The sequence below is a fragment of the Crocodylus siamensis genome, chromosome 4, assembly GCF_052110815.1.
Source record: "Crocodylus siamensis isolate JL-2025a chromosome 4, ASM5211081v1, whole genome shotgun sequence".
NCBI classification, from domain to species: domain Eukaryota; kingdom Metazoa; phylum Chordata; order Crocodylia; family Crocodylidae; genus Crocodylus; species Crocodylus siamensis.
In genome coordinates this window covers 157,078,169-157,221,196 of record NC_143398.1, presented here as the reverse complement: position 1 = coordinate 157,221,196, position 143,028 = coordinate 157,078,169, and the positions used below count along the sequence as shown (strand labels likewise).

The 143,028-nt window shown below is 43.9% G+C and overlaps 6 protein-coding genes and 1 non-coding gene across 7 annotated transcripts; all 7 read right to left on the bottom strand.

Annotated features, from left to right (window-relative positions):
* Positions 1-2,648: 2,648 nt before the first annotated feature.
* Positions 2,649-10,907, bottom strand: LOC149866913 (keratin, type I cytoskeletal 19-like). The gene is made up of 8 exons (XM_090044439.1): positions 10,281-10,907; positions 9,148-9,230; positions 6,863-7,019; positions 6,031-6,192; positions 5,437-5,562; positions 5,118-5,338; positions 3,617-3,648; positions 2,649-3,094 (listed from the first exon to the last, which is right to left on the bottom strand). Exons 1-8 carry the CDS (start codon positions 10,863-10,865, stop codon positions 3,006-3,008), a joined length of 1,455 nt encoding a protein of 484 aa, XP_089900565.1. The 5' UTR covers positions 10,866-10,907; the 3' UTR covers positions 2,649-3,005.
* Positions 10,908-17,693: 6,786 nt separating this feature from the next.
* On the bottom strand, positions 17,694-24,451 carry LOC149866912 (keratin, type I cytoskeletal 19-like). The gene is made up of 8 exons (XM_090044441.1): positions 23,863-24,451; positions 21,176-21,258; positions 20,265-20,421; positions 19,832-19,993; positions 19,602-19,727; positions 19,235-19,455; positions 18,531-18,559; positions 17,694-17,989 (listed from the first exon to the last, which is right to left on the bottom strand). The coding sequence occupies exons 1-8, from the start codon at positions 24,322-24,324 to the stop codon at positions 17,958-17,960; spliced, it is 1,272 nt and encodes a 423-aa protein (XP_089900567.1). The 5' UTR covers positions 24,325-24,451; the 3' UTR covers positions 17,694-17,957.
* Positions 24,452-51,915: 27,464 nt separating this feature from the next.
* LOC149866911 (keratin, type I cytoskeletal 19-like) lies at positions 51,916-57,447 on the bottom strand. Its single transcript, XM_090041193.1, has 8 exons — positions 56,950-57,447; positions 55,451-55,533; positions 54,753-54,909; positions 54,119-54,280; positions 53,540-53,665; positions 53,214-53,440; positions 52,605-52,726; positions 51,916-51,935 (listed from the first exon to the last, which is right to left on the bottom strand). The coding sequence occupies exons 1-8, from the start codon at positions 57,445-57,447 to the stop codon at positions 51,916-51,918; spliced, it is 1,395 nt and encodes a 464-aa protein (XP_089897319.1).
* Positions 57,448-77,144: 19,697 nt separating this feature from the next.
* Positions 77,145-83,271, bottom strand: LOC149866910 (keratin, type I cytoskeletal 19-like). The gene is made up of 8 exons (XM_090041191.1): positions 82,726-83,271; positions 81,279-81,361; positions 80,275-80,431; positions 79,357-79,518; positions 78,753-78,878; positions 78,294-78,520; positions 77,661-77,767; positions 77,145-77,243 (listed from the first exon to the last, which is right to left on the bottom strand). Exons 1-8 carry the CDS (start codon positions 83,269-83,271, stop codon positions 77,224-77,226), a joined length of 1,428 nt encoding a protein of 475 aa, XP_089897317.1. The 3' UTR covers positions 77,145-77,223.
* A 27,012-nt stretch (positions 83,272-110,283) lies between these two features.
* LOC149866909 (keratin, type I cytoskeletal 19-like) lies at positions 110,284-116,678 on the bottom strand. Its single transcript, XM_090041667.1, has 8 exons — positions 115,974-116,678; positions 115,327-115,409; positions 114,353-114,509; positions 113,533-113,694; positions 112,996-113,121; positions 112,559-112,785; positions 111,342-111,688; positions 110,284-110,294 (listed from the first exon to the last, which is right to left on the bottom strand). Exons 1-8 carry the CDS (start codon positions 116,676-116,678, stop codon positions 110,284-110,286), a joined length of 1,818 nt encoding a protein of 605 aa, XP_089897793.1.
* Positions 116,679-119,684: 3,006 nt separating this feature from the next.
* Positions 119,685-119,757, bottom strand: TRNAC-GCA (transfer RNA cysteine (anticodon GCA)). The gene has a single exon. It is a non-coding gene; the product is annotated as a tRNA-Cys (tRNA).
* Positions 119,758-136,754: 16,997 nt separating this feature from the next.
* On the bottom strand, positions 136,755-142,141 carry LOC149866907 (keratin, type I cytoskeletal 19-like). Its single transcript, XM_090041666.1, has 7 exons — positions 141,437-142,141; positions 140,790-140,872; positions 139,816-139,972; positions 138,996-139,157; positions 138,459-138,584; positions 138,022-138,248; positions 136,755-137,151 (listed from the first exon to the last, which is right to left on the bottom strand). Exons 1-7 carry the CDS (start codon positions 142,139-142,141, stop codon positions 136,755-136,757), a joined length of 1,857 nt encoding a protein of 618 aa, XP_089897792.1.
* Positions 142,142-143,028: the final 887 nt, after the last annotated feature.

The window sequence follows — 143,028 nt, the reverse complement described above, 5'->3', positions numbered from 1 at the left end:
ACTAGAGCTCATTCAACAAGCTTTAGTTAAAGCACCCCCGCCACCATTTTTCAGAGTGGGGACACTGATACACATGATGCTGGGGTCTGCTAAAGCATGGTAATTACCACACTCCAGCAGACTTTAGTAATTGAGTCCACTCGGACATGCTGGAATTCCAGCACATCAGAGCAGCCTCAATGCATGTGTATAGGTGCCCTATATCACTGCTATTTGAATTGCAAAATGGCAGCATATTTACTTGCAATACTTATACATTTTCCTGCTTAGTTTAAAAGATTTTTTCTTTTAATGTCTTCCATTTTTATTCAATTCATTATTGTTTATGTTCTTGTTAAAAAACCTGCTTGAAAAGACTGCTTTTATTATTCTTACTTTGGCTGTAAACATGAACAACTCATGCCTCTGGAGGCTGCAGGGGGGCAGCAACTGCCCACAGGGGGCAGTTGCATGGTGGCAGCAAGTGGGGACCACTGCAATTCAAACAGGGGAGGATAGGCAGGCAGCCGTGGTGACGTCAGAGGTGAGGGCAAGCCAAGCAGGGATCACCTGCAGGTGGCTGCAGCAGTATTGGTGGTAGGGAGGTGGTGGTAAGTGGCAACTGCCCACAAATGCTGGCAGTGGCCAATCCCAGGGGGCAGGAGGGATGTGCCCCGCCCCCAATCACTTATGGCTGTAAACATGAATTCACCAATAAAACTGGTATTTGGAATTAAAAGAGGCTGCTCTTAATTTTTGTACCCTTCACATCTCTTCATATCAGCTAAACCTTATTTTCACTGTTTCCCTTGAATTAAAATTTGCTTTGAGCCAGCAAACATTGTCTATTATAATCCAGCATAGCATACATACCTATTCTTATGACTGGGTTTTTTTGTACCTAGCAGAGAAAACTGCACTGCCTGAACAAACAGAAGATGAGAAAAAATAAGTTTGTATTGGCTATACTGACTTCAGAATATTGTGCTTACTAACCTTGCTTTAAAAAAACAGAGTGTATAAAGCCTCCCTACATTCCTTCCCTAAAGGGCTTGTCCTGTATATGCTCTGGCAGAAATACTAAGGTAAGTGTCCCTTTGTTCTTTTACAGGGAGTAAAAAGATTGTTCAGTAGATAGAGCAGATTTATACTGCCAATACCCCCTTATTCAGGCTCCATAGCATAATATGTAAGGGCTCAGTCAAGGGAATCAGTTAGCCCAGTCTACCCTCTGGGAAATCAAATTTTATTTCCCACTAATTTCAGCTAATTTCCAACTAATTAAGCTATTTTTAACTCCAGAAAGAATGTAATAAATGAGGAAGAGAGGACAGAAAGTGTGAATACTCCTGAACCTCAGCATCAAGGAAAGAACACCCTTCTCTCCATCTCATCAACTTTAACTGGTAAAGTACAACTTCAGTGACAAAAGTTCTGCAGACAATGGTCTGTTACCAAATTCTTTTATCTTTCAAAACCATATAGTAAACCGTATATGTTTGATTTTCTTCCAGTTGTATATTCTTCAACTGGCCATGGTGTGCCAAGCAAAATGGCCTCACGTGCCGTGGTTGGCACACTTGCCAGGGGTTGCCGACCCCTGGCATAGATGTTTGCCTCATTTCTCATAATTTTTTGTGCCCAGTCCCTAAATCACTTATGTTATTCCTCTCTGGATCCCTTCACATAGTGAGTATCTCTCTTTCACTAAACTGTCCCCAGGTGCATTTACACACGTGCTTTATTGAGGAGTTGACTAATTTACCTCCACAGTAAAGTGTCACTGGTCTACACATGCACTGTTATTAGGGCATAGTAAATTAACTGACTCCACCATAAAACAGTACTGTCAGGGACAGAACTATCTTACGGCAGATTAATTAAGTGCAACAAAAAGCTTGTGTAGATGGTGACAGAAGCTGGCTAGGGCTGGCTAGCTCCATACTTTAGCACCCTAGTGCCCCAGCCAGCCCCTCTGCTGCCTAATGCTGCCAACCAGGGCATGGGGCTGACTCTCTGAGCCTGCTGCTAGCCCAGGGCTGCTCTGCACCTGCTCAAACTGCTGCCGTCTTGGGCACACATACAGACAGTGTGCCCAGGAGCAGCTGACTCCAGAGCAAACTGCACCAGAGTTTATTATATCACCTTAATAGTCCATGTAGATGCACTCCCCCTACAAGTAAAGCCCAGACACAGTCTTAATTTTATAGGTGTAAGTACTGTGCTTCAAGAGATCACTCTCACTCCAGGGTTTGGAGCCTCATTGAAACATTGCTTCCAAATCGTATTTCCGCTTACATCTACTTTGCCATTCTCTCTTGTTACCGTCTTCTAGCTTCCCTGCTCTCCAGGTTTCACATTCCTGGTCAATACTTCTATTTTCAGATGGCTTTCTCCATGTGTATAAACTGTATAATTCCAAGTAGGATCAAGCTGGGTTTTACTTCTGCCCATTTACTTATTATTAGTGGCGATGCTGCTTATGTTGATCATTTTATAGTGCATGTAATTACTTATCTCAACAATTCCTGTCTTGATTTACAGGTTTAATTGCAGCCAGCTGTATAACAAAGGAAGGTTAGATATTCATTCAGTTTGGATTGAGCTGAACACATGAGAGGAAAGGCACACCTAACTCACAAAACCAAGCTGCTGATAATGAAAAAGTCTAAACAAAAACTCAATTTTTGCATAAGACAGGAAAGAAACTTTATTAGTTTCATTGATATGGTACAATAAAGCTGCTGTAGTAAAATAAGCCCTTTATCCCTGGGCTGTAAGCACAGATAATAATGGTAGAAAAAGAAAATAAATGCTAAGGAAAGACATCAAGCTGTTGCATGTTTTTCAGTTTGACTGTTGTGACTGCTAGAAACAGGAATTAACATTTCTTTTTAGTGTTTTCTAATGTGCATGCCGAACAGGTTCCTTTTGATTGTATCAGGAAGTATTTCCTGCAGCCCTCTCAGATGACTGCTGTGTTTTAAACTGGTGCTGGACAGGTGGTCATTTGTGGGTGAATGGATTCAGTATTTCCTGTCATGGGAAACTACTTTTCCATCTACTGAATCTTCTACGCTGATGCGAACTTTGCTGCTGCTGCTGCTAAATGCTGCTGTGATAAAGAGGAAAGAAAAGAACAATTACAACATTGAAGAATCCCCTCTTTGGAAGTGTTTCCCACTTGTCCACACAGCTGCCTCTACATCTTTTCTTTTCTCATCCTACTTCTCCCCTTCATGGTAAATCCTCCTAAAATAGCATGGCCACAGAGTTGACACAAAGGATGTATAATTTCCTTATGAAAACTGGCTATGCTGGTCAGTTCTCATAAGGAAATTCAAGGGCCCCTTAATGTTGCATAAATCTTCAGATAAAGCTCTGTTGCACATGTGATCAGGTGCTTACCAACTTCCCAGAGCACACTTAAGGGAAAATAAACTATACATATGCTGGACCTAAGACTGAAGGTTTATGGGGAAAGTATGACTCATGTCCAGAAAGATGAGTGATTAACAACAATCCCACTAGTCTATAAAGGGTGAAATGGCTTGATTCTATTATGCCAATTCCATTCAGACTACTACTCAATCCATTTTATTCCTCTCCCTCCCCACTATTTCAGAATCTTCCTTACCATCCTTAGGAGTCCATCCTGATCCTGATAGCCTGCCGAAGAGAAGAGATAATCAATTAATGGGTTGCAATGTAACTGAGCAGTGAATCACTGATCTGGTCTAAAGGCTGAATAGCCTTTGATTTGAAACATGCACATTTTGCATAAAAAGTTGAAATGTGATTATCCTTGCATTTGCAAACTGGAGGGCCTTTAAAATACGTACCTTTTAGTTGACCTTTTGGCAGTTATAATGTCTTGGGGCATGTTCATTAAGGCACCATAATTACAGTGCATTAAGTTTAGTACCTGTAATTACAGGTGCAGGTACAGGTTCTAAACTTAATGCACTGTAATTGGATCTACTGCCCATTAGTGCTGGCGCACACTTTTTAAGTGCCACTAATGGGCAGTAGACTAATTCTACTGTGCATTAGGACTTTAGCAGTTTTTTCTTGCCACAGTGCCACTAGTATCTTGTGTAGACACACCCTCTTGTTACAGATCTTATTCCCTATCCTCTCTCATATGTTCCAAAGGCTCAGTCCAGTCATGATAAGGAATGAAAGCAGCAGTCAGTCTAGTCAATTCCTGTCCCATTCTTGAGAGAGGTGTATATATATATATTTTTTTCTATATATTACTTTTACTTCTCCTAATTTTCATTATTGCAAAAATAAAAACAAAGGAGCTTAGTTTCTTCTCAAAGTGGTGTTTCAGTGTAAGCAAAAACTCTGAATAGCATTAAAGATAATGATGTTGATGGATTAGAGATGGAAGGAGTCTGTAGCAGGTGAAATAAGCTTGTTTTAAACCGTAATATGGGTACATACATGCATACTTACAACTCTGTGTGCAAAAGAAGGAGAGTTTTAAATAAGTAGTAAGAAGAGACTTCTACAGATCGTTTTAGGCAGAAAGCCTGACAAGAGGTATTATATTACCTTGTTACAATATCCTAGTCAATATGAGGGCATTGCCATTTTCATTAGAAATGGTGTAATTATCAGCTCGTTCAATTTGGAAGATTGCCTTGGGCATCAGAAGCTCCTGGGGTTTTCCTGGGCATCTACTGGCAGTTTACCAAAGGCCAGGTACCCAATCAATATAATAATAATCTGTGGTAGTCTTGGCTCAACTTCACCTCATTAGTTTGAAAGTACCATCAGACATTCAGAAAAGTCTGTCTGAGCCTAGGTGTCCCATTGGGCTATTGTGGTTAAAACACACCAGTTTCTGCAGCCAACAGCACATAGGAGAGGATTGTGGCTTAAATCACATCCAGCTACTTTTAACTCCCCAGCCCAGATGACTGCCCATTTATAGCATGGTCAACTAAGTAAAGCCTTAAGCTGGGTGAGTCCGGGCTGAAGGTCAAACTCATGCCTCTGGATCTATAATGAAACACCTTAATTTCTCTCCCACTGTGTCCCTGTATTACTGTTACAAAATATGCCATTAAAATTATGTGAATGCCATTGGAGGGAGGAGGAGGGGGTGAGGGTTGAACATAGTTACGTACTGGGAGTCCTGTCCATCCAACAGCCGACGATATGTGGCAATCTCCTGCTCCAGACGGGTCTTGATGTCCAGAAGCATCTTATATTCTTGATTCTGCCGTTCCATGTCACATCGGAGTTCAGCCAGCTGCTCCTCCACACTGGTGATTATGGCTTGGATCTGTGCCAGCTGGGCACAGTATCGGGCTTCTGTATCTGCCAAGCTGGCTTCCAACCCAGCTTTCTAAAATAAAACACAAATCAAAATGGGCTGCCTTCCACAGAGGGACAGGAAAGAGGCAGAAAGAGGAGTGATTTATGCGCCCAGGCACAGTCCCTTACCATGCTGAGCTGGGACTGGAGCTCGATCTCCAGGCCCTGGAGTGTGCGTCTCAGTTCCGTCATCTCACTCTTGCTGGTCTGAATCTGTTCGGTGCTGGTGGCTACTTCACGGTTCAGCTCCTCAGTCTGTAGGAAAAACAAACCCAATGGATAAACAAAGGTGAAATGAATTAACAATTTTTGGGTTTCCAAAAAGGAGGGGAGAATGTCCTGACAGCTGAGTTTAAGGATGAGGTATCTGTACAAGTATTGTACCAAATATCTTGTTGCTCATCCTCATTTTAATAGATAAGCTTTTCAAATGGTTGTTTTGTTGGCCTGCTCCTGAAATGCAACGACAGTACCTATGAAAGAAGCAGTACCTTCACTGAACACTTCAGAGTTGCTGCTTGCTTTGAGGCTGATACTAAGCAGTGATTTAGTGGTGGTTAACAATGAAGAGAGGATGGATGCGTAAAAACTTGGGAAGTGTCAAGATACGTAGTTTCTCAGAGATTGTAGAAATTCTCTTGGACAAAAAAGATGATTGATCTGCAAAAATTGGGGTAGTAAGGATGTGGTAGGTCAAGTACTTGTTTGTTAAGATAGCTATACCTTAGTAAAGAACCAGGCTTCAGCCTCTCTACGATTCTTGTCAGCCAGTGCTTCGTATTGCTCTCTCATCTCAGCCAAAACCTTGGTGAGGTCAACACCAGGAGCAGCATCCATCTCTACGCTGACCTTTCCAGTCATCTGGTTGCTATATTCTCTCATTTCCTGCAGACATGGAAGACAGGAGAACAAGGAAAAAATGTGTGGGTTATACTCTCCCATTGGCAATCCTCAGATGTGATATGTACAACACAGCTGGAAACATTAGACATTTTTATTTTTATCATAGAATAATAACATAGTATATGTTTGTTTCATATTAGTATAACCTCAGCATTTTAACTGTTGAGTTCTTTATCAGTTCCTTTTCATGTAGAAAGTTTAGTGAGATGACAAACCTATGGTCATACATCCTGTGAACAAACATTGCTATTTCTAAACGCAGTGCCATGATTGATATAGGCTTACCATGACTGCTATAAGCTGATGCTACTCTGTGCACTTAATGTTTTTATTTTAATAAAAGATTGTGTGGGGAAAGCTTGGAAATAATTTTCTTGTTTCTGAATCTTGGAATCGTAGAAAATAAGAACTGGAAGAGACTTCTGGGGGCCTTTTAGTCTATGCCTTGCTCAAGGACAGAGATGGTTGTCTCACCTGCACTTAAAAACTTCTCAAAACAGAGATTCCATAGAATTTAGGTAGTCTGTCCCATTCCTTTGAAGATTCTTTTAAACAATTCACTTGTGAAATAATAGCTCTTTTTATACCCCTTTATCCCAAAGTGAATTCTAAAGATGGATGGTTTCCCACAGCTGCTGTTTAGAATACTTACCTCCTCATGGTTCTTCTTGAGATAAGCCAATTCTTCCTTCAGGTTCTCAATCTGCATCTCCAGATCAGCTCTGGCCAGGGTCAGCTCATCCAGGACCCTACGCAGGCCATTGATGTCAGCCTCAACACTCTGGCGAAGGTACAGTTCATTCTCATATCTGCAGTTTAAAGAAAAAAAAATAGATATTAGAAAGCACATGCTATGTAAATGCATAGTTTTATAAAACGAGGAAATGTGGGTGGGGGTAGGGAGCAAGGAACAGGAATACACAATACAAATTGTCTATTTGGAAGATGAAAGAGGCTAGATCTAAAAAAAAGTACATGAGAAATGTTTTGCGCCAATTCTAAAATATGATTGTACTGTATAAAGGCAGAAAACAGGTAGCAACCAGGTGCCTGATGAGGGCAGCCATTTTAGCCCAGTGATATAAGCTGGGCTACAGTTTGCTGCTGGAAGGAAGGAGGTAACATCAGGCTGAGAGGCTGCTCCAGCCATAGTCAGGAGGTAAGGGCAGGGGCTATGCGGGGGAGGTGACCCTTTGTCCTGGGTAAAACGTAAAACTGCACCCTGCCAGGGAAGGGTGGTCTGGTAGGGCTCCTAGTGGTATGGGAGCCCCCAGGAAATGCAAGGTCAGTTACTGCCTCAGTGAAAAGTGGGTTGGGGTGCCTTATAACCCCAGCGCCACATCCCTGGTGGTGTTCTAATGAGCAGGGGGAGCCCAGGCTTGTTAAGGAGCCCTGAGGCAGAGCTCAGGCTGGGCAGCAGGGAAAAGCCTGGGGGTGCAAGAAAGACCTTGAGTGAGAGGGACAATGAGCAGAGCAGTCTCATGAGTGTGGGCAAGTGAGGAGGCCCAGTGGAGGCATAGTGACCTGGTGAGGCCAGGAGCGAAGTAGGCCTATAGTTGTAGAATCACTCAGTCAACACTCAGGTGAGGGTAGCGGGGGACACCCAACAGACTGTGCCAGGGCTGACTGAGGTAAGGAAAGCTAAGCCCAAAGCCGGGTGAGGCCATGCGGGATGAGTGTGGCCCTGAGAAAAGGCAGTATGAAAGAGGCTGGGTGAGAGCCAGTGGAGTAAATGGGACCCCAGTGAGAGAGGGGTGGCATGTAAGTGGCCCTCCAGGGCTGTAGACAAGAGCTACAACTGTGTGCCCAGTTTGCCCAAGCCATAAGCCAGAGAAATAACACCAGAGTAACATCTGCGAGGCATGGGACCTGTGGAGGGGAGGTCAGATCAGGTATTAGGCACTTGTCAGCAGTGCAAGTAATGGTTAGCCTCCCGCCTTAGTAACAACTCTCATATTTTTCCATCAAGGCATGGCAGGAGAGTGAAGTAGGTGGTTACCCCAGGAGCAGGGTGGTAGGCGGAGACCTGACAAGGAAGCCACCCTGTTACAATGATATATGAAAGTATGAAAGCCAATATATAAAAGTATGACTGCCATTTTTCTGTGTGACACCACGAAGTCACTTGATGTTTTGGCAATCTTATCAGTCCTCAGATGCAAGACAGATGCACAGTCACAATGCATCAAGAGAGTGGTACATTGGAAATTACTCCATTTTGGAGATACTGATAGATCTGAACTTTATGGGTTTGCAGTATCTAAGAAGGGTTACCAGTAGATGCCAGCTTACAGTATTTATAAAAGAGAGTAACGAAGAGTTCAGTTCATTTGCAGTTCTCTCATTTAGGAAGAAAAGCGCCTATTAGGCAGTTTACCCAGTGCACTAAAAGAAAAAGGCTAAGCCTAGAGCTTACTTCAGTGCATGAGAAAGTAGTTGTGTGAGTGCCTTGGCATCTTGACAACAGTTACTTTTATTTGCAGTTATCAATAGTGTCTTAGAACTTCAGAAGCATGCAGTAAGCCATTGACTTTCCTTTCTGTCTTTTCTCTCAATTTCTATTCCCAAGGAGAAAGAAGTGGTATAAGAAAGAGATTTATCCCTCTATATTGAAAGCAAAGCTCAGACTTGTTTGCTGTTAAATCTAGATGCTCATTTTTTTAGAGAAAGACCAGTACAGGAAAACTATGACAGAAAGTTAAGATCTTTGCTGTAAATAAAGAGGACAACATATTGAAAAGCTTGATACAATTTTTAATAACATCTTATCTCCTTTTTTTACTATAGCATATCAGTATTTTTTCCAGATTTTTTTCTCGTAATTGTAAGGGGGGGAAATACCACCCCTAAACTCTCAATTCTACTACTAAATAAGAATATATATTCAATTTCAGAAAAAAAAATACTGGAGAATAAAAGTGCATAAGATTTACTTACTTCAGTCTGAAGTCATCTGCAGCCAGCCGAGCGTTGTCAATCTCCAAAATTATTCTGGAATTGTCAATGGTAGCTGCAAGGATCTGCAATTGGGAGGCAGGGGATGGGGGTGGAAATGATAGTGAAATATCAGTGTCAGTTGTAGATAGTAGATGGCTACTGAGACATGCAAATCAATAAAGACAGGAGAAAGACTGGATCTAGGTTGGCAAAGCATACATTATGGATTACAACACCTCATTTTATCATATTGCCACTATTTCTCATCATTTCTGTGCATTTCCAGGATTTCTATGACAGCAACAAAAGAAGATACACATTATTCATATTCTGAATGTAAACCAGGGAACTGAGTGCAGAATAGACTCCCAATTTAACCCATAGCAAGGGTGGGTGTGTCTGAATGGAACTAGCCTAATTTTCCTCCTCTACCTTGTCCATGCATTGTTTCACTTCATGTGCATCTTATGGCAACAATGTTTGACCCTTGTATTTGCTGTCATATTTGTGCTAATATCTTTAAGGATAAAAAAAAAATATGTGACTAAGAATTGATATTGAAAGTGCATTGTTACACTGCATAGTTCTGATGGTAAAAATGCATATAAACACAAAATAAACATGACATTTATAAGTATGAGTTTTCTTTTGTTGTTCGTTCCTACTATAGTACTCTTGTACCAACTTTATATTCCTCATAAGTTAAATAGTGTGTACTTTTACATCTGGCATAACTGGCAAATACATTTATGCAGAACATGATCTTGCCTTATCTCTACCTTGGAGGTTTCCTTACTTAGGGCTACAAGCTGTTTCTGATCATATTTACATTCTTTGACTTCTCAACAATATACTGATACTTTTTAATGAATTCTGTCATGCTTTATTACCTGTTAGAGCTGCCAAATCACTGTAAATAACTCTTCTATTTTCAGTCTAAGATTTTCACTCACAAAAATTAAGAAAAGCAGTTCCTATCTTTTCTGTCCCAGTGTGCCTATCCACAACACACAACTCTTGGCAAAAAATATTGCTTTTTAATGATTTTTAATTGAGTTGCACAACTTGGAATCCACAATTCAGCAATTATAGCAAACTATTATCAAAATGCCTTCTAAATATGAACATCATACCTTGTCTCGGAGGTCCTCAATTGTCTTGTAATAAGGACTATAGTCCTGGGCTGGGCTAGTGGGACCTTGCTTCTGATACCAGTCTCGGATTTTAACCTCCAGGTCAGCATTGGCCTCTTCCAGAGCTCGTACTTTGTCCAAGTATGAGGCCAGACGATCATTCAGATTTTGCATCGTTATCTTTTCATTTCCAGAGAGAACGCCTCCATCACCACCACCCAAGCCACCACCAAAGCCACCACCAAAGTCAAAGCCACCAAGACCCCCTCCATAGCCACCCCCAGCACCTCCTCCAATGCCACCATAAAAGGCACTTCCTACATAGTCCCCACCAAAACCAGAACTATATCCACTACCAAGGCCGCCACCCAAGCCCCCACCATATCCACCTGCTATGGAGGAGGCATACCTAGCAGAAGACACAGCAATGTTCCTGCCACCAGATCCCCCATGAATAGTCGGAGCTCTGTAAGATCCTCCCATTCGAACAGAGGAAACACGAGAGGAGCCGCCACCACCAACCCCACACCCCAGACCACCACCACCATAGCTAGAAGAGGAGCTCCGCATAAAGGTAGTAGCCATTGTAACAGCAGTCAAGGATCTGGTGACAGTTACTTATGCAGATGCAGAATCAGAGAGTAGGTCTGTTCACTGTAGTGGTGCTGCATTTATACTTCTTGCAGTGGGTGTGACGCACTAACCTCCTCACAAAAAATATTCTCCTCCCTTAGGCCCTTCAGGGTGAGGCCAGATGTAATATTACTTGTGACCACAGCTGGCTGCACATCTCAAGGGTTTGGGCTTTGTATTCAATTAAACAAAAGCTACGATTCAGGGTGAATGTTTTTACTTGAGGCTACAGTTCTGACGCTTGGATTATGTTTGACTTCTTTTACACTCAGAAGTAGAATAAACAGGCAAGTTCCATCACACCCCACTTCAGGCATTAACAGAAAACTATTACAATCATATGAAAAAAAATCTGCCAAAATGAAGTTTGTTACATTGAAACTACCATTTCTCTAAAATGTACCTATAGCCATCCATTACTTATCTTATGATTTATTACAATCAAGAATCTGGAATCCAGTCAGATGTCTTTTCAGTTCTGATCACAGAATCATTTCAAAGTTTGGAACCTCAGTGTTTAAGACATAAAACACACTGTCCTGGAGTGTGAGAGTTTCAGCATACAGAGATCAATGTTAAGAAAAGAGTGTGAATAGCTAAAACAACTGAATGTGTATTTGAATGTTATGGTCAAGTAAACAGAAACAGAGGCATAGTAAAAGATTAGTGCGCTTAAGAGGCTGTTATGAAGAAGATGGGGGAAAAATTGCTCCCACCATTGAGAAAAGTCAAAATAATGGATTTAAAATAAAACAAGATATTTCAGTTCATGTAGCAATTAACATTTTTAATAGTAATATCAAGTAGGATATGAAACCCACTTCTGAAAAGGAAGGTGGAATTAATGGCACTTGAGATTTTCAAATCACAGTTTAAGAGCATACATGGAAATTTGTTTAATGATTTTAGTCCCATACTAAAAGGAGGGAAATAAATGGCATAATTCTTTCCATCTTAGAAATTCTCTGTTGAGATTCACTAGCCTCAGATTTATTCTCCAGTTGTGGAATTGTGCAATGTTCTGGACTAAATCCTACTGATTAAAAACATGCAGCTGCATGCTGCACAGACATTATGAACCCAGATTTGTGAACTTTCTAACACAAGTGGGTAGGCATGTGCATGTGTGCACACGTGTGTGTGGCTCTGTGTGTGAGCGTGCATGTAAGGGGAAAGAGAGAGAAGGGTTGGGGACAAGAAACTGTAACACTTTTCTCTGAATACCTGTTCCCTCGGCCTGGGAAGCTTGTTTGACAGTTTCCATGATATGTCTGACAATTTCCATTCTTCAGATAAAAGCAGTCATTTTTTAGTGGCGAGTGGGCACAAGAAGTAGCAAATAATGGTACAACTTCCAGATGCAGTATTAGAGAGCCTGGAATTGTGTAGAGCTGGAGTGAGTGGCATTGGCTGTGATTTGCAGGGAATCAAGAATAGAAAGAGGAAGCCTAAGGGGTACTGAGAAAGTGAGGAGATTTAGGGGAAGCTTTTCCTATTCTTTACTTCAGAAGCACCAAACTTTTCTTGAAAGAAAACTATTAATAGTAGAAATAACAAACATTGTATATATTGACCCCAGCTGACTTCCTGCCCTTTGGGCAGGGGGTTGGACTTGATGATCTTCTGAGGTCCCTTCCAGCCCTAATGCCTATGAAATCTATGAAATCTATTGTTTAACAACATAGAAACTGTACTTTATTTTAAAAAACCCCAAAAAACAGCCTACTCTTGTGGTTGAAATTAGACACGGTTACATAAAGAAATTGGAGTAAAAGAAACAGGAGTTATCAGATTAGTTTATGATCATATCAACTGTTGCAACAAATTAGTTTCACAGAGGGTTTTTCCAAGGCTGTGCAGGTGACTTGTTAATACAGCACTGAAGAAACACCCAACCTTGTACCATGAAGAAACAGGACTGTGTGCATGGGGAGCAAAGACCACCATCTATCTGATCCACCCCTTAACAGTCTGGCCCTGAGAATGCACACTCACAAGAACATTTATTCATCTCTCCCAGTCATCGGAAAAGGCAAGATGTTTCCAAGTTTTGAAAGCATGTTTCAAACTGAGCCTGGATCTCAGCCATGAAGGCTCACTCTTGCCACAGGGCTGATTAATAGTTCCTTCTAACTTGCCAAATCTATATAACAGCAAGACTTCAGTATCTTAAGAAACAAGTTTGGACGAACTCTTCTGACAATGAAGAATGTTCTGTAACCCCTTTGAAACAATAACACGCTGAAATTGACATGCTATTTGGCTCAATTTAACCCCAAATGGCTCTGCGATCATATTCCCTTTAACTAAAAACCTGGGGTTCAGCAGGCACCCTTGTGGAAAATGCCACAGACTTTCTAAAGGATTTTTCAGTCTGTTTTCACTTATTGTCTTAATCATTCCTTTGCAAGCTTAAAGGGTGAGAGAAGTTTGTTGTTTTTTTCATTATCTTTTTTCTTTATTTTACTCCATACACATACTGGACCCTGATCAGATGCATATTCATTGAATGCTGAGTGGAGATAGTGTGTGTTCAAATAAAGTATAACTATAACATAACTTGGTCAAGCTTATTGGCAGAGTACATTGTTTTCTTCTTGCTGCCTTGAACATCAAACTTGGACTCACAAGGCATGCAGTATCTTGCAGTTGCAGAATATACTTTTAAAAAAGGGTGGACCTGGAAAAAAGGTGCCGCACCCCAATCTTTGAGAACGTTGGAGAAATTCAGGTGCAGATCACATGTTTGCAGCTCAAGTCGATTGATATGTCTTTTCTGGGAATTCTGACATGGATATTGCCGCTTCCTGGGAAAGAAAAATGACGAACTTTAATGCAGACTGCTAGTCAACAGTTTCTGCATGTTTATTATTCTCGAATTATACTATTCAAATTGTTCCAATCTCATAGTTTTTGTGTGGCTCCTGATTATACTGCTTCTGTAACTGAGAAATACATAATGAATTGTATTTTATTTATAATGGAACTTGAGTGAATCTAACTTAACCTTTTTACATTGAAAATCTGTTTTTTCATTAGCTCACCCATAGGTGTGATTATTGATATGAATAAATTAATCCTTTTTGTGTTCTACTTTCCGGTCCTGAATTTTGGGCTTATTCTATACACCATTTTAAAAATAATTCACATTCTCAAAATCTAAGGGATTTAGAATTCTCAGAAATTCAGGACCCTCCAGTGTTTGAATGACCATTCCTAGGTTTCTTCTCCAGTCAGGTAAGGACTTCTTAGGGTGATTTCTTTTACTGGACTAACTGCATAGTTGGGACAGAGTTAGACAAGCTTTCAAATGCAAGACATTCTTCATCAGTACTGTCATCATATTCATCAGAGGATATTACTTTTTACACCTACTGAGATCAGCATGTTGTTTTGTACCTCTGCTACTTTTCTGAAGGTGGGTTATGGACCAGAACGGGGTGGGCAATTATTGCGGCTGGCAGGCCACTTAATGAATGCTGGTGACCTGTCAATGGCCACACCTCTCTCCTGGCAGCTGCTGGCCGTGTCCACAGCTGCCCAAATGAAGCCAGCAGCTTCTGGGATGGGGCTCCCAACATGGGGGGACCAGACTGGGGTGTACTACAATTGCAGGCTGCAACCAGGACAAAAGTCTGAACTCGCCTGCAGCAGTAGCATTTCCTGCCCACCTATCTCTGTGCCCGTAGACCTACCTGGAAGCTGTTGCCTGCATTTTGGGAGCTGCGGATGCAGTTGGCAGCTGCCAGAACCCAACTCAGAGAGTGGGGCGTACCACAGTTGCAGGCAGGGTAATGTTTACCCTTCTGCATTGGTGGCAGCTCCAGCCCAGACAGAGAAAGAGAGTGCCTGGCACACCGGAAGCATCCCCAGCCACCTGGCACCATAAAGCTGCTAGAGCCAGAGCCACTGCCTGCCGGTGGGCTAGATCCATTCACTTGACAGGTTCCCACCCACAGACCAGATCCAACAGTTAGTGGGCCAGGTCTGGCTCGCAGGCCATATTTTGCCCACCCCTGAACTATAATCTATATGATCCATAGGAAAAGCTCTAAAGCAGCGGTTCTGAACTCGGGATATATGTACCCCCGGGGGGTACGTGAAGCCTCATCAGGGGTACGTGTCATATATTTCACACATTGTCTAACACAGGTTGGAGGGCCTAAAAAAATTATTTCCCATTGAAAGGGGGTATGTGAAGTCTCACTCTGAAACCAAGGGGTACGTCTACTGAAAAAGGTTCAGAACTGCTGCATGATGGAACCTCTGGTTGCTGACATGGTAGATGCTATCTTGAATTTGCCCCTTCATGGTCTTTGCACATTTCTCACTGTCCCTCTGGTAAGATCTCTGACCAGCTAGCTTGCAACTTACACTCAGTTTAGTCCTTTGCTCAGTTGCTCATTGCAGTGTTTGTGCTATGCACCTTTGTAAACGAGGAATTTCAGACCAAGAAGGTATGTATAAACGCCTCACTTCGTAATGCTACAGCAGAACTTTGTTGGCAGACATGGTCTGCAAACCCTGTTACTCTCATAACTTTCTTACAAGGTTTCTAAAAAATAACTCACAATGGCCCCTCCTTTCATTCACACAAAGACTCCATTCAGAAAGCAGCTTGTTTGTCACCATGACCTACCCAGCTTTTGGGTGGTCAAGCTGTAACCAAGCCATTGCATTCTTTGAGAGGAGGGGAGGAGCTTTGTTTCTGAACACACTGAGAGACCCAGACTTCAGATTTAAAATAGCCCAGAGTCTAAGGGTGGATCTTTCCCCTTGAAACCCTAAATATGAAGCAACGAATTTACTGTAAGCTAATTATTGTGAGCTTCTTTCTGTTTAGACATTTGTAATGGAAAGATCTGTGACAAGACTTCACCGGGAACATGAGATGCTCACCCACAGAGAAGTCAAGAAAATCGGAATAGAGTCTTTTGCTGAGTTCAGAATACAGGTCTGACCACCAGGTTTAGGAGAGAAAGGATTTGCAATCTGATATCAAGCATTTGGGAGAAAGTGAGCCAGCCACTTCGAATAAATGATACAGAAGTCCCTTTGTGTTTAATGCCTTACAGATTTCTTTGCTCTCCACTCCCACAGCCAGACATAAAAAAAATTAAAGCGTGCTCTCTAAGCACAACCTTCAGCTCCAACTCTGTTAGTGATTTTCAGTCCTGACCTACTACATTTTCTTCTGCCTGGGCTCACCCATGCCCCTCCCAAGGTGCCACAGTCTAATGCAGTGGTTCTCAATCTTTTTAAACTCACAGCACCCCTTGTTAAGCTAAAGACATGCCTCTGTAACTTTTGTGAATTGAGCTGCACCCTATGTCAAAAACGAATTAATTCATTACAGTGCTTATCTTTTTGCAGAGGGGCCAGGCAGCAGGGACAGGGGGAGCAGCCAAGTAGGGAGAGCGTCGGTCTGCCCTTATCTGCTTATCTTCTCACACCTGGAGCCTGAGCCTGCCCTTCTGTGTTTATCTGCTCCCACTTCCTGTGGCACCCCTCAAAGGATCTTGTGGCATCCCAGGGTGCTAGGGCATCTTGGCTGAAAATCACTGGTTTAATGGGTGTTCCTGTCTTAAGGCTCCCCTCTATATCTTTCCTTTTGTCAATTAATTGTTTTCATTGCTACCTCCCCCCTTTTTGTGTGATTAGAAAGTGGTAGAACTGGGTCAGCACTGGAAAGGAGATTCCCAAGGAAAACTCCAGGTTCTATAGCAAATGGTGTCAGCAATTCACTTGAGTCATTACAACATCAGCACACAAATACTGCATCTGCCACTAAGACAGAAAGATTTTGCCCATTGTGGGTAAGGTGCATATTCTTAGCATACTTCTGAATACCCAGAAGTGGTAATATAAGATCATCTTAGGTGGTCATATGAAGCAAACATGACTCTTCTTGTATGTGTGGCACAGAGGCTGCACCTTTGAAGACCACTTTGAAGCCATAGGGAGCCCAAAATGCATGGCAACATTTACTTATCAGAGTTGGTCACAGGGAAGATGTTACATCAGTGCAGCAGAGATTAAAATTTGTTGCTAATCTGTTTCCAGATGTAATCCAAAATGCTAATAATTGCCTTGAATCCATAGTTTGGTGCCTGAGATGGCCTCTTCTTTCCTAAACTATGGCCACAGAGGTTGAGCTCTTTCTCTGTGGGTTTTTACAGAGTCCTTTCTGCGTAGTAAGGCTGGAGCATGTCTAGTGGAGAGGTCTCGGTTCATTTCCCACCATGTTCTGACAAATCCCATTTTGATCCACTTTCAGGGCAAATGCAAAGCCATCTGTTCGCTCAGGCTTTGACTGCAGGGATTAAGGTAGGAGGTGTTTTTGTTTAGTGTTTGTGATGTTGAATTGTTAGGTTTTAAACTGAGAACTTGCTTTGCCACTTAACAGGTTGTCCTCAAGTCTCCTATGTAGTCCTGTGGGAATGTATTTGTAGCATTCTGACACATTCTATCTTCCACCTATGGTAGAGTGTTTTCCAGTTGCCACATTTCTTATCTCAAATACTTTGCAGCTCACTAATGTTACTTTCCAGTTTCCTATAGCCAGCCCCTCCCAGTTCCCCCCAAACTAAGGAACTGAGCACAGTGCTTCCATAATACTCACAGCTCCTGTGAGCTCACAGATAAAGAGTTCAAGTTTCTCACGTGGCACTGTGAGCCTTTATCATTAAACTGCAAGGCTGATCAATAGTTCAAACTCTGAATAATATACATGAGAGGGAAGCAAGATTTATTCAGTATATCACAATACGCAGGCAGAAGTGAAGTTTGCAGGAACCAGATGATTTTTATTAAACAGTAGGAACAGAACAATTGGTACATGAAAGAACTAAAAATGCACACACAGCCAATTCATAAACACGTTGTCAATAAATGACCCTATTCTACAGTGAACTTTGCATAGTTAATAATTTCTTATGCTTTGAGATATCTCTTTCCATCCAATTGTGATGGCACCATTCTGTGTTGATTCCTCTTTGTCTAGTCTGTTCATGTATAGAGAGCAGGACCTTTGGAGGCTCTTCCTTACTTGTCTCCTTTGCCATCTCTTTTAGAGTCTGCATTAAATAAGGAGATAACCATTATTATTTAAGCACAACACATATATAAAAACACCCTTTTACATTAGAAAGATAAATTTAGTTTCCACCTCACTTCTCAGTCTTCTCTCCCAAATCATTTCTTTCTGACACCACTGAATCGGAAGCAAGTGCCACTTTAAAGTATTTTGTAAGATATTGCTAGCCTAAAAATTCTCCTTAGACATGAGCCCAATAGCCCTGAGCTGGTCATTTCTGAATTTCTTCATAGTTCTCACACCTATAGGAATGAGTATGTATTTGGCTATTTAGCTATTTATGGCAACATAATCTTAGATACTTTTCTGAATTCTAACGTCAGTTTTGTGCCAAGAAAACCTTAGCAAAGAGCTATGCTCTCCCATTTTCTAATCTAACTGAATATCTTTCATTGTCTGAATTCTAAGTGACAGGGAACTGTGCAATAGCTTGTAAGATGGATATAACTAATTAGTAGGTTTTTCTTTGCAGAAAATACACTATTTTGACTTTTAAAGGTTCCCCTGAGAAGGATCCTTACCAGCAGTTCCAGAAAAGGAGCCAAGCAGCCTGTAGAACAAGAAGAAAATAGTTAGAGCAAAGAAAGATCATAATTTTCAAGCACTAGAACAGAGGATGATACAAGAAAGCAAAGTGTCAATAGGCACAGTTTTAAGAGTCATACATGCTATGCTGCTAATTACAGCTATTTTTGTTCCCCTCCATAAATGCAGCACCTAGGGCAGCTGCCCCTTCACCCCGCTCAGTAATACTACTGTCTACATATGGTGCAAAACAATCCTAACAATATTGGGTTACGTAAACACTGTATAGCTAATGATGAATTACCACCTTAACCACTTTACATATGTTTTACTTGTTATCTCTACCCGTTGTCTATTTGTCTTTTAAATTTGAAACTGTTTGGGAGTAGAAACTGTGTTCTATTAGTTTTGGAAAACACCTAATATATTATAAGCATTAGTGGAAAGAGTAAAAATAACAATAGCTGCAAATGCTTAACATAGGCAGTGTGAAATGGCAATTCCTATCTGAAAAGAATGTACAAATATTTGCAGATCTGTAATGCATCCTGCATCACTAACTCACCAGACATTTTAGAGTCTCTAAGCATACTTTATTTTTAATGTGCTGACATGAAAATCACGATAGAAGCATTCTGAAAACAGTGCGGCCCTGTCATCTCAAGCTCAAAAGTCTTTTGCGCTGGATATGGTTACGTACTGAGAGTCTTGGCCTTCCAGCAGCTGGTGGTATGTGGCAATCTCTTGCTCCAGCCGGGACTTGATGTCCATGAGCATCTTGTAGTCACTGTTCTGCCTCTCCATTTCAGCACGGAGATCACCCAGCTGTGCCTCAATGTTGCTAATCAGGCACTGGATCTGTGATAGCTGAGCACCGTAGCGATTCTCAGTGTCTGCCAAGGTGCCTTCCAAAGCAGCTTTCTAAGAATATAAAAATTGGAAGAAAAAAGATTTCAAAGTCTGTTACAAAATGCAGGAAGCCCCAAGGTTGAAGTTTAATTACATCTATACCCAGTTTCCTAGCATCTATTTATATAGTGCAAATCTTGGTCGAAATTGCCACATACCATGCTAAGCTGAGACTGAAGCTCTATCTCTAGCCCTTGGAGGGTACGTCTCAGATCAGTGATTTCAGTCCTGCTGGTCTGCAGTTGTTCAGTATTGACAGCTACTTCTTGGTTCAGCTCTTCAGTCTAAAATGGAAAACATTTGAAAAATGAAGTGTAGTTCTCTTGGAGCCCTTTTCTACAAACATGATGAAATTTGTTTTCTTTCTTGCATGTTTTTTTTTTTTTACCTTGCTATTGAACCAAGCCTCAGCATCCTTCCTGTTCTTCTCAGCCATGAATTCGTACTGGTCTCTCATCTCAGCCAGGATTTTGGTCAGATCGATGCCTGGAGCAGAGTCAACCTCAACGTTGACCTGGCCACCTAGTTGCCCTGTGTGGGCATTCATTTCCTATAGTTGACATTGCAGAGAAAGACAGAAGAGGGCACAGAAGTTGTTAAACACTTTTGAACTCACAGTGCCTTGGATTCACCCACTTTCCTCAAGGACTATTTCCCAATTGACCATTCTCAAATTATTTGCAGGTGGCAGTTTTTAGTTACTCATTCTGTACTAGAGATCTTTATAGTCTGTTAGGGAAGTCAGAGATAATGCTGAGAAATCCCAGGTTCCCTCATGCCATTTGGTAGTCCTTTTTATGCCTATTTTCAATGTATTTTACCTCCTCATGGTTCTTCTTGAGGTAAGCCAGCTCCTCCTTCAGATTCTCAATCTGCATCTCCAGGTCAGTTCTGGCCAGGGTCAACTCATCCAGGACCCTACGCAGGCCATTGATGTCAGCCTCAACACTCAGACGCAGGGCCTGCTCGGTCTCAAACCTTCCAAAAAAGAAAACCCACAAAACAGAACAAAACCAAGAATTGTTAAAGTATATCTGTATTTCATTTTGCATTTGATTTTGTTTTTTTCATCAAATGGAAAGATTATGACATTCAGAATCCAAAATATTTTGCACATGGGTGATACAAACAGTTAAGTTATGTGACATATACTGTACCAGGCTATTTTTATGTATGGACATTAATGAGATACCTTCAATAGCAGCATAGTTTTGTTCAGACTGGTACTGAGAAGGTTCTGCTTACTCAAATAGGCAAATGCACCTTTTAGCAGACAAAAGGTGTGTAAGGTGTTGGAACAACTAAAGTTGTTCCAACACCTTACACAACTCCGCAAAAATGCACAATATCCAATGACTTCATTACTGAAGTCACTTGCTGAATAGTATGGGGATTTTCTTAGATTGCTATCTATTAGCCTATAGGACAAAGTGCTCGCTGCTCAATAAGGTTAATTGAGTCAGCTGCAGAGCCCATTTTATATTTTAAATATATGCAATTTTGCTTTTTAATCAGAAATTATTCTATTTTAAATATATCAAGTACGAGTGCCATTGCTATATACAATGCTTTCAGCAAAAGCATAGAAGTATGAATTGGCAGTAGCAGGATTGAATTTGAGGGGTTTATTTATATTCATTTTGGCTAGTGATATGCATCCAGGGCACTGTGGATGCTATATGGACATCTGCCTGTTTTTCAGCATCCCATAGCCTTAGAGGAACTTACTCACTTGGTTTTGAAGTCATCAGCGGCCAGCCTGGCATTATCAATTTGCAGAACAATCTTAGAGTTGTCAATGGTGGCAGCAAGGATCTGCACAAGGGAGGCAGCACAGAGAGTGAGACATTGGTTAGAGTGAAATAACAATCTATTTCCCTTCACTTACAAGCAGGGATAAATGACTGAACCTATAGATGTGTCCTGGTAAAATGAATTGTTTTTGGTGAGAATAGTGGGTTACAATAAACGTATATCTTTTAAATACTTTCAGACTGATTCTCATTTACACTAAGATCCCTGTGCACTACTCTAGGGTCTTCATTTTTATTCCTAAAGAAAGTTATTTTCTCTTTGATCCAGGGCAACACAGTCTCCAGTTAATATATTTTATACTAGGGCTGTCCAACTTCTAAGCAGCCAGCGGCTACCTGCTCCACGGGCTATACCAGCATGGGCCGCATCAGTGCAAGCTCTAGGTTGTTTGGATGCCCCCATGCTGCACTACATGCCCAGGTGCCCCAGCCTCACCCTTAGCTCCCACAGATTAGCTTTGTGGAACGTGCCACACTGTGTGGCCTTGCCCCTGGGGCAGGGGCAGGAAGTGGAAGCTGAGCAGGGAGGGGAAGCCGCAGATCCCAGCTGATGCTGCAACCAGAACAATGGAGGGGGCCATGCCTGGGTGGGAGCCTGAGGGCCACAAATGAATCCCACAAGGACTGCATGCAGCCTGCAGGCTACCAGGTAGACAGTCTTGTATTAGCCCAAGGGAATCTAAGTTATAACTTTATTGAAACTTCTGAATCTAAGCTGGGAGTGGGTTTTTCCCTTTCTAGTGGCCATCTGCCTTTAGGAATCTGATCAACATCTGGCTCAGTGCCCTTCAGTTCCTGAGATGTAGTATGTCGACCAAGAAATGACTCCTCCACTGGGCAAGTTCACTGAATTCCACTGATGTCAGCAGGGCCTGCCCTGCCACAACATTATGGGACAATAAGGAGTTGAACCTATGTTTTGTGTAAAGGAAGGTAACTTTGCTAAAGCAGTAGGTCAGAGATGACAGTGGAGGACTAGGGAAACACTGGGCAAAGGAAATCTACAGAGCATTCCCAACCTGAGCTTGTGCCAAGCAGGTTGTTTGGTTTTTTTACCTGCATTATTCCCCCAACCAGAGATTTCAGGGCCTATCTTAGAAATCAAAACAAAGTGAATTTTGTGTATGGGATACAGTACATAATGCTAGTTAACATTTGGACAGATTGTGAATGTATTTTATCCCCTGTTCTAATCAAGCGGGCAGGTTGCTGTGCTCACCAAGAGCTTCCTCCAACGCAGCAGAAGTCACACAAAACGTTTTGTTTACTTAAAGAAAACTTTGCTGTTTACTTATACTTGGCAAATTTGCTATTGTGAGACACCTTTGGAAATCAAGAGGTGACCTAGAAAACCAGGTGGGGCTGCTTACTCCCTACAGCTGGGAACCAAGAGCACAGGATCAATAAAAGCCAAAAGAGGGAATCAGCTTTGCTCACTTGACCTTGGAGTTCTGAAATGGGGACAGTATGTGCGAGAGTTAGGCCAAGGGAAAGGGTGGGGGGTGGTGTTGTGTACTCAAAGCTAAAATGTGAAAAGTAAACTTCAGATTCATTCAAGAGTCACTGTTTGCTTAGCACAGTCAGTTACTGTGTGTGCTCTGCAGGGCGTGTGCTTTCAGAAACAATGCAATAATGAGGCAAAATATATCCTCCATTTATATATGAGATTAGTTAATGCCATTCCTTAAGTATTTAAACACCGTCTTCTTTGAAATCCAGGGTCCATGGATAAAAGGCAAGCAGCATGAACTGAGCCACTTTTGGGGAGGGCAGCTCGCAAATCTAATAAACAATAGAAAACCGTAATTCTCAGTGCTAAACTTCTGAAATGCTGCCGTTCACAGTTGCACAGTCTTCTCTTTGTTCAGTTCTTATTTTAACTGTAAATATGAACTAGGAAATTAGCAACTAACTGATCTGTTACAACACCTCACACTGGCTGTCCAGAGACTTGTAGTGGCTTGTAATAGGCAGAGAGCTGCAGAGGTAGACAGGTGCCTCCAGTAGTTTGACATCATTTAAAAGGTTGCTTCCTTTTTCTTTTCTTTTCTTTTTTTTTGGTTTGCCAAATTTATTCATTTAAAAAAAATGGGTACTATGCTGACTGACTTCAGTAAGACTTTATCCACGTACACTAAGGATAACTCACTGCAGTGCAATAAGCAGATTTATTTCTGGATTGATGAGGGCCATTGTGGCCCTCAGAGCCATTTGCCACTGACTTTTCAAGGTGAACATTATACCACATATAAGCAGCTAAAAAAGCTCTGGCTGACACTTGCTCAGATTTTCTTAGCTAACATTTTTAAGTCTACCCTTTCTGATTCACGATATACTCACACCACTCTCCTGTTTCCCCCTTCCACTTCCCCCCCGCCCAAATCCAAGATCCCTTCTGACTGATTTTCTACTAAGGCTTTATTGTTTCTTATAAACTTTCAAACTTGCTATTCAGGCTGAATAAATTTTTCACTGTTGCCAGAAGTTATTCACTAAACAGATGTCATCATTTATGGATAATAATGATGGATTTTAATACTAGGAGCCACATCAATATAGAGTGCTTTTATCATTTTCTGCTTTTTAACAAGCTTTTAACACCTACCTTATCTCGAAGATCTTCAATTGTCTTGTAATAAGGGCTATAATCACGAGATGGCCCAGGTCCTTGTTTCTGGTACCAGTCTCGGATTTTAATTTCCAGATCAGAATTTGCCTCTTCCAGAGCACGCACTTTGTCCAGGTAGGAAGCCAGGCGGTCATTCAGGTTCTGCATAGTTATCTTTTCATTGCCAGAAAGGAGACCATCGCCACCACCAAGGCTACTACCGAATCCACCACCAAAACCAGCACCAGAGTTGCTGCCAAAGCTACTACCATAGCCACCTCCCAACCCACCACCTGCACCAGAAGAGACAAACCTAGCAGAAGAGACAGAGACACGCTGACCACCAGATCCTCCATGGATACTTGGAGACCTATAGGTACCTCCACCAAAACGGGTGGAGGAACTGCCAAGCCCCCCTCCCACGGATGAGGTGGTCGGCCTGAAGCTGAAGGTAGCCATGATGAGAAGATATCAAGGGTTCAGCCCCAAGCAGTATTTGCGCTGTTTGTGACCTGGAAGAAGGAATGTAAGATCCTTTCCTTCACCTGCCTTCTTTTATGCCTGCAACAATGGGAGTTGTCCGGAGAACATGATATGCGAGCCCTGTGGAATTTACCAGCCTTAAGCCTTTTGCCAACACAGAAATTATTCTCATTGGTCAGTCAGCATGAAGTGGGCTGTTTCTTTTACAAATACTTTCAACCATTCCAGAGTCCTTTATTTTCTTCTTCCCCCACCCTTCTTTTTCCTCTTCAAACAGAAGGTGGGTTTCACAGTAGGTGGCCCTCTGCACTGAAGGATATTTGTTGATTTTGAATTGAGAATGAAAGTTACTTAATTTGAAACAAAAGGCCTTTAAGCCCACACCCCTGCTTCACCGTACACAGTGCCTCCATTATGAAGTCACCTAAATATTTTTCAGGTAAATCTCAAAGGAATTTTTTGATTGCAGATAGTTGCTGGTAGGATACTAATGGAGTTTTGTCTGAGAGGAGCTGAAATGGCCAGCACAGCAGCATGGTGTTAAGAGAGGCTTGGATAAACAGATTCCCATTGCTTACCCATTTTTTCCATTAATTCTCTTTATGAAAACTCCTCTCTTCAGGGGAAAACTCTTTCAAAGACTATTTGCCTCTTTGCTCTTATTTCCTTTTAGGATTACAAGGGGATCCCTGTCAAGGGGATTGATGGTGGAAATGGAAAAGTCTGTTTCTGTTCAGAAATGAGATTCCTTTTTAGGGCAGTATGGCTGAAAGGGCCCTAAATCAGATATTCCTTTAAAATGTCTTTCTGGTGTAAACAGCACAGTGACACCTGTGTATATAAATTTCATCCTTTCACTAACAAAGCACATGAGTGCCAGTGAAACCAGGGAAACAGGAGCGGATGGAGCATAATTCCTTACTTTTCTAGCTCCTGACAAGAAAGAAAATGTTATTTCTAGATAAGGTAAAATGCTTTATTATCTAAAATGAATTGGTCACAAAAACTTTGCTGTTGGTTCCATTGACTTCTCTGTGAACATCTTTAAGTGAAGCTCCCTTCCATCTTTTTGGTGCTTTGCTCTTTCTTCTGCTCTCTTCCCCCAGTCTCCCTCCCCAAAGCTGTCCAGAAAGACAGTACTTTACTGAATAGAAGGAGTGCAAGCAAGGCCACCATTCCCAGGAAACTATCCCTTAATACCACTTTGAATGGGAACAGCCATTCCGGGTCTGGGTAGATTCTGCCATTTGGAAATGCCTCCAATAAAGGGAGCATGTTAAGAGACAGATGACAGGTCATGACACTTCTAGGGGTCAGGGTGGAAAATCTAAATAATAAAAACATAAGAATGTTAGTGATGAGCCAAATAAAATACCTAATCTGTGTCAGTGCTTGTGGATAATCCTCACAAGTATGTTGAAATGCAGCAGGTGATTAGAAGGACACAGCAATGTTACACACAGATTCTACAAAGGGAAATGTTGAACACCCAGGGCAAGTTTAGGTAAAGAAAGAGAATAAATACCCAAGCTACTAATTGGGTATTGGCCAGGATGTCTGGTCAACAGCTTTATTTATTCTTCAAAAAATTTCTGTGAACAGGCACTGCAGGTTTTCCCTGCTAATCCTGACAGGTAGTTTCATAGTTGGTAGAGTCGGAAGGGACCTGAGCAGATCATCATGTCCAACCCCCTGCCATGGCAGGAAAAAGTACTGGGGTCAAACAACCCCAGCAAGGTTTTCATCCAGCCTCCTCTTAAAGACCCCCAGGTAACACAGCCAGGGACAAGAATTTCCACACTTCACACTCAGTCAATCATTTTGACTCTCTTTTGGGACACGAAGCAGCACTATACAAAGTGAAATTATAATCCAATTTACATAGTATATGTAATGATGGTGCCATGTATCAACTAGGAACTGTATCAAGACTATCAGTTCGCTAATGGTCAAACATCAGACAAAAATGATTTTTAGTAGAGGTACACCGATATATCAGTCCCATCTTGGATAGGCACCAATATAAGGAAAATTTACTGTATCAGTGTGGCAAGACACTGGTTGTGCCTGCCACTTTAAGGGCCTGGAGCTGGCAGCTGCCAAGTGCCTGATTAGGGCAGCTGTTTTGGAACTGGGGCTGCCCGTTAAACACAGCAGTTCTGCTGCTGGAGGGCTCCTGATATCATCTGGAGGTAAGGGGGTGGATGGGAGGCTCCTGGTCCTGGGCATGACCTAAAACTGCACCCTGCTGGGAGTGAATGGCCTGGTAGGGCTCTCAGTGGTGCGGGAGCCACCAGGAAATATCAGGCAGTTATTACCCCGATGAAAGGTGAGTTGGGGTGCCTTAACCCCTAGCCCCCACGACCAGGTGGGTTATCCCTTTGTTTGGAGGGCCCAGAGGGTGGACCCTCTGAGAGAGAAAAGGGCCATAGACTCAGGCCTGTCTGAGTTTCCCCTGACTGGCCCATGCTGGGGCCAGGACTGGTATGACAGCGGAAGAGGCCGCCTGAGGAAGAGGAATCCAGGTGGGGTTCAATAGGAGGATGCTGGGGCCCACTGCGGAGGCCAGTGATTAAAGGAACATCGAGATGCCATCCGTGAGGTTTGGGCTGCGGTGTAAGGGAAGAAAGGAACCGCAGATAGCACCCCCTGGCATCAGAGCAGAAAATGGGCAGCCTCCCGCTTGATTAACATCTATTAAATAATTAACATCAAGGCATGGTGAGCGAGAATGTGGGTGGTTAGCCCAGGAACCAGTGGGTGGGCCACACGGAGACCGGCCCCAAGCAGGCCCCCCTGTTACAATCAGCAATTGACTTTTTTTGACTGATGTGGCTAATAATACGATCGATAAATGCCACTCAGCCACAACGCAGCATACAGGTGGCCAAGAGCACAGCCTGGCAGCATGGAGAGAAGCCAAGTCCAGCTGGTAAGTCTGTTGTGAGGGAAGGGGCGGAGGGGCAGATTGAGGCCCCCACGGTGAGGGAGGGAGTGGGGCTAGGGCTTGGGCAGGGGCAAAGGCAGGTGCTGCACAGCCAGGAAGAGCATGGGATGGAGCCATGAGTGGCAATAATTCTCTATTGGTACACCCCTAATTTTAAGTCATTGATTAATGGTGGACCAGAATCTACAATCTCTATATTCTATTATTGCCCCATAAGACATTGTTTTTTTCCAAAAATAATTTGCTCATCAGAAACTGGGGGTTTTAAGCATTAGGTAGATTGAGTCATAGTTTAGACATTAACTTTAGTGATGCCTGCAGATCTGAGTACTCTTTGCTGGAACTCAAGTCACAGAGGAGAATAACTTGGATTAACACAAACTGTGAGTTATAATTCAATTTCATAAATCTCATTTAATTGCTATCTGGGTTAGTTTGGGATTTTTTCCTGGCACAAGTTTTGCTTGTTCACAGCTTGAGGTGCAGTTCCCCCCAAACCCCTGCACCTATCACCTTGAAACTTGACAGGCTTTGTGGCCTCACCAGAGGCCACCATCCCTGCTGTTTTCATCCCCCTGTGGTGTAACACACAGCCATGACAAGAGTTTGGCTTTCAAGAATTTGGGTACAGTTGCCCCCAATCCCCTGAACCAATCTTCTTGAATCTTGGCAAATTTCATTCTCTCACCAAAGGCTACCATCCCTGCAAGTTTCATCCAAATAAGACCAAAAAACAACAAAGTTATAGGTATTTCATTGATTCCCCATTATACCCTATGGCCGGATCTCCAAGGCGGCTATGAAGCTTCAGAGCCACTTCGGCTGGATCAAGGCAGAAACCCGGTCCGGAGTTCCAGATTGGATCGCGGCCATCCAAAGTGTCCGTATCCAAAGCCTGATCAGATCGCTGCCAACTCACACAGGCCTACTGGATAGGACTCACTCTATCCTGGGTAGAACTGAGTTTTGTGGCCTAAACAGTTGAGAGGCTTCTAATTTTCACTGCTGGTGTTTTTTGCAAAGTGTCCCATTCCATATTTGATGCAGATACTTTTTCCAACACAAGACCCTCTGGCTCTGCCTGTGGTCACTCACTCTCCCTCTACATTCTTTGTTTACAAAGGCAAACGCCAGAACATGAAGGAGACAATGAAACATTTATTATTTTTCAAAATATGTGTTTGTTCCAACTTTCCAGGAAGTAGAGTATTTTGGTGAGAAACACAGGGTGTGGACACATACATTTGAAGCCCTTTTAGAAGGGCAGCTACTGCTATGTTGTAATTATTATGTAGAAGGCAGGGTAGGGTGACACCTTGAAGACTAACTTGTTCAGAAAAGCATAAGTGTTTTCATATGATACAGCTTACTAATATGGCCTTTATTATCCCACTATCTGAACATTTCCCTTTCTTTTTCAATGTTTTATACTAGTGTTGCTTATGTAATACCCTACTATACTGTCCTTCATCACTTTGTCCTCTGACAGTTTGTTATAGGTGCTTGGTTATACTGCTTGTCTTGATTCTTGGAGCAGAAGCAAGGAGTGACAAAAAAAGAAGCCAACTCTTGGAGTGAACTTGGTATAGGGAAAGAATATTCTCATTCCCTGTCCTCTACTTGGGATTGTTTTGAGAATTATTTAGATCTTAAGAAGTGGAAAAGAGATAATACCGATCCATGAATGTATTACTAGCTATGGTATAATTATTATGGGAGGAACCATATATTCCAGCGATTCTCTACCTTTTTAGACTCAAGGCATCCCTCAGAAAATGCCAGCTCTTAGCTTTCACTGGTTTTTGACTGTAGAAAAATAATAGAGAAATCCCCCTTGTGTAAAGAACTCAGAAACACTACAGTGGGTCAGAATGTTTTTAAAACTATGGATTGGTTCTTATTCTACCTTTTACTGTTTATTTTTTAGTGTTTTCTGCCCACAGTGTGCTCTGATCATGTTCTCTTGCTGCTTCCTTTTTTGCATGCTAAATAGATTAAGCCCTTTAAATTTCTCACTCTAAAGCATGTTCTCCAGACCTCAAATAATTTTTGTGGCTCTGTTCTGCACCCTGCCCAGTTTTTCAACATTCCTTGTACAATGTGGACACCAGAATAGCATGCATTACTGATGCTGTATACAGAGGTAAAATCATCTCCCTGCTCCTATTCGCTACTTCTCTGCATATACACCCAAAGCTTCCATTAGATCAGTTTGTTTCATCTGGCCTGCTGGTAGTCTGGTGGATTGCCAGAAATTGGAGGTGTTGCCTGCTGCAGAATTTGGGGTCCTTGGACATAGCTGTCATCAGGAGTCCCCAGATGCATGCTACTGCTTGAATATGGCTTCACACTGTTGCCCAGCCCCACCACAGTTACTGCTGGCCCTGTAGAGCTGGGCCAGGAGGAGGGCCTGCAGTCCAGATCTGGCCTGGGGCCCTGGGATGAGTATAACACAGCTGATACATTGCCACACTGAGATTTTGCATAGAATTGCTTTTCTTCCTTGAGACCTAAATCCAGTTTTAGAATCATGGCTTTCCAAGAGTTAGTCCCCCATCTGGTAGGCATGACCTGCATTCTTTGTTCTTAGGTGTATAACTTTGTATCTCGCTGTATTAAAATGTTTTTTGTTTGACAGGCTGTAACACGGGGACTTCTTGGGGCTAATTTAACAGTGGCTCGCCCACCTGTTTCTGGGCTAACTACCCGCGTTCTCTCCTGCCATGCCTTGTTGTTTATTAGTTAAATGATGCAATTAAGCAGGAGGCTGCCCATTTCCTGCCCCGATGCCAGGGGACACTATCTGCAGCTCCATTCCTCCCCTACACCTCAGCCCAAGCCTCGCTGATGGCATCTTGATTGTTGTTATAATCACTGGACCCCTCACTGTGCCCCCGAATCCTAATTGAACCCCACCTGGATTCCTTTCTTCAGGTAGTCTCATCTGCCTTCATACTAGACAGCATAGCTCCCTGAACCACCTCCCCTTTGGGTGTGGTTCCCCACCCCTCCAGGACCTTCAGCTCACTAGCCCTGGCCCACCCCCAGGCCAGTCAGGACCCCAGGCCCTCAGCTCTTGGGCATCCCTTGCAATGGGGCCCTGGCCCTTCGACCCTTCCAGTCCTGGGCCCAGCATGGACCAGTCAGGGGATGTTCAGACCGGTGCAAGTCTGTGGCTTTTTCCTCTCTCTCCGAGGGTCCACACTCTAGGCCCTCCAAACAAAGAGGTAACCCACCCAGTCATGGGGGCTAAGGGTTAAGGCGCCCTGACCCGCCTTTCACCAGTGTGGTAACTGGCCTGGCATTTCCTGGGGGCTCCTGTGACACTGGGAACCCCACCAGGCCACCCACTCCCGGCAGGGTGCAGTTTTAGGTCATGCCCAGGACCAAGAGCCCCTTACCATCCCCTACAGCTCTTCCCTTACCTCCAGATGATACCAGAAGCCTTCCAGCCAGGCAATGTTGTTGCCTGGCCTCCAGCAGCAGAACTACCCTGCTTATATGGGCAGCCCCTGATTCAAAATGGCTGCCCTCATCAGGCGCCTGCTGGTTGCCAGCTCCAGGCCCTTAAAGTGGCAGGCACAGACAGTGCCCTGCCACACAGGCCCAACTTACCAAATGATCCAGATTATTCTGTATAACTACTTTTTCCTCATTAGTATTTAATGTTTTTATCTCATTCACAAATTTTACCATCAATAATTTTATATTTACTTCTAGATCACAGATAAAAATGTTGACTAGTATACTCACCTAGTACTGAACCCTGCACAGGCCAAAAATATGCATCTTCCTTTGATGGTTCTTCATTGGCAACTATATTTTGATATTTGTTTGTTAGACAGTTCGTGATCTGTTTAATGTCTGGTTTAATAATATCATACAGAGCTAATTTTTACTCAGAAAATCATGCTGTATTCAGTCAGAAACAACTGCATAACATAATAAAGACTTTTGGAAGGTTTTTATCAACCAGATTTACAATGTCATTAAAGCACAAATCAGGTTTGAGAAGACCTATTGTCCATAAACGTTGACTGGCATTAATTATATCTATATCCTTTATGCAATGTTGCCATTTTGCTCATAATTGATGTCAAGCTAACTGGACATCCCACTTGTTCATTAGCATGTTATAAAACCTTAGCCCTCTTTTAGTCTTCTGGAATTTCCTTGGTATCCCAAGATTTAATAAAAATTAGCATCTGTTGGACCAGAAAGCTACTTTTCCAACTCTTTTAGGACTCTTGGGTGCAAGTTATTAATCCCTATATACTCTTAGAACTCCTCCTTATTGCCCTTATCCCTGATGGCCATAGGGATGTCCTCCCCTGATGTCTTTAGGTTACCTTATCAATTTTATTAATATCTTCACTTCTGATTTATATTTATGGCTATTTTTCCTTTTTCCATTTATTATATGTTACTTTTTCCATTTCTAATAGCTGCCCACAGTTGCCACTAAACCAAAATGTGCTTTAGCCAAAGCTGTTCTCATTCTTGAGTGAGGTGTTTTAGCCATCTAATAGCTTCTTCTTAAAGAACTCTCTATCATACTTCCATACTTAAATTCTATGAAATCTACATCCCAAGAACTGAAAGGATACAGCACTAAACCACTGCACCTACCTCCTCACTTAAAATCTTTTCATACCTGCTAGTTAGGCTACCTAAACCAAAAGAACCTTAATTATGGCTTCTCAGAAGCTTTCAAACTGCTAAGAGATACTGCATAAAATGAAAATATCTTTACATTAGGGATGTGCAAAACAGGCCCTATTTCATTCAGATTTGGCCCAAATCAGGGATAGTGATTACATCTGTTGATTTGGATCACTGTCCCCCGATTCGATTTGGCCAAATCCAAATCTGACAATTCAACACCGATTTGGCGAATCAGTGATTCAGACACAGGCACAGCTTTAAAAGTTTTTTCTACATACCTTGAGGTAGCAGTGCAGCTTGTGATCACTGGAGCACATGGAGCATCCCACAGAAGCACGGGGGGCTCTCCAGCATGCTTGGCAGCAAACCTGGAAGTGGACCAGAAGTACTTCCAGTCCACTGCTAAGGATGCAGTCACTTTACATGGATTCACTTAAGTTCCCTTTGTTCAGTATGAACTGCTGTGCTCACACAACTGTTTCAGATTAGCAGGAAAGATACATAACTTTTTGGAAAAAGAAAACCCCCAATGGACAGTTTTGTTTGACAGAAGTACACAGTTCCTTCCCTTTGATCTGAATGTCCTGTTCAGCCCAGGGCAGGAAAAAGCTGCACAACAGATAACTGATCCAACTTTCCTCAAGAGATCAAGTATTTACCTCAGCATATTAGAGTGTCTGCATGGGCAAAGAAAGCAAGCCAAAGGTGGCAACAGTATATTCATTCTATTGTAGAATCATTATGAATACGCAGGTTGTGGTTAGATGATGAAGTGACGTCAAAGAAATGTTGAGTCTGCTGCCATTCAGTGATAATAGTGCCTTAAGTTTGTTACACAGTGATAAGGCTTGACCAGCCTAGACTACAACTTTTTAATTGTATTGCGTCCTCTGAAGGAGATGAGGAAGTATTTGAAATACTTGAGGCTGTTAGTGTTATGTTCATCTGGGAAAGGGGCCTGGTAAACCAAGAAAGTAGAATTAAATACCCTAAACAATTCAGTTCATGACCTTTGCTTCAGTTTAGTGTATTATTAACAAAAGATGAAAAGCTTTTGAAACAATTAATTTGGTTTAGGAAAAAAAAAAAGGCAAAAGTTGCCCCCTCAGTTCTCCTTCCTAGCTGTCTCGTAGGCTTTTTGTCATATCCTCAGTGCCTTGCATGACCCCCCATCTTCCATATTTATATCATGTCCTGTCGGCATGTTTAGAGAGATGAACCTTCCCTGTTGCATACCCTGCTTGAAGCCTACAAACTTTCAGCTTCTCCCATTTTCAAAAACCCATGACTTAGAACAGAACATTGCAATCTGGGTATGTACAGAAGGCCCACCAACCTAGTGTAGGCCCCAACACACAAGTAAGGGCAGGCTTAAATGAACAGTGTTCAGCCCCCAAAACTACAAGGTTTCTGACCTTTAGATCATGCCAGCCCCCATTTCTGTCTTATCCAGAGGTGATTTTGTAGAAGTTTCTGCTCTTTACAGGCCACAATACAACCCTGGTCATACATGAAGAGGAGAGAAGGTCTGCAGAGTTAGATATGTGACTTAGGAGAGGTGGGAGGATAGGGGGAGTTTTGTTTTCATAAATCTCTATGCCCTCCTCCCAGATCCTAAATACCAAAAATGGAGTTGCTAGCCAACCACTTGGCATCCCTGACAGTGCCACACTCCTCTTCTTTAGAAGCATCCAGGCCTGTGAGGAATAAGGACTTTCCAAGTCTCAGAACCAAAGAAAAGTGATATATCAAAGTGATAAGAAGCATACAAAACCCATACTGTCTGCTTCACTAACCAAGGCAATTGTTAGGGCCAAAAAAAGACCTTATTGTTGTAACCCCCATCTATCCCTTGTCAGGTAGGGCAAGGTAGCACCGTAGGTTCAAGATTCATGGAAGTTTAGGGCTGGAAGGTACCTTGTGAGATCATCAGGGCCAGCTCCCCTGCTTTGGGCAGGAAAGACTGCTGGGGTCAAATAACCCCAGCAAGGTGTGCATCCAGTCTCCTTTTGAAGATCTCCAAAGTAGGTGCCTGCACCACCCCCACTGGGAGTCTATTCCAGAGTCTGGTCACATGAACCATGACCTGTTAGAGACTAACAGGTCCACAGAGGCATGTGTTTTCATAAGCAACAGCCTTTTTGTCACATGGTAGAAATGAAGTGGCAGAAAGAAAAGATTTTATATAGAAGGAAAAGGGACAGCGGAGAAGACGCTGCTAAGATTAGATTGTTTAGAACAGGGGTTTTCAACCAGAGGTCCATGTACCTGTAGGGGTACTTGGGATGGTCTCAGGGGGTATTCAGCAGCACACTGGCGCTTCTGCCGCCACGCCGCTGGCACAGTTGCTGATTGGCTGCGGGCCCCCCCCATCGATTGGCTGTTGGGGGACCCCTCCTGCTCGTTGACTAGCTGCTGGCCCCCCCAACCCGCTCATCTGGCCACTGGGGGACTCCTGCCTTCTTGACCAGCCGCCAGGGGTACTCTGACCCAAAAAGGTTGAAAACCCCTGGTTTACATTCATTAACATGAACATGACAGTTAACATCTTGAGGGACTCTGGAGTTAAATGCTAGTCTAGATAATGAGATAAGAATCCATAGTCCCTGTTGAGACCATCGTTAGTGCACTCCAGGCTGTGGATGATTTCTTGTTCTCCAGTTCCATGTTCAAATTGGTTTCTAAAGGCTCATTTAAGGACAGCTACTCTGAGGTCAGAGATGTAATGCCCAGGGAAGTTAAAGTGCACCACCACAGGTTTTCGTGCATTTCCAGAACTGATGTCCAATTGGTGTCTATTCATTCTTTCATATGGCCAATGTAGGCAGCCAAGGGGCACTGTAAACAAATGATGACTCTAGCAGGCCCAGGGGTGTCCTTGGGTGGCCTGCCACCCCCTGATGGCTAAACCTTGCTTGCTTGTCCTGATGACTTTCCAATTACCTCATGTTTCCACCTGATGTGTCTTGATATTAGTAACTGAAACAGCACTTCCCATAGCTACAGTCCATTTCTTCAGTCCTCACCAATTGCAGGCTCCTGCCAGGAGCGAGAGACTCAGCACCAGTAATTGTGAGCAAAATAGTGGAGGCAACATTATTCAGCAATTGTGGAGGCCGCTGTAGAGTTGGTCACAAACTTTGTAACAGCTGAAAATGAAGGCCAGAAAGAGTAGAAGGCTGGGAACAGGTCAAATAGAGAAGGTCCCAGGGTTCAAAGACAGACAGTTGCAAAGATAGAAGATGTTGTGTGTCAGAAATCATGCAGCTCTCCCCATGGAGAATTTAGGGGAAAATGTTTCCACTGCAGAGGCCCAGGCCACAGAGGAAGTCTCCAAATTTGAAACAGTTGTACATGAGGACAAAGCAGGAGAGTTTGATGGAAACAAAAGTACTGCCATTATCAGGAATAATGTTCCTTATGGCTCGTAGTTTGACCTTTTGAGGGATGTGACATCCATGGTAGCTGATATGATGTCATACTGGCTACAGGTTAGGTTGTCTAAACAGTTAAGTCCACTTTTAATTAATTACACCTTTGTAGTGCAAAACAAACTTAAAAGAGCTGGAAGTGCTTAGTGGAGAATTCCTCGTGGCTAGAAAATTCTCCATTAGTGGAAAGGAACCTTGGGCCAAGTTGCAAAAGGTTACAAACACAACCTCTTGTATAGTCAAAAATCTGTCCCTCAGCATCTGTAACAATCTCTCCCTAACTTGTGTCTGACATGGTGAGTTCTTTGGAACAGACTTTGCTTTTAATTTGTCTGTAAAGCTAATTATTCATAGATTCATAGATGCTAGGGTCTGAAGGGACCTCAACATATCATCAAGTCCGACCCCCCTGCCTGGGCAGGAAAGAGTACTGGGGTCAAATGACCCCAGCCAGATACCTATCCAGCCTTCTCTGAAAGACCCCAAGGTAGGGGAGAGCACCACCTCCCTTGGAGGCCTATTCCAAATTTTGGCCACCCTGATATCTAGCCTAAATCTGCTCTCTGTCAGTTTGTGACAACTGTTCCTTGTTACCCCAAGAGGCACCCTGGTGAACAGAGCATGTCCGTTCCCTTTCTGTGTCCCCCTAATGAATTTGTAGGTAGCCACAAGATCTATTTGTCATGCATCTGCTGAAGAGTACAGGTCCAAGAACCAAACTGTGTGGGACCCCACTACCCACATCCTTCCAGATTGATACCGACCCATCTACTACCACTCTCTAGGTGCAACCACTAAGTCTATTTGCCACCCACCAGACTGTGCAAACATCTGTGTCACAGCCTCTTAATTTATTTGTGAGAATGGGATGAGATAACTTATCCAAGTCCTTGCTAAAATCCAAGAAAATGACATTCACCTCTACTCCTGTGTCTAAGCGTTTTGTGACCCTGTCATAAAATGAAACCAGATTGGTCAGGCATGATCTGTCTGCTATGAATCCATGCTGGTTTCCCTGACGCATTATTTTTTCCACTGGACTCCCACAGATTTGATCCTTCATAATCTTTTCAAAGATCTTTCCAAGGATGGAGGTGAGACTGACCGACCTATAATTACTTGGATCCTCCTTCCTCCCCTTCTTGAAAATAGGGACCACAGTGGCCCTTTTCAAGTCCTCCAGGACCTGAACCAAGCGCCATGAGCACTCAGACAGCCGTGCCAGTGGTTCTGCTATGGCACTGGCCAATTCCTTCAGTACTCTCGGATGAAGCTCTTCTGGACCTCCTGACTTGAACACATCCAGTCCACCCAAGTGACTCTGCACCAAGTCAGCATCGACAGTCTGTGGGCTAGTGTCCCTCTGATGCCCATCCAAGAACCCATTAGGAGACATATCTTGTAGGCCTGTGAGAAGCAGCTAGTATTCACTTCAGATTCGAATTTGGCCGATTTGGGAGACAGTGATTTGATCTGGTGATTCAAATCACTGTCTTGATTTGATTTGATTTGGCCAAATCTGATTTGGAGATTCAGCTGCTGCCAAATCTCCGAATCAGGCCCGCTCTCCCATCCCGGCAATGGCTGCCCCGCCTACCCCAGCTCCCAGCTCTTTGGGAATAAAAAAGCCCTGACTTACCAGGTACTGCCAGGCAGGGTGATGGTCCCTGCTGCACCACATTGCCCCACACTGCATGGGGGGCTTTGCAGTAGCCCCCCTCACTCCCCCAACTCCCCCCCCCCCCCACAGGTGTCCTGCCCAGGCCAGCTCTGGCCCTTTAAGAAAAAAGAAAAGAAAAAACCACACACACACTGCTCCTGCCGGCGGGGGTGGGGGGTGGGGATCCCCCATTGTCCCACACTATGTGGGGAGGCTCTGCATGAGCCCCCAAAGCCCCAAGGCCACTGCAGGAGCAGTGAGTCCTGGGGCTTTTCTCTGTTTTTTTTTTTTTTCTTAAAGGGCCAGAGCTGCCTCAGGGCGCAGCACCCATGGGGGGCCTGGGGGAGTGAGGGTGGGCTTGGTGGGCTCATGCAGAGACACCCATGCAGTGTGGGGCAGTGGGGGGGCAGCAGGGATTGCCCTCCCACCCAGCAGCACCCAGTGAGCACTGAGGCTTTTTTTTAAAGTACCAAGCTGGAGCAGGCGTGGGCAGCCATGGGGGGGACTGGGGGAGCAGGGGGTCAGAGGGGCTGGCAGGGATCCCCCCATGGTCCCCTCCCCCCTTCCCCAACCCCTCCCCCCAACTCTTGTACTTACCAGCCCAGAGTCTGGCTGCTGCTCCCTGCTGGGACTGTTCAAATCATCAAAGTTGAATCAATTTAGACCTTTAAATTGGTCCCCTGATTCAATTCAGATTCAGAGATTTGGCCACTGAATCAAGCCAAATCTCCTCCGAATCGAATCATCACCTAAAGCTTCACACAGCCCTATTATATCTTGACCCCTGTTCAGGAACACCTGGGCAAAAAACTCATTGAATAGCTCAGCCTTGCCCCTCTGTCTGTCACTAATTGTTCCTTCTTGTTCAGTAGGGGTCCTATGCTGCACTGCGCCTTCCTCTTACTCCCTACATACCTAAAAAAATACTTTTTGTTGTCTTTAATTTGTGTTGTCAGCCTCAGCTCTGTAGCTGCTTTGGCCTTGCTAACTGCCTCCCTACAAGTGTGGGCCAAATAGGTATACTCCTCTGTGGTAGCTTCTCCCTGCTTCCACCTCCTATATAACTTCTTTTTTGCTACTAGGCTCCCCTGGATTTCCCTGTTTAGCCAAGGAATTTTTGGTTCCTTTCCCCCTTTTTTCCTCATATTGGGGTAGCCTCCCTCTGTGCCAGATGGTTGGGGGACCAGGAAGGGCTTGCTGCAGCCCTCTTTCAAGTCCTCCCATCTCTTAAAAAAACTGGCTGGTTTTTTTTAAACCACCCTCCCCCACCATAAAGCTCCTGCTCTAGGCAAGGATCAAACTCACAACCTTGTCATGGCTCACCCAAGTACTGCTATATAAGTACCATGCACTAACCAATTGCACCACTAGATCAACCTTGTATTAATTTACATTATATTGGTTAAGCTTATAATGGCAATATAAGCTTAACATTGTATTGATGTTTTATAATATTTATCATCATCATCATCATCAAGGTCATGCTCTGGCAGGCCTCCTGGAACTGGGATTCACTGGGCTTGTCTATATGTGGCCCTTTTAAATGGGGTTAGCCTAAAATCACCATTTTTAAGGTGTATTAAGGGCACATATCCACACACATGTGCCCTTAATGTGCCTTAAAAGTGGCTATTTCAGGATAATCCCACTTAAATTTGATACCTGCTTAAAGCAAGTACCAAATTTTTAGCTGGCATAGCTGGGTCACATTAGCCCACGTGTAGATGCTTAATGCACATTGATGTGGCTACATGTGCACTAATGTGACTTAGCTATGCCAGCATAAATGTAATGTGCCTTAATGAACATTAGCGTGTCTATGCGTAAACACGCACCTAAATCGCCTTAATATGCCTTAAACAAAGGTGCATTAAGTTTAGGCACATGCAACTACACGTGTAGACATGCCCACTGTGATCTGCAATTCACAAATATTAATTTCCCAGATAAAGCAACAGAAATGTATTAATAATGTGCTGCTGGCAGGATCGACTGGGCTCAGTTCACATAGGATCACTATTCTATTTTGTCTACACTACATGTTACAGGCTTACACGGCTGCAGCAAAATGCTTCCAGAATTTCCTTAAATCTTCTGGTTGTCCCAAGGAGATAACCAGATTCTAAAGGGGCGGGGGGGTTGTGTGTGGGGGGGTAAGTTCAGATTTGTTATGTATAAGTACCTCTTTTGTTTCAATGGCCACATGTCTCAGCTTTTGTTGGTACTCCCTGGTATGGCTTTGTTCACAAGCAATAAATGCATTAATATAGTTGTTCTACTGTAACTAAATACATGGAAAAATCCTGTTCTGTTTTTCCGATCACCGACATAAAACAATTTAAGAACCAAAAAAGGAGATCTGTGAAAGAGAGTCTGTACCACAAGTAACAAGCTGCCCAGAATTCTCTCCTGCTACAGGAGTGAATTGAATTAATCTGATATCTGTCTACTGACTGTTGGGAACCTCAGTAAATCTCTATCCTATAGTGAGTGACACAGGCTCCCTGATATCGATTGCTGCTGCTCTTTCTCTTATGTATAATTCTCCAGGGTATTTTTATGATTACCTTAAGCAAAGATTTTTTTTTAACCTGAGTTGCAGTAGCATGTATTTCAGTCTCCTGCATCTCTGCCAAGTTTGCTTCCAGGTAGTTTCTCACATCACTATCACAATTGTAGCTAAGTGAACTGTGTGAACATTTTAACCTATGCTCAGCATTGCCTTCAGTTTCATAGCTAGTTCCATATCAAGGATCAAACAATTCTTATTTAATGCCTCAACTTCATATTTGAGATCTCTCAACATTTGTTATTTGGTGAAAATGTGTTTCTTGAACCATCCCTTAGCACCTCTTTTGTCTGCAGCTTTCTTGCCGCATTAAATCCATGCCCTACCCTGTTAGTGGTGAAGGTTTGTTTCCATCCAGAGAAGTTGCAAGCAAAAGTCACTGTTTTATTTTTACCTTTTTGATGTGGGCTTTTTATCGCTGTGATTTTAAACAAAGCAGTGCTCTCTCTACTCTTGTGGCGCACTGATTGATAGAGAATACCATGTCATCTCTTCTGCAAATGCATCTTACTACAAGCCCCTTGATTGCAATACAGAAGAACAGAGCGAAAGCAGTGGCAGTAGTAGGCACACATGGGGTTCCTGAGCCAGGCTACCACCGGGTGGAAGTGGGAGGAGATGTGTGCCAATAGAAGTAGAACTTTCTTTCCTCCAAAAAGGAACAGTTCCCTACTCCATTATGTGTTGCCAGCTTCTGTCGACACATTAGGGGTCAGAGGTATGGCATTTCAGTTCTCTCATGTTTAACCTCAAATTCTACTTCCATTTGTTTATTTTCCATTTCTTTTTTTAAAAGAATCCACCATACAAGGACTGAGTGTTTATCAAATGTCTGTATACAATGCCAGCCTTAGAGTTTCTTGCTTGCACATCTTGGCATATCCTGTTATTAATCATTCACCTGCAAATCTCCTCAGGGTTTACCTTTCTCACTGAAGATGCCAACAAATGAAAAATCACAAATGCATTTGTCTCTCAAAAGGCAAGTTTGAACACATTTAAAAACAACCGTTAACACCCCAGGATAAAACATTATACAGTATCACAATGTCTCAGGTGAGACCTAACCAAACTGTATTGTCTGTTTATCCAGAAGGTGTTTCCTCTCTTATTTGTAGAGGATGATGCATATAAATGGTATCCCCATAGGGGCTAGAACAACCTCTGGGACTTATGCCTAACCTTAGAAAATCTCTCAAGTCACTTTTCTGCTTCTTTAGCAGTAGAGTCAGATTTTAGTAAACTCCCCAAATAATGGAAAATAAAATAGATTTCCTTTCAGCCCAACTAAAAACTGTGTGGAGAGAAAGGATCGGAGGTAGAATTTGGTGCACCGATGACTGAAAAATGATCCCATGGATTTTCTTTATGCAAATCCTGTAATCTGTTGTCTACTGTGCAAATCCCAGAGGGGATATAATAAAAGTAGAGGCTGTTACTAAGAGCCAGACTTCTAACAAACATTCATTTGTCCTAAACACAGGTTTCAACAAGCATGAAAAAGCAAACCCTATTTGGATGGGGCTTCCAGAGCCAAATGAATTAAACCTGTCTCAAGCTGAAGGAAATATTTGTTTCACAGCAAAGTAATGATTCATTTCAGAAGAGCCTTGGAGCTTTTCAAAGAGTACTAGGATTTTTTAACATGAGACAATTTATTTTAAGGGATCCCTAAATCAGAAAAGTGAGCATTAAGGATGTGACCTTCAAGGACAATCCTCCCTGCTGGTTCCCAGTGCAATTAGCTGCATGTTGATGCATTTCACAGTTTGCTTTAATTGCATCCTATGCACTGCTATGGACACAGACTACAACTTCACTAAGGGGATCTGAGTGAGCATTGGACTCAGGACAGGAATACAAATTGGAGACAGGAACACAAATCATATAATATCAGAGACAGCTGGAAATATTTTATGTCCATAATTGTTTAAGGATATCCCCTCTCCCACCTCTAAGTTATTTCAGGTGGGGCTGCTCACTGCCTATAATTAAGCTTGCCTGATGCTTCTGAGTGTAAGACCTTTCTTTTTTTTTTTTTTTTTAGCTAAAACACTGCTATAATTAACTATTTAGAATGACATTTTTACATATCAGGCCTCTATCAGGCTGAATTTTTGGGAGGGAAATTCAAGACAAATGGTTCCTTTAGTTTTGAGAATGAGGTGAAGAGAAAATACTTCTTGGGGGGTTGTCTAAAAAGTTTGCACTCTTCCTTTTGCATAGTCTGAGCAGCAAAAGCAAAAGGATTTAGTACTTGGAAGCCTTTGGGTTTGGGATTTTTTATTTTTTTTTTCTGCCCTTGTAAAAATCCACTCACATTTGGCCACGTGATAAAGCTCTGAAAAACTGTAGTTTACACATGTTCTCTAGAAACTGTGACTTGAACAGCTATGATTTCTGAGGATCCCATCCCCACTGAGTGTACCTGAGCCTCCCATGTGCACCATTTCCCAATAACAGCTGAGAGCGCTGCCCTTAGAAGCAAAAACTGTCATGGCCTTTGGAACCTGGATCAGGGAGCCTATATTTTCAATTACACTCTAACCGGCATCAAGGGAACAGGGAGGAGGAAGGCAGCTGATGTTAATGCAGAGGGAATAGATACCAAATGACAGGGAGGGAAAAGAGTAGACTGGCTCAAGGGGATAAGTAAGCCTGGGAGTTTAGCTTGTGGGAGAAAGTGCTTGCAACTAGCTAGGCAGGAAGAGTGGGGTAGAGGAAGAGATTTTTAATAATGGATTAGCCAAATGTCTATTAGAGAGAGCTTAGCTACACTTGATCTTACAGTGGGGTGGAAAAATGAGCTAGAAAATCTCTGAAGGTCTTTTCCAGTTCTGTTTTTGATTATTTCTGTGATCTGCTTCTGTTTAGTAGATCATTTCATTTGTTCTACATACTTCTGCCTATCCTAGTCTGGCTTGCTGAAAACTCTAATATGCAGTATGGCTCCATACCTGTTTTAAAAGTACAAAGCCTCACACCACTATGGAATCCAGTTCTAAAAAAAAAAAAACAAAAAAACTGAATGTAGGTTAGAGCTCAAATTTCTTCCTGAAACCAGTTTTGCAGTAGGTATTTGAATTCCTTTTGCATTTGAAATCCTTGTGGACTTTCTAAAATTCTCCCACAATAGAAATGCTGACTCTATGTCTAGCACAGAGAAAGGCAACAGATGGCAACTTATGTGGTAGGCTGTTTGACACTGACTGGTGGGACATATTTGGCCTGAGATTGTAAATGGTGTAAGAACAAATAAATTAAAACCACTTGAAATGCCTCTGGTCCATCACAGTATAAAAAGTGAAGCCAGAGCAATTCACTCCTCCCAAGACTGCGTTCCCTGCAACCAGCTCTTCTACTATAGCTCCCAGCAAAGATTCCCAAATAATGGGCTTTTAGAAACAATTGCACAATGCATTCACTATGAAACTATGAAACTAGCTTTAAGAAGTTTGCTTATGTGGCCCTGAAATTACCTATTCAATGCTCCTGCTGTGATGGCTTTGCTGTGGCAGTGGGCAAATCTCAGCAGTTTAAGTGTTTATTTGGATTGCATTCAAAACTGCACTTATCTCAACGTGTAATGAAGGCAAGGCTGGGCTGGACACAGGAAGTGATTTGGTTTTCATGCGTGAATACCAGTATTTGCAACATTTTCTTTCTTTTCTTTATTCTTTGGAATAGTATAATATGTTTTGGAAGTACCTTAAAAGCTGCTTTCTGTGTGGTATATTGTGCTCTGTGTTTCCTGTCAGAAGCATAGAGTCACAGAGGCTTTTTTAATATCTGGGCCAATGGAGAAAAGAGAGTGCTTGTTATAAAATTTACCTGAAATTCTGTGGAAAGGCTTTACCACGTTCTGATTTTTCCAGACCAGCTCATAAGTCTCTAGCTCTGTGTCTGGGAATGCTTTACTCACTATAATCAATACATGCACTGAGAAAACTCTGATAAAAATTCCCTATGCTGATATACAACAAAGCAGCCAGCAGAGCTATCCCTTTCCAGGGTGGGGGTTGCAAAATGGGGTGACTGCCCTGGGCCTCAGGCTTTGAAAATTACTGATTTAACACTTTGTAGAGGATGTGGTGAGCCAGGTGGTTACTAGAACATGCACCAATAGTACACTCTTCTGCCTGGGGCTGTGCTGGTTGAAAGGCACAAATACCTTTCTCTTTACTAATCCTGACACCGTGATTCTCTCTTTCCTTCTTAACTGGAACTGAACCAAACTTTTTTGTGTAAGATTTTCATATCCATAGCCAGAGCCCAAAGATTCAGGAAAATTTCAAAGAGCCATTCTTCTGCCAAAAAAAGGTTGAGGCTAATGGTGTGCTGTGCTGGACCAACTGGTAAGGCTATCCAAGTCACAGAGGAAAAGGAAGGAATTTGGGTGGCTGCACAAGAGAAGATGGCAGCAAAATCTGTGCAAACTCTTGAGAAAGTAACTTAGAAAAAGTCTGTTTGGGACCTCATTACACTCCTCTGTAAATCTGGACCCTCATGCACTTAGGGCGGGGAACTAATTTATTTTCTGTTATTTTGGTGGCTTCATTTCTAGTTGGCACATTCTGCACAGGATTCATAGATTGTAATGGACCAGGAGTTCTTATGTTCCACAAGCCTGGCCTGTCACCTGCTTTACTTCACCTTTCTGTTATACAGGTGGCAATGCTTAGTTCTCAGAACTTAAGAAAGTCAGACAGACATGCGTAATGGTTAAAGCGCAGCACGCAGCTTGCTGCCCTTGGAGGCAGCAACAACATAGCACAAAGCAGCAGTATCAGTATAGTCCCCTCTAGAGGTCTGCATTATAAACGCATCCTACATTCATTAAACCATACTTGTAGTGAAACCTCTCCCCTTTGGTAACTGATAGTCTTTGGCTTCCTCTCTTTTTTTTTGACTGCTGCCAATCTCATGATGTATCTGAATGAGTTAGATACAAGGCAGAACAGCATGTTCTAAATCAAGTGCATGCAAGCACAGCACTCCCAGGCTCTGACTTCATTATGGAATGATTTCAAGAGCTTCAGAGCCAGTCTTGCCTAAATATCAGGCATTTATCTAATCTCACCCAGATAAACATCCCCACAGCAACATGATTTGTGTGTATATTATTTGGTGTCTTCCCTCATCTGAAATCACAATGGTTCTATGCAAAAAGTAGCTATTTAATTAAAAATATGAGGGTTTCCAGAGTTTACATATGAGTTTTGTGAATGACAATATTTGCTTCCACTTCTTTAGAGCAAATGGTTTTCATTGCAGAACATTTATGGAATTTTACCCTGGGAAAATTGGTTGCAAATATACTAACCTGTCGATTTTAAAAGTAGTTAAAGCTGAGCATTTCTCCATATTTACTACTTAAAAATCGCTGATGTCACTGACTTTTCCACAACAAAGTGCAGCACCTAAAGACTTGTGCCATTATGTGAGGAAGACACAACATGAGCTGAGATTTTTTTTTTTAATATTATAAAAAGTTTTTTGCTTGACTAGTACAAGATGATGTGTGGAGGGGAAGCAAGAAGTTTTTTAGAACCAGATACTAGGCCTGTGTGAGTAGGCAGCTATTCAATCCGGCTTCAGATCCAGCCGCTTCAGATGGCAACGATCCGATCTGGAGCTCCAGATCGGGTTCCCATTTCTACGTGGCCGAAGTGGCTCTAAAACTTCAGAGCCACCTCAGAGATCCGGCCGTAGGGTATAATGGGGAATAAATGAAATATCTGTAACTTTGTTGCTTTTTGTCTGCTTTGGATGAAACGTGAAGGGGTAGTAGGCTCTGCTGAGAGCATGAAGCCTGCCAAGTTTCAATAAGATGGGTAGAAGGGTTTGGGGGGAACTGTACCTCAAATTTTTTTAAGCAAAACTCATGTCACGTGTATGCATTAAGCCACAGTGGGGTCAACACTGCAGGGGTGGTGGCCCCTGCTGTGGCCAGAAACTCTGTAAAGTTTCAAGGAGAATAAGTGCAGGGGTTTGGGAGAAACTGTACCTAAAGCAGTGGACAAGCAAAACTCGTGACATGACATGACTGACACTGTGTGCATTAAGGCACAGCAGGGTGAAAGCTGCAGGGATGGTAGCCCCTGCTGCAACCACAAAGACTGCCATCTGTCAAGGAGATAGGTGCAGGGGGAGTCTAAGTTCTGGGGCCCTGCACCTCTAGCTTCTGACAGGCAAAACTTGTGACGTGCAGGCCCAGCTGCTAAGCAGTTTTCATCTCCCTGTGGTGTAACACATACACGTGACATGAGTTTTGCTTTCAAGAATTTGGGGTGCAGTTCCCCCTAAACCCCTGCACTGATCTTCTTGAAACTTTTCAAGCTTTATGCTCTCAACAGAGGCTACCATCCCTGCAAGTTTCACCCAAATCAGAGACAAAACAACAAAGTTACAGATATTTAATTGATTCCCCATTATACCCTATGGCCTGATCTCCCAAGTAGCTCCAAACCTTTTTCCGAAGTGGTTCAGAAGTTCTGAACTGCTTTGAAAGCCTAACAAAGCCAGCACTTCAATTCAGGCATGCTGCTTCAGACAGTGAAGCATCCGAAGCTTCTCCAAATCTGAAGCATGGTCCAAAGCCTCGCACAGCCCTACCAGAGACCAGCAAGCAAATTCTGTAGAAGGCTAAGAGCATTTATCTAGAGAGAGATTTTGGCAGGTTTGGTGAATGTGTCTTTGTGCCTGAGTAACCAGAAGGAGCAGATGGGGATATCATTTTCTAGTAACTGTTATAAATTATAAATCATGATGTTTTTATTCACCTATCCGTCCCTCCAGTCCTAGACCTGAACGATGGAATCACAGGGCATGAATTTTGAAACTGTTTTAAGGAATTCCTCCCAGAATAGTTGCACATTTCTTGTGTTTGCCACTAGAGGATGCCATGTGAACATACTGCTCAGCTGACTATATCAAAGTGCTTGTGATTCCTACCAGAATTTAGGAGATTTTTCTGCTAAGTGAAGCCAAGAGTACAGAACTACATTAAAACAGAAAGACCAAACTGAAATGCACATAAGCCTAAATATAGAGTGTAACCTGCCTTTCTGTAAGAGCTGAGTTCACCCCATCAACCCTTGATATTGCTGCAGCAAAAATGCATGCAGTTGCATCCTGCCATAAGATCTCTAGCCATGATCAATGAATAGTGTCAGAGCACTGAGTTTAGGTGAGCCATGGGGACAACCATGAGGGTAGTTTATATAAGTAATGCATAACAACATGGTCTGCAAAGGAAGTTTGCTAGTGTCCAGCACTGAGGCTTCTTTTTAGTTAATTGAGGATGTCTGAATTATATGATGCTTCCAAGAAAGAATCTAGAAGCAGCAAGAAAATGTAGTCTAATTTCCTGGGTTTTCAAGTGCTTTTGTAGAGCTTTCCTTTTTCCTAGTACTGAAAATGATCATTATCTGTGGTCAGAAAGACATTTCCTCCAAACTCATAGTATAAGTAAGTAATATAACTAGGTGTAATGTGAATCCCCATCCGAGAGATCCAGGACTGGCCACTGTCGGAGACAAGATAGAGGACCTAAGCTCACACTGGAACATATCTATGTTCACTCATGTAGTGGTATGAGATTCCTTTCATGTCTCAAAGGAGAGGCTTTTTTGCACTTGGAAAAGTGGTTGGTTGCTTTTCTACACATTAGCATATAGAATTTTTATTAGAGAGTTTTCTCAACGCACCTCTGGATTAGAGTGAGTAAAGCGTTCCTTGTTAAAGAGCTGTATACATACTTCCTATTTTCTAAACCAGGGTTTCCCACAGGTTCCTGCCTGATTTTCTGAGAGGGAGACCCTGGAACATGCCTATTAGGGGTGTGTGAAATGGGCCATATTCAATTTGGATTTGGATTTGGCCCGAACCGGGGACAATGATTCGCTTCATTGATTCAGATCACTGTCCCAGTTCGATCTGACCAAATCCAAATCTGAAGATTCGATGCTGATTCATAGAATCAGCGATTTCAGACATAGACACAGCTTTAAATGATTTTTCTACATACCCCAAGGTACCAGGCGCAGCTCGTGAATGCTGCAATGGTGGGGCAGATGGAGTGTCCCACGGGAGCAATCAGCCACAGGGGGACCCGGGTGCTCATCCAGACCCAGGAGGCACCAATCACCAATCTGGGGGGCGCGGATGGGGGTCCCCCTCACATGCTCCTTGCTGGACCTGGAAGTAAACTGGAAGTACTTCTGGTCCACTTCCAGATCTGCTGCCAAGTGCACTGGGGACATTTTCCCCCACCACACACATACTCCTGTGGGACATGCTATTTGTTCCAGCATCTCAGCATTCACAACCCACCTGGTACCTTGAAGTAAGTACAAAAAACATTTAAAGCTGTGTCTATGTCTAAATCATCGAATCTTTCCAAATCACTCCAAATCACTTGATTCAAAGGGTTCCACTTCGATTTGGAGAGATTAAAGGGTCTCCTGATTTGATTCAGATTGGGAGATTTGGCTGCCAAATTGAATCAGTGACTGAAGTTTCGCGCAGCCCTAATGCCTATCTGGATTGTGCCAGGCTGTAGCCCCTCCACTGCCATCTCCAGAACCTCCTGCTGAGGCTCTGGCTATACTACTCCCTGTGCCTTTTTGTTTATGCACTCCTTATCTGCAGCTCCACCAAGTCCCAGAATCTTCTGGTCAACCTCCTCCTGATCCTAGCCAAGCTAGTGATCTATCTGACCAGGAAGAAGGCTCTGGCCAGAAGGACCCCCCAGGACTGCAGGACCACTTTTCTGGCCCCTGTCCATTCACATCTCCGCACAGGGTTTCACTGGGCAGTGTCCATTGCCTCCTTGGACTCACTTGAGAGCCAGTGGGCGCTGTCCAACGTGCTCTTCTCTGTGTCCCCTCTCAAAGCACTCATTTTTAAACTATGGCCTTCATTCCTGTCCCTGCTTTGTTCTTTTGTTGCCTCAAGGAGCAGTTGACACATGTCTACTAGCCCTCACTATTAACAGGGCAAGCTAACTGTTGCTCTTTGGGCCTAGGGCTGATGTCACAAATATGTGTCAAATAGATCTGCTTGCTTTTCTGAAAGGGAGACCCTGGAGTGTGCCAGACTGCAGCCCCTCCCTCCACTGCCTGCTCCGGGACCTCCTACTGAGGTTCTGGCTGGGGCTGCACTATTCCCTACATCTTTTTGTTTATGCACTCCCCATCTGCAACCAAGTCTCCAGACCACCTGGTCCTAACCAAGTTAACGATATACCTAACCAGGAAGAAGACTCTTGGCGGGAGGATGCCCAGGCACTGTGGGGCCTCTTTCCTGTCCCTTGTCTATTCATATCTTCAGGCAGTTTCACTGGGCAGTGTCCATTTGCTCCTTGGATTCATTCAAGGGCCAATGGGTACTGTCTGGTGTGCTTTGCTCAGTGTCCCCCCTTGGTGTCCCCCTCTCGGTCATTAGTTTTGAACCTATGACCTTCAGTCCCATTCCTATTTTCTCATTTTGTTGTCCCAAGTGATCACTGATGTGCCCTCAGAGGCCCTTCTCATTATAGCTCTACAGACAACACTCACTTAGCACTCTTAATTGGTTCCTGAAAAAATGAGCATTAAGTGAAACCGAAAGTTTCTGATGACCCAAGATGGCAACCAGAATATATAACAAAACTCACTAAGCGCTAAGTGGAATCAGGTATCAATTTAAGACGAGCATTATAGCCAAACAGAGCTAAGCAAAACAGCATTAAGAGGAGGTTGCCTGTACTTGTTGGTTGCCCATGTCCCTAAATGGCACATCAAAAGGCCTGCCTGCTTTCCTGCAATACCAAGAGCTCTACTATACAGTGTGTGTGTGTGTGTGTGTGTGGGTGGGTGGGTGGGTGGGTATGTATAGTTGGGTAAATTTTTTAATGGTAGATATTCTCTGAAAAAATTGATTTTGGTTTGGCCCAAAACTGTGAATTAGTCAGATTCAGATTTTGATTATAGCAGAAGAAAATATTTCTATATGTTCAGTACCATTCACATACTCACAGGGGGGAAGAAATACGGTATATTTTTAATTATCTAAAATTTCTCCCAAACAGGCAGTCGATCCAATAAAATATATCACCACAAACAATATCCTTGCCTCTCAGACATTTCCTGAATTATCATGGCTAAGTCATTACTGTAGCAGTACTTTTATTTATTGTAGCCCAATGATTAGGCCTCTTACGTGGGATGAAGTAGACCTCATTTAACTCCATTCTTTGTCTTATTGTAGCACAGGGATTTAAATCCAGATTGCCCATGGTTCAGACAAGTATCCTGAGCACCAAACTACAGAGCAGGGATAGGCAACGTTTTTTGGCTGAAGTGCTGAAAAAACCACAATGTCTATATTGGAAGGTGCTGGAGTGCTGGCATGCCAGAAAAAACAAAACGAGGGCAGGATGCACTGCATATTAGTATAGTTAATAATCATAAATGTTCCCTTTTTATGGTAAATACCAGATTTTCTAAAAATTGTAAACCTGGTGACAATAAATAAAACTTCTGATACTACCTTTGATCTTGTGTATTTGTTTTGTGCAGGTTCCCCCACAACAGCCCCCCAGCCCTGCTCATGTCCCTGCCCCCTAGCCTGCTGAAGGGCCCTCCAGCTGCCAGGGCTATGGGACCAGGGCTCTCTGCCCCCAACAGAAGGCAGTGGCTGCTGCAGCAGGAGCAGGAGCCGGCTTCCCCACACACTGCTGCTGACTGCTGTGTGCTTGAGCAGGTAGTGGGGCTGTTCCCAGCAGCAGCATACACTCCTGGGAGTCAGGGAGGACCTGTGCCCCCCAGATCTGTGTGAGGCTGGCAAGTGGTGGGCTGAGCAAAATGGCATGTGTGCCAGGGGTTGCTGACTTCTGCTATAGGGTTACTTCCACTCACTCTTTTCCTCCATTTGCTCAATGAATCTTAAGTATTTTATAGCTTCAGTAGGAGAGATTGAAGGAAACCCATTCCAGAATATCCCATTGCCAAAGGGTTTAGACACTCTCTTTGGGGAGATTAGGAGAATTTGGTCAAATCCATACTTTGAATCAAGCAGGGAAATCTCTTAGATCTCCTACGTGCCTGGTGGGCATTTTAAGAGTTGAGCTGTATGGACAAGTGGAGTCCTCCTTGTCTCTCACAAACTGGGTTTGTGAGTCTAGGCTTTTAGGTTTTTTTAAATTCCTGACAACGATTCATTTCTAGCTATGGGACTCAAACTTTTTTTTTCCTTATTTGCAAAAAATTGCAGAAAAATTCAGTTTCAGCTCAACCTTAAATGATTATTATGTTACACTTCAAAGCATTGAACTAAAACATCAATGCACAGCCCTTACCATGTATACTGCAAAACTGATTTTCCCAGGCATCCACTCTTTCCTTATGTTAGATGTCATTTTTGCAATCAAACAGCACTATTTTTCTTCTAGTCCAATAATTTTTCCAAGATCTTTTCTGATCATATAAAAACTTTCCTTGGGAGAAAGTTACATTGCTTAAGAGGTGCAGCCTTAGAATTGTCTGTCCTTGCTGACTTTAAAATGTCCAGCTTGTCCAAGGAATCTCCAACCTGTTCTTTCCCTGATCTAGGCTTCCCTGCTGTTAACTGTGCTTGTTATCTTATAGCTGAGCTTTTTTTGTGAAGACCGAGGTCTTCATAAAAAACACATAGAACACTTCAGCCTTCTTCACACCATCCATTATTAGCTTCTCCTCCTTCAGAAGACATTTACACTTTCCTCCATTTTTCTCTTACTTTTACTATAGTTATGGAATACTTTTTGTTGCTTTTTATGTCCCTTTCTAGCGGTTTCTAAATTTTTGTGTTGACCTGGATTTTCCCTCTGCATGCCTGTTCTATACTTGTATACTCATCCTTAATGATATGAGCAAGTTTCCACTTTTTGTGAGATTCCTTTTTAATGTTCTAATTCAGTTCATAAGTTCAAATTATATACTCTCCAAATCCACAGCTTTACATCCCCACCTGTGTTTGAAAACTGGCAAGATTGCTAACTGAAATCAATTGTAAGACACATGTGTTTGTTTGCATCAGAAATATGTAAAGTTTTATTAGAGAGCATACTACCAGTAGAAGGTGGATCACCAACCATGGTAAGTGACCATGATTGGATATGAAGAGCATGATGAAATGGAAGAAAACAAGTAATAGATTTAGAAGGTGACCCAGTTGGACTTCTCAGACAGGTATATGATGAAGATGTTGCATGTCCATGGGTCTGTTCAACAAGATTCTTAGATCAGTGGATCCTTGTGGCTCTGCTCTAGTTTTAGCATGGTCTCGTCTGTCCTGTGGAAAGACGGAAGGAAATGTTATGTAATTGGGAAATCAACTCTCTCCTCCAGCACTGAATTGTAAGATGTGCCTGTTGATTTATATGTTCACTTTATTAACAAGTGTATTAGCAAGGGATGTGGGAAGAAGTTCGGGTGATTCCAAGTTCGGAAATATGCCAGAACTCTTTTGAAACATTATGTTTATTCAGCCAGTCCAAAAGGAACTGAGGAAAACTACCTTTAATTTTAGCTACAGGTGTCTTATTTTTTTTGAAAATGAAAAAAAAATGCTTCTTTTTATTTATTTATTTAATATTTTATATCTCTAGCTTCTCTGTAACTGATCTCTTTTCTCTCTTTCTTTGCTTTCCATACCTTGAATTGAAACTCTTCAATTCTCATTTAAAGTGTTTTACAGATCAGAGCAAGCGTAAGTCATAGGGGTGGGGGTATTAGTTACCAGGTCTCCCCTATACTGACGCCTAGCTAATGACACTTGGACTCTTACTGAAGATGTAGCAGCTCACATGTTCTTAGATGCAGATGTCTATGCCTTCTGAACTGGCCACTATGGATCCTATCACAAAAAGGCAATATGCCCACATATAGGCCAGATAACATATCCTAAAATATAAAAACCTGGATTGATAATAAAATAACACCTCATAAATAGAGTTCTTACCTGTCATCTCACCACCATGGGACTGCGAGTGGGAAGTCGAAGAATAGGATAGGGAAGAAAAGGACTGGGAGGACCTACCACCTCCTCTGCTGCCATCTCCTTGAATCCCTCCTTGAGAACAGCTGTAGAAGAGAGAGGATTTGGGATGAATGTAACAATAGCTAAATAATTCATGCATGCATAGGAGATGTTGGAGAGCTGCAGTTTGGAAGTATTAGTTGCATTTCCTGCTTTCTCAGCATTTTAGGCATTTTAGAAATGGAAATAACAGTACAAGACAGGTTCTTGCCATTGTACCAGTTGAGCAGGAGGCAGCAGACAGTGCAGTACAATGCAGTTTTGTGTGCTGTTCCTCAGCTTTTCCAAAGGGGACAGGGCAAGGTGTAAATCAATGATTTGATGAGTATTTGAACCCCCTTCCCCAATTCAGCAGATGTAGATTCATTAACATAAGACATGCCCACCTTCAGTGAAGATAGTGTGCAGAACTCTTTGCACAACTTTCCACCCAGGCACTACCCACTGTTTCCCTAATGACTCTATATCCCCTTTAAACAGTCAATTGGACTGGTCTCTCTTTTTGCCTTGACACCTCTGTAGTGCACATACGTAATGTCTTGCTGTCCTTCCTGGAGCAGCCCGCGGTACTGTGCAATCTCCTGTTCCAGGCGGGTCTTGATACCAAGGAGCATCTTGTACTCTTGGTTTTGACTCTCCATTTCACAGCGCAGCTGGGCCAGTTCCTCCTCCACACAGTTGATCATGGCCTGGATCTGTTGCAGCTGGGCACCATAACGAGCCTCTGTTTCTGCCAAGTTGTTTTCCAGAGATGCTTTCTGGAAAGTTAAAAAGAAAATGCAGAATGGGTGCACTTGGTCAAATGTGATTCTTTTGTCCTAGAGTATGTGAAGATAATACCTGAGACCACCACATACCATGCTAAGCTGCGTCTGCAGTTCAATTTCCAGACTCTGGAAATCACGTCTCAGTTCAGTGAGCTGGTGGCTACTTGTTTGCACCTCCTGACCGCTTGATGTGACCTGCTGATTCACCTCTTCCATCTGAAACACAAACACAGAAGAAGGCTCTTTAGTTTTGAGGGTCTCTTTTACCTCTAAAGATCATGGAGACTTTCACTGTGTGCTGAATATAGTGACTTTAGTGAACATAAATGTCACAAAACTAATAACTCTGGTTTCAAGCTAACCATCAACAGGCTAAGCTAACTGCTGATTAACAATCACTACTTTTACAGCCCTCCTATGCCAATTTCCCAATATACATCTGCAACACCCTGTGCTCTTATTCCCACACATTATTCTACCAGTGAACTCAAATGTTAATACAAGTCATCCCCTCTTGCTTAATATAGTGAGCCACATATGAATCTGTTAACATTACTCAATGCCAATCAGTTTTATGATGTGAATCATATTGGCCTTTCACTTGCATGTTACTGCCTCTCTTTTCTTTTCCTTGAAAATGGAGATACATTTATTATATGTATAACTTACCTTGACTTCATACCATTGTTCAACCTCCCTTCGGTTCTTTGCAATGATTTCCTCATATTCCTGTCTCATGTCATTGAGTATCTTTGTCAGATCTTGGCCAGGAGCAGCATTGACCTCCACATTCACATCACCACCAGTCTGGGATTGCAATAGTCTCACTTCCTTCCATGAAAAGTGAGACATCAAAGTTAGCAAACAGAAGAATAAGCAACTTCCAGCTCTGAATGAAGCTTTTTCATATGTGGCCCATCACTGGAGCAGGGTCCAACCTGAACTCCACAATGAGTAATGCTGAGTTAGCAGCACACTGTTGTTCAGTTATAGCTAAAGAAGGGAAACTGAAGGAACTCCTGAGTGTTTCTCCAGAGAAAGTGGGACCATTTCACCATTTCTACCCACTTGGGTGTTCAAGTCTTGAACTGATATGAATCTCACGCTGGGGTATTCAACTGAGCAAATTTAATTAAATAGTTACAGTGAACTCTTTTTCTTAATTGGTAGGACTGCAATGGTCTGAAACTTTGTGTTCCAATACCAAACAGAGCATCTGGTAGCAAAGAACCATTTCATCAGGATGGCTTTTTAAATGTAGCTTTCTTTCAGTTGTATTGCTTTAATAGGTGCTGGATTTTACCTCCTCATGGTTCTTCTTGAGTGTGAGCAGCTCATCCTTCAGAGACTCAACCTCTAATTCCAGAGTAGACCTTACACGCACAAGTTCATCCAGGACATTGCGTAAGCCATTGATGTCTGCCTCCACACCCTGGCGGATGGCCAGTTCATTCTCATACCTGAATCACAGCAAAAAGGACAAAAACATCAGTATATGAGCCAGTGACAGAGCACTCCTTGCCTTAGCCAGTTTGTCTATGAATGAGTCTATGTAGCCTGTCTGCCACTGCATTCTGCACAGACCATCTGCCAAGTGGCCAAAAAATATAATGTCTTTCCTTGTGCTGTAGCCCATTCCCTAATAACAAATCTTACTGAGATGCCCCTCCCCCGCCATCTCTCCATGTTTTGATGTAGTTTGATGTTAAATTTATAAGCAAAATATGGAAGTGACGACAGACAGGGGAGACAGTTGGTCAGTGCACATCTCAGTAGATATATTTGTTTGGCGTTTTGTTCAGTATGAACTGGATTTGTCATTACCAGAGGTAGATCATTAAGGAATATTTAAAAATCTTTTGTGATACAACTACTGCCATAATATTCCTTTGTTAAGCACTCCTGTCCTATCATCCTCCCTTAGATGATTACTTTGATTGCTAAATTTATGAGTAAGCTGTGAAAGAAGCACATTTCTCTGTCATGGAGGGAAGTACTCACTTCATTCGGAAGTCTTCGGCAATCATCTTGCTGTTATCAATGTCCACATTCAATTTGTTGTTGTCTACAGTTGCAGAAATGATCTGGAAAAGAGGAGGTTACAGAGGTGACTTTCCACCATGAGAGCTCTCCATGGTCAAGAAGTTGTCCAAATATATAGGGGACACAAACATACAGAAAATCTGCTCTTGAAACTTCTTTTCCCAGTAGTGATGTGATAAAAGTGTGTCTGAGAGAGCTCAGGAAGAGTGTTCTGAGCAATCCCTGGTCGCCCAAATATAACTGCAGTACTGCTCATACAGGAAAACAATTGGCATTTTCTATTTGGCTTTAGTTAGTAGGAACAATGTTGGGCCTAATCAGCATCCATATTGTTTCACAGCATTTGCTAGCTTAAAGAAACAAAGTGTATTTGTAAGACAGTCCTCCTCACACAGTGATGGTTCAGATTTTCAGACTGCGGAAACCCCAGTTTAGAACTGTGATAGTTACCACAAAGAGTCCATATAGGATTAATTAATTGTTTTAGGTATTGTTTCCTTTCCTTGTCCACATGTAGTAGAACATCCCTGTAACAAGTTCCTTTATCAGGAATACTTCATGAAAGATTATACTAGGAAATATTTCTGGATGATGCTTAGGCTTGACAGAGAGGCCACAAGATTTGCACACCCAGGCCTCATCTGCATGAGTGGCAGACTGCGCAGTTGTTACTGCACAGTCATTTAGTGCTTGCTTGACCAAGTAGCAAATGACTGCTCTGTAACCACTGCTACTGCACAGTACCGTCCCTGCATGGGTTTTTTTTAGATGCTAGCGTGCAGTAGCGTCACCATCACAGCATCTTGGCAACAAGCTACAGTACAGAAGCTCATTGCATCCCCAAAGTAGAAAAAATGAGGGGTAGTCATGCCTGATATCACAGAGAAGATAGGATCAAATCTAAAAAATAACATCCTTTGTAAGAGGACAGATGATCTTTGCATGCTCTGCCATCAATACTTGTAAAACCAAAGAAATTTCACAGCGAAACCCATCTCGGGTGTGATTTTTTTTTTCCCCTCCATCTGCGGGGCTAAGAAGGAATGAAGACAGGAAGTCACTGGGAGCTGAGTACACATCCCTGGCTCAGAACCACCCACCCTCAGCAGAACGTAGGGATTCACAGGTCCCTCAGGTATTTATCCTGGGGTGGCACTGGGGAGCCCAGCTCTATCTTTTTCCACCACACTGTGTCCCCAGAAGAACCCCTATAAATCTGTATTTTCCTGTGGGGTGTGATGGAGGGCACCTAGGAAAAAGCAGCAGCATAGCTACCTCTGCAGATTTCTGCCATCAAAAGGAAAATTAATCACTGTCCAGGTTTAGTGCTGTGCCACACATTTTATGAGACTGGACATTCCTTTTTTTCCCTCTATCGCTACTACATCAAAGTCTCAAAAGGAAATCCTGCCAAATGAGAGACCCTGCCAATCGATAGTAAAAAAACACGTTCTCACCTGATTCTGGAGTTGCTCAATTGTCTGGTAATATAAGCTGTAGTCTTTGGAGATGCTGGGACCTTGCTTCCTGTACCACTCCCTGATTCTTTGCTCTAGGTCAGCATTTTCTTCCTCTAGCCTGCGTACTTTGTCCAGGTAGGCAGCCAGGCGGTCATTAAGGTTCTGCATGGTTGTCTTTTCATTGCCAGTCAGCAGGGCCCCATCCCCACCTCCAAAGCCACCTCCAAAGCCACCACCAAAGCCACCACAAAAGCCACTACCCAGTCCACCACCAATGCTACCACCACTTACTCCTCCTCCATACACAATGCTGCATGCTCCTCCACCATAGCTTCCACCACCCAGTCTTCCACCACCATAACTACTGGCACCTGCTACAGAGGAGGTATATTTTTTAGTAGAAATAGAGGAGCTCCCACCAGCACAGCTACCAAAACCACCACCTCCACCACTTCTGTAAGAGCAGCTAGAGGTTTGTTTGATGCTACAACTCATAGTGAAAGCAAAGAAATATCTGACCCCAAAGCTGTATGTGCAGGTTGGTAGGGAAGCTGACTATAAACTGTGCCTTTGGTGCTCTCTATTTATACGCTCTTCTCTGGGTGTCAGTGGTTGGTCTAGCTTCTCATTAATTTTTTGCCAGCTTTATGATTTGTGCCCAGAAATATGTGCTGAAGAGAACTTTTGGTCCTTTGGACAATATTGCATAAGCCCATTGTATGTGTCTGTGCTGATTCAGATACAAAATGGACAGTCATCTCAGGTGGGTGGTGCTATGTTAGATTTTGGGTGAGATAATGGATGGCCTTGTTAACCTATGATCAAGATTCATTGCATCACTACTTCTTATGTCATGGCAAGAAGAGGAAACCAAGGTACCATACCCAGTTATTCTCATTCCTTCAGTTTCATGTATGGAGCAAATGACTCAATTCAACTTCCATCTCTACTTTACTGGTCCTAAATAATAAAGCTCAACTTTTCTGTGGTTGTAGTGAGTTTTCATTCATTCATTCTTTCATTTGTTCATTCATTCTGCCTGAAGAACTTGATCACTTTTTTTCAATTTAGGAACTTTTTTTTTTTACACAGCAGAAGAAAAGTCATCGATGTTCAGAACTGAGTTTTTTCCTCTCTGTTTTAGTTGGGATAATAATGGCATTCCTCACACATTCTCACCATTCATTTACCCGTGTGATACCTTTTTCTCTTGCAACCATTTGCAATTGTTTAATACACACATTTTCCTTGAAAGCTACCTGTACACAGGAAAAAAAAACAAAACAAAAACCAACTTAAGATATTATGGCAAAATCTTAAAAAAGCAATACAAAAAAAGTCTGTCCACACTTCTACACATCCCTTCACCTTCACCCAGGATGGGACATACAGTGCTCTATTATTTCTATCACTAAGGATTGATGTTTTGTAGAAGCTGAGAAAGTTAAAAAAAAAAAAAGTGGAGACTGCCTTCCATAATTCTGATTGATAAAATTTTCTGAAGTGGTCTATAAACTGACACTCATGAGTCGTTTGTGTTTTCCTAAGGATCTGACATCATCACCTCTAGGACCTTTGCTTGGCCTGAAGAAATAGGGAAGTACCGTGGTTAAATAGGGAAGTACTGTGGTTAAATATTTCCATTTCTCCATTTAAAGAAAAATACATCTTGTTGTGATCCCTAAAATGAATCTTTTGATACTCGTCAACTTCAAAGTAACCATGTACAGGAGGGATCAAAACTTCATTCAGAATACTATGGCCAGCACATGCAGTGAAATGTATGCCCTTGTCTGGAGTTAGTTGGGAAATGTGCAGTAACTGCAAGTAAGGGGAGTATTCATTGAATGTATTCTGTATTCTGTTCATCCCCCAAAACACCTTGTCTAACTCCAGTTATCTTCAATCCAAGATGGGACAGTTTCAGAAAATGTTTTTGCCCACCATAGTAGTTTTGATAGTCCCAACTCCTGTCTTCTATCCAAATTGAACCCACAAACGGTTCCCCACAAAGAAAAGGGAGAAGATTGCCTCTCAGTTACTGCAAGCTAAAAGCATGCACCTGTGCACCTGCTGTAGTGTAGCTGACTGCTATACATTCATACCTTAGCTTCTCTGTTAGTTCCTGGCTTGTGTGTACACGCCCTTCAGCTCTCTGCATGCTCTAAACAATTTGTTTTAAAGAAGCTACTGAAACTGCTTGCGTCACTGTTATAAATATGAATGCTTTTTCTTAGATGTGCGTAATTCCTTAATCACACTTTCCTCAACAGCAAATTGAGCTGCTTCTTCATCCTTCCCTATGAGGTTGCAGCTGCTCATTAGCATTAATTCTGAAGTGTTTACTTTGCATCTTCTTCTCTGCATCCCTATATCATGGCATCTGACCACAACATCTCTGAAGTTTCCGAAGAGTTATATTATATATCTTTCTTGAAACATATGACTATTTCTTTCTGTTATACTTTTAAAAAGTTGAATTATGCATACTCAGTGCTCTAAGAAAACATTTAACTTAGGGCCAAGTTAACCATTGTTGTTATAGGTTGTCCATATTAACAAAGTATAGCTCTCAAAAATATAGAGAGAGGACAAAAACAGAACTTGGATTTGATTTAAAGGTGCATCCATCCTCTCTGAAAGCATTCCCCTTGTACTCGGCCTTGGTGAGGCCGCAGCTGGAGTACTGCATCCAGTTTTGGGCTCCACAATTCAAAAAGGATGTGGAGAAGCTTGAGAGAGTCCAGAGGAGAGCCACGCGCATGATCAGAGGTCAGGAAAACAGATCTTACGATGACAGGCTGAGAGCCATGGGACTCTTTAGCCTGGAAAAGCGTAGGCTCAGGGGTGATCTGATGGCTACGTATAAATTTATCAAGGGTGACCACCAGGATCTGGGGGAACGTTTGTTCACCAGAGCGCCCCAAGGGATGATGAGGTCGAACGGTCACAAACTCCTGCAAGACCATTTCAGGCTGGACACAAGGAAGAATTTCTTTACTGTCCGAGCCCCCAAGGTCTGGAACAGTCTGCCAGCGGAGGTGGTTCAAGCACCTACATTGAACACCTTCAAGAGCAAATTGGATGCTTATCTTGCTGGGATCCTATGACCCCAGCTGACTTCCTGCCCTTTGGGCAGGGGGCTGGACTCGATGATCTCCCGAGGTCCCTTCCAGCCCTAATGTCTATGAAATCTATGAAATTTATTTGGTATCAATCCATAAGAAATACTGAAGTCTCTTATAACTGATCCATGTTTTAAAAGTATTGCTTGGCATGAGACATCCATTGATAGACCAGGTGAAACAGAGTGGTTGATAAGATGCATATTGTCTATGAGTTTGCCTTAGTCAATTCCAATAATCAGGCTAAAGCCAACTGTAGATTAAGCAAATACAAAGTCTTTCACGTCAATCCAATATCTGTTCATTTCTTCAGCCTTGAGAAAGCAAAACGAAGTCAGGTCCTTGTTTATTTATGTTTAGGTTCAGAGATACCTCTCTAAGCTCTATGTTCACTTTTTGCATTAGGAAACACAGCATTTTTTTTATCAGAACGCAGGAGACTTCTTCCAAAGTGATTGAGAAAGTAACTGCCTTTCCGATCCTGAAGTATCTGTTTGAAATGATGATGGATTTATACAATGAGCCTACATTAGAGGCTTTGAAGAAAGCCATTAAATACCTTCCTGGGAACAAGACATCCAGCAATGACCATTTGCCTGCTGAAATCTACAGATGTGCTGACAACAAATAGCTTTGAAAGCTTTATGAAGTTATAGTACTCTGCTGGAAAGAGAAAGTGATACCACAAGATTTCAAAGATGCTCAGTTTGTACAATTATACAAAAACAAAGGGGATAGATGGGAGTGTGGCTGCTATAGAGGTATATTCCTGTTGAACATTGTTGGAAAAATTGTCATTCGCGACATGCTCCCTAGGCTACAATCTCTTGGGGAAAGAAGAGGTATTTTCAGTCAAGCAACAGCAAGATAAGTGTAAAGAAAAACAAATATCACTGTACATTGATCTGACAAAGGCCTTCAATACAGGGATATGTCTTAGCCCCCATGCTTTTTAACACCTACTTTACTTTATATTCCTGTTTCTTCATGCATTCAAGGAAAGCAATGATGGCATTTATCTTTGAACCAGACTAGACAGAGACTTGTTCAACTTTGCAGGGTTTAGAATGAAAACCAAAGTGAAAGAACTGGTTCTGAGAGGTTTACTGTTTAAAGACGATGCATCCTTGGTTGCCCACAGTGAAGCTTCCCAGCAAAATATCTTGGGCAGATTTCCTGAATCATGCAAGAGCTTTGGGATGGCAATTAGTCTCAAGAAGACTGTGATTATGTACCAAGGGGTGAAAGAACCAATACTTGACATCACTCTAGAAGATAAATCTTTTGGTGTCATTGACAGTTTTTGCTACTTGGGTTTTACAATCAGCAGGAATCTTGACCTTCAGACTGAACTGATTAACAGAATTGGAAAAGCAGCTAAGAATTTCAGGGTATTACAGAAATGTGAATGGAATAACAGCACACTGCCAGCTAAAGTGAAGTTAAGAATCTATGAGACTTGCGTGCTGTCATCTCTGCTTTATGGTTCAGAAACGTGGACTACATATGCTAGGCATATCAAGAGACCGAACAGCTTCCACATGACATATGTTCATAAGATCCTGAAAATAGAGTGGGAAGACAGAACACAAAACAGAGGTACTGGAACACTCATAAATGTCACACTTAGAAACCATTATCAGGAAGAAAAGTTTGTGATGGATTGGTCATATCAGAAGAATGGGATACGGCTGTATCCCCAAGAATATTTTGTATAGTGAGATTCAAGATGGCTCTAGAAAGTGGGGTCACCCTCTGTGGCAGTACTATGATGTGTGCAAAAATAATATGAAGCCATTTGATATCAGTGCAGAAAGGTGAGAGGAGCACACAAAATCCCATCCGATCTCAAGGGAACATCAGGTACTGGGTGCAGCTCAACATGAATCAGGTTTGATCTAGAGGATGGAATCAAAACAAGAAAGAAAAAAGCAGCATGCTATAAATTTGGACTGCAACTCAGGCAACATATAGATCTGTGAAACTTGTAACAAGTTGTGTTGCTCTCAAATTGGGCTTGTCAGCCACAGACGGATTCCTCAGGCATCTGACTAGATCTCTTACACATACACCATGGTCTATATGATCGATGGTTCCTTACTACCTCATTTTGCACTAAAAAATGTATTTGTAAGAACATTTGACTGACATGGACTGAGTCCTGTCCTATGCTTTGGATGAAACTGTGTCAAACAATCCCATTTACAAAGTTATCTAGCTCTGTCCTCAAACCAGTTAGGTTTCTTGCTTCCAGTACTGCTATTGGAAGGCTTGTCCAGATACTCACTCCACTCACAGTTATGGGTTTTTTTTTCTAATTTCCAACCTTTTTGTTTTCATGTCCAGTTTTTGCATGGTTATTCTTGTCCTAGCTTTAGCCTATATAGTTGTTCTCCTTCCCTATCATAGGTTTAACCCATAATGTATTTATAGGAAGAAATCGGTTCTCATTTCAGCCTTTACTTTGCCAGGCTAAACCTGCTATCCTCTTTTAGTCTCTCCTCGTTAAAAAAAAAGGTTCTCCAGTCTCCAAATCATCTTGATATGCACTGTCTTTATCCCTTTTGTTGAATTACTTCTTTCTCGAGTCTTACCTTGCATTTATTTCCCAATAAAATTAATCTGCCATACTTATGCATAGTTATTACACCCTTGGGAACTGCACGGTAATGAGGAAGGTGGAACCCTAGGTGTGTTCAGCAAACAAAGGACTAAATGTGACTTGTTGAGCTCTTGTAAAACTAATAATAATTACTCTGGTAACTTTTATACAGTAGAGAGCCTGAGGGGAATGATGGGATTGAATAAGAAGCCACTGAAAGACAGGAAAACTGAAACTGGCTAGACAAGGAAGCTGGAACTAGGAAACCATTTGGAGGCAATGAAGAAAAGGAGACAGGTTTGAGAGGCATGCCAGGAAAAAAACTGGCAATTCCTAGGCAAACAGAAAGAGACAACAATTAACAAGATGGGGATTGACTAAGAAAACTATGTCAGGTAATAAGCATGAAGAGTCCTTGGGCAGGGAAGAAAGAGGTGAACTTGATACAGTTTCAGAGTGCTGGGGGGGAAGAGTGGAAAATGTTGTGCAAACGCATGGAAAACACTGCAAAAAGTTTCTGAGAGAAAGGGGAACTGGGATTTGCTAGACAAGGAAACAGATAAATTGTGGGGATGGCTTAGAAGTGCAACTCAGACAGAAGTTCGACTTAATTCTAGGTTGGTGAGTAGTATGATCTAGTGAGCACAGACATGTCCATTTCAAGCTGTTGGGGAAAAGAGAAAAGGTATTGTGCTTAAGTTAAAGAAGTCTGTGTGCACTAGAACACACTACCCCTAAGCCTTGAATAGTGTCTAAGGCTAGGGACAAACATTCAAAAAGCCTGAGTCTGAATTGATTCGATGTTTGCAGGTTAGTCTAACCTGGTTAGGCTAAACCAGTTTATAACCATACAGACATCCCAGAAATGCAGGCACATGCCTGCAGTGGCTCAGACTAGAAGTGGGGCATACTGGAGCAGCCCTCCCTTCCCTTCCACAATGCTGAGCTGAGGGGGGCATGAACAGGCCCCAGCAGGATGCTCTGATTAAGGAGGGGGTTCCCCCCAGCCCAGCAGGGAGTTGATAACACAGTGTTTATCACCTCTAACTCAGTGTTTACCACCCCATCAGGAAACAAAGCCTCTCTCCATTAGTTCAAGCTCTTCTTAAACAGCTTTTCCAAGGATGGAACCGTCTCCCACAGCATGGACCATAGCCAGCATGTGGTCTGCTAACTAATGCTGGGAGGTGTCTGCAAGGCAGAGGGGAGAGGGAATCCCTGCTTAGCAGAGAGTGGTAAGGGGAGGGAGGGCAGGGGGAAGCCAGGCAAATGCCTGCAGTCTCTGCTGAGCACCAGCCAGGGAACAGCTCTAATCATTTAAGTTTGATACTATATTCAATCAGGTTTATCTCAAACTGGTTTCAGCCATTTTCAAACTGGTTTATGTGCACTGAACATCTGTTCTGTTACAGGTTTAAAACAATGTCTGATCACTTAAACCAGTTTGTGTGTAAAGTCTATCCCTAACCTAAGGGACCAGGGGCTACAGAAAAGATTTATTTTTCTTTGTAACTAGCTAAAGTGCAGGCAAGGAATGAGGAGGGCTTGCCTCCAAAAATAGTTTATCTGGAGGTGACCAAGAATGTTTGAGCAGGCTCTGAATTTCTTCAAACACCTCAGGAAACTCCCCTCTTGCATTAGGAAATGCAAACGATTTCTGGAATGGTGTTTGCCAGAGCATAAAAAAATATCTCACATTTGTGAAAACTAAACTTGGAATTTGAGTTCTAGATGCCCATTAGGAAAGTCATTTCAAGTCAGATTTTCCAATAGAAGTTCTATGAAGGTCACTTCCACACAGACTTGTATATGAAAAAATACCTCTGTTGCTATGGATGCCTTAGGCTGACTTGCATGAAGGCAGTCTGAAATCTTGGCTCTTTGTTGGTATAGAGGATCTAGAGGAACTCCTCCTTGCCCTTATCTACTGTCAATTCTAATTGCAATGCTCTGTGTTTACTGGAAGAAGAGTCTGGGCTTCTATCTGTTGCCTGGGGTTGTACTTACTGAACACCACAAGCACCTTTCATTTTACTCATCCTGACAGCATTGTTCTGTCTGTCTTTCTGAACGAAAATGGCAGGGATTTGAGAGAGCGGTTTCTGTGAGAGGCTATGGGCACTCCACCTAGATGAAAACAGCTGATGAAATGAAACGCAACTAGGTGTGAGAATGCCAAAGGAGGAGGAAGGGTAGGGACTTTGTTTCCTTTAAATGATAGCTGTGGAATAGTATTCTGAAGATACCCAGTGACAAGAAAGATATGACTTTGATGGTTATAGCTAATCCTCACCCAGGCAATAAAGTTCATAGGTAGCTCCTGAGACATAAAACTTTGGTTCCGGATTGTGCCCTGATTCTCACTTTTTGCAGTCTGTTATACAAGTGCAAATGTGCTGTCAGGGAAGTGTATAACAAAGAATCAGTTCTGGTTCAGTACTATTCAACACCTATTTTGCACGTGTACATAATGTAAAGACAGGAAGAATCCAACTCCTTTATTCATGGAGATCTCATCGGCTTATATAACTAGCCAAAGGAAATAAAAGAATATGCTACAAATATTTTTCAAAATGTGTGGGCCAGACATTCTTTTGTGTGGAAGAAGAAATTTGGGACTTTTATTAGTTAGCCTGCCCCCTTCTCCTGTCCTCGGCTGTTGCAATCCCTATGAATCGCCAAAACTCTGGCTAGCCAGAAGTGCAGAAGAACTTTACCACAGGAAGGATCAAACTGAAACACTCATGCCTGAAAACGATGAATTCAGGTGTGTTTGCATAATGGACTAAGACTGATGCACAGTCTTACCTTGCCATGGGAACTTCAGCCATGGAGTCAGAATAAATCCCAGGATTCAAGTCAGCCATAAGGAAAATCATAAAGCTAATTTAATTTGTTAACACATAACAAAATTATTTCAAAAAATATTTGCCAATGCATGCAAGATTGAGGTTCTGCTTCTGAGGAGAGGTCCTGCTTCCAATCCTAAAAAACTCTTATCCCAGGAGTCTCACAGATTCCTGCTCTGTCCTCTTCACTTGTTAATATGAAAGCTCATTTTTCTTCTCTGGTTAATGTCACCCTTGTATTTTCTAGGAGTATAATTTTCCTACTCCAATATTTTTCTTTTTTGTCCAAACATTGTCTGATTCTATTATGGCAGGGAAACTTCCTTGGAAAGATATTATACTATGTAGTTTGGGAGGTGCAGCCAAGTTGGAACTCCAACAAAAGAATTTGTTACATGAAATCACTTCACAGACATGTTTCTTGTTTGCATGGCAGAGAAGTAAATGTTTATCAGAGAGAATTTTCTCAGCAGAGGATAGATATCTAGCTACAGAACCAAGGGACTAAAGTAGCTGACTGGCTATAAGAGAACATGCAGAATGAAGGCAATGGGCAACATGCTAAGCCGGAAGGTGGCCCATCTAATCTGCTCTAGCAGCATCAGCCATGCTGCATAGCTGCTTGCTCTTTGGAAGGATGCATGGTGAATGTGCTCGGTCTCTGCTGCCATTGGCCATGGGTTTTCTCAAAAGAGCTGAAGTTGTAGGCTGCCTGTGTCCCTCTTGTTGTCCTAGCATTGTCTTAACTACCCTGTTAAAGAAAGGAAATAATTGCCAAGTGGGAAAATCAGGTCTTGTCTGCAACACTTTGCTGTAAGACATCTCCATGTATTCAATATTCCACTGCATTAGCAAAAGGAGAGGCAGGAGGGCAAAAAAATAGTGGCTTCAAACTCAAAAATACTGCAGAACTTTCACAGAATGTAAGGCCTATGAAGCTAGTGCAAGAGAAATTAGAGAGAAAATGCAGAATGTGAGGACTGGAGACAACTCCTTTTGCTACTAGAATATGGGATTTTCCAGTGCAAAATGTGAGCCCTTTTCTAAGCTTGGTGCTTCACTGGTTCAAAGAGCGGAGTAAACTGTAGCCCTTTCTCTCCGTCTCCATGGCTGCATCCACATGTGCCTAGATGTTTATTTCCCTGGGGACAACTAGCAGCGGAGCACCTTGAGCCACCACTAGTTGTCCCCAGGGAACACCTGTGCCACGTATGCTCTGGCACACACCAGGTTACCCCAGGTGGGGTAGGGGAAGCTGGGGCCAGCACTGGGCTAGCCCTAACAGTCTTACCTGGGGGCTTCCTGGGGCTGCAGCTGCAGTGATCCTGCCGCGCAGAGCCTGGCCAGCAGCTAAAGCATGGCTCAGGTAGGCCAGGCTCTGGTTTTAAGTAGTACACGCTGCCTCTGTGTGTGCTGCTCCAGAATCTTTTTCTGCAAGTTTTTTTTACCCCTGGGTTTCCACTACTCCCCACCTACCCCCTTGCAGCATGGAGAACAACTGAATGTGCAGTATGTGGTGCTGCAGGCATGCCTGCAGCACCACATAACACGCTGCCGTGCTCATCTAGATGCAGCCCATGTGTGTATGTCAGGACAAAACCTGAGGACATCACTTACCATGCTGACCTAGCCTGTGGTTCGGTTTCCAGGCCCTGGACTTCCTTTCTCAATTTGGTTAACTGGTGGCTGCTTATTGGCACTGGGTGTGACTTGCTGATTCACATTTTCTGTCTGAAATACACAAACACACACAGAAGGAGGCTCTGGCTGTGAGAAGCTCCTTTAACTGTGCAATCTTTATGAAGGCTTTAATGAAGATAAAAGTAATTAAAATGAAAAAGGTCATTGGCTTGAAGGCAGTCACCTGGAGATGTGTTAGCTCCTTACCAACAGATCCTGCAGTACTACTTAACCTTATCTTGAAACCTCTGCTACTTTCTCAATATGCTGTCATGCCTACCACCTTTACCAATAGTAGCCCCAATCTGCAATGCCCTCTGCTATTACAGTCCTTGTTCCCAGAGATGCTTCTGCTGGTGAACTCTAATACTGATGCATATCAGCAGTTACTCTTCTAAACTGATGAGTTCACATGGACCTGTTAACATCACTCATTTCTTTCCTCTTTCTCTTTTCTCTGAAATAAGAGATGCTTGTCACATATATAACTTACCTTGACTTCATATAATTTCTCATCCTCTTTTGGGTCCTTTTCAATGATTTGGCCATATTCCTGTTTCATGTCAGTCAGCATCTTTATCAAATCTTGGCCAGGAGCAGCATTGACCTCCACGCTTACATTACCACCAGTCTGGGGCTGTGGTTGTCTCATTTGCTGAAGAAAAAGGCCAGACACCAAAGTTTATATGTTAAAGAGTATGGTTCCTTTTTGTAGCACAGATATGAATGAAGCTGTTCCATACTTGCTCCTTTTCTGAAGCAGGACTACCAGTAGGGTCTTAAAACATGAACCCCATAGTAATAACATGACTTACAGAAAAAGCTTGGAATGCTTGGGATTAGTTAGTCTAGAAGTAGAAGCTAAGGAGATATTTGATTCCTGTGACACAGAGCACCCTGTAAAGTGTCTGAGGCTGAGACCCAGGAACTGAGGCATTCGCAGTCACTAGTCACCTGGGGAAATATGTAGGAGATGCTGCTGCTGTGCCATAGTATACAGTATTCCCAGGCTGTTCGGAGATTACTGGTTTAGATTGACAAAACTCTGCAGAAGCCCCAGTCCAATAGAGATCTCCCAGCAAATAAGGAGTGACCTAGGGTTCATGCTGGATATATTTCACTGTATTTCTTTTGCTTGCTTTTTTGTTGGCCTTACATAGGAAAACCATTCCTGCATTAGATTCATGTTTAAGGATTATATTACAGAAAATCAGATTGGAAAATATTTCCATTCTCAAATACCAGGGTCAGGTTAAGGCTTCACATCAGCACAGTGGCGAGGAGGCCACAAAGAACACTCTCGGCATGCGCATAGAGGACAACAAGGCTCTTGGGATTTGCACACCCAACGTAGAAGAATAGGCTATTCATACCTGACACTGAAAAGGGAGCAGATCCAAATGTAGTTATATTAAAGAATAAGTAAATGTTAAGGGGATTGCTGGTCTTTATATGCACCTGCATCAGTACTTGTAAACAACTAAAATATTTCATAGCATACCACTTCTGGGAGTGTGATTTTTTTTTTCCCCCTCTAGGGCTTAGATGGAGTTGAGAAAGTCAGCTCCCAAGGGCTCCCTGCACATCCTTGATTCACAGTCACCTGCCCCATGCAGAATGGGACTTCCCAGGTCCTTCAGTTACTTGTGCCTGAATCTATAGGTTTTTCTGCATGCAGAGACATTGTGAGCAACTGGGAAAACTAGGAACACACCTGCATCTGCAGATTTTGTGCCACTGAATGGGAAATTCTTCAGTCACCAGCATTGGCACTTTACACCCCACTTTAGGGAATGTCCACATTATGATTCCTTATCTCTGCCACATTAAGTTGTCAAAAGGAAATCCCACCAAATGGTAAATCTTTCCAATGTACAGACCCCCCCCCCTTCTTTCTGTCCTGATTTTGGAGTTGTTTGATAGTCTAGAAATCAGGGTGTGAATTACTGGGGAGTTCAGGGGGGCTAAGACCCCCATGAGAGATTTGAAAATCATAACCTGGGTGGGATATCCAATCAGATTGCTCCTTCACATAGGTGGGCTTGTTAATCAATGAACTGGTTTTTTGTTTTTTTTTGCAGACTCCCCCAAGAGTCAAAATGTAATTTAAACCCCGCTCTGTAGTCTTTGGAGATGTTGGGACCTTGCTTCGTGTACCGCTCCCTGATATTTTGCTCTAGTTCAATGTTTATATCCTCCAGTTTCTGAACTTGGTCCAGGTAGGCAGCCAAGCAGTTAAGGTTCTGCTGGCTGTCTTTTACATTGCCAGTCAGCAGGACCCATCTCCACCTCTAAAGCTACTACCAAAACCTGCTCCAAGACCACCACCCAGTCTCCCTCCAAAACCAGCCCTATACCCACCAACAAGACTGCCGCCCTGTTCACCACCTCTGCTACGACCAGTGACTCATCTGTACATATCACTGCATGCTCCCCCACTGTAGTTTCCACCACCTGGTCTCCAACCAAAAACCATAACTACTGCTGACTGCTACAAAGGAGGTATTTTCTAATGGAGATGTAGAAACTCCCGCCATCATAGCTACTGAAGCCACTACCCTGATCACTTCTGTAAGACTGGCTAGAGGTTTGTCCAGTGCTACAGCTTGTTTGGAGAGCAAGGGAATGTCCAACCCAGAACCCAAAGCTAGTTTTGCAGCTTGGTACAGAAGCTCACTACAAACTCAGCAATAGGCTGGTCCAGCTTCCCATGTGTTTTGCCAGCCTTACCATTTGTGCCAAGAAGTACGTGCTGAATTTCTTTTATTCCTTTGGACAGTGATGCACATACCAATTGTCTGAATCTGCATTCTTATACAAAATGAATAGTCATCTCAGTTGGGTGGCCCTGTGTTAGATTTCAGCTGAGATGACCTTTCTTAACATGTGAGTAGGACTCTGTCATCATGTCCATGCATCATTTTTATTGCAACATAGTAATCAAGGCACTACCCACTGATTTTTCTTGTTTGGCATCATGGATGGAGAAATTATTTTGTTTCAACTTCTGTAACCCCTCATTTATTATAGGTAACAAGTCTTCTGCATCATTGGAGTGACTAAGCTGTACCAGGACCCACTCCCAGGTGGCCGTAACAGCATCTAATGGCTGAATTAGTCCTGTCCTTCTCCAGTCTTCTAGGGCAGTGGTGGTCAATCTTTTGGCCCTGTGGGCCAGATAAATGGTATGGTGCCTTCCTGCATGTCAGGATTGGGTACCAAGGGCCCAGCACCACCCCCCTCCCACCCCCCACATAGTGGGATTGGTCCCAGGGGCCTGGCACCCCCCCCTCCCATAACTCCTTTTGCTAGTGGAATTTGGGATTTTCCAGTGCAAAGTTATGTGATCCCTTTGAGGGAACAGCTCTGCCAAGTTAGGTGCTCCAGTGGTTCAAGGAGAAAAGCAAGCCATATTCTTTTTCTCTCCGTACCTATGTGTGTATGTCCTAGAGTATGTCAGGACCAAACCCGAGGATATCACATATGATGCTGATCTAGTCTGTGGTTCAGTCTCCAGGCCCTGGAATTTCTTTCTTAGTTTGGTGAACTGGGGCTGCTTGTCGGTGACTCCTGACCCCTGGATATAATCCACTGATTTGCTTCTTCCATCTGAAATACACAAGCACAGAAGAAGGCTCTTTGGCTGGGAGAGGCTCTTTGCAGCCCTTATGAAGGCTTTAATGAGGATAAAAGTAATTGAAAGGAAAAAGGTTATTGGCTTGGAAGCAGTCACCTGGGGGATGTGTTAGCTCCTTACCAACAGATGTTCCAATACTACCAAACCTTATCTTGAAACTCCTGCTACTTTCTTAATATCCCCACATACCTACCACCTTTACCAATATACAGTCATTCCAATCTGCAGTGCCTTCTGCTATTAAACAGTCCTTCCTAACCATGCTTCTGCTGGTGAACTCCAACACTGATATACATCATCAGTTACTGTTCTAACTCAGAGGTGCTTAACCTTTGACCCATAGGCCAAATCCAACCCATGGAGCCATGACATGCAGCCCATGGCAATCCCCATTGGTCAGAAAATATGGCAACAAGGAGCAATGGAAGCTCCATGTGGCCTCCAAGCCATTGCTTGCATAGTGGGATCAGAGGTAGCCCATCCCCTGCCCATACAAATGATGCTGTGATGCTTCTCCCCCACCCCATGCATCCAAATTGAAGACAGGCTGCTCCACCCCCAACATGCATGTCTGGATTGGGGCTCTCTCACCATGCCCTCCAGCACATCCAGATCAGGGCCACTCTGTCCTGTCCTCCCCTACCTGTTCACATAGGGACTGTCCTGCCCTGCGCCCCTCCCCCCCAGCAGTCAGATCAGGCTGAACAGACCCCTGGTCCTTGCAGGGCTCTAAATACAAAGTGCCTCCCAGACACCCCCTGTGGCCTCCAGCCACCTCTGTAGTCACGAGCTAGGCCCCCAGTTAAAATGCAAAGCACAAACCACCCAATTCCTAACTCAAACGCCACTCCAAGTTGCTAACTGCTGTAAAATCCTATCCCCATCTCCTGGCTCCCTCTGAGCCTTCTGGGCACTTTTCAAGTCTGGCTTTCCTTTTCTAACCACTTATCTTGGCTGGAGCCCCTTTCTTGCCAGAACCTAGGCCAGTCTGCCCACTCTGGCTCCAGAACTAAGGTTATCTACACCCAAGGACTTGATTGAGTAGAAAACCCTGGTTTTTTTTTTACAAGGACTAGAGGCAAATCCTTTTACACAAACAATTGCCAAGCTCACTCCCATTCCTAGATGCCACCTATCCAGTTATCTATTGGTTTCACTTAACTGCTTTGCTGTGTTTCCAACTATTGCTCACAGCAAGCCCAGCTTGTTAATAAATATCTACCTAGCAGCCTTACCACTCTTGCATTTGTGCTTCTGTGGCTGCTGGCTGATTTGGAGTTTTGCTCCTCTGAGCTACAAAAGTCTGATCCTTAAAGGGACCCTGCTTTTCTCTCTTGCTCTTTATTCCTCAAAGGATAACAGGGCTGGGGTTCCCTGTTACACAAGCTTTCATTCAAAGATGCTTTTAAGACTGCTTGACTGAGAAGTAACCATAGACAGTTGGGATCAAAATTGCATCCAGAACTTTGCAGGGAGCACATGCAGGAGAATGGATGCTGCCTGCTGGAATTAGCTTGAGAGGTACGGTAATGCCCCAGAGATCCACGTATGGTAGTCTCTGTTGAACCTATCATCTGTTCTGTTCTTCATCCACAAAATCCCTGGCCTGAACAAGGGTAACCTACATGAAGGATGGGATAGTTTCAAAACTGTCATGCCCATCCCAGTGCTTCTGATAATCCAAAGCAGAATCCAACCTCTTGGCTCTTTATCCAAATCCAGCCTCCAAAGGTTTCCCAAAAATGAAAGCAGTGTAGTTAACGTCCCATTTACTGCTGCCCTGTACACATGGGCACCTGCTGGAGAAGACATACCTCTGTATGTTCACACCAGTTTTCCTAGTGCAACCTTGTTTGTGTGTACATGCGCTTTAACTCACTGCATGCCATAACCAAATAGCTCATTGAGTCTGCTGAAGCTACTTATGTCATTAGTATAATCTTGAAAGCACATTTTGTGTTGAGTGTGATCCTTTAGTCACATTTTCCTCAAGAAACACTGAGATACTCCCTCATTCTCTATGAGGTGATGATTAGTCGTTAGCATTAACTCTGTGCTTGCTTTGTGTCACCTTCTTTAGATGTATATATCATAGCCTGACACCAAATGGCAGAGTCTTCCAAAGAGTTATGTCAGGGGTTTTCAACTTTTTTTCAGTAAGTGTACCCCTGGCGGCTGGACACAGAGCGGGAGGGGGCAAGTTTGGCATGCAGCCAGATGCAGAATTGGGGGTTGGGTTGGTAGTGTCAGCCACACATGTAGCAGCAGCAGTGTGAGGTGGGGGTTGGTGGAGGTGACTGCAGTGTGCGAGCTTCCTCCGGCCAGCCAGGCAGTGCCTGCGCAGCCCACAGAGGGGCACTGATTCCCTTCTCCCCTTCCTCCCAGCCCTGCTCCTGGGAGGTCGCGGTGAGGGGTGGTGGGTGGCAGCGCTCCATCCCCACCCACACATGCCTATCCAAGTACCCTCGGAGGTACGCCTACCCCCAAATGACAACCCCTGAGTTACATGATCTACTTTCCTTAAGCACAAGAATATATTTCTCTTACATTTTAACTATATGTACTCAGTGCTGTAAAAAAGGATATCAAAGACTTCTTTGCTATTTTTGAGTTTATGTTCTGTATCTCAAGACTTGTTTGACCACTATTATCATATGTTGTCTTTTTAAAAGTGTGAGTCGTTAAAAATGTAAAGTTGAAATGGGACAAGGGCACAACTTGGGTTTGATTTAAATATGCATCCCTTACCCCCTCCCCCTTTTGATGATCTTTGGTATCTCTGGGTAGGGACTCAGAAAAAGTACCAAAGACAGAGAGTCTCCTATGAATGTTCCATGTCTTGCAGGCATTGTTTGGTCAGTTGTCCTTCACATACACACAGGCTTCCTGTACATGTGCTCAGAGGTGGTTGGGGGGAGGGGGCACATTTTAACTAGAGTGGTTCTCAGTGTCATGGCGCAGGATCCCCAGGGATGGCCATGATGCCCCTAGAGCTCAGTGACCATGTCAATTCTGTACTTGCAGGCACCTTCTTTTCTTGTCTGCCACATCTTGTTGGTATAAATAATAAATAGGGAGGGTGTGGCGGGCCAGTAGGGGGCACTCCTGCGTTGAGCCGCCCATCTCCCTGCGCCTGACCACCTTCCAGGCTTCGAGTGCCTCCCTAGGGGCGCCTCACATCCGGCTGTCCCCCTTCCTGGAACACAATCACTAGCCTGGGGGTAACGTAGCTGCCACCACCCCGAGAAGGGACTGTCTTGGGCCAGTGTCCTCAGGGAAACACAGGCCTAATAGTCCTATGGGTACTCGACCCAGTACAGGCACTTGGGGCACTTCCCCAAGTTGGGGGTCAAAAAGGAAAGTCTCCCTTAGTCCGCAGACCTAAGGGGTCTCTTAAGCATAATTTAGACCCACCCCTCAATAAGTCTCCCACACCGGTCACAAAGGAGAACTTTATTGATTACAGGGGTAGGGTGAAAGTAGGGTACAAGATTGAGCAATATCATAGAAATCCCATAGAGCAAAACAGTCTGGCTGAGGTAGCCTTTTGATCATGCATCTGAGTTACCGTCAGCTAGATATCTAATCAGATCTCGAGTAGCTTACTCAGAAGCATCCTCCAGAGGCTGTTGGAGATTCCTTCTGGAAGCAGGCTGTTGCTAGCTCATGAGTTTTGGGGGAGAGAGCCAGTTTCAGATGGCAAACCTCCTCTAACTCTGAGTCCCCTGCATGGCTGCTGTCCCTTCCTCCTGGACAGTCTTAACTTATATAGCCCCTGTGACCTCATTCACCTGGTCCAATGGAGGCCAGCTCTGGTTGGCTGTTGGCCAACCAATTTGAAATACATCACTAGTTGCCGGGCAGACTCTAGCCCACCAGGTAGAAACCCCTCACCCAGGTAACCGATACCAGTCACAAGGCAGAGAGAGCAGGTTTCTCCCCTCCCTCAGGAATGCAGCCAGCTCAGGTTACCTAAAGAGATAGGGTAAAGGTGGGTGTCCTCTGCTGGGCCCATCCTAATCACATTGTCACAGCACAGAGATTTTGGGGAGAAGCAAAGGTGGCTTCCTGCCACAAGGGTGCCCATGAGTCTCTGCATGGTCACTGTCCTGTTGGACCCCACTAAATCCTGTGGGATCTTGGACCCCTTGCTGGGTCTTGCTCTAAGCTGGTGCTTCATGGAAGTCTCCAAGCCTTATGAGCTAGATGTATGGCTCCTAAACCTCCCCTTTACCACACCCCATTCGTCACAAGTGGTATATTCCTCACGGGCACCTCACAGGTGCCTCCCTAATAATGTCTTGACCTAACTCAGCCTCCTGTGGCTACTGGGCCCTATGCCCTCTGTGCCCTCTCTGGTGCTGGGGCTCTACATAGTAGTGTTCCCCAATGAGGACTCCTCTTCCCCTATAACCTCATCCCGGTCCACCAGTATAAAAGACAACAGAAAAACAAACCCCTGAGCTATAGCATAACAATAACAACAGAGGCCACACTCTGCCCCTTTAAGGAGGTAAACTCTATTATTGTGTGCCTCCTAGCCCTAGGTACTTTCTGAGCTCTATTCATCTTGCAGGCAGCAGACCAGGCCATCAAATGTCTCTGAGTAGTTCTTCCCTTCAATAGCTCCTTCTCCTGGAAGCTTCCACAGAACTAACTCCTGCCAGGCACAGCCCTGGGGCTTGTATGTGCTCAGGGCTCTGCCTCATTCCAGCCAGCTCATTGGATGCAAGTGCCACTAATTCCCTCATTATCCTGCTGCCTGGGCAACCTGCAGTTGTGGAACTCTGCCTCAGCTCACAGGGTTCTCTAGCCCGGCTGTTTCTAGCCCACTGCAGAGCCCTCCTAAAGGAGCAGGGCCGCCCTAGTGCCCTGCGGCAGCAGGCAGCTGCTCTAGTTAAAACGATCTCGGGTTGCAGCAAGGGAAGTTTAGGTTAGATTTTAGGAAACATTTTCTCACTAGAAGCATAGTAAAACACTGGAACAGGTTACCCAGAGAGGTGGTGGAATTTCCATCCTTAGAAGTTTTTAAATCTGGCTAGATAAAGCTTTAGCTGGATGATCTAGTTGGGGATGGTCCTGTTTGAGCAGGAGGTTGGACTAGATGACCTCCTGAGGTCCCTTCCAACCCTGCTTATCTATGATTCTATGACTAGGAACTGTTTGAGGGCAAGAAAGGAAAGGAATCATATAATTATAGAAAATTCAGAAAGCCTCTGGCCCCAGGCCCACGTGCTTTCTCTCCATCTGGCCTTGGTGACTCACCATGCAGACACAGTCTCGGCAAAGATGGTTATTGCTCTCACCCAATATCTTGGCTTAGTCCATTTTCCTCTTTGGGTATGCCTTTCCCACTTCTGACCCCCTCTGGCTAGCATGGATCCCTGCACACAAAGAGAACTGCTTATTGCTGAATTTCTCTTATTGCATATTTTCATGGGTGCAGGTGTGAGCAAGTGTTAAATGTGCCTCAGCCACCATTTTTAAGCATGGGAACACTGATGCATAAGATGCTAGAGTCTGTTAGAGCATGGTAATTACTCTGCATTAATCAGTAATTACCTCAATTAATCAAGTGTGCTCCAATGCGCTGTAATTACAGCACATCACAGCAGCCTCACTGCTCATATGTAGGACCCCTCAGTGTCTATGATGTTCTTCTTGGGAAACACCTTACATTCTTCACTGGGAGGAGAGGAAACTTTTTACCCATCTCCCCAATCTCCTGTCTGCAGAAGAAGCAGTGATTTTATTTCCCCCTGCAAACCCAGTACATTCCCTAAACTGTACAGAATTTTAGAAGCCAAAAGACAAACAGGGTCACCCTCCTGGGGCCTGCAGGTCAGGAGTGAGGGGTATCAGCAGAAATGTGGGTGGCTGCAGGTTGGGAGTGAGGGGCACCGGCATGGTCTGTGGGGCAGGCTACTGTGGGTCAGGAGTGAAGGGCAACAGCTGGGCAAGGAGTGCTGTGGCTTGAGAGTGAGGAGCAGGGCACAGGCATATCACTGCCCCCCTCTCCCCCACAATCATACTACTCCAATTGGAATACCAATAAAATAATGTGTTAAATGAAATCATACACATTACTTGTTTGCATGGCAGAAAAGAAAGTTTTATTAGAGAGAATTTTCTTAGGAAATGGTAGACCCGAACTGCAGAATGAAGGCATTAAAGTAACTGACTGGCTACAAAGCAAACACAAAATGAAGGCAATGGGCAGCATGCCAAACCAGATGGTGGCCCATCCAAATTGCTCTAGTAGCATCCGCCGCCTTCTTTGGATGGACACATAGGAAATGCGTTGGTTTCCTGTCTCATTGACTATAGATCTGTCCAGAAGGGCCTAATACATAGGATGCTTGTGTCCCTCTTCTTGTCCTAGCATTGTTTTGATGGCCCTGTTGAGGAAGAAAAGAAACCATCATACAGCAGAGAAAGCAAATCTTGTTGGCAACACTGAGTCCTAAAATGTTCCCATTTATTTAACGTCCCACTGCATTAAGAAAAGCATCAAGGAGGAGGGAAAATATCAAGTGGCTACAAGCTTAGAACAAGAGAGAAAGACCCACTTGTAATGCTAATAACATGCATTTTAACTTTCCCTGGGAAGGCATGAAATGCCTTTTCTTCTTAAATTTTCTCTTAACAGACAAGTTCTTTTCTCTTTCTTGGCTTTATGGACTTGAAGACTTCCGCAGACCTAGGTACCAGGCTAGTTTTAATTTGCTGTAGTGTAGCAGTGATTGGATTTTGTAAGCAAGGAGGAAGTGGGGGATGCTAGTAAGTCACTATCTAACTGTGAAGAGTATTCTTACCTGTCATCTCACCACCCTGGTACTGAGAGTGGGAAGATGAAGAGTAGGACTGGGAGGACCTACCACCTCCTCTGCTGGATCCTACTTCAATCCCTCCTTGAGAGAAGCTGTGCAAGGGAAAGGATTTGGGATAAATGAAGCAACAGCTAATTGACAAAAAAACCTGAAGTAATTCACACATGTATAGCAGATGTGACAGAAATTAACCTATCCTGCACTAAGGAATGCTGGGTTCTTTTTTCTAGCTTTGTGATTGACTGTCCTTCCATGTGTTTTCTGGAAGTCAAAACAACAACACTGAAAGAGTAGTCGACTTTTTGCCTTTTTTCCATACAACAGCCAAGACAGCAGTGCAATGCATTTTTGCATGATGGCTGTTCAGATGTCCCAAACAGGACAGAATCAGGTGCAAATCAATGTTTTGGTGTAGATCTGAACAGCCTCTCCCGATTCATCTGATTGTATACTCGTTTAAATAAAACAGCCCCTCAGTGCAAGTAGTGTCCAGAACACTTTGCGCAGCCTCCCACCCCAGCATTTCCCACTGTTACCTTAATGACTCTATATCTCCTTTAAATAGTCAGCTAGACTGAACTCTGGCTCTGTGACCTGATACCTCTGCAGTGCACATACGTAATGTCTTGCTGTCCTTCCTGCAGCAGTCCTCGGTATGTCGCAATCTCCTGTTCCAGGCGGGTCTTGATGCCGAGGAGCATCTTGTACTCTTGGTTCTGACTCTCCATTTCACAGCGCAACTGAGCCAGTTCCTCCTCCACACAGTTGATCATGGCCTGGATCTGCTGCAGCTGGGCACCATAACGAGCCTCAGTTTCTGCCAAGGTGTTTTCCAGAGAATTTTTCTGAATATTGAAGAATAAAATACAAAATGGGAGACCTGGGGCAAACTTGATCCCTTTGTTACAGGAGTATGGGATTTTACTGTACAAAGCTCTGTGAGTCCTGCAAGGGAAGAGTTTTGCCAAGCTGGATACTCCAGTGGTTCAAAAAGAAGGGCAAACCATGGCCCTTTCTCTCAGTCCCCACATGTGCATGTCAGAGTATATGTGGACAAAACCTGAGGCCATCACATACCGTGCTGATCTGGGCCTGCAGTTCAATCTCCAGGTTTTGGTATTCATGTCTCAGTTCAGTGAGCTGGTGGCTAACTGTCTGCACCTCCTGACCACTTGATGTGACCTGCTGATTCACCTCTTCCATCTGAAATACACAAACACAGAAGTCTCTGGTTGTGGGAGGGTCTTCAACCCCTATAAAGACTTTAATGAGGATTAGAATAAATAAAAATAATATAGTCATTGGCTTGAAGGCAATCATTCAGGGGTTGTATTAGCTTTTTACTGATATATATTCCAGTGTTACTCAAGCCTAGACTGAAATGCCTACTACCTTCTCATAATTTTCATTTTACTCAGCTTTGCTAATATACATCAGCCTCAATCTGAAATACCTTTGCTATTATACTCCTTGTTCCAACCATACTCTCACCAGTGCACTTCATCACTGATGTGGAGCATTGGATTTTGTTTTGCTGCTAAAAGCCACACATGATCTATTAATATTAATCTATTCCATTTAGTGTAAGTTATATTAATATTTTCCTCTTATTCTTACTTTATAGCAAAGTGTCCCTTTCTTTTTCCTCAAGGGCAGTATGGTAATAGTGTGCATGGCTTACCTTGACTTCATACCATTGTTCTATTTCTCTTCGGTTTTTTTTAATTATTTCCTCATATTCCTCTCTCATGTCATTCAGCATCTTTGTCAGATCTTGACCAGGAGCAGCATTGACTTCCACACTCACATCACCACCAGTCTGGGATTGGAGTTGTCTCATTTCCTGGCATGAAAGACCAAGCATCAAAGTTAACAAGCAAAAACATCATACAGCTATGAATAAAGCTGTTATACATGTTGCCTAGCTCTTCAGCAAAAACATAGTAGGGATGTCCATGATGAACTCCATAATGTTTGTTGCTGAGTTAGTGATACCCTGGGCACATCTACATGAGACACTGACTGCACAGTAGCCCAACAATACTGCACAGAAGCACGTCACAGCACGGACAGTGCTAGTATGCTACTGTGCAGTATTATTAGACTAGTGCACAGTAGCATCACTTAAAAGATGTTCACCAGCACTACTGCACAGAAACTCTTGTTATTGCATATTTATTTAGTACTGCTAATACAAATACTAAATAAATGCACAATAATGACTGAGCAGGAGTGTCTTGTGTAGATGTGCCCACTATGGTTTGGACTTGAAGCTAAAGGGAGGAAGCTTAAAAGAGCTAAGTGTTTCACCAAAGAAAATGCCAACTGCTATGGTAAAATTGGTCTCTACTTCCCGCCAAGTCACCAGCTGATGTGGATCCTGTGTTTGGTCATGCTGTTGGTCAAACTAATTTGATAGTTATGTTTTTCCTGATAAATGAAGAGTCACCGCTTTCCCTGAATTGGTGTGAGTGCAATGGCCTTCATCTGGATTTTCTTCCACCAGAATGAACATCCAGTCGCCAAGAACAGTCATGCTATAATGACTCTTAAAATGTAGTTTTCTTTCATTCATATTGTTTTAATGGGTTTATCTTACCTCTGCATGGTTCTTCTTGAGTGCATTCAGCTCATCCCTCAATACCTCAAACTCTGATTCCAGGGCAGCCCTAGTACGAGTGAGTTCATCCAGGACCTGGCGCAAGCCATTGATGTCAGCTTCCACACTCTGGCGGATGATCAGTTCATTCTCATACCTGAACCAACCAAGAGGGGCAAAAAAATTAGTGTCTGAGGCTAAGCCCATGATAAAAGTAACCATTATATGTGCCTGTTGGTACAAAAATCAGTCCATTTAGCAAATTTGCAACTCACAGCACCTCTCTCCCAAATGGCTTTGAATTTCAATGACTTCTTTAAGCATTAGCATAAAAGATTTTCCTTGCTCTTTTACTGTCACTCTCATATGAGTCAGTCTTTCTCTGATGTCAGTACATTGTAATGCACTTAAGAAGATAAATTTAGAAAATATCTTCCCTTAAATTATAAAAATAAAACAAAATTGTCTATATATATTTTTTGGACAGTATCATAAAAATGTCCTGACATCTTTTCCTATGAGAGAGAGCTCCCATCCTCAGTCCCCCTTCACCCAATTAGATATCATATAATAATACACACTGTCCAAAAACAAAATGGGCAAAACCTCAAAGTAATTCTCAATTGTCCTAGAAGGAATTTCTTGCTTAACTATACTCCCACCAATTGTAGTGTCTTCAATACTTCAATAAAGCTGTACTGAGAGAGAAAGTAATTTGGTAAATAAGAGAGACATATAGTCAATGCATAACTCAAAAGGTACACAGTCAGCTGCTTCTCTCCTGAAGATCTGAATTTATCATAGCCAAAGACAGATGCAAAAGAAACATTTAGTAATCTCATATAAACACAGCCACTCTTTTGAAAGTTCATCTGAACAGCACTGTTGTCTGTTATCATGGATAGGTAACTTTCGAACTCTCCTTTGGAAGATGGCTTTGATTTGGTAAATTCACAAGTGGGATGTGAAATGGGTTCATTTGTCTATAATAGAGAAGTACTTACTTCATTCGGAAGTCATCAGCAGTCATCCTGCTGTTATCAATATCCAGAAGCAATTTACTGTTGTCCACAGTTGCAGAAATGATCTGGAAAAGAGGAGGTTACATTTGGACACCCCACATAACGATTCTTCATGGTTGAGAGGTGCTCCAAAAGCAGTGAGAGAGAGAGAGAACACAAACATTTGCTCAGACTGTCATCTTATTGACAATTCAAAGTTGAAGTTAATGGAAAATAGTGAGCATTTTGTCACTGACATCAGTAGTTACAGGACTGAGCCTAGGATAAAATGTTGCTTCTGCTCATACATATATAAATCATTAAGTCAGCATCCAGAATATTTATAGTGTTTGGCTTAAAAGGAAAAAAAAATCCATGCACTGCAAAAGAAAATATGAGAGTATCCCTATTTAAAAAAAAGGAGCCAGAATATTCAGCACGTTAAGTGATCTGGTTAGCCAAAATGCCTGAGATTTTTTAAAGCGTGTATTATGTTTTGACAATATAGACTACAGAAGCCGAGTTTATCCATAAGCAAAACCCGAAGGCTGTCTAACCACAGAGGGTAAGGGGTCTGGAGTGATACCAGGTGGAAACAAGGAAAACATGAGGAAAATCATTTCTTTGTTTTAGTCTTTAGGATGCCTTTAATCTGACTAAGAAAGCTATGCATGAATATGTTAGGTGTTGTGCAAATACACAAGGAGACAGCATTCCAGCCTGCAGGTTAATGATTACAATATGAAAATATTTTTTTCTGTACAGTTTCACATTAAGTGAGTATCTTCGATGGATCCTTGTAATGTGTTATATATTTTTCTCAGTTTTTTAACTACTACTCTCAATTTTCTTTATAAGTTCATGAAAAAGGTGAATGAAGTTAACTGAAGCAGGTCAGGATTTTAAAAAAATTACTGGTGATCTTTGCCCCCTCTAATTTTGGGAACTTAACTTGACAAGCCTTAAAAATGCCTGATTTTTAAAAGATGTCCAGCAATTTCACAATTTAGGTTTCTGTACAATCAAGCATATTCTGTATAACTTTTGATCTCGTGTAATTCTTACTTCCTTCATCCAACAGAACTCAGATGGAGTGGCTGGGAAAGATTCAGTTTGCACAGCCCAGTGCTTCACTGGTCCTTCAGTTACTTATGCACTGAGCACAGCACAGCTCTCTCTCTTCCACCATGCTGTGTCCACAGGAGAACCCCAATCTATAGGTTTTTTGCATGTAGAGATAGGGGAGTAGCTGGGAAAAGTAGCAACAGGACTGCCTATGCAGATTTCTGCCATCAAATGGAAAATTCTTCACTGACCAGCTTTGGCCTTTGCACCGCATTTTGGGAGACTGAACTTTCTGACTCTTTGTCTTCACCAATTAAGGTCTCAAGAGGAAGTCCCACCAAATGAAACACCTTTCCAATGGATAGAAAAAAAAACAGTTTCTCACCTGATTTTGGAGTTGTTCAATTGTCTGGTAATATGGGCTGTAGTCTTTGGAGATGCTGGGACCTTGCTTCCTGTACCACTCGCTGATTTTTTGCTCTAGGTCAGCATTTTCTTCCTCCAGTTTGCGCACTTGGTCCAGGTAAGCAGCCAGGCGGTCATTAAGGTTCTGCATGGTTATCTTTTCGTTACCAGTCAGAAGGCCCCCGTCCCCACCACCAAAGCCACCTTCGAAACCACCTCCAAAACCACCACCAAAGCCATCACCAAAGCTACCACCAAAGCCACCTCCAAAACCACCAGAAAAGCCACTACCCAGTCTACCACCAATGCTACCACCACTTATTCCTCCTCCATACACAGTGCTGCATACTCCCCCACCATAACTTCCACCACCCAACCTTCCACCACCATAACTACTGCCACCTGCTACAGAGGTGGTATATTTTTTAATAGAGACAGAGGAGCTCCCACCACCACAGCTACCAAAGCCACCACTTCCACCACTTCTGTAAGAGTGGCTAGAGGTTTTTCTGATGCTACAGCTCATAATGAGAACAAGGAACTATCCAACCCTTAAAAAAATCTAATGTTGCAGCTTGGTAGGGAAGCAGACTGTGAAGGCTGTGCCTTTTGGTGCTCTCTATTTATATGTTCTTTCCTGGGTGTCAGCAATAGGTTAGTCCAGCTTCCCATGGCTTTTGCCAGCTTTATAGTTCCAAGAGTTAAGCGCTGGAGGGAATATCTTTTTACTATGGGATACATACCCATTCTGTATAGTTATATCTGTATTCATGCATGCAAAACATGCAGTTATTTCAGGTGGGTGGCTTTGTGTAGATTTTATGAAAGATAATGTATTGCTATATTAGCCTGTGAGTGAAACCCATTGTATTGCTATTTCTATATCCTGGCAATGAATTGCTTATAATGTCAAGAAGTAATCAGGGCACAACTACTGTATTGTGATTCCTTTATTATCATAAGTGGTGGAAATTCTTTCTTCCAACTACTGTTGTTCGTTACTAATCATCAATAATGAATCCCATTTCCTGCACTCTTAGAGTAAGTTTTCTTTAATGCCTTTTGTTTGCTGAATTTTAAAAATGTAGTTTGCCCCTGTTTTTTTCTATTCTATCTGATATACACATTATACATTTAATTTTTCCCTATTGGATAGTCAATGTAATATATTTTTTCTTCCTTCAACCTGCTTGAGCCATGGTCTTGCCTGCACACCTTTTCTGAAAAGATCTCTGAACATGAATTAGTTTTGAATCATTTTCCTTTAGGAAGAAACTACACAGCAGAAATATTAAAAATGCATCACTTGTATAGGAGAAAAGGCTTTACATCTTCTTGCAAGCTACACATTAATTTGTTCTTTTTTTGTTTTACATGAATGGTAGACAGATGACAGTTGCTGTGAAAGAAAATTCTGTCCAGAAATCCAGTAAAAAAGGCTAGATCTTTAATTACACTCTTTACTGAGATTTGTTTAACTGGGAGGCAGTCCTTTCTACAGTGTGGAAACACTTTAAAACAGACCTAATGAAACCACAAAGAAGGTAAGCCATATGGTGATAGCTCTTTTCTCACACAAAAGACTTAAATTATCAGATAGGTAGGAAAGCCCATAGTGAATGGGAGCGGCTTTCCATAATTCTGACTGGTTAAACTCACTGGGATGATGATCCATGAATAGACACTTTTGTTGGTTTCTGGGGTTTTTCGAGGCTCTTTTCCTTATGTGAAAAAAATAAACTGCTAATGACTTGTACACCCCCGTATGAGATCTCATTGTGGAATACATTGTAAAAATCTGGTCTCAAGCACAGAAAATTGTTTGAATGAAAAACCTGGAGCCTGGATACTTATCTGAACCACCAAAGCCAAATTGTTCTAAAATCATCCCAAATCTGAAATCGCATCCAAAATTTAAAATTCAAAATGTTGAATTTCTTTGAATGAAGGAGATGCTGGTTGTAGCCGTGTTGGTCTAAGGGCATAGGCAGACAAGGTTCTTTGGGTAGATGTGATATCTTTTATTGGATCAACTAAATAATTGGAAAAAATGTTCCTTGTAAGCTTTCGAGTACAGAATGAAAAGGGGTGTTTGTACCCAAAAGCTTACAAAGAACAATTTTTCCAATTATTTAGTTGGTCTAATAAAAGATACCACATTTACCCAAAGAACTTGTCTGTCTTTGAATGCGGGATGTATTCCCACAAGAACTGTTGCAGAGAAGAGCTCCTAGGGTGACCAGGGGCATAGAGGAACCGTCTTAGAAGAGGAGTCTAAAATAACTTGTCATTTTATCTTAAAAAATGGAAACTGAGAGGGGGGATGACTGCTTTTTACAAGCAGCAGAGGAGGGCAGTGTTCAGCTACAGGACAATGTTAGTACAAAAATAAATAGCTACAAACTGACCATGAAAAGAATTAGGCTGAAAATGGGGGGAAAAAATTGTAATTATCTGAGAAATGAGGTTCTGGAATAGCTTCCTAATAGTAATGGGAGTAACTGATTTTTAAGATGGAACTTGGTCAGTTTGGGAAAAGGCCTATATGATATAGATATCTATTTCAGCAGCAGATTGGACTGGATGTCCTGGGGTTGCTATGTTCTCCTGTTTTTGTACCTACATACAACCCTTTCAGAGGAAAAGTTACAATGAACCCTGCATTACAGAGGGTTATACAGTCTTTAAGACTGCACAGCAATGACTTCAGAAGCGAAGGGAACTTCTTCGTGAGGAAGTTAGACTATGAAGAGAACTGATCAACATTTTGAATTTTTTAAATTTTGGATACGATTTCAGATTTGGGAGGACTTTAGAACAATTTGGCTTTGATGGTTCAGATAAGTATCCAGGCTCTGGGTTTTTCATTCAAACACAATTTTCTGTGCTTGAGACTTTCCTAATTCTGCATTTTTTGGGGCATCCTCCCAAAATGCATTGTGTTCACAATAGCAACTATTACTAAAGGAATCCTTTCATTGCTAGCTTTGCCAATGGTGGGCAAGTTTGCTGGAGGGTCTGGCGAGGGGGTGTAATAACCGGCTGAAGGATGACAGAGCATTCATATTTCATTCTCTTGCTTCTCACAGGGCACCCACTTCTTCAGACATATGAAAAATAGTTTCTTTTTTTATTAAGATTAATATAACCGCAATACTTTGCCTGCCCTAACTCGTTGGTTTCGAAGGGTTTTTGAAACTGTTTGAGTCACTTTTACAAATGAAATGAGAACTGTTTTTCCATTGGGTGTGTCACATTTTCCTTGGAAGAGTGTTGAGATCTTCCTTATCCTTTCCTGCACAAGGATGATTCCTAACTGGCATTAACTCTGGTAACACTAACTTCATATCACCTTCTCTGCCTCCCGCTTCTCTGGTGGAAAATTCAAAATAGTGACATTATAAGCCTTCATCAAATATGGGGTTTGGGGTTTTTCTAATAACTGACCTATAGAGAGATTCTGCTATAAAATGAAACATAAAGACTTAATTTTGTTTAGCCTTTCTATTTGTGTTAAATCAAGGCCTGCTGGACCACTATTGGCATGAGTTATTTCTTTTAATAAAATATAAGTTATTTAAAAATATGAAGTAGAGTTGGGACCAATATATAGCTAGCATCTGATTGAAATGTGCATCCATTCCCTCTGAAGGTGGTTGATATCTCTGTGAGATTCTCCTGCAGCTGTTTCATGACTTGCATGTCATCTTAACTACTGAATATCTGCTTATTATTTTACTCACAAAAAGCAAGCTGAAATCAAGCCTTTTATTTATTTATACCAAGAGGCCCTTGCCTAATCCTATATGCATTTTCTGCATTAGAAAACACATTTTTACCAGAATGCACAAACTTCTCTGTATGAAAAATTGTATTTTCAATTCAGTTTTATATAATAGTAGTTATCTCCCTCTGGAATAACTTGTATTAAAACATGTACAAACATATAGACAATCCTAACCAGTAGCATGAATCATTTTAATTCTTGTCTGCACTCTTTGAAATGTAAGTAACAGAAGTAGATTTAGTTTTTATGCACCACAGAATGAACAGTTAGAAACTGAAAATTTTCAGAAGCCACATGTACTGTACATGCCCTTCCCTTTTCCTGGCATCATTTCTCATGCTAACCCTCTGGACCTATGACTTTTTTTAATCTTTTGACATATGATACTCATGAAATCAGTGACTGAAGCTAATAGCAATAACCATTGGATAGCCAGTGTAATAGCAACAAGACAGCCATCTACTTTGTACCAGCTTCTCAAATGACATAAAGCCCCCCTTCCTTCCCCTGACAGGGTTTCAGTATTAAAAAAGAAGAAAAGGTGGGGGAGACTCCTCCAGGAAGAAATGGGAGTCAAGTAACCCTTAGCCCTTGCCATGGTTTGACCAGATTTTCCTGTCATTTCCAGATAGAGTATAGAAGGACCATTTTTTACTTAAGGCACTATTGAATTCTATGTGCCTCAGGTGCCCAAGTGTGTTGCTATGCTGCTTGCTCTAACTGAGCCACTGCAAGGTAAATTCAGCCTGTTTGTGTGCCACGGAGTAGACAACAATGACGATCAAGTCTAGGAATATGAATCATCCCTATAATTATGCATTTCATATGCACCTCTATGATTTAGTAATGGAGATAATTACAACAAGCTTCTCAAAAACTCAAGTGACAGGAGTGCACTTCTGTGAGACAACAATACTGAAAATTTCCCCAGTAATACAGGAGCTAGAATCCACAGTTGACCCTGTCCTGTCCCTCAGACCTCGGAGTTAAAATCTGAAGAAACTGTAACATCGCAGACCAGGTGACACAAAGATTATAAATTCCTTTAACTTCATCATGTGACAGATTTAGCAGCAGTTGTGAATCCTGTGCTGGATTGCTGACATACACATTACATTTAATGGGGGAATCAAATGAGTCATGGCTTGTGTCCGAAACTAGTATTAGTGTTACCTACCTGATGAAGTCACTATTTTCTACTGCTCTGCCCAAATTCAGTCAGACTGTAGGACACCCAGATAAATTTGGCAATACATCCATATTCACTTCTGTTCTCCAAAACCTGTCCCTGTAAACATTATTTTTCTGAATTATTCCTCTTTTCTTTATTTCTCAGCTAACCCCTATGCGTCCTGATAGCTTTGCAGAATGTGACTCCAGTGTCAAGGTCTTCTGAACATGCACCTTGCAATTTTACCTGAATGAAAGGCATGTGTATCTGTGTGTTGTTACCTTCTTCCCTGCATATTGTATGCAGCATTTCACTCAACATAGGTACAGTACAATTTTCTAGTAAATGTGTGGAGTGAACAACCAGGGGAGATAATGGATGCTAAATTCAGGATCTAGTGTTGGTCCTATGATAACAATTTTCTCATTCAGGGATCTTCACCACAAAAACAAAAAAATAGCTACTAACTACTTAGCTTCAGTATCCCCAGCATGTTTACTGTAAACAAGGACAGCAACTACTTTCTAATTCCATCTTTATTATTTAGGCTTCCTCATACTACAACACTAGCAAGTTGTAATAGCAGTGAGGCATTCTGTCATATCAACTAGCAATAACATCAGAGCTACAGAGAAATGTGCCACAAAATAAAATCTATGCCAGCCTCTGAGAAGCTAACTGCAACAGTCATGCCAAGCCCCCAGCAAGCCAGATGTTAATCTGTGTAACTGAGTTTGGCCCGTTTGCACCGACAGTGGGAAATTGAGATTTACCTGGCCCCATTTTCAGATGGCATGATCCCCAAAGGATTATCAATGATCACAATTCACAGACTTACTCATCTGTTTTACTGAACATTTCTGTTATGCAAGAAAAGGTTCTTACTGCATTTACTCAAATGTAAAATAAATATAAGACAAGATTTTCTCCCCCAGTAAGGAAGGGGAAAAAAGCTTCTCATCTTGCATTTATATACAAGGAAAGCTGATTAAATACACTGGGTGCATCAACACGTCACCCTACAGTGATGTAGTGAAGTGCTAAGTCGCCATACAGCGTGCTACAGGTGACATAGCTATCACAATGGTCTACAGGTTGCTTAAGTGGTGCACTCTGTATCTACAGCATGCAGCTATGGCAACGTAGTAGGGAAATCTAAGCATGCACCACCTGCACAGTGCAGTAATAACCCATACTGCATCGTGCTTTAGTACTTCCAAAAGGAAGTACTAAAGCAGAGCATTGTAGCAATGTGACCACATAGTGACATGTAGATCCGCCCACTGTCTATCATAAAACTGCTGCCAAAATCAACATGTGCTCAGTAATGGAAACCAATTATGAAACTAATCAAATGTATCCAATACTCACCATAACTATAAAACACATGGCCCTTATAGGCAAACATATTGTTGGGAACGTATCAAAAGAATAGGTTAGCATAACCCATCTGAATAACATACATGGTAGTGCCCGTTGAGCACAGTCTCCTTCAGGACCAACTCCTTTTCAAGTCATGGTGAGCCGCTATACTGAATATATTTTTATTTCTTCACTCACAAAGCTGAGCTGTGTCTTTCTTTCCCATTTCCAATTATTCCTGTTTCTTCACCAGCCATAAATGTCTGGTAAGCATCACCAAATAGGGCCCCAAACAGTTCATCCAGAATCCCTTTGTTTCCCCCTCTCTCAGCCTGTCATGTATGATTAGTGTGGCCCTTCCCTCCATGAGGTGGAGCCAGACCAGGTTGCCTGTTCCGCATCTACTTATAAATTTCTGGAGGATACCAGAGCTTGTGACAAGAACACCTGGTTTCAGTCATGAGTAGGGGGGGTTAATTAACACATGGCGGCTTTGTTGAGGTAATTGGAGTCCACACATATACTGAGCACTGCTGAGCTGTGGGGTCACCATGGCTTGAAACACTAACTGCTGGGGCCTAGCCCAATGTCCTCAATTGTAAATCATAAGCCTTTTGGCTTTGGACTAGTATCATGCATTCTTTTTACCATCTATAAATAAATACAAAAGTGCTGCTTAAAAATATGTGTATGGAGTACCTGTGTTGTAACTTGCACCCAGGAACAATTAACTCCAGAAAAATAATCTCATCATGTGGAGCCTGGTCAGAGCAATGCTGGCTGGCAAGGAGCCCCAAAGGTCAGCCTGCCAGCCCAGGGCTGCTCCAGCAGGGCTCAATGGGCTTCAGAAGGACTGGCTGTGGCACAAAGGAGCTTCATCATGAAACTATCCAGCAGGCAGCCCACACAATGAAACACCCTCATGTCCAAGTCAGTTGGGTTAGCATCTATATGTGTGTTACTACACACAAAAAACTCCACAGCAAAGTAGTACATCTATGTACAAGTGCTACACTGCTATGGAGTGTATTAGTTTCCTGCACCCTGATAGGGGTGCATGTGTAGATGTTGAGGTATTTATTGTGGAGCTAATTAGTCACCTCTACAGAAAAGATGCTGTAGAGGCAAAAGGCAATGGGGAGGGGGGAACTGATCCCCATCTTTATTTTCCTTACTGTATCAGTGGGAGGGTGACAACTTCAAGGCAAGCTACCAGTACTTGGATTCTATACCTGGAAAATGATAACAAATTTAATTAGTTTCCATAAAATAGAGTCCAATTGTTGGGGAATTGTTTTATATTCAGGATCATCTTGTATTTGAGTGAATATGATCATTTTCAGACTTAGCAAATCAAACACATTTAGAGAGTTAAGCTCGTATGTTGATGGTTCCTGGAGTTGATAACAATATATGCAGGGCAACAGAAAAAAGACAGCATCCTCTAGAGGTCAATAGCATAACCACAGTTTGATTACTCCTGGAATAATCCTGATACTATTTGCCATGAACTTAGGTACCCTTTCTCTGGGTTATGAGTTCAATATGAATATCTCAAATAACTAGCTCTGTACAAAACAATTCTTGGGGGTTTTAGGATCTCATTCTTCATGGCTGTGCATCCCTGTGAATGCTTATTGGGGCATATGCATAAGACCGGGCTAAAACTCCTACTAATCAAGGACATTCAAGTGCAAGTCAGGCAAACCTTGACTTCACTATGATTTTGTGCTGTGCAGAAGACAGCATCCCCTAAAAAAAGATTGGATATTTCCATTTCTCCTACTTTTTTTTCTAATGCTGGGATACTTTACATGGGAGTATGGACCTTGTATTTCTTGAGACTTCATTGTATTGTTCTCCTTCCCCAACATTTGGACAGAGATGCATTTCATCTTCAATCATTGGTTCTAGACTGGCTTTTAAATTGAGTTGAAGAAGATAGTCTACTAGTAAATAATCAGGGCCTCTGACTCCATCTGTTGGTGGACGGTGTCTACTATTTTTTTCAGGAAGTGCACAACCTCAAATAATATTGTACCATCTCTGCTCTTGGATTTCTTCATAGCTCTTGTGGTTCATATACTTTTTTCATATAGGACCTGGATCATTTGGGATGTCATCCTGGGATCAGCTAGGTCCCTAACATGTATTCTTAGTACAGCTTGCAAAGCCTACAGCTTTGGAAATTGCTGTCTAAAGTAGGCATTCAGATCTCAGTTTGTTAGCCTTCAAAGAACTGCACAAAATTAACCTTTTAGCCAAAACTCTGCAAGCTGGTTACAGCTAAGGATTACATCTTTTTTTATTTTATATATTAATTTTCTAGAATTTCTAGCATTTATTAATCAGAAGAGGCTCATGGGAAATTCTAAACCAATACTTGTTTCAATGAAAGATGCTCCAGATACCCAGCAATAGATATTATGGGTGTGCGAAGCAGGCCCTATTCGATTCAGATTCAAATTCGGCACAAATCATGGACAGTGATTCAATTAATTGATTCAGATCACTGTCCCTGATTCAATTCGACTGAATCTGAAGATTCAATGCTGATTTGGAGAATCAGCAGTTCAGACATAGACACTGCTTTAAAAGTTTTTTCTACATACCTTGAGGTAGCAGGCTTAGCTCATGAACGCTGCAGTACTGGGGTGCAAGGAGCATCCCACAGGAGTGTGGGGGGGGCCCTCTATGTGCTCAGTGGTGAACCCAGAAGTGGACCAGAAGTACTTCCAGTCCATTTCCAGGTCTGCCAGGGAGCATGCTCTCTACTCTCCCCATCACCTCCCAAGCTCAGCAATCAGCCATGGGAGGACCCTGGGTGCCCCCTCCTCCCAGACCCAGGAGGCACCAGTCACCAAGCCTGGGGGATGCACGGGGGCTCCCCTGCGTGCTACCCGGCAGACCTGGAAGTGGACTGGAAGTGCTTCCGGTCCACTTCCAGGTCTGCTGCCGAGCACACTGGGGAGCCCCCCATGCTTCTATGGGACACTCCATGTGCTCCAACATTGCAGCACTAATGAGCCCCTGCTATCTAGAGGTATGTAGAAAAAATAGTTAAAGCTGTGTCTATGTCCGAATCTCCAAATCTTTCTGAATCTCCCCAGATCAATTCAGAGGGTTCAATTTGATTTAGAGAGATTAAAGGGTCCCCTGATTCAATTCGTATTCAGAGACTTGGCCACCAAATTGGGCCAAATCTCTGATAAATCAAATCATGGACTGAAACTTTGCACAGCCCTAATAGTTATACAGTGGAGTCGCATCATACACGCATTTAACTTACGCAAATTCATCATACGCGTATGCCCTGGAGTGCCAGTTGTTTGGATTCAGCCTAAAGCTGCCCCCCGCAGTGCTGTTCACGGGGCCAGCAGCCCTTCTGGGAAGCTGTGCATGCTGGCCAGGCAGGAGTTCAGTGCAGGCTGCCCTAGAGGGAGCAGTTGAATGGGGGAGGGAGCAAACTGTACCACTGGACAAGCCCCACCGCTCCCCTCCACCCCCAGCCAGCTCCTGGGACCTAGCGTGTGTGCAGCCTGCAGCTGCCCCCCCACAGCGCTGTGCATGGGACCAAACAGCTACATTGGGAGCAGCCCTGCTGGGAAGCTGTGCATGCTGGCCTGGCAGAAGTTTGGTGCAGGCCAGCTCATTTTCAAGGGTAATTTTGAGTATAAGTGATTTTCACCTTATGCGCTGACTCTAGAACCTAACCCCTGTGTAAGATGCAACTCCACTGTATGTTATTAAAATAAATATTAGAACATATTTTACTGGGTGAGACAGGTGATGATGTGATTAAATTATGATTCTTGTTGATAATTTATCACCTGTCTTACTTCTAAGTGTTGCAGTAACCATGCGATGAAACACTTGTGAGAACTCTGAGGGAGGTGGGCGTTCAGTAATAGCAACGTTGGGTGCGGTCAAGAGAACCAAGGTGTAGCTCCTCATTCTCTGCTTAGACTGTGCCTACTCCAGCTAGGATACAGTCAGTAAAAAACAATTGTAATGGAACTGCAAGGAGTCTGGCCAGCAAAATGATGACATTTGAATCATGCAAAATGTGAAATCAGACATTACAGGATTAACAATAATACTGTAGAATAGTAAATATTTCAGCAACATAGGTATTGAAGGATATTCCCTGTTTTAAAAAGCAGGAACTGAAGACAAAGCATTATATATTTATCCTATAATAGACTAAAGAAATAAGGACCCATGTGGCTAAAACAGAACCTGTTTGGGTCCAAGTCACTTTGGGGAAGGATGATAAAAAAAGACCCCTTGTAGTACTGATAGAGTGCTGACTTGGAATCTGCTTACAGGCCCAGATTTGTATAGAGAACTCTGTAATGTAATTATTATTAGGAATTCTATAGTTATAAGAGCTTTTAATGTCCCAGATTTGAGAATAAATGTTACTTATAATGGCAGGGCCAATGAGAGTTTGTTTTATGTTTGCTTTTTGTATGGAACAAGGACATTACAGAAAGGCTAGTTACAGAAAATAACTTTGGATTAGGTAATCATGGGTTGATTCACTTGCATTAAATAGGTCAGTAGCTCCGATTTTAGATTTCAAAAGGGCAAAATTTGATAAATTAACAGAACTTCTTAGTAAAATCACTTGGGCTGAGGACTTCAGGGGCTCAAAGGTAGAGGAAGCCTGAAATGTCTTCAAGTTCAAAAGCTAAAATTACCAGGAATCTCTATCTAAAGAAAGGAGGAAAATTGTAGGAAGTGATGTAATATCTAACTGAATGAACAACCACAACAAGGAGCATATTAAGAATAAACAGAGAACTAAAATATATGCAATGAAAAATGGATTGATCAGCAAATAAAGCTATGTATTATGGGTCAAGTCATGTAAGAATAAAGTGAGAAATGTCAAAAGATAAGCTAAATGTAATATTCCTACTGTGGCACTAGGTGTGCCTGCCATTTTAAGGCCCTGGAGCTAGCAGTCTCCAGGTGCTTAATGAGGGCAGCCATTTTAGGCTCAGGGCTGCCTATATAAACAAGGTAGTTTGGCTGCCTGGAGAGGCAGCAACATTGCCTGGTCTGAGGGCTGCCGAGTTTCATCTGGAGGTAAGGAAGGAGGTGTAGGGGATGATAGGAGGCTCCTGGTCCTGGGTACGACCAGAAACTACACCCTGCTGGGAGTGGGTGGCCTGGTGGGGCTCCCAGTGGCATGGGAGCCCCCAGGAAATGCCAGGACAGTGATCACCCCAGTGAATGGTGGGTTGAGGAGCCTTAACCCCTAGCTCTCACCTTAGGGTGGGTAGTGGTACACCGGAGGTAGTTGTAGGGGTTTGAGACCCCAAGGAGGACAGTTGGGGCCAGGACGGCTACGGCCACCTGAGCCCACCTGTGGAGGGAAGCCCTTAGACCCCAAGTAAAGGAGGTGTTATGAGCAGTGTGGAGCCCCCAGTGGGGGGGGGTCCGCATGTGGAGCCCCAAGTGTGAGGGGGAGGGCTTGTCCAGAGGGTGAGAGAGCTAAGTCCTGACCCCAGTAAGTCCTCCAATGTGGGGAGGCAGAGTTTGGGTTGAATATAACATCTGAGCCCCAGTTGAGAGGGGGCAGTGCTGAGGAGCCATAGTGAGAGGGGGCAGTGATCAGAAGCCCCAGGGAGAGGGCAATGTGGAGCCCAGTGAAGGGAGGATGGGGGCTCAGCCAGAGAGAGAGAGCAGAGTCCTGATCCCAGTAAGTCCTCCAATGTGGGGAGGCAAAGTTTGGGTCAAATGTAACACCAGTAGTAGTACCATGACCTGCTGCCCGGCGGGGGGAGTGAGAGTCCCCTGTGAGACCCTGAGGCACCAGTCATGGTGTGAGGTACCCCAGTTCCCCGTGTCTGTAAAGGAGGACCCAGAGAGGGGGACCCTGGGAAAAGAGTACAGGTCATACAGCTTCCCCTGACTGGCCCAGGTGGGGTCCAGGACCAGGAGGGTCAGAAGGGCAAAGAGGCCCACTGAAAAGGATGCCCAAGAGCCAGGGGCCTGGGGTCCCGACTGGCCTGGAGGTGGGCCGGGGCTAGTGTGAGCCAAAGGTCCCAGTGAGGGGACCACACCTGAAGGGGAACTTCTGGCAGGGATATATGTGGCCCAGTATGATGGTGGCAGAGTCCGCCTGAAGGGAGGAACTCAGGTGGGAGTCCTACAGCAGGATTCTGGGCCCCATCATGGGGGACTGGCATGTTTTGAAAACATCATGATGTCATCAGTGAGGCTTCGGCTGCAGTGTAGGGGAGGAATGGAACTGCAGATAGCACCCCCTAGCAGCGGGGCAGTAAATGGGCAGCCTCCCTCCTAACTACATCTATTAATTAATCAATTAAGACCAAGGTGTGGCAGGCAAGAAGGCAGATGGTTTGCCCAAGATAGGTGGGTGGGCCATGCAGAGATTGGCACCGGTAAGCCCCTTGTTACACCTGCAAAGGATACTAAATCTCTCTCTCTCTCCCCAAAGATTTTTCAGTCACTCAAATGGGAAGGCAACAGACAGCAAGAAAAGGGAAACGGAGATTGCTAGCAGCAGGGATGAAATGAAGATTAAAGAGAATCTAGAATGGCCCTCAAGCTAAATGAATGTGTCATCTCAGTTTCCTGTGAAGAAAATGATGTTCACGAGATGGGGTAAATACGGAGTGGATAATGGGAGCAAGGGCGTAGAAATGAACCTCAGCCAAGGTGGAAGGAAATTTCAAGGAGCTTAATGCACTCTGAAAGTAATGGCATGTGAAATTATAGGTTCAGTGGCAAGCATCAGATTGGGTTTTTTTATCTTATGGTTGGGGAACAGCTAGTGTAGAGCCTCCATCTAACAAGAGGAACAAGTAAGTGATCTAAGCAACTAGAGGCCAGTAAATCTACTCTTAATAGTATGTGAGTAGTAGGGGTGTGCGAAGCTTTGGTCCCTGATTCAGTTTAGTGGAGATTCAGCCCAATTCAGTGGCTGAAGCTTCAAATCCACATAGAATCAGAGGACCCTTTTAATCTTTCTGTATTGAATTGGAACCCTCCAAATCAATTTGGAGAGATTCAGAAAAATTCGGTGATTCAGACATAGGCACAGCTTTAAATGTTGTTTCTGCGTACCTCCTGGTAGCAGGGGCTTGTGAATGCTCCAGCGCTGGGGCGCATAGAGTATCCCACAGAAGCATGAGGGATTCCCCAGAGCGATCGGCAACAGACCCGGAAGTGGACCAGAAGCACTTCCAGTCTGTTTCCAGGTCTGCTGGAGAGTGGGGGGGGGGGGGGGGGGGGGGGGGGGGGGGGGCGTGTGCCCCCCCCCCCCAGCTTGCTGACTTGTGCCTCCTGGGTCTGGCAGGGGCATCCGGGGTCCTCCCACAGCTAATTGCTGAGCTTAGGAGGTGCAGGAGAGGGGGGAGAGCATGCTCCCTGGCAGACCTGGAAGTGGACTGGAAGTACTTCTGGTCCACTTCCAGATTCACCGCTGAGCACATGGAGGGCTCCCCTGCACTCCTGTGGGATAAACCCCACCATCGCAGCATTTTCAAGCTATGCCTGGTACCTCAAGGTATGTAGAAAAAACTTTTAAAGCTGTGTCTATGTCCAAATCGCTGATTCTCCAAATCAGTATTGAATCTTCACATTTAGATTCAGCCAAATCAAATCAGGGACAGTGATTTTAAATCAATGAATCAAATCACTGTCCCTGATTCAGGCTGAATCTGAATCCAAATGGAATAGGTCCTGCTTTGCACACCCCTAGTGAGTAGGCTTCACCGAATTCAGTTTTTATAAATTAATATGTAATTGCAATGGCTAAAATCAGTGTTTAGTTTTTAGCATTTATTTTGATTTTTAGCAATTAAAATTTTCAACATTGTGCAAAATTGGGGCCTTTTTATCTTTGATTTTTATTTTTCAAAATTGTATGAAGTTAGGGGTGTAAGACCATTTTTAGTAATGAGGGTATACTGTAAAAAGCTTTATAAAATGATTTCAAAATATGCAAAGTAAACTTCCATAAATTAATACATCATACCCACTTTATAAATAATTCTCCTCATTTATCAGGAAAGAGCCAGGTGGACAAGAACAAGAAGACGAGGTCAGTGGCACTCCCAGAGCTCTGGGAACACCAGAAAAGGTGGCAGCTGCCCTCCACTCTCCCTGTACTTAGCCAGCCTTGCCCAGGTACAAGCCTGCTGCCACCAGGCTAGAGCTTTGAATGCTCTTCCCTCTTCCCCCTTTCCCTTTCCACTGAGGCAGCCCCTTCCCAGCACCAGTCTAGCCAGGCTGCAGCCCCATGCCCTGCTTTAGAAGTGCACTGATACATTGGTCTGATATCGGATCGGTACCGATACAAAGAAAACTTCTGTATCAGATTTCAACCTGATAGGACAGATAATTTGGCCAATAAATGCCTGTGCTGTGGAGCCACAGTGCAGTGAGGAACACAGCTGGCGGCATGGAGAGCTGCCTCCAGCTGGTAAATCTGGTGTGGTAGAAGAGGAGGGGGAAGGGAAGCAATGAAGGGGGCATTGATCTGCCCCCCCACAGTGAGGGAGGGGGTAGGAGCTGCCCAGGTGGGGTGGAAGGGGCCAGAGCTGCAGCTTCTGGGTGGAGGGAGGTGGCTCCTGCTGCTGCTTGTACTCTGGGAGAGCATGGGGAGCAATGTGCCCCCTGGATCTGCACAGTGCAAGGTGGGCTGCAACCAGTGCTGCATGGGCTCTTTTTGGTGGACGCTGGGCTCAGAGCAAGCACCAGAGGTGCTGGGAGGATGCTGCATCCACCTCAGATTTCACTGCCGCTCCGCTCCCAGCACCACCAGTACCAGCCATCTGGCACAGTACCAGCTCAATGCCCCATGTCCACCCATGCACCAGGAAATGCCTGCCCCAGGTGGCTGGTGGCAGCAGCACTGGGAGCAGAGTGGCAGCGAAATTTGGGGTGGATGTAGCATCCTCCCCATGCCACTGGCGCCTGCTCCAATCCCAGCCCCCACTGAGAAAAGCCCTATGCAGTCCTGGCTGTGGGCCAACCCACCCCACACAGATCCAGGTGTCACATGCCCACCCCTTGCACCCTCCAAGAGAGCAAGCAGTGGCAGGAGCCACCTCCCCCATTCCACAAGCCACAGCTCCACCCCCCCTAACTCCACCTGTGCAGTTCATGTCCCTGCCCCCTCCCTCACCATGGGGAGTGTTGATCTATGCCCATGCACCCCCTCCCCCATACACCCAACTCCTGCCCCACACACACACACACCGTTCCCCATACACCCACTCCATGCCCCACATCCCGTGCCCGACATACATGCACTCTTCCCCACCCGCCCACCTGTGCATGGGGGGGAGCTGCCACCACTGAGGGGAACACCTGGGGGGCAGTAGGGGATACAGGTCATATGTGAGTGTCACTGGGAGTGCTGTGGCTTGGGAGTGAGGGACAACAACATGGGCAGAGGCAGAGCACCATCATATCAAGCCTGCTCAGTAAGGCTGTGTGAAGCTTTGGGTGGTGATTCAATTTGGAGGAGATTCGGCCTGATTTGGTGGCTGATTCTCCAAATCCGAATTGAATCAGGGGACCAATTTAAAGGTCTGTATCGATTCAAAGCTCTCTGAATCTTCAGCAAAGATTTGGAGAGCTTTGATGATTCGGGCAGTCCCTGGTGGCTGCAGCATAGAGCTGCAGCTGCTCCGAGCTGGTAAGTACTAGGGACAGGGCAGGGGAGGATGGGGGAAGGAACCATTCCAGCCCCCCAACCCTCCCCTGCTCCCCCAGACACCCGACCCCTGCCTGCTCCCCCAGCCCTCCCCATGGCTGCCTGGTGCTCACTAGGTGCTGCTAGGTAGGGGGCAATTCTCCACTGCCCCACACTCCATGGGGGGGCTCTGCATGAGCCCCTTTGTACCCCCCACTCCTCCCCCTGCTGCCCCACCTGCCAGGGCTTTGATCCTTTAAGGAAAGTCCCGGGACTCACCACTCCTGGTGCAGCCTGGGGGTTTTAGGGGCTTGTGCAGAGCCCCCCACATGGCGTAGGCACCAGGGATCATCCCCTGCTGGCAAGAGCGGTGAGTCCCAGGGTTTCTTCAGGATTGTTTTTTTTCTTAAAGGGCCAGAGCTGGCCCATGCAGGGCACCTGTGGGGAGCTGGGGGAGTGGGGCAGGAGTTTGGGGGCTCATGCAGGACCCCCCATGCAGCATGGGGCAGTGGGGATTGCCACCCAACCCAGCAGCACCTGCTGAGCCATGGCATTTTTTTCCTCAAGTGCTGGGAGATGGGGCAGGCGGGGCAGCCATTGCTGGGCTGGGAGAGGGCGGGGGATGGGCCTGGCCTGGCTGATTCAGAAATTCAGAGATTCGGCTGAATCAAATCGGGACAGTGATTCAAACCACCAAATTGAATCACTGTGCCCCGAATCAGCCAATTCTGAATACAAAGCAAATACTAGCTGCTTTGCACAGACCTACTGCTCAGTGCCCCAAAGGAGTGGTAGGGACAGCCACAGCTGGATCTGCATCCTGGCAAGTGAAGGGGGCAGGGGAGTTCTGATTTTTCCATGGTAAGAAAACCAAAATCAAATGCCTCTATCTATATCTATATCTATATCTATATATAGCTATATATATAAAGTATTTAGAATTTATTTTCTTCTAATGGTTGAGGCACTGATAGGCTTCCAAATTGCTTTAAAACTGTAAATATATCAATAAAACATAAGTGTTTAACACTATAGTGGTATTTCATTTTAATCACTGAAAAATGCCGGTTTGGGGGTTTTTAATCAAAGAATTCTGGATTTTTTTTAACAGAACAAAACAGGTTCCCTGGATTAGGCCCCAACTAGTTGCTAACAGCTTAACTGATGCGTCATTAGGCTCCCCTTTGTTTTCCCCTTTAACCTCTTCACCCCCTGTCCTTCCATCTCTCTCCACTGTCCAATAATAAGGCAAGGGTTCCCTGTTATAGCCTCCTTTCTATAAATTCCAGTTATTACAAATGGAAATGTTTTATTCTCTCAGCCTGTGAGTGTGTGGTGATGTCTCTGCTTATCAATATTTATCAATAAAAATCGGATCCTACTAAGCCTACCCATATTCAGTAATGATAAAAATGGAATGGGTGCAGAGAAGAGCTATGGGATCAGTGGACTGGAAAACTTATTGTAAGAGAGGTAACTAAAAGAGCTTGGCTTGTTTAGTGAGGCAAAATGAAAACTGAGCAGAGATATGATTACTTTCTATAAATCTATTCCATGTAATATAAAAGAACCATGTAAACTAGATATTGACACAGAAATAAATGGGGTGTAATTTCCAATGGGGAAAAAAACCCATAATTGCTTTTAAGATAAATCACAACCTGTTTATGAAAGGATTTATATGGCATGCCTGCAGGGGACTGTCTTGGTGACCCAGAAAGGCCTATGTTCATTATCAAATTCACTAAGCCATACAAAGGATTTTTCATAAATGTCCAGAAATAGGCTTTCCTATCTGCATTCATACATACTATAGCTGATCCAACCAGAGAGGAAATATTACCATCAATGTTTATATCTCATGAAGGAAGCAGCCCCTGGAAATATAATTCTTCCGACACATGGGTTTTTCTTTTATAGCTTTCTGTTCCTTTTTTAACTAGTGGATGTCCGTGCTATCACATCTTTGTGTCTGCAGGTCAAAGGCATGCTCTAGAATATGCCATATTTAATGTAAAACTAGCTTCCCTCAACTTTCTCTTCCCCTTCCTATACATATTGATTTTTGTGTGTGTTGGGGGGGGGGAGTTGACAGAAAAGTTATTCTGGTCCCAAGATTTATACATGCATAGATTCATAGATGCTAGGGTCATAAGGGATCTCATCAGATCATTGAGTCTGACCCCCTGACAGGAAAGAGTGCCCCCAAGGTAGGGGAAAGCACCACCTCCCTTGGAAGCCCATTCCCAATTCTGGCTACCCTTACCATGAAGTTCTTCCTGATGTCTAACCTATATCTGCTCTGTGTCAGTTTGTGACTATTGTTCCTTGTTACCCCAGGAGGCGCCCTGGTGAACAGAGCATCTCCAATTCTTTGCTGCCCCCACTAATGAATTTGTAGGCGGCCACAAAATCACCTCTCAGCCTTCTCTCTCGGAGGCTGAGGAGGTCCAGGTCCCTTAGTATCTCCTCATAAGGCCTGGCCTGCAAACCCTTAACCATGTGAGTGGCCCTTCTCTGGCCCTTATCCACATTATTGTTAAAGTATGGCACCCAAAACTGGACACAGTACTCCAACTCCAGTCTGATCAAAGTCACATAAAGGGGAAGTTTCACCTCTTTGGATCTATTCGTCATGCATGATAAAGTGCGGTTAGCTTTGTTGCTGATTTTGTCACACTGACGACTCACATTCATCTTGGAGTCCACTAGGACTCCAAGATCCCTTTCCACTTCTGTGCTGCTGAAAGGGTCATTCCCCAGCCGGTAAGTGTGCTGGGTATTTTTACACCCTAAGTGCATCACTGCATTTGTCCTTGTTGAACTGCATCCTATTGTGTTCAGCCCACTCTTCCCACCTGTCCAGGCCCACCTGCAGTCATATCCTACCCTCTGGTGTGTTCATGTTACTCCACAATTTAATACCATCAGCAAACTTGGACAGAGTACACCTCACTCCCGCATCCAAGTCACTGATGAAAACAGTGAAGAGTACAGGTCCAAGGACCAAGCCCTGCAGGGCCCTACTGCTCACATCATTCCAGGTTGATACCAACCCATCCACCACCACTCTCTGGGTGTGACCCCCAAGCCAATTTGCCACCCACTGGACTGTGAAAACATCTAAGTCACAGCCTCTTAATTTATGTATGAGAACAGGGTGAGATACTGTATCGAAGGCCTTCCTAAAATCTATCTAGTCATAATGGAGTGACATGATTCCTGAATCTAAAAGGTCTTCTTTATGGAAAAAACACACCCATCTCAATACACATTGTGCAGAGGTGGCCTGGTATTTACAGCTGAACTGTATGCCCACAAAAAAGTATAAAAAAAATACTTCCCAAACACAAGTTCCTGGTTGCATTAGACAGAAATAAAGGTTTATCAGAGAATGTATTCACCAAAAGGTAGATTATTGTGCATGGTACAGTTTAACTCAAATATCAATGATTGAACCCATACAGCATTGCAGATGGAAAGGGCATAGTGTGTGATAGGCAGGAAGGTGGCCCATCTCAATGGCTGTGATGAGTTCCTAGGGACAGATTGCAGAAGCAGTGCTAAGTAACTGTTAGGAGCTTTTCTCCTTGTTCTTTGTTCAGGTATGCAGGACAATGTAGACAACACACTTTAACTTTCTCTCTGAACAATGCTGAGCTGGAGGATCATTGGTATCTCTGGTTAGGATTTTTTTCCATACCCTGTTGAGACATGGAGGGCACCATTCATTAATTTAGCAATGCAATAAAACCACATTGACAACAAAAAATCTGACAAAAAAATGGAATTGGGGAAATTGATAGGTTGGTTGTCAATATTCCAGAAGCTTACAAAAGTATTCCAGAACTAAGGAAAAATGGTATTTTGGGGGTGGTCTTGAGAGTATGAAACAGCTGGAAAAAAGTTGTAATTGTACTTGTGTTATTTTGGCAAAACTATGCTGCATGATATTCATTTACACCGTCTATTAAAATAAAAGGGAACCAAATATGCACATCTAAGGGGACAGATTGATTCTCGGATTATCATATCATAGGAATATGAATGCATTTTATTTTAGAAATCAACCCATGAATCCATCATGCATTGAAGCATCTTCAAAATATTTTGTCTTAGCCTCACTTTTCTTCTTCCCAGAGCTCTCCCCGCTCCTCTGCCTGCATTTGCCTATTTTTCCTGTTACCTTTTGTTTCTTCTCCCTCTGTTTTCTCTCAGAAAAGCCCCCTCCCCTATTCATCTTTCCCCCAGATCAGCCGAATCCAAAAGCAAATACTAGCTGCTTCACACAGGCTTAATATTTATCCTATAAGAGACTAAACAAATAAGGGCCCGTGTGGGTAAAATAGAATCTGTTTGGGTCAAAGTCACTTTGGGGAAGGATGATAAAAAAAGACCCACTGTGTAGTACTGACGGAGTGCTGGCTGGGAATCTGCTTACAGACCCAGATTTGTATAGAGGACACTGTAATGTAATTATTATTGGGAATTCTGTAGTTATAGGAGCTTCTAATGTCCCAGATTTGAGAATAAATGTTATTTATAACAGCAGGGCCAATGAGAGTTTGTTTTATGCTTGCTTTTGTATGGAACAAGGACATTAAAGGAGGACTGGTTACAGAAAGTATCTTTGGATTAGGTAATCATGGGTTGATTTACTTGCATTAAATAGGTCAGTAACTCAGATTTTGGATTTGAAAAGGGCAAAACTTGATAAATTAACAGAACTTCTTAGTAAAATCACTTGGGCTGAGGAGTTCATGGGGCTGAAATGTAGAAGAAGCCTGGAGTTTCTTCAAGTCCAAGAGCTAAAATTATCAGGAGTCTACTTCCAAAGCAAGAGGGGAAGGGATATAATATCTAACCAGATGTATAATCACAACACGGAGCATATTAAGAATAAATAGAGAACTAGACTATATACAATAGGAAAAAGATTGATCAGCAAAGAAAGCTATGTTTTATGAGGCAAGTCATGCAAGAATAAAGTGAGAAACGTCAAAAGTTAAACTAAATATAATATTCTTGCGAAGGATAGTAAATCCACCACCCCCCTCCGAGTCCAAAGATTCTTCAATCATTCAAATGAGAAGAGAACAAGAAAACAGAGATTGAAGGGAACAGGGATGAAATGAAGATTAAAGAGAATCTGGAATGGCCCTCAAGCAAAATGAATGTGTCAGCTTAGTTTTCTGTGAGGAAAATGATGTTCACGAGATGGGGCAAATACGGAGTGGATAATGGGAGCAAGGGCGTAGAAATGAACCTCAGCCAAGGTGGAAGGAAATTTCAAGGAGCTTAACGCCCTCAGAAAGAACTGGCATGTGAAACGATAGGTTCAGTGGCAAGCATCAGATTGAGGCAAATCAGGCTACCTTAACAGACTGTGAGTAGGCTTTGCAGAATTCATTTTATAAAATATAGTCTTGATAGCAAAAATCAATGTTTATTTAAGCATTTATTTTGATTTTTATCCATTTAAATTTTCAGGATTGTACAGAATTGGGCAATTTTTTTATTTTCATTAATTTAAATTTTTCAGGATTGCATGAAGTTAGGATTAGACAGTTGTTTTTTAAAAAAGCCCCGAGTCACTGGCTTCAATTTGAAGCTCTCTCAGAAAAGATTTGGAGAGCTTTGATCATTCATGCAGTCCCCGCTGGCTGCCGCAGGGAGCTGGACCCAGACTCCATGCTGGTAAGTATGGGGCAGGCGAGGGGAGGCTGAAGTAGGGGGAAGGGGACAATGGGGACTTCAAAAAAGCCAACTTTGACAAGCTCAAGAGGCTTGTCGGTCAGGCCCTTAGGGACCATGACCCCAGGGAGATGGGAGTTCAAGAAGAGTGGTTGCTTCTTAAGCTAAATCTATTCCAACATGGAGGAAAGGCAGCAAGAAGGCACAGCAGCCCTCCTGGCTCTCCAGGGACCTAGCAGACCTCCTACGGCTAAAAAGGAAAGCCTACAAAGGATGGAGGACAGGATTCACCTCCAAGGAGGATTATTCTGCACTGGTCCAGTCCTGCAGGGAGCAAACTAGGAAAACCAAGGCTACAGCTGAACTCCAACTAGCTTCAAGCATCAAGGACAACAAAAAGTCCTTTTTCAGATATGTGGGGAGCTGGAGGAAAAGCAAGGGCAATGTTGGACCCCTGCTAAACCAGATAGGTCAACTGGCAACTGACGCCCAGGAAAAATCCAACCTATTAAATAGGTACTTTGCGTCAGTCTTTCATCAGTCCCATGGGACGCCCATGCCTGCTATGGGACAGGGAGATCCGGGTGATGGGGATCTCCTACCCTCCATAAATGCTGACCTTGTGAAGGAACACCTTGAGAAGCTGGATACCTTCAAGTCAACCGGCCCTGACAATCTCACCCCAGGGTACTCAAGGAGCTGGCGAGCACCACAGCCCAGCCCCTGGCACGGATCTTTGAAAACTCCTGGCGCTCTGGTGTAGTGCCCGAAGACAGGAAGAAGGCCAATGTGGTGCTGATCTTCAAGAAAGGGAGGAGAGTGGATCCAGCTAACTACAGGCCCATTAGCCTGACTTCTATCCTGGGGAAGATCTTAGAAAAGTTTATTAAGGAGGCCATCCTTGAGGGACTGGCCCAGGCTAACATCCTAAGGGATAGCCAGAACAGGTTTGTTGCGGGTAGGTCTTGTTTGACCAATCTCATTTCCTTCTATGACCAGGTGACCTATCACCTGGATGAGGGAGAAGAGATTGATGTCATATATGTTGACTTCAAAAAAGCCTTTGATCTGGTATCGCATGATCACCTCTTGGCCAAACTGGCCAGTTGTGGCCTTGGCTCCACCACGATCCGCTGGCTGGAAAATTTGGCTCCGTGGTCAGACCCAGAGGGTTGTAATTGATGGCAGTCACTCATCGTGGTGCCCTGTGACCAGTGGGGTCCCTCAAGGCTCTGTCCTGGGACCCATACTGCTCAACATCTTCATTAACGATGTGGACATTGGAGTCAGGAGTGGACTGGCCAAGTTCGCTGATGACACCAAACTTTGGGGCAAAGCATCCACGCCAGAAGATAGGCGGGTGATCCAGGCTGACCTGGACAAGCTCAGCAAATGGGCAGACAAGAACCTGATGGTGTTTAACACCGAAAAATGCAAGGTTCTCCACCTTGGGAGGAAAAACCTGCAGCATCCTTATAGGTTCGGCAGTGCTACGTTGGTTAGCACTACAGAAGAAAAAGACTTGGGGGTCATCATTGACCACAAGAGGAACATGAGCCTGCAATGCGATGCTGCAGCTAGTAAAGCAACCAAAATGCTGGCGTGCATCCATAGATGCTTCTCGAGCAAATCCCGGGACGTCATTCTCCCCTTGTACTCGGCCTTGGTGAGGCCGCAGCTGGAGTACTGCGTCCAGTTTTGGGCTCCACAATTCAAAAAGGATGTGAAGAAGCTTGAGAGAGTCCAGAGGAGAGCCACGCGCATGATCAGAGGTCAGGAAAACAGACCTTACGATGACAGGCTGAGAGCCATGGGACTCTTTAGCCTGGAAAAGCGCAGGCTCAGGGGTGATCTGATGGCCACCTATAAGTTTAGCAGGGGTGACCACCAGGATCTGGGGGAACGTCTGTTCACCAGAGCGCCCCAAGGGATGACGAGGTCGAACGGTCACAAACTCCTGCAAGACCGTTTCACGCTGGACATAAGGAAGAATTTCTTTACTGTCCGAGCCCCCATGGTCTGGAACAGTCTGCCAGCGGAGGTGGTTCAAGCACCTACATTGAACACCTTCAAGAGTAAATTGGATGCTTATCTTGCTGGGATCCTATGACCCCAGCTGACTTCCTGCCCTTTGGGCAGGGGGCTGGACTCGATGATCTCCCGAGGTCCCTTCCAGCCCTAATGTCTATGAAAATCTATGAAACATCTTCATTAATGATGTGGACATTGGAGTCAGGAGTGGACTGGCCAAGTTCGCCGATGACACCAAACTTTGGGGCAAAGCATCCACGCCAGAAGGGTGATCCAGGCTGACCTGGACAAGCTCAGCAATGGGACAGGGAGATCCGGGTGATGGGGATCCCCTACCCTCCATAAATGCTGACAAACTCAGCAAATGGGCAGACGAGAACCTGATGGTGTTTAACATCGAAAAATGCAAGGTTCTCTACCTTGGGAGGAAAAACCCGCAGCATCCTTATAGGCTCGGCAGTGCTACGCTGGCTAGCACTACAGAAGAAAGAGACTTGGGGGTCATCATTGACCACAAGAGGAACATGAGCCTGCAATGCGATGCTGCGGCTAATAAAGCGACCAAAATGCTGGCTTGCATCCATAGATGCTTCTCGAGCAAATCCCGGGACGTCATTCTCCCCTTGTACTCGGCCTTGGTGAGGCCGCAGCTGGAGTACTGCGTCCAGTTTTGGGCTCCACAATTCAAAAAGGATACGGAGAAGCTTGAGAGGGTGCAGAGGAGAGCCACATGCATGATCAGAGGTTAGGAAAACAGACCTTATGATGAGAGGCTGAGAGCAATGGGGCTATTCAGCCTGGAAAAGCGCAGGCTCAGGGGTGATCTATAAGCTTATCGGGGTGCTCATCAGGACCTGGGGGAACGACTGTTCACCAGAGACCCCCAAGGGATGACAAGATCGAACAGTCACAAACTCCACTGTGACTGGTTCAGGCTGGACATAAGGAAGAATTTCTTTACTGTCCGAGCCCGCAAGGTCTGGAACAGCCTGCCAGCGGAGGTAGTTCAAGCACCTACATTGAACACCTTCAAGAGTAAATTGGGTGCTTATCTTGCTGGGATCCTATGACCCCAGCTGACTTCCTGCCCTTTGGGCAGGGGGCTGGACTCGATGATCTCCCGAGGTCCCTTCCAGCCCTGATGTCTATGAAATCTATGGGGGACCCCTGCCAAGGCCCATTCCCTGCCTGCTCCCCCAGGCCCCATGATGACCCCCCAACCCCGCCCACTCTCCCAGCCCCCTAGTGGCTGCCCTACTTGCCCCAACTCTCAGCTGTTTTAAAAAAAAAAGCCACAATCACCAGCTACTGCCAGGTGGGGGGGCAATCCCTGCTGCCCTCCACTGCCTCCGCCTGGCAGCAGCCAGTGATTGGGGGCTTTTTTTTGCAAAGAGCCAGGAAATGGGGCCAGGCAGGCCTGGGAAAGTGCCAGAGGATGGGGCCTGTGTGATTTGGAGATTCATCTGATTCAGCAGCAGCCAAATCTCCCAATCAGATTCCACCAAATCAATTTAGGACAGTGATTCAAATCAGTGAATCAAATCACTGTTCCTCGAATTGGTCAAATCCAAATCCAAACCCAATACTAGCTGCTTCAAACAGGCTTACAATACATCGGTCCAATATCAGATTGGTACCGATATAAAGACAACGGTCTATATCAGTTTTTGGCCCGATGGGGCCAATAGTTTGGCTGATAAATGCCAGTGGCTCCAGGGTTTATTGCTCACAAATTACCCACAATAAAAAAGTTACCCATTTTAGTGTATAAGCTGCCAAAGAAAGCACAATAAAAAAATAAATTGATAGTCCAACTAATAATCCAAGAAGAACTTGTTTAAACACTTAGTCTATAATTTATATGCTCCAGAGTAACTATAAGGGCTGTGTGAAATGTTGTGGGCTGTTTTGTTTCAAAGCTGTTTCGACTTGTTTCAAGCTTGAAACAGTGAAATCAAAACAAAAGGCTTTGAAACAGCTATGAAATGAAACAAGGGCAGTTGAAACATTTCAAAAGTTTCAAAACCTTTCAAGTTTTGATGCTGGGCTTGCTTGCAGCTAAAGAGAAACTAAGAAGAGGGAGGGGAAGAGCAGGGAAGGACTACTTTAATATTGACGTGTAGCTGGCCAGTGACTGTGATCCTTCCCTGAGGTCCCTTCCAATTCCAGTGCTCTGAGAGAGGGACGGAAAAACAGTGTAAAAAGCATTGTTTGAACTGAGCTTTCTCTGTGCCTTCACACTTAAAAGTGACACAAGTTTTGCTCTGAACTGTTTGAGGTGCAGTTTCCCACAAATCCCTGCACCTATCTCCTTGAAAGCTGTCAGGCTTCATGACCTCAGCAGGGGCTAGAATGCCTGCAGTTTTCAAAATGAAACAAAAGTTGCAATGAAACACTGTTCAATCAAAATGTTGAAATGGAAGTTGAAAGGAAACAGTGCTGTTTTGCACAGCCCTAGTAACTATGATGACCCTGTGTATCTTGTCCCTTGCTTGCTTTCTTAGGGAGCAGGGCTGCTTCTATGACCCTGCCGAGAACCATGGGAGGGCCGTGCTGCTGGCAGCCTTCGCAGGAGCTTCAGGGGCTCAGTGCAGCAGGTGGTTGCTCCTCCTCTTTGATCCCTGCAGGAGAGATGATTCCTGCCCAGACCCCTGTCCCCTGGCACAGCAGGGAGCAGTGTCTGGGCTGCCGGCAGTACCAGTTCCCTTGCCCAGCACAGCTTCACACCACCTGGCAAATGCAGCCTCTCCCTGGGCCCTGCCTGCACAGGGGATTCTCAGCCAATCCCAGGCCACGACTCTTCCTGAGCTTCCACTAACATCCTTCTCCTTCAGACGCCTGCTGGGCTTACATTATTCCGCCCACTTCAAAGAGGGCTGCCTCCAGAGCAGCTTCACTCACCCTCAGGGCAAATGGTGTCCCTATGGGGATAAACTCTCTCTCTCTTCCCACTGTCCCTCTGCAGTGCAGCCATTCCTCTGGGTACAATTTTAATGCTGCTACAGAGGCAACTGAAAGAGCTTGGCTTGTTTAGGGAGGTAAAATCAAAACTGAGAAGAGATATGATTACAGGGGACTGGACTTGGTGACCAAGAAAGGCCTATCTTCCTATGTTCATTATCAAATTCAATAAGCCATACAAGGGATTTTTCATAAATGTCCAGAAATAGGCTTTCCAATCTACATTCACACATAGTGTAGCTGATGCAACCAGGGAGGAAATATTACCATCAATGTTCAAATCGTATGAAGGGAACAGCTCCTGGAATAGAATTCTTCTAACACAAAGGGGATATTTTATATAGCTTTCTGTTCCTTTTAACTAGTGGAAGGGTTTTCAACATGTTTTGGCCAGGGTACCCCTGGTGGCCAGCTGGGAACCGGGGCTTCGCCAGGCAGCTGGTCGATGAGCGGGGGAGGGAGAGAGTCCCCTGTGCAGCACGCAGCAGCGAAACTCAGTAGTGCCACTGGCTTCTCCATAACACTGTGGCATACCCCCTGGGACCATACCAAGTACCCCCAGGTGTATGTGTACCACCAGTTCAATACGCCAAAACTAGTGGATGTCCATGCTATGACATCTTTGTGTCTGTGGGTCAAAGACATGCGCTGGAACATGCCATATTTAATGTAAAACTAGCTTCTCTCAACTTCCTCTTCCCCCTCCTATAGGTATTCATTGTTTATTTGACAGAAATGTTATTCTGGTCCCAAGATTTAGCTAGTCATATTGGAGTGACATGATTCCTGAATCTTAAAGGTTGGAAAAAACATACGCATCCCAGTCATGTTATGGGGGTAGGTGGCTTGGTATTTACAGCTGAACTGTATGCAGACAAAAAGCATTAAAAAAAATACTTCCCAAACACAGGTTCCTGGTTGCATTAGACAGAAATAAAGTTTATTAGAGAATTTTTTCACCAAAAGGTAGATTATTGTGCATGGTACAGCTTAACTCAAATATCAGTGATTGAACCCATAGAACATTGCAGATGGAAAGGGCATAAAGTATGACAGGCAGGAAGGTGGCCCATCTCAATGGCTGTGATGGGCCTCTTGGGACAGATTGCTGTAGCAGTGCTAAGTAACGCTTCAGAGCTTTTCTCCTTATTCTTTGTTCAGGCATGCAGAGAACGACATGCTTTAACTTTCTCTCTGAACAATATTGAGCTCGAGGATCATTGGTATCTCTAGTTAGGATTTTATTCCATACCCTGTTGAGAGATTCATTAGTTTAGCAATACAATAAAACCACGTTGACAATAGAATGCAACCCATGAATCCACCGTGCGCTGAAGCATCTTCAAAAGATTTTGTCTTAACCTCGCTTTTCTTCTCCCCAGAGCTCCCCCTCCCTGTCCCCTGCCTGCATTTGCCTATTTTTTCCTATTACCTTTCATTTCTTCTCCCTCCATTTTGCTTCAGACAAGCCCCCTCCCCCATTCATCTTTGATCCGAGGTCCATTTTTAATACTCTACGTCTTGGCTTGCAGTGGCATCAGGAACAACTGGGAGTCAAAGAGCACTCCCAAATTGAATACACCCCCCCATAACAGCTGTAAAAACCTCCCTTCCATGTTGTAAGATCCCAGCCGACCATTGTAACAAAGACCGTGTTCAGACTGAACTTTCACCAGATGGGTTTCCAGTTAATGACACAGTACTGATTAAATTTGGATTAAAAGTAAATCAGCTGTCTATACATCACACTGCAACCCAGTCTCTCATTCCAATTGACAAAGAAAGGGGTAAAATAGACACATGAAGAGTCCCCTGCTGGTGATTCTTTCAGCCCAATGAGTTAATCGGCACATGGCCAAATTTAATCAGAAAGGGACAAAAGACACAGTTGAACAGTATAATGACCCTTACCATGGCTTTCTCCACCAGTCTTGCAAGGCTGAGATTGAGAAGATGAGGAGATCCCGTGGGAAGATGAAGAGTAGGAGTGGGAAAATCCACCACCACCCCCTGAAATTCTAACTCCTCCTCCACCACCGCCTCCTATTCCTCCCCCTGAAATAACACAGGAGCCACCACCTCCACTACCACCTCCTCCTCCTATTCCACCACCTCCGATGCTGCCCCCTCCTATGCCTCCTCCAATGCAGGTCCCTCCAGTGGCACCCCCTCCAATGCTACCACCTCCTCCTATGCTCCCTCGCCTCATTCCTCCATAAGAATAGCCGCCACCACCTCCTCTTCCTCCTTGTTGGTTTCTGTGAAAGAAGCAAGATTAAAGTGATTGAAACCACAAAACCGCTTCATAAAAGGAAAACAATACAGTGAAGATACACAAAAGCCTGGCCAGCATCCCCCTACTTTTCCTCACCTAGCCCCCTCACCCTGTAGGGTCAGCACAGAGAAAGATGCTGTGACATATCCATGTCTCCTTGGACTATGCATCCTTAGGTTGAATTTACCTGGAGCTGCCTTTCCCATGGTCTGACTGGCTAGGAAATACCTTGCCATATTGGGTCCTGAATTCTGAGGCTCAGTCTAGTGTGTCAACCGTTTCCAAATTGGAAAGGCACAAAAGCCAACTCCTTTTATTATTTGTGTTAGGACATAGGTCAAGACTAAACAAAACAGACCAATGGCTTCAGAGAAAATAAGGAATAGCCTGAACCTTCACTAGGGCCTTTCAGGGTGAAACTTCTGTGACAGTCTGGAGAAATGTGGTTATTGTCAAGCTGCAATCTTTTTCAATTTCACTGTGTCCTTCCTGGTCCTTTTTGGAAGCAGAAATGCCCGAATAATGCCAGGAAGACTCTTTACATGGCCCTGTCTGTGCAGCCCAAAGTAGGTAGTGTGGAACTTCTGAAATACGTTCCTGTTCCAGTTCCAAAAACCAGGATGGCCCGACACTTTCAGGACCAACCCCAACAACTCTTCAAATCTCACGATGATTGCTCAGTATAGCCAAATGAGCCCTATTTTTATGCAGATGTTGTGGCTGTAGAATCTGGTTTGCCAGCCCTGCCCCCTGAGCTTGTTTTTATGTTGTCGCTAAGTTTGCTGCACTTTACACTCACAATTGACAGCGTTAATGCTTCCGGAAATCATCCAACTCTCAGTCATTTACATACCCAATGTCTTGCTGTCCTTCCTCCAGCAGTGCCCGGTATCGAGCTATCTCCTGTTCCAGGTGGCACTTGATGTCAAGCAGCGTCTTGTATTCATAGTTCTGACTCTCTATTTCACATCGGATACTGGCCAGTTCTTCTTCCACAGGGGTAATCATGTTCTGGATCTGTTGCAGCTGCATGCTATAACGGCGTTCTGTGTCCTCCAAGTTGGACTGCAAGGACTGTAACTAAAAAATGGAAAGAACAGACAGCTTGTGGGCCCGTGGCAAATCTTAACTCCCTTTGATGCACAAAGCAGTACTTTTCCATAACAAAATGGAGAAATTCCTGATAACAAAACCCTTTCTCAGTTTACAGAAGGAATGCTCTCTTATCATTCCAATAACTCATGTGTGCAATGTCTTTCATGAGAGGCAAAGCAAATGGAAATGTCATACCATGCTGAGCTGAGACTGGAGCTCAATTTCCAGTGTCTGATATTCACGTCTCAGCTCTGAGACCTGGTGGTTGCTTGATTGTATCTCTTGACTACTGGTGTGGACTTCCTGATTAACCTCTTCCATCTGAAAATGCAAATACAGAATTATGTTTTTTAAATATATTATTGTGGTGATTATAAAACCATCTAGAAAGGCAGCGTCTTTGGCTAGAGGAAATTGCAACATGGAGTAGACTGCATACACTTTCTATGCACGATTCTGTCGAATCACCAGCACCCTGGCTTGTAATTCTCCTTGGTGTTTTGATACAGGGGCTCCACGTACTGCAAACCTTAAATTTAGCTTGCAGCAAACTCCATCATTCCAGCTCTGAACAATCTACACTAAACCATCAGGATAATTTCAAGATGATCATCATTAGGCAATATATACATAATTGACCTCCCTCTATTGCATGTATAATATTGTATATGTGGTAAAGCTGGTCAAGTCTTTTTGTGGAAAACATAGCTATGTATCAATACTGCAATTTACCTTGGTTTCATACCATCTTTCCACCTCTCTACGGTTGTTTTCAATGAGCTGTTCATATTCACGTCGCATTTCTGTTAGTTTTTCCATCAAATTACTGCCAGGGGTAGCATTGACCTCCACATTGACATCACCACCAGACTGTGACTGCAGTCCTCTCATTTCCTGCAATGAGAGTCAACGTGAGAAAGACCTTGTTATGAAGTCATACCTGCAGTCATCCTCATCAGCTCTGGAGACTGTTCTCCCACTGCCAACATCACTCTTTCTTATGAGGCCTTTCTTCTACTTCTCACAAGATCGTCTCAATTCTGTAGCAAGAGTGGTGCTTTCCATCAAAGGTCACTGAGCTACCACAGACTGTTTGGCTCTGCTTCCTGCTGGGTTTTGTGAACGCTTTATGTAGACTTCTCATTGCAGAGATCAGCTTTTGCATTATGACCCGCAGGAATTATTTGCAGAGACGCCCACTAAAGGGCAACTGTCATGGATACCTCCTTGGGCTTATATATATTACATCCTTTTTTTACTGCATAGTCACTGCCAAGAGAAATGAACATAATAAATGGACTCCACTCCTTTTCCTGATCTCATATGGTCTTGTATTCAAAGTGGGCTTCACCTAACCTAATCCAGACACATGCTCAAGTCAGTAAGTGCTTTGCGCACTTAACATCTCTGAAATTTGGAACAAGAATGTCTGAAGTTGGACAACCAGAGTCAGTGGCCAACTTTTAGTTGTTCTTATTCAAGAAAGTCCATGGAGAAATGTCTTCCCAGGGTATTTTAACTAGTTGCTGTTTCAAGGTGGGAGGGATCTTACCTCGTCATGGTTCTTTTTCAGAGAACACAATTCCTCCTTCAGGGACTCATATTGTGCCTCCAGATCAGACCTGGCTAAAGTCAGCTGGTCTAATATGGGGCGTAAGCCATTAATATCACCCTCCACATTCTGGCGGAGACTGCATTCAGTTTCATACCTGAACCACAAAGAGAAAAGATAATAAAAGCAATGCTGGAGTGCTCAATTTAGTAGCAATGACATAATCTTTATGAATGAGACATCTTCATCAGTTCATCCTTTTCTGCATTATTTTAATCTTTTTGTTTAAGTCTTAATACATTAGCCCTAATTCTCTTCGTACATACACTGATCTTTACATTGTTTTAAGTCAGTTGGCTTCAGTAGAGTCATTCGTATGCTTGTCTGAGTGCTGGAGGCTCATGCCCACAGCACTCCCTGACCACCAGGCCTGTTGGTACAATCAAGAAACAAGGTTTGCTTGTAATGTATTTTACTGGACTGAATTAGTTGATGGGATCAATATAGATGTCATACTTGAAGATCATACAGGAGATATGTATCTTAAGAAAACACTTTTCCCTCAGGCTTTCACATGTTCCCCTGAACACAGATATCACCTACCAGTCTCTCCTACCCTCAGAAGCAATTCTTCAAAGTGTTTTTGTTTTTATCACTTTCAAATCACAAAAGTTATCCTAACACCATTGACACCAGTGAAGTTTCATCTATTTCTACCATCTGAAATCTCAGCCTAAATCACAAGTAGCCGCTTGGACATGTAAGCAAAGTTCAGAGACAGAGAATTTAAACTTTGGAAGGTTCACTTTCAATGGAAATCTTATAAAAAGATAAGAGTTCTTAAAGTGATAATTTTTCCAACAACTGTCTTTCAGTATGGTCAATAGTCAGACACTCCATGGTTTCATGCAGGCAGATGTGAGGGGAAAAAGACACAAGAAAATGGGGTTGACATGTTGGAGAGACATACTCACTTCAGTCTAAAGTCATCAACAGTCATCCTAGTGTTATCAATGTCCAGAAGGATCTTGTTAAGATCCACAGTGGCAGAAACAATCTGAAAAAGAGGTGACAGATGATATTCATCCCTGTGGCTCCTTCAGACTGACATAGAGAAGGAAAGAGCAAGAACATATGTGTGGAGTCCTTAATAACATTGTAAGAATCGGATTGTGGACACTCCCAGAATCAGTTTGGGTAATAGGAAAACACAATGCCCAATGCACAGGAATGAAGGCCAAGTGACAATTGATCGCAAAGGTGTTTGAAGTGTACGTCACACAACTTGTTGTGTAAATCCAGAAATTGTGTCTAGTAGGTGTCTTTTGCTAAACCCTTAGATAGCTGCCCAATTCAGCCAAGTTACGAGCCTCTGAATACCTTACTCTGCGTAAGCTCAGGACATATTTCTTAGACTTCGTCTATTCAGTGCAACAAAGATTATCATACTATCTGCACTGGAAACCTTAATTCAGATATTTCTTAATAGTTAGGAGTTTGTTCAAGCACTGTAATATTTGTAGAATATTATACCTGCTATCTCCTGAGACATCTGAGCCTGGTCTCAAAAGAAAGCCCTTATGATGCTTAGAGTTTTGGAGGTTTTTTAAATAGCTCCTACCTGATTTTGAAGGTCTTCAATTGGTCCAATATAGTGGCTGTAGTCCCTTCCACCTTGAGGACCGTGCTTCTGATACCACTCCCTGATTAGACGTTCAAGGTTAGCGTTTTCTTCCTCCAAACATCGCACCTTGTCCAAGTAAGATGCCAGGCGTTCATTAAGGTTCTGCATGGTCATCTTTTCATTGTTGGAAAGGAAGCCAGTATCATCACCACCAAAACTACCTCCACTAAATCCACCGCCGCCAAAACTACCACCACTAAAGCCACCACCACCAAAACTACTGCCACTAAATCCACCGCCGCCAAAGTCACATGGTCCAAAGCTGCCTCCATAACCACCGCCAAATCCTGCACCACCACCTCCAAATCCTCCAGCACCACCACCATATCCCCCACAGATACCACCACCACTTGATCCAAAGCTTCCCCCACTTATTCGCCCTCCATAACTGGAACGGCTAATCCTTCCGCAACTGCCACTGCTAAATCCTCCTCCTCCATAACAGCTCCTAGAGCCTCCACCACTATAGCTTCTCCCCGAGAAGCCTCCTCCACCACCGCTTCTTCCAGAGGAAGTATATTTCCTAGAAGAGACTGAGGAGTACCCAACACGTCTTCCTCCTCCTCCTCCACCACTACCACCACCACCACCACCACTAATAATTCTAGAAGAGCTAGATGAAGACTTAATGCCACAACTCATAGTGGCAGAAGTCAAGAGTCTAGCCTAAAGCCCAAGTTTACTAGCACAGCCTGAAAAGGACTCAGACTGCAAACTCTCGTTCCAATGAGATTCTATTTATACCTTGCACAGTGGGCGTCTCCTTCAAGGTGTTTCTTTCCCCCAGGGCATTGCCAAACTTATTGTTTATGCCAAGAAGAATTTGCTGAAGAGAAATTTTATGACTATATCTCAATCAAGGGCATCGCTGAGGGATTTTTTTCAGTGTGTTGTTTGTTTAAAACAAGCCATGTGACTTCCATTGGGTGGCTCTGCATTAATTTAGATTTTTTGTGCTAGATAGTGCATTGCCTCATCCCATATGTGTCCACTTCATTATAGCAAGAAGCCATCCATAGTACAGGCCACTGTATCGAGGGAGAAGGTTCTTTTTCTCGGCTCCCATTTCCATATATGAAACACAGAAAACGAACCCTAAATCCTTCATCTTTAGGTTGGCTCTCTACTCATTATCCATTTTGTTGTTTCTCAATACTGTGGTTATGCACTGGCAGATATTCTTTTTTCTATATTTCCATTTTCTATACACTCCATCTCTTTCTTCTGTTCACATTTTTGTCTTACTAGGACCAATCCTGCAATATATTTTTATCACTGACCTGTTTAACTATTGAAGTTGTGCTTTCCTCCAAGAAGCTCAGTACCAAAAGGAAACATTGTTCACATCAGAAATATATCCCAAGGACTATGTAAAGATTGTTTTAAAAATGAGCATGGTTCTTTAATGAAGAACACTCTGCAAAAGTACATGAAACAGCAGTACTGAAAACTTCACAGGGTGAACTATTACCATTCCTTTGTAGCAAAGAGTTCTTACATGTAAAATCGTAACAAAATCACCTGTACTATGGTTTTACTGTAGCTTTTACAGTCGTGAGATGAACATCTCTATTAAGTGAAAGAATGTGTCATAAACCACAGTATAGAGATAATTTGGTTTGGCCCAAAACAGTTCATTCAGTGTACGGTTTCAGTGCTAGATACTCTTGTTGAGACTCTGAGATAGTATCTCAAAGGAAAAGTTTGAAGTCCTATAGCACCAATCAATTAGACTTACATAGGACAAAGCACAGGAAAAATACTTTATGGAGCAACCTCCCTGGTCCCAAGGAGTATGGACAAGATGGACATTTTCATCGTAAATTTCTAAATTATTTTCTAATGTGGGGGACAGTTCAGACATGAGCAGTGTTCATAAGACATCTGAAAGACAATTCAGAATGCTGAGTATCACTTTCCTCCAGAATTGGTGTCAGCTACAGTCACGTGACTTGCTGTTCCCTGATGAACTCATCTTTGTCATAGGTGAAACCTAAATGTCTTGGCTCAGATCCAGAATCTCAGGCACACTTTAGCCTCTTCGTGCCATTATGGCACCAGAGTTTTTGTGCGATTTTTCCATCTTTGCATAAATTGGAGGTGTCATTAGTTTTGATCAAAAACTAAACCCCACGTTGCTTACATGAAAGTAACCACTAATGCTTTTGTGATTCACTAATACGCAGTTTTTGTCGTCTGCATCACAAATGAATTAAAGCTCACAGGATTACTGTGGCTTGGGAGCTTATAACATTCTTGAGACTGTCAGAATGTATTTTTCACAGAATTGGTCTTGTTGAGCATTATTGAGTTGTCTTTACAATCTGTGATATTTTGTAATGGCCACTGTAGGAAGTGGTAATTTGAGAGTTAGCCATTGGTGTGGTCATGACATTTTCATTCCTTCCTCTCCCCACCCATCATGCGCACCTACAATGAGTGCAGAGGGACACCCATAGGCCATTGGCATCAATGGTTCATCGCGTCAACAATTTCATGTTTGCTGAGGAATTGGAGGTGGCTGCACAATCTGTTTCTATCTGCAAACTTTGCCAAGCCTGTGCAAACTGATTGCTTTGTGGCTATTTGTTCTCACACATTACTAATGCAATATGCATGTTTCCAGGTATCTCTCTTCCTTTCTGCCCTGTTTTACTTCATTTAAAACCTATTGTACAACATATTCTTTAAGAGCCCACTGGGTTTCATCTGCTCTCCCTATTGTCCAATAAAGCTTGCTGTTGCCTTATAAGCATTTCTTTGATTGCAGTATATGCAACTTCTTTGCCAAAGCTCACTCTTCATGATTGTATCTTAACATCTGATATGCACAATTGTTTGAAGGTTATGAAATATCCTAAGCATTTTAATGAAGTCATAACTTGTCATTTTTTCACAGCTGTAGCGTAAGATGGCATCACCTCTGCAGAGTGAATGTAGATTTCGGTCTTTAGCAGGCTACCCTATAGCTACACATTTACTATAGTCTTAGTTAGTAGGCCTGTGTGAAGCAGGTAGTATTTGCTTTGGATTCAGATTTGGCTGATACGGGGGACAGTGACTCAATTTGGTGATTCGAATCACTGCCCTGAATCTATTCAGCCGAATGTCATTCAGAGATCTGGCTGCTTTCAAATCTCCGAACCACCCAAGCCAGGCCCATCCCCCGCCCACTCTCCCAGCACCTCCCCCCACCCATGGCTGTCCGGTCCGCCCCAGCTCCCAGCACTTTGGAAAAAAAAGCCACAACTCAGTGGGTACTGTTGGGCTGGGAGTGGAGGCAATCCCTGCTGCCCCCCACCGCCCTACACTGTGTGTGGGGGGGGTCTGCATGAATCCCCCAACCCCCACCTCCTGCTCCCTCAGCCCCCCCATGGCTGACCCACCTTCCACAGCTCTGGCACTTTAAGAAAAAAAAATGAAAAAAACCCCCGGACTCACCATTCCTGCAGGCGGGGGGCGACACCACTGGCCCCGCCACATGGGGGGCTCTTCTATGAGTCTCCAGAAGCTCCATAGCTGCTGCAGGAGCAGTGAGTCCAAAGGCTTTTCTCAGTTTTTTTTTCTTAAAGGGCTTAAACACCCCATCCAAATATCTGTCTATCCTTCTCTTGAAGTGCCCTAAGGTAGGAGAGAGCAGTATAAATGAGCAGGCAGCTGGATTTGAACCAGCGACTCTTTTAATCTGCAGTCAAATACTCTACCACTGAACTATACCCACTCTGTTCATTCCCCTGAAGTATTGAACTTAATCAGTGGATTAAATCACTTATTTTAATTCCATCTACTCTGTTTAATATATTTTTACTCTTTTTCATTGCAGAGCAATATAAAATTGATACATAAAACTATATAGACATTCTGTAATTTCACAAAAAATGTTTTAATATACGTAATTACTAGAGACTAAAATGCTGATTTTTTTTTTTCAGTCCTCAGAGAAGACCTGCAAAATTCTCAGTCCCACGTTAGGTGAATGCTAGTTAGACTCAGAGAATTATTTAGTCTCATTCTAATCAGAGGCATAACTGGACACAAGACTGCCCTGTGCCCACAACGGTGTAGAGCATGGTGTCAGTGTCTTCACTACCAGCAGTGGGGCTGAGCTGACACTGCAGTTGTTGCTGTTTATGCACACTCAAGGTTCAGTGTCCAAGCCTGATGCCCAGATCATTTTTCCCACCCCACCCAACACACTACTGATTTTAATACTTCAAAATTCTCATCAATTCTGTGTATAGATGGGAAAAACATAAACTTGCGTTCCAAGAACTTCATTAGCTTCCAAATGCTATGCCTGTGTGGATTTCATTTTTTTTCTCTGCAGAGTTGCTATTATTTCAAGAGCATTGTCATCAGTTTAGTCATACTACTTTCTTCTTCTAATTCCAGCAGGGTTTATATGAGCCTGCCATGTTCCCTTAGTACCTGCTATTTTTCCCCCAAGCTATGTTGTTCATGTCATAGAATTGATATTGTCCAGAAATGTCATTGCTTGGTTAGCCAATGTTCTTTGAATAGATGTGATATCTTTTATTAGACGAACCGAGTAGTTGGAACAAAGTTCTTAGCAAGCTTTCGGGCGCAGTCTCCCTGCGTCAGGAATAGGGAGTCTCTACTGTTCTGAGACTCCAAGAACAGAGAGTTTTGGAGGGTGCCCCGCCTGGGCCAGCTCCGGCCATTTAAGAAAGAAACAAAATGAGAAAACCCCTGAACTCACAGCTCCTGAGGTGGGATGGCAATCCCCACTGCCCCCTGCTGCCCCACACCATGTGGGGGGCTCTGCATGAGCCCCCAAATCCCCAAGGCCACTGCAGGAGTAGTGAGTCCTGGGGCTTTTCTTGAGGTTTTTTTCTTAAAGGGCTGGAGCTGGCCCAGGCTGGGCAGCCATGGGGGAGCTGGGGGAATAAGGTGGGGGGGTCATGGGGCTCGTGGCAGAGTCCCCCATGCAGCATGGGGCAGTGGGAGACAGCATGGATTGCTCCCCCCACCCAGGAGCATCCAGTAAGCACTGGGGCTTTTCTTTAAAGAGCCAGGAGATGGGGCGGGTGGGGCAGCTATGGGGGAGCTTGGAGGTTCGTGCGGCTGGGGGGGTTGGGGAGCTTGGGTAGCACATACTAAAATAATAAATAAGGTACCAATTATAGAATTGCAGGAAAACAGGAGTGGAAGGAAGGGACCTTAGGAGATCATTTAGGTCCAACTGCCTGCTTCAGGCAGAATCCACTCTGTCTAACCTGTCTTAGTTATATGTTTGCCTAAGCAGCCCTTAAAAACTTCCAGTGATGGAGATTTCACAGCCTCTCTACATAATCTGTTCCAGATCTTAACCACTTTAAAGTTATTAGAAAGTTCTTTTTAATACGCAGCCTACACTTCCTGTGTTGAAATTGAAGCTGATTTTGTCCCCTTTAGGTGCAGTGAATGCATTCATATTGTTGGTTTTGCCATGACATTTTGGGCTTTGGAGAAAGTTTGAGGACAGTTTCTAAATTTCAGATTATCTTAAAGCAAAACGTTACTAGGTTTTTTTCCATTGTTTTTTTCCCCATTGGTTACTGGGTGGTTACACTCACCTAGTCAATGTACAATGATTAGGTCTGTTAGCCTCTTATCGGTCATGGAAACTAGCCAAAATGGGGGAGCTAACAGAATTGGCAGTCTTTTGATAGCTTTATCTAATTAGCTGTACAATTTCACTTTTCTCTTATTGCTGTTAGTTATAGTGGGGACTTTGTGCAGTATCCCATACTATTTACTCAATGAGAAAACAAGGTTTTCCCTCTCCATTTAACCTGCAGAACAAAAAGCCCCTCACCTTACAGTCAAGCATGAAGTGACACAGGGCAGGGGTTAGGACTGGAGCTGCAACTGCTGCCTGCTCCTATTGCCTCTGCATGCCCAGTGACTCCTCCCCCACCAGCCTCCAGGTCTCCCACCCTGCACAACTTCTCCACCTCTCTCCTCTGCTATTCCTTCCTTATGTTCTGTGCTGCTCCTCCTCATAGAATGGAGGATGGAGAATGTGCTCCAGCCTTGCCCTGTAGCAACAGTGCTGTCCCCATGCCACCGCCACAGGGTTGAACTGGAGCCATTCTCCATGCCCTAGGCTGCAGCAGGGATGGAGCCTGCCGGCATGGAGCAAAGGTAAGGGGGGAGGGTTAGAGGTTCAGCCAAGTGGGAGAGACTTTGAGGGGAGGAATGGGGGGAAGTCTCCAGCCTACAGGGGACAGAAGCAGCTTGCAGGGGGAAAGAAGGGGACAAAGGAAGAAGGATCAGGGCATCCTGGGGCTATGGAGGGAGCAGGCACAACGCAGGGAGCAAGTGGGGGGGATCAGGTAGCAGGGAACAAACTGTCTGCCTCTCACGGCCTGCCCCACCACCTGCACACTCCTTGCCCCCTACCACTCTGTTGCTTCTAAGTGTTGCAGTAACCATGCGATGAAACACTTGTGAGAACTCTGAGGGAGGTGGGCGTTCAGTAATAGCAACGTTGGGTGCGGTCAAGAGAACCAAGGTGTAGCTCCTCATTCTCTGCTCAGACTGTGCCTACTCCAGCTAAGATACAGTCAGTAAAAAATAACTGGAAGGGAACTGCAAGGAGTCTGGCCAGCAAAATGATGACATTTAAATCATGAAAAATGTGAAATCAGACATTACAAGGATTAACAGAAACACGGTAGAATAGCAACCATGTCAGCAGCATAGGTATTAAACATTATTCCCTGTTTTAAAAAGCAAGAAATGAAGACCAAGCACTGTATATTTATTAGGGCTGTGCAAAGCTTTGGATGGTGATTTAATTTGGAGGAGATTTGGCCCAATTAGGTGGCCAAAAATCTGAATCCAAATCAAATCAGGGGACCAGTTAAAAGGTCTAAATCTATTCAAAGCTCTCTGAATCTTCAGAAGATATTCAAAGAGCTTTGATTCAGGCAGTCCCCAGTGCCTGCAGTAGGGAGCTGCAGCTGGACTTGGTCCCCACCCCCCTCCCCTGTCCCAAGTACCAGCTCCATGGGGAGACCGCTGTGAGGCCCCATCCCCTCTCTGCTCCCCTAACCCCAACCCCTTCCCCACACTCCCAGCCCCCCACTTTGGCTGCCCCGCCCCCCTCAGGTCCCACCCAGTGCTTTAAAAAAAAGCCCCACTCACTGGATGATGCTGGGCAGGGGGGGTGATCCCTGCTGCCCCACAATGCTTGGGGGGCCAGCATGAGTCCTCCAACACCCCCCTCATAACCCCAGCCCCCACAGGTGCCTCGCCCCAGCCAGCTCCAGCCCTTTAAGGAAAAAAAATAAGAAAAGCTCCGGGACTCACCCCTCCTGCAGGGCTTTGGGGGACTCATGCAGAGCCCTTCACATGGCATGGGGCAGTGGGGGGAAGTGGAGATTGCCCCCACATGCTAGGAGGAACGGTGTGTCTGTGGGACTTTCTCGGGTTTTCTTTAAGGGGGCGGAGCCAACAGCAGGCGGGGCAGCCATGGGGGGACTGGTAGAGATGGAGGGGGTCAGGGGCTTGTGGAGCAGTGGGGGGCAGAAGGGATCATTCACTACCTGGCAGCACCTGCAGAGCTGAGGCTTTTTCTTTCAGTGCCAGGAGCTGGGGCGGGAGGGGCAGCCATTGCTGGGCTGGGAGAATGGGAGAGCGATAGACCAGGCCTGGCTGATTCAGAGATTCAGCAGGAGCCGAATCTCCAAATCGAATTCAGCCAAACTGATCTGGAACAGTAATTCAAATCACTGAATTGAATCACTGCCCCCCGAATCAGCTGAATCCAAATTCAAAGCAAAAACTAGCTGCTTCACACAGGCTTAATATTTATCCTATAAGAGACTAAAGAAGTGAGGGTCCGTGTGGGTAAAACAGAATCTGTTTGGGTCCAAGTCACTTTGGGGAAGGATGATAAAAAAGACCCACTGTGTAGTACTGACGGAGTGCTGGCTGGGAATCTGCTTACAGACCCAGATTTGTATAGAGGACACTGTAATGTAATTATTATTGGGAATTCTATAGTTATAGGAGCTTCTAATGTCCCAGATTTGAGAATAAATGTTATTTATAACAGCAGGGCCAATGAGAGTTTGTTTTATGCTTGCTTTTATATGAAACAAGGACATTAAAGAAGGACTGGTTACAGAAAATATCTTTGGATTAGGTAATCATGGGTTGATTTACTTGCATTAAATAGGTCAGTAACTCAGATTTTGGATTTGAAAAGGGCAAAACTTGATAAATTAACAGAACTTCTTAGTAAAATCACTTGGGCTGAGGAGTTCATGGGCTGAAATGTAGAAGAAGCCTGGAGTTCTTCAAGTCAAAGAGCTAAAATTATCAGGAGTCTATTTCCAAAGCAAGAAGGAAAATTGTAGGAAGGGATGTAATATCTAACCAGATGCATAATCACAACAAGGAGCATATTAAGAATAAACAGAGAACTAGACTATATACAATAGGAAAAAGATTGATCAGCAAAGAAAGCTATGTTTTATGAGGCAAGTCATGCAAGAATAAAGTGACAAATGTCAAAAGTTAAGCTAAATGTAATATTCTTGCAAAGGATAGTAAATCCCCCCCTCCTCCTCTCCCCCCCGCCCCCGGTCCAAAGATTCTTCAATCATTCAAATGAGAAGAGAACAAGAAAACAGAGATTGAAGGGAACAGGGATGAAATGAAGATTAAAGAGAATCTGGAATGGCCCTCAAGCAAAATGAATGTGTCAACTTAGTTTTCTGTGAGAAAAATGATGTTCATGAGATGGGGCAAATACAGATTGGATAATGGGAGCAAGGGCATAGAAATGAACCTCAGCCAAGGTGGAAGGAAATTTCAAGGAGCTTAACGCCCTTGGAAAGAACTGGATGTGAAATGATAGGTTCAGTGGCAAGCATCAGATCAGGTTCTTTATCATATGGTTGGAGAACAGCATGTATAAAGCCTCCGCCTAAGAGAGGAACAAGTAAGTGAGCTAAGCAACTAGAGGCCAGTCAGTCTAACCTTAACAGTTTGTGAGCAGGCTTTGCAGAATTCATTTTTTAAAATATATTCTCGATAGCAAAAATCAATGTTTATTTAAGCATTTATTTTGATTTTTATCCATTTAAATTTTCAGGATTGTACAGAATTGGGGAATTTTTTTATTTTTATTCATTTAAATTTTTCAGGATTGCATGAAGTTAGGGGTGTATGGTGATTTAGTAACGCCAGTATACTGTAAACAGCTTTATAAAATTATGTCAAATTATGAAAAATAAACATCCATGAATGAGTACATCATACCAGTTTCATATGTAACCCAGGTGATACTCCAAGAGGTACCCCCTCTGCAATTGAAGGGATCAGAGCAGGTATAGAAGCACTGTGGGAGGTATAGAGACCCTCCTCCCCTATAGAGCAGAGCCAGATCACTAATGGGGACTTAACCATATATCTTTTAATGAGAGAACAGTACTGGGAATGTAACTAGTATAAACCAGGGGGTATAGGGGACACTACAATGCCCCAAGGGGGCAGGATTCAATAAAGGTTAGACACGTGCAATCACAGACATAGTCATCTAGTTGACAAAAGACAGGGTTAACAAAATGTAAAACAAACAGCAGAACAAACAATACTGGTTGACGAAATATAAAAGGCTCAAAATACGAAACATCAAATAACAAGGAATATAGGGCCTAGGTACCTAGAAGGTGGGAAGAGGGAAATACACAATGACCCCTTTCCACTGCAACAAGAATTTCTCCCTGGCATTTCCCTCACTCTAAGTCACCCCAGCTGAGGCTTGAACTCTGATCTCCCACATGGTGGGTATAAACTCTACCACACAAACACAAGTGCTGGTGTTGCTCCCAGCTGCTAGGGGTCTTGACCTTCCCAGAGCCCCTGCCTCCCATCAAGCTTCCTGGCCTCTGATTGGAGGAGCTGGGAGCAGAGCTGGGAACCCCTCAGGTCGCTGCTCAGACCCTTGCTGGAGCTGGGGAGCCTCTCCTGCTGACCGCAGCCTCTCCCAGGGGATCCTGGAGCCCAGTGGGGAGCCTCTCCTGCCAGCTTTACGCTGTGCTGCTGAGGGTCCCACTGCTGCCTGCAGGTCCTGCTCTTTCAGGCTCTTCTGGGGCAACTGCTCCCACAGCTCTTTGAACCTCCTTCCCTCGCTGGTCTCTCCTGAGTCAGCTGCTCTGCCCCTTTTATCCCCCTTCAGGTGACCCAAGGGGCCAGTCAGGGGACATGGAGGGTGAGTCTCTGGGGACTGGTTGGGGAGGAAAGGAAATCCCAAGCCCTCAAATCATCTTTTAACCTTTCAAAACCCCTGGGCTAGGTCACTACCAGCTAGCCCATCACACATAAGTAATTCTTTTCATATATCACGAAAGAGCCTGGTGGGCAAGAACAAAAAGAGGAGGTCAATGGCACTCCCAGAGCTCTGGGAACACCAGGAGAGGTGGCAGCTGCCCCTGCACTTAGCAAGCCCTGCCCAGGCACAAGCCTGCTGCCACCAGGCTGGAGCTTTGAATATTCTTCCCTCTTCCCCCTCCTCATTTCCTATTCCACAGAGGCAGCTCCTTCCCAGTGCCAGTCCAGCCAGGCTGCAGCCCCATGCCCTGCTGTTAGAAGTGCACTGATACATCAGAGCTGTGCAAAGCTTCAGGTGCTGATTCAATTTGGAGGAGATTTGGCCCAATTCAGTGCCTGAATCTCTGAATCCAAATCGAATAAGGAGACCAATTAAAAGGTCCAAATCAATTTGAAGCTCTATCAGAAAAGATTTGGAGAGCTTTGATCATTCGTGTAGTCCCCGCTGGCTGCTGCAGGGAGCTGGACCCAGACTCCATGCTGGTAAGTACGGGGCAGGGGAGGGGAGGCTGGAGGAGGGGGAAGGAGACAATGGGGGACCCCTGCCAAGGCCCATCCCCTGCCTGCTCCCCCAGGCCCCATAATGACCCCTAACCCTGCCCACTCTCCCAGCCCCCCCATGGCTGCCCTACTTGCCCCAACTCTCAGTTGTTTTAAAAAAAGCCCCCAATCACCAGCTGCTGCCAGGTGGTGGGGGCAATCCCTGCTGCCCTCCACTGCCTCCGCCTGGCAGCAGCCAGTGATTGGGGGCTTTTTTTTGCAAAGAGCCAGGAAATGGGGCCAGGCAGGCCTGGGAAAGTGCCAGGGGATGGGGCCTATGTGATTTGGAGATTCGTCTGCTGCAGCAGCAGCCAAATCTCCCAATCAGATTCCACCAAATCAATTTAGGACAGTGATTCAAATCAGTGAATCAAATCACTGTCCCCCAAGTCGGTCAAATCCAAATCCAAACCAAATACTAGCTGCTTCAAGCAGGCTTACAATACATCGGTCCAATATCAGATTGGTACCGATATAAAGACAACTGTCTATATCAGATTTTGGCCTGATGGGGCCGATAGTTTGGCTGATAAATGCCTGTGGCTCCAGGGTTTATTACTCACAAATTACCCACAATAAAAAAGTTACCCATTTTAGTGTATATGCTGCCAAAGAAAGCACAATAAAAAAATAAATTGGTAGTCCAACTAATAAACCAAGAAGAACTTGTTTAAACACTTAGTCTATAACTTGTATGGTCCAGGGTAACTATTGGGGCTGTGTGAAATGTTGTCAGCTGTTTCGTTTCAAAGCTGTTTCGACTTGTTTCAAGCTTGAAACAGTGAAATCAAAACAGAAGGCTTCAAAACAGCCATGAAATGAAACAAGGGCAGTTGAAACATTTCAAAAGTTTCAAAACCTTACGAGTTTCGAAGCTGGGCTTGCTTGCAGCTAAAGAGAAACTAAGAAGAGGGAGGGGGAAGAACAGGGAAGGACTGCTTTGATATTGACATGTGTAGCTGGCCAGTGACTGTGATCCTTCCCTGAGGTCCCTTCCAATTCCAGTGCTCTGAGAGAGGGACGGAAAAACAGCATAAAAAGCATTGTTTGAACTGAGCTTTCTCTGTGCCTTCACGCTTACAAGTGACATAAGTTTTGCTCTGAACAGTTTGGGGTCCAGTTTCCCCACAAACCACTGCATGTATCTCCTTGAAAGCTGTCAGGCTTCACGACGTCAGCAGGGGCTAGAATGCCTGCAGTTTTACCCTGCTGTGCCTTAACACCGACACGTGACATAAGTTTTGCTTTCAAGAATTTTGAGGTGAAGTTTCCCAGAAATCCCTGTATCTAGCTCCTTGAAACTTGGCAGGCTTCATGGCATCAGAAAGGGATACCATCTCTGCACACTTTATCCAATCAGGGAAGAAATGAAAAAGTTATAGGCTGTTTCATACTTCTCCATTATAGCCTATGGGCAAAATGTCAAAACAGTGTTGAAACAGAGAAACAATTTCAATGAAACGAAATGGAACAGCACTTCAAAATGAAACAAAATTTGAAATGAAACACTGTTCAATCAAAATGTTGAAATGGAAGTTGAAAGGAAACTGTTGCCGGCACAAGGTGCCCAAGGGAGGCAACAATGGGGTTCATTGCCCGATGTGCGTCGCGCCAAATAAACACACTGTGGGGAGAAGTAGACAGAGTTTATTTGAGCTCAAGTAAAAGGCGCAGGGAGACTGTATTGTCTCAAATCCTGTGCCCCTAGCCCTGCAACAGTGTATATTTATACTTTGTTCATTTCTACAGAAGTTTTCCGCTAGCTGGCCCCCCCTCATCCCTCTTTCCCTCCTCCCTTCTCTCTCTGAGCGATGCCCTTGCATTCCACAGATAACAGTTTCAGCTTGCCTGTTTTCCAGAAGGACAGGAGATTACAGGAGCCAGAGAAAGGGTTACAAAGGTTGGGCAAGGGGGGGGCCCTGGCTCGCCTGGGTCTAGAGCAGAGGGGCTTCATCGACACTCGTGGTCTTCCATCCCTCTGAGTTACCTAGGGTTATGCCCAGTGACACCAACAACTCCCCACTTTGAGAATACTCAACAAAGTTTTGGCTGAGTTTTCTCATATTCTGAAGATAAAAGACCATTGTGTTCGGGAACTGAGATCTTCAATGCAGGGGTATAGTGAAGCGCTCGGGGAGGCGGATACACAGACTTTGCGCAGGAGGGCATTACAGCATGCAAATAAGAGGAGGGTAATTAAACACAACACAACACCGGTGACCAGGAGGTGAAGGATGCCCGTTCCTAGGCCTCCGAGGTTGGGCAACCAGCTCCAGAGAGAATCGAAAACAGTGGGTTTACGTTCCTGACTTTTCCACTGCTTAAAAGTCTGTTCGGCTGATAAAATGTTTGTTAATATCTTGGGAATTTTTTGGAATATAAGTACAACATTCGTTACCGATTAAGGCACATACTCCACCTTGAGAAGCTAAGACATAGTCTAGCGCTTGTCTATTCTGAAGGGATAACAACCAAAGTTGGTAAATCTCAGAATTAAGGCTCTTTTCAATAGCTAAGGTGTCATTAGCAAATTTTGTAAGAAACACAGAAAGTTGACGATACAGCTTGGCTAACCGGCCCACTCCATACGACGGGAGAAAGATTATGCTACATCTGTCTCGTGATGAATCCAGTTCTTGTCGACCTTTGCTGCTGTGTGGGAAACTAGTAGGACAGTGTGAGGTCCTTTCCACTTCTTTTGGAGGGGCTTATCCTTTCAGGTACGAACGAGCACAAAATCCCCGGCTGTAACGAGTGGACTGGAGCATCCAGCAGAAGAGCCTGCAAGTCTTTAGTGTACCTATGGAGAGAAGAAAGAACAGCAGACAGAGAGCACATATACCGTGACAAAATATTACATCCTATTTCCCACTCCCCTGCTAGAACCGGCGTCCCGTTCATAGGCTATGCCCTTCCAAACATAATCTCAAAGGGGCTAAGCCCTAATCTTCCCTTGGGGAGGGCACGGATGTGAAGCAGAGCAAGGGACAAAGCATTGAGCCATTGCAGAGAGGCCTCCTGGCAGATCTTTGATAGATGACGCTTGAGGGTTTGATTTGTACGAGTACTGGGGATCCAGGAGCTCCCCCACTGATGGAATGAGGGCATGCATATGGGTGTCAGCAGGTCTCGGTGTCTTCAGGGTGGCAGCATTTTTAGCTTCTCTGTCCGCCCGGGTGTTACCCCTGGCTATGTCTTGATCCTCTTTCTGATGTGCCTTACAGTGCATTACTGCCACTGCCGAGGGAAGTTGAACAGCTTCCAGGAGTCGGAGAATTTGGGGTCCATACTTCACTGGGGAGCCTTGGGCTGTCAGCAGTCCCCTTTGTTTCCATAAGCCAGCATGGGCATGCAGTACTCCAAAAGCATACCTAGAGTCGGTATAGATGTTGACCCGTGTCCCTTTTGACAGTTCTAGCACCCGGGTCAGGGCCACCAGTTCAGCAAGTTGAGCAGATGTTCCAGCGGGCAAACCCTTGGCCTCAACAACATCATAGAGGGTCACAACAGCATAACCTGCCCTCCTTTGCCCTTCTACAACAATGCTACTGCCATCAGTGTACCACTCACAATCAGCATTCAGAAGTGGCTGATCCTGTAGGTCTGGATGGCTGGAGTACTGTGCATCAATGATGTCTAAACAATCATGCTCTTGTTCTTTCATTTCAGGTAAGAGAGTAGCCGGGTTGAGGGAGGGGCAGGTTTGCAGAGTCACTTCAGCGTTCTCCAACAGCTTAGCTTGGTACCGAGCCACCCAAGCCTGGGTGAGCCAGAGACCCCACTTCGCGTCTAGCAGAGCCTGGACCATATGGGGGTATACACCTGCACAACTCCTCCCAGCGTTAACTTTTCAGCTTCCTCAAGTACTAGGGCAGTTGCCGCAACTGCTTGTAAACACGCTGGCCATCCCTTGGCAACTGGATCAAGCTGTTTGGAGAAATAAGCAACAGGACGTTTCCACGCCCCCAACAATTGAGTAACCACTCCCAGAACCATCCCTTTTCGTTCATGCACATACAATTGGAAAGGTTTAGAAAGGTCCGGTAAACCCAGGGCGGGGGCTTCCATTAGTTTCCTTTTTAGTATTTTAAATGCCTTGTCAGCTTCTGAAGTCCAATAAAAGGGGTCATGGTCTGCCCCTTTTACACAGTCATATAGTGGTTTTGCCCATAGTCCAAATTCAGGGATCCATATTCTGCAAAAACCTGCCATGCCGAGAAACCCCCTGAGCCGCTTACTGTTGCTTGGGGTGGGAACCTGGCATATAGCCTCCTTTTGCTCACTTGAAAGCTGGCGCTCCCCCTGTCTTATGTGAAATCCCAGGTATCGTACTTCGGGGAGAGCAATTTGAGCTTTATTTCGAGTCACCCAATATCCTCGAAGTCGAATAAACTTCAGGAGGCTTACAGTGGCATTAAGGCAAGAGATTAAATCTACAGCAGCAATTAATAAATCATCCACATATTGTAACAAGAGAACTTCATGCTCATTATTCCACTCCTCCAAGTCTTTAGCTAAGGACTGGCCGAAAAGGGTGGGAGAGTTCTTAAATCCCTGGGCTAATACTGTCCAACAAAGTTGTTTCTTAACCCTTTTTCTGTCCTCCCATTCAAAAGAGAATATCTCCTGAGAAGGGGGGGTCAACTGGAATCGTAAAGAAAGCGTCTTTCAAATCAAGAACTGAGAAATGAGTATACTGCCCCCCTATGAAGGCCAGCAAGGTATATGGGTTTGGGACGAGGGGATGAATAGTTTTAACCCGTTCGTTAACCGCCCTTAGGTCCTGCACCAGTTGATATGCGCCATCAGGCTTTAGTACAGGCAAGATAGGAGTGTTCCAGGCTGACTGACACTCTCGCAATATGCCGTACTTTAGGAAACGGTCTATAGTCTCCTGCAGTCCCTCTTTGGCTTCCTTTTTGATTGGGTACTGCTTGATTCGTACTGGACCTTTTCCCAGCAGTAGTTGGATATTAATGGCGGTTTGATGTGTAGCCTTTCCGGGGACCCCCCTTGCCCACACCAAAGGTTATACCCAGTCTTCCCACTGGTTCCACTCCAGGGGAGCGTTCATAGCCGAGGGTTTAATCGCAAGGGTCATTATCCATGCATTTTCAGGGGGCAATGTGAGGGTTATTTCATCCTGGGTAAAATGCAGTGATGCACCTAATCGACAAAGCAGGTCTCATCCTAGCAGGGGTGTTAGGCCATCTGGAAGGTAGACCAATTTGTGAGAGAGAGCCCGGTTTCCCAGAGCACATTCTGCAGGAGCGTACACTGGGCACTGAGTCTTTTTTCCCGTGGCACTCATCATGGTGAGAGAGTCTGCTACAGGAAGTTGAAGAGGTTGATTTACAGCGGTCCGTGCTGCCCTGGAGTTTACCAAAAAAATCAATTTCTGAGTTCCCCACCCGCATTTTTACTCGGGGTTCCGGGGGTGAGGTGGTCTGTTTCCCCTGACACCCCTACTCCTGTCCTTCTGCTGCCATTACAGGAGTACAGTCTCTCCCTTTCTCTGGGCATTCATTCTTCCAGTGTCCCTCTCGCTGGCATAAGGCACACTGGTTCCGTCCCAGGTGTCTTTCTTGTGGGCCAGGGCGCCTGCGCCCACGACCCCTTATACCTCTGCCTCTCCCACCTTCTTGTGGCTTTTCTCTGACTCCAGCCTGTACTGCTGCTACTAGCATTCTAACTTGTCTCTTTTCCTCTTCTTCCTTTCTGAGGGTATATGCCCTGTTTGCAGTCTCCAGGATTTGTGGTACAGACATACCCATTAAGTCTTCCTTTTTTTGTAAAAGGTAAGACAGGTATGATCCACAGGGTTGTTAGGGTCCCATCCATCTAGGGTCTGCTAGGGGAACCACATCTGCCGGACCAGGAACATTGACGGGATCCCTTTCACGCCTCTGCTGTGCTTCCTCCCTTGCTTTGGAAATAACTTGATTCCACTCTACTTCAGATAATAAGGTTCGCATAAGGATATTACAGTCATCCCAATCAGGCTTGTGACTAGCTAAACATCCCTCAAAGACAGAGATAAACTTACTCAGGTTAGTTGAAAATTCTCCAGCCTTTGCCTTAAAAGCCGCCAGGTCCACCGGATTAAAAGGTACATGGGTGTATAATTGCATGGTCTGGGCTGCACGCCCATCTGCCCCAGGCTGGGCTATTACAGTTTCAGTAAGTAAAGGGTAAAATCCCACTGAGGGGGAATCTCTGGAACCGGGGTCATCTGATCTTTATATGGTGGAGGAGTTAAAGCCGAAGGGGACACCGACTCTAGCATTACAGTTGTTGGGGAGGGAATGCTGAGACTTAACACTGACAACTACTGATCCTGTCGGAGTCAAATTACACTTCTGCAAAATATCTGTCTTATTTCGTAAGGCCATAAACAATTGTGCAAACAAATGTTCATTCCACTTACCCGTCCGCTGACAAAACAGGAGTAATTGGAGGATTGTATTATAGTTAATTGACCCTTCCGGAGGCCACCTTTCCTGATCCTCCAGTTGATATTGAGGCCATTCCACTGTACAAAACCTTTTAAGATTATTTTTAGTCATTAAATCTGACTTAAACAGTTTCCAATTAGTCAGAATGCATTCTAAGGGTGTACACCGTGTCCTGCCAACCGTACTGTGTCCCTGCCCATACTCCAGGGAGACACTGGGCATCCCCAGGTCCTACAGGGAGACACTGAGCGTCCCCAGGTCTTAACGGGCAATGCTCAGACTGCTGAGCTTATCCTACCTTGTCCGAGGGACCAGTTCCACACCATCACCCACGATCATTTCTCCACTATTTGAGGGTGTTGCACCGTTGTGCTCTCCGGGGTCGATCAAACCACATCTCTGCCGAGGCCCCCGATGAAACCACCGGTGCGCGCTGGGCGTCGGTTGTTGCCGCAAGTCGTCGACTCCAGGAGGGATCCGGGCAAGGCGAAATGTTAGCCCCGTGCCCCACGTTGGGTGCCAAAACTGTTGCCGGCACAAGGTGCCCAAGGGAGGCAACAATGGGGTTCGTTGCCCGGTGTGCGTTGCGCCAAATAAACACACTGGGGGGAGAAGTAGACAAAGTTTATTTGAGCTCAAGTAAAAGGCGCAGGGAACTGTATTGTCTCAAATCCTGTGCCCCTAGCCCTGCAACAGTGTATATTTATACCTTGGTCATTTCTACAGAAGTTTTCCACTAGCTGGCCCCCCCTCATCCCTCTTTCCCTCCTCCCTTCTCTCTCTGAGCGATGCCCTTGCATTCCACAGATAACAGTTTCAGCTTGCCTGTTTTCCAGAAGGACAGGAGATTACAGGAGCCAGAGAAAGGGTTACAAAGGTTGGGCAAGGGGGGGCCCTGGCTCGCCTGGGCCTAGAGCAGAGGGACTTCATAGACACTCGTGGTCTTCCATCCCTCTGAGTTACCTAGGGTTATGCCCAGTGACACCAACAAAACAGTGCTGTTTTGCACAGCCCTAATAACTATTATGACCCTGTGTACCTTGCCACTTGCTTGCTTTCTTAGGGAGCAGGGCTGCTTCTATGACCCTGCCCAGAGCCATGGGAGGTCCGTGCTGCTGGCAGCCCTCGCAGGAGCTCCAGGGGCTCAGTGCAGCAGGTGGTTGCTCCTCCCCTTTGATCCCTGCAGGAGAGATGATTCCTGCCCAGACCCCTGTCCCCTGGCACAGCAGGGAGCAGTGTCTGGGCTGCCGGCAGTACCAGTTCCCTTGCCCAGCACAGCTTCACACCACCTGGCAAATGCAGCCTCTCCCTGGGCCCTGCCTGCACAGGGGATTCTCAGCCAATCCCAGGCCACGACTCTTCCTGAGCTTCCACTAACATCCTTCTCCTTCAGACGCCTGCTGAGCTTACATTATTCCGCCCACTTCAAAGAGGGCTGCCTCCAGAGCAGCTTCACTCACCTTCAGGGCAAATGGTGTCCCTATGGGGATAAACTCTCTCTCTCTTCCCACTGTCCCTCTGCAGTGCAGCCATTCCTCTGGGTACAATCTTAATGCTGCTACAGAGGCAACTAATAGAGCTTGGCTTGTTTAGGGAGGTAAAATCAAAACTGAGAAGAGATATGACTACAGGGGACTGGACTTGGTGACCAAGAAAGGCCTATCTTCCTATGTTCATTATCAAATTCAATAAGCCATACAAGGGATTTTTCATAAATGTCCAGAAATAGGCTTTCCAATCTACATTCACACATAGTGTAGCTGTTGCAACCAGGGAGGAAATATTACCATCAATGTTCAAATTGTATGAAGGGAACAGCTCCTGGAATAGAATTCTTCTAACACAAAGGGGATATTTTATATAGCTTTCTGTTCCTTTTAACTAGTGGAAGGGTTTTCAACATGTTTTGGCCAGGGTACCCCTGGTGGCCAGCTGGGAACTGGGGCTTCGCCAGGCAGCTGGTCGATGAGCGGGGGGAGCTTCTCCATAACACTGTGGCATACCCCCTGGGACCATACCAAGTACCCCCAAGTACCCCCAGGTGTATGTGTACCACCAGTTCAATACGCCAAAACTAGTGGATGTCCATGCTATGACATCTTTGTGTCTGTGGGTCAAAGACATGTGCTGGAACGTGCCATATTTAATGTAAAACTAGCTTCTCTCAACTTCCTCTTCCCCCTCCTATAGGTATTCATTGTTTATTTGACAGAAATGTTATTCTGGTCCCAAGATTTAGCTAGTCATATTGGAGTGACATGATTCCTGAATCTTAAAGGTTGGAAAAAACATACGCATCCCAGTCATGTTATGGGGGCAGGTGGCTTGGTATTTACAGCTGAATTGTATGCAGACAAAAAGCATTAAAAAAAATACTTCCCAAACACAGGTTCCTGGTTGCATTAGACAGAAATAAAGTTTATTAGAGAATTTTTTCACCAAAAGGTAGATTATTGTGCATGGTACAGCTTAACTCAAATATCAATGATTGAACCCATAGAACATTGCAGATGGAAAGGGCATAGAGTATGACAGGCAGGAAGGTGGCCCATCTCAATGGCTGTGATGGGCCTCTTGGGACAGATTGCTGTAGCAGTGCTAAGTAACGCTTCGGAGCTTTTCTCCTTATTCTTTGTTCAGGCATGCAGAGAACGACATGCTTTAACTTTCTCTCTGAACAATACTGAGCTCGAGGATCATTGGTATCTCTAGTTAGGATTTTATTCCATACCCTGTTGAGAGATGGAAGGCACCATTCATTAGTTTAGCAATACAATAAAACCACGTTGACAATAGAATGCAACCCATGAATCCACCATGCGCTGAAGCATCTTCAAAAGATTTTGTCCTAACCTCGCTTTTCTTCTCCCCAGGGCTGCCCCTCCCTGTCCCCTGCCTGCATTTGCCTATTTTTTCCTATTACCTTTCATTTCTTCTCCCTCCATTTTGCTTCAGACAAGCCCCCTCCCCCACTCATCTTTGATCCGAGGTCCATTTTTCATACTCTACGTCTTGGCTTGCAGTGGCATCAGGAACAACTGGGAGTCAAAGAGCACTCCCAAATTGAATACACCCCCCCATAACAGCTGTAGAAACCTCCCTTCCATGTTGTAAGATCCCAGCCGACCATTGTAACAAAGACCGTGTTCAGACTGAACTTTCACCAGATGGGTTTCCAGTTAATGACACAGTACTGATTAAATTTGGATTAAAAGTAAATCAGCTGTCTATAAATCACACTGCAACCCAAATGATCTCAAAGTTTTCCTACCAGTCTCTCATTCCAATTGACAAAGAAAGGGGTAAAATAGACACATGAAGAGTCCCCTGCTGGTGATTCTTTCAGCCCAATGAGTTAATCGGCACATGGCCAAATTTAATCAGAAAGGGACAAAAGACACAGTTGAACAGTATAATGACCCTTACCATGGCTTTCTCCACCAGTCTTGCAAGGCTGAGATTGAGAAGATGAGGAGATCCCGTGGGAAGATGAAGAGTAGGAGTGGGAAAATCCACCACCACCCCCTGAAATTCTAACTCCTCCTCCACCACCGCCTCCTATTCCTCCCCCTGAAATAACACAGGAGCCACCACCTCCACTACCACCTCCTCCTCCTATTCCACCACCTCCGATGCTGCCCCCTCCTATGCCTCCTCCAATGCAGGTCCCTCCAGTGGCACCCCCTCCAATGCTACCACCTCCTCCTATGCTCCCTCGCCTCATTCCTCCATAAGAATAGCCGCCACCACCTCCTCTTCCTCCTTGTTGGTTTCTGTGAAAGAAGCAAGATTAAAGTGATTGAAACCACAAAACCGCTTCATAAAAGGAAAACAATACAGTGAAGATACACAAAAGCCTGGCCAGCATCCCCCTACTTTTCCTCACCTAGCCCCCTCACCCTGTAGGGTCAGCACAGAGAAAGATGCTGTGACATATCCATGTCTCCTTGGACTATGCATCCTTAGGTTGAATTTACCTGGAGCTGCCTTTCCCATGGTCTGACTGGCTAGGAAATACCTTGCCATATTGGGTCCTGAATTCTGAGGCTCAGTCTAGTGTGTCAACCGTTTCCAAATTGGAAAGGCACAAAAGCCAACTCCTTTTATTATTTGTGTTAGGACATAGGTCAAGACTAAACAAAACAGACCAATGGCTTCAGAGAAAATAAGGAATAGCCTGAACCTTCACTAGGGCCTTTCAGGGTGAAACTTCTGTGACAGTCTGGAGAAATGTGGTTATTGTCAAGCTGCAATCTTTTTCAATTTCACTGTGTCCTTCCTGGTCCTTTTTGGAAGCAGAAATGCCCGAATAATGCCAGGAAGACTCTTTACATGGCCCTGTCTGTGCAGCCCAAAGTAGGTAGTGTGGAACTTCTGAAATACGTTCCTGTTCCAGTTCCAAAAACCAGGATGGCCCGACACTTTCAGGACCAACCCCAACAACTCTTCAAATCTCACGATGATTGCTCAGTATAGCCAAATGAGCCCTATTTTTATGCAGATGTTGTGGCTGTAGAATCTGGTTTGCCAGCCCTGCCCCCTGAGCTTGTTTTTATGTTGTCGCTAAGTTTGCTGCACTTTACACTCACAATTGACAGCGTTAATGCTTCCGGAAATCATCCAACTCTCAGTCATTTACATACCCAATGTCTTGCTGTCCTTCCTCCAGCAGTGCCCGGTATCGAGCTATCTCCTGTTCCAGGTGGCACTTGATGTCAAGCAGCGTCTTGTATTCATAGTTCTGACTCTCTATTTCACATCGGATACTGGCCAGTTCTTCTTCCACAGGGGTAATCATGTTCTGGATCTGTTGCAGCTGCATGCTATAACGGCGTTCTGTGTCCTCCAAGTTGGACTGCAAGGACTGTAACTAAAAAATGGAAAGAACAGACAGCTTGTGGGCCCGTGGCAAATCTTAACTCCCTTTGATGCACAAAGCAGTACTTTTCCATAACAAAATGGAGAAATTCCTGATAACAAAACCCTTTCTCAGTTTACAGAAGGAATGCTCTCTTATCATTCCAATAACTCATGTGTGCAATGTCTTTCATGAGAGGCAAAGCAAATGGAAATGTCATACCATGCTGAGCTGAGACTGGAGCTCAATTTCCAGTGTCTGATATTCACGTCTCAGCTCTGAGACCTGGTGGTTGCTTGATTGTATCTCTTGACTACTGGTGTGGACTTCCTGATTAACCTCTTCCATCTGAAAATGCAAATACAGAATTATGTTTTTTAAATATATTATTGTGGTGATTATAAAACCATCTAGAAAGGCAGCGTCTCTGGCTAGAGGAAATTGCAACATGGAGTAGACTGCATACACTTTCTATGCACGATTCTGTCGAATCACCAGCACCCTGGCTTGTAATTCTCCTTGGTGTTTTGATACAGGGGCTCCACGTACTGCAAACCTTAAATTTAGCTTGCAGCAAACTCCATCATTCCAGCTCTGAACAATCTACACTAAACCATCAGGATAATTTCAAGATGATCATCATTAGGCAATATATACATAATTGACCTCCCTCTATTGCATGTATAATATTGTATATGTGGTAAAGCTGGTCAAGTCTTTTTGTGGAAAACATAGCTATGTATCAATACTGCAATTTACCTTGGTTTCATACCATCTTTCCACCTCTCTACGGTTGTTTTCAATGAGCTGTTCATATTCACGTCGCATTTCTGTTAGTTTTTCCATCAAATTACTGCCAGGGGTAGCATTGACCTCCACATTGACATCACCACCAGACTGTGACTGCAGTCCTCTCATTTCCTGCAATGAGAGTCAACGTGAGAAAGACCTTGTTATGAAGTCATACCTGCAGTCATCCTCATCAGCTCTGGAGACTGTTCTCCCACTGCCAACATCACTCTTTCTTATGAGGCCTTTCTTCTACTTCTCACAAGATCGTCTCAATTCTGTAGCAAGAGTGGTGCTTTCCATCAAAGGTCACTGAGCTACCACAGACTGTTTGGCTCTGCTTCCTGCTGGGTTTTGTGAACGCTTTATGTAGGCTTCTCATTGCAGAGATCAGCTTTTGCATTATGACCCGCAGGAATTATTTGCAGAGACGCCCACTAAAGGGCAACTGTCATGGATACCTCCTTGGGCTTATATATATTACATCCTTTTTTTACTGCATAGTCACTGCCAAGAGAAATGAACATAATAAATGGACTCCACTCCTTTTCCTGATCTCATATGGTCTTGTATTCAAAGTGGGCTTCACCTAACCTAATCCAGACACATGCTCAAGTCAGTAAGTGCTTTGCGCACTTAACATCTCTGAAATTTGGAACAAGAATGTCTGAAGTTGGACAACCAGAGTCAGTGGCCAACTTTTAGTTGTTCTTATTCAAGAAAGTCCATGGAGAAATGTCTTCCCAGGGTATTTTAACTAGTTGCTGTTTCAAGGTGGGAGGGATCTTACCTCGTCATGGTTCTTTTTCAGAGAACACAATTCCTCCTTCAGGGACTCATATTGTGCCTCCAGATCAGACCTGGCTAAAGTCAGCTGGTCTAATATGGGGCGTAAGCCATTAATATCACCCTCCACATTCTGGCGGAGACTGCATTCAGTTTCATACCTGAACCACAAAGAGAAAAGATAATAAAAGCAATGCTGGAGTGCTCAATTTAGTAGCAATGACATAATCTTTATGAATGAGACATCTTCATCAGTTCATCCTTTTCTGCATTATTTTAATCTTTTTGTTTAAGTCTTAATACATTAGCCCTAATTCTCTTCGTACATACACTGATCTTTACATTGTTTTAAGTCAGTTGGCTTCAGTAGAGTCATTCGTATGCTTGTCTGAGTGCTGGAGGCTCATGCCCACAGCACTCCCTGACCACCAGGCCTGTTGGTACAATCAAGAAACAAGGTTTGCTTGTAATGTATTTTACTGGACTGAATTAGTTGATGGGATCAATATAGATGTCATACTTGAAGATCATACAGGAGATATGTATCTTAAGAAAACACTTTTCCCTCAGGCTTTCACATGTTCCCCTGAACACAGATATCACCTACCAGTCTCTCCTACCCTCAGAAGCAATTCTTCAAAGTGTTTTTGTTTTTATCACTTTCAAATCACAAAAGTTATCCTAACACCATTGACACCAGTGAAGTTTCATCTATTTCTACCATCTGAAATCTCAGCCTAAATCACAAGTAGCCGCTTGGACATGTAAGCAAAGTTCAGAGACAGAGAATTTAAACTTTGGAAGGTTCACTTTCAATGGAAATCTTATAACAAGATAAGAGTTCTTAAAGTGATAATTTTTCCAACAACTGTCTTTCAGTATGGTCAATAGTAAGACACTCCACGGTTTCATGCAGGCAGATGTGAGGGGAAAAAGACACAAGAAAATGGGGTTGACATGTTGGAGAGACATACTCACTTCAGTCTAAAGTCATCAACACCCATTCTAGTGTTATCAATGTCCAGAAGGATCTTGTTAAGCTCCACAGTTGCAGAAACAATCTGAAAAAGAGGTAACAGATGATATTCATCCCTGTGGCTCCTTCAGACTGACATAGAGAAGGAAAGAGCAAGAACATATGTGTGGAGTCCTTAATAACATTGTAAGAATCGGATTGTGGACACTGCCAGAATCAGTTTGGGTAACAGGAAAACACAATGCCCAATGCACAGGAATGAAGGCAAAGTGACAATTGATCGCAAAGGTGTTTGAAGTGTACGTCACACAACTTGTTGTGTAAATCCAGAAATTGTGTCTAGTAGGTGTCTTTTGCTAAACCCTTAGATAGCTGCCCAATTCAGCCAAGTTACGAGCCTCTGAATACCTTACTCTGCGTAAGCTCAGGACATATTTCTTAGACTTCGTCTATTCAGTGCAACAAAGATTATCATACTATCTGCACTGGAAACCTTAATTCAGATATTTCTTAATAGTTAAGAGTTTGTTCAAGCACTGTAGTATTTGTAAAATATTATACCTGCTATCTCCTGAGACATCTGAGCCTGGTCTCAAAGGAAAGCCCTTATGATGCTTAGAGTTTTGGAGGTTTTTTAAATAGCTCCTACCTGATTTTGAAGGTCTTCAATTGGTCCAATATAGTGGCTGTAGTCCCTTCCACCTTGAGGACCGTGCTTCTGATACCACTCCCTGATTAGACGTTCAAGGTTAGCGTTTTCTTCCTCCAAACATCGCACCTTGTCCAAGTAAGATGCCAGGCGTTCATTAAGGTTCTGCATGGTCATCTTTTCATTGTTGGAAAGGAAGCCAGTATCATCACCCCCAAAACTACCACCACTAAAGCCACCACCGCCAAAACTACCACCACTAAAGCCATCACCACCAAAACTACCACCACTAAATCCACCACCGCCAAAGCCGCCAAAGTCACATGGTCCAAAGCTGCCTCCATAACCACCGCCAAATCCTGCACCACCACCTCCAAATCCTCCAGCACCACCACCATATCCCCCACAGATACCACCACCACTTGATCCAAAGCTTCCCCCACTTATTCGCCCTCCATAACTGGAACGGCTAATCCTTCCGCAACTGCCACTGCTAAATCCTCCTCCTCCATAACAGCTCCTAGAGCCTCCACCACTATAGCTTCTACCCGAGAAGCCTCCTCCACCACCGCTTCTTCCAGAGGAAGTATATTTCCTAGAAGAGACTGAGGAGTACCCAACACGTCTTCCTCCTCCTACTCCACCACCACCACCACCACTAATAATTCTAGAAGAGCTAGATGAAGACTTAATGCCACAACTCATAGTGGCAGAAGTCAAGAGTCTAGCCTAAAGCCCAAGTTTACTAGCACAGCCTGAAAAGGACTCAGACTGCAAACTCTCGTTCCAATGAAATTCTATTTATACCTTGCACAGTGGGCGTCTCCTTCAAGGTGTTTCTTTCCCCCAGGGCATTGCCAAACTTATTGTTTATGCCAAGAAGAATTTGCTGAAGAGAAATTTTATGACTATATCTCAATCAAGGGCATCGCTGAGGGATTTTTTTCAGTGTGTTGTTTGTTTAAAACAAGCCATGTGACTTCCATTGGGTGGCTCTGCATTAATTTAGATTTTTTGTGCTAGATAGTGCATTGCCTCATCCCATATGTGTCCACTTCATTATAGCAAGAAGCCATCCATAGTACAGGCCACTGTATCGAGGGAGAAGGTTCTTTTTCTCGGCTCCCATTTCCATATATGAAACACAGAAAACGAACCCTAAATCCTTCATCTTTAGGTTGGCTCTCTACTCATTATCCATTTTGTTGTTTCTCAATACTGTGGTTATGCACTGACAGATATTCTTTTTTCTATATTTCCATTTTCTATACACTCCATCTCTTTCTTCTGTTCACATTTTTGTCTTACTAGGACCAATCCTGCAATATATTTTTATCACTGACCTGTTTAACTATTGAAGTTGTGCTTTCCTCCAAGAAGCTCAGTACCAAAAGGAAACATTGTTCACATCAGAAATATATCCCAAGGACTACGTAAAGATTGTTTTAAAAATGAGCATGGTTCTTTAATGGAGAACACTCTGCAAAAGTACATGAAACAGCATTATTGAAAACTTCACAGGGTGAACTATTACCGTTCCTTTGTAGCAAAGAGTTCTTACATGTGAAATCCTAACAAAATCACCTGTACTA

Excerpts from the sequence above, each read along its gene's own strand:
- LOC149866913 (XM_090044439.1), bottom strand. The coding sequence starts at position 10,865 with ATGGCTACTACCTTTATGCGGAGCTCCTCTTCTAGCTATGGTGGTGGT. Across the intron at positions 9,231-10,280 it reads TTGAGGACCTCCGAGACAAG|ATCCTTGCAGCTACCATTGA; the intron begins GTATGATGTTCA and ends TCCCAATTGCAG. Across the intron at positions 3,095-3,616 it reads AGGATGGACTCCTAAGGATG|CAGCATTTAGCAGCAGCAGC; the intron begins GTAAGGAAGATT and ends TCTTTATCACAG.
- LOC149866912 (XM_090044441.1), bottom strand. The coding sequence starts at position 24,324 with ATGGCTACCTTCAGCTTCAGGCCGACCACCTCATCCGTGGGAGGGGGG. Across the intron at positions 20,422-21,175 it reads GCTGATGACTTCAAAACCAA|GTTTGAGACCGAGCAGGCCC; the intron begins GTGAGTAAGTTC and ends CTTTTTTGGAAG. Across the intron at positions 19,456-19,601 it reads TTCAGTCTCAGCTTAGCATG|AAAGCTGCTTTGGAAGGCAC; the intron begins GTATGTGGCAAT and ends TTATATTCTTAG.
- LOC149866911 (XM_090041193.1), bottom strand. The coding sequence starts at position 57,447 with ATGAGTTGTAGCATCAAACAAACCTCTAGCTGCTCTTACAGAAGTGGT. Across the intron at positions 55,534-56,949 it reads TTGAGCAACTCCAGAATCAG|ATCATTTCTGCAACTGTAGA; the intron begins GTGAGAACGTGT and ends CCTCTTTTCCAG. Across the intron at positions 52,727-53,213 it reads GAAGGACAGCAAGACATTAC|CTGTTCTCAAGGAGGGATTC; the intron begins GTATGTGCACTA and ends TCTCTTCTACAG.
- LOC149866910 (XM_090041191.1), bottom strand. The coding sequence starts at position 83,271 with ATGAGCTGTAGCATCAGAAAAACCTCTAGCCACTCTTACAGAAGTGGT. Across the intron at positions 80,432-81,278 it reads GCTGATGACTTCCGAATGAA|GTATGAGAATGAACTGATCA; the intron begins GTAAGTACTTCT and ends TGGTTGGTTCAG. Across the intron at positions 79,519-80,274 it reads TCAAGAAGAACCATGCAGAG|GAAATGAGACAACTCCAATC; the intron begins GTAAGATAAACC and ends CTTTCATGCCAG.
- LOC149866909 (XM_090041667.1), bottom strand. The coding sequence starts at position 116,678 with ATGAGTTGTGGCATTAAGTCTTCATCTAGCTCTTCTAGAATTATTAGT. Across the intron at positions 114,510-115,326 it reads GTTGATGACTTTAGACTGAA|GTATGAAACTGAATGCAGTC; the intron begins GTGAGTATGTCT and ends TTTGTGGTTCAG. Across the intron at positions 112,786-112,995 it reads TCCAGTCTCAGCTCAGCATG|TTACAGTCCTTGCAGTCCAA; the intron begins GTATGACATTTC and ends TCCATTTTTTAG.
- LOC149866907 (XM_090041666.1), bottom strand. The coding sequence starts at position 142,141 with ATGAGTTGTGGCATTAAGTCTTCATCTAGCTCTTCTAGAATTATTAGT. Across the intron at positions 138,585-138,995 it reads AAAGATGGTATGAAACCAAG|ATGGAAGAGGTTAATCAGGA; the intron begins GTAAATTGCAGT and ends TTGCATTTTCAG. Across the intron at positions 138,249-138,458 it reads TCCAGTCTCAGCTCAGCATG|TTACAGTCCTTGCAGTCCAA; the intron begins GTATGACATTTC and ends TCCATTTTTTAG.